Source organism: Athene noctua, chromosome 6, assembly GCF_965140245.1.
Source record: "Athene noctua chromosome 6, bAthNoc1.hap1.1, whole genome shotgun sequence".
Taxonomy (NCBI): domain Eukaryota; kingdom Metazoa; phylum Chordata; class Aves; order Strigiformes; family Strigidae; genus Athene; species Athene noctua.
The window spans coordinates 28,595,950-28,739,525 of NC_134042.1; the positions used below are offsets into that span (position 1 = coordinate 28,595,950).

At 46.0% G+C, this 143,576-nt stretch overlaps 1 protein-coding gene across 8 annotated transcripts; it reads left to right on the forward strand.

The window, feature by feature from the left end:
- Positions 1 to 675: 675 nt before the first annotated feature.
- On the forward strand, positions 676 to 82,701 carry ADCK1 (aarF domain containing kinase 1). Of its 8 annotated transcripts, none has more exons than XM_074910029.1 (11): positions 676 to 729; positions 3,669 to 3,806; positions 8,242 to 8,325; positions 31,473 to 31,676; positions 56,410 to 56,568; positions 61,250 to 61,408; positions 64,639 to 64,755; positions 75,856 to 76,005; positions 76,247 to 76,444; positions 80,129 to 80,322; positions 81,703 to 82,701. In XM_074910029.1, the coding sequence occupies exons 2-11, from the start codon at positions 3,681 to 3,683 to the stop codon at positions 81,872 to 81,874; spliced, it is 1,563 nt and encodes a 520-aa protein (XP_074766130.1). In that variant the 5' UTR covers positions 676 to 729; positions 3,669 to 3,680; the 3' UTR covers positions 81,875 to 82,701. The 8 variants fall into 8 exon arrangements, with proteins under 8 accessions (XP_074766130.1, XP_074766136.1, XP_074766137.1 ...); XM_074910035.1 differs by having other exon boundaries at positions 64,639 to 64,707; XM_074910033.1 differs by lacking the exon at positions 676 to 729 and adding an exon at positions 768 to 1,438.
- The last annotated feature ends 60,875 nt before the right edge of the window (positions 82,702 to 143,576 follow it).

Consider the following 143,576-nt stretch of genomic DNA (forward strand, 5'->3'; position numbering starts at 1 on the left):
GCCAGAAGCCCTCAGGTGAGAGCGCTCCCTCAGCACCGGGATCATGCGTTGCAGTAGCCAGACTCACAGAGTAAAATGTTCATAGTGCCCTGGTCAAACCCACACCCTTCACTAAAGAACAGTTCTGATTTCTAGTTGATAAAAGCATCGGTGCCCCTCCAGCACCTCTCACAGATGTAGAAAACTAGTGCTCTGGTATCCGAGTTTGGCATTTCTACCTTCTCTCCTGATTTCTGATATATGTATGCATATCTGCTTACAGATATATGTACCTTCCCCCTACTGCAGGGCTTTCAGTGAGAAAACGTTGAAAACCGGTTGAAATATCATGAAGTCTAAGACTTCTCCAAGAACGCAGGAGATGGCTGTTCGGGCAGCCGTGCCAGGTCGGGAGCGCCACCGGTAGAGGGGACACTGTGTTACCCCCTCTCGCACTGAACTGGGGAGCGCTGCCCGTGCACCTCCTCGTTTGCAGTTAGGATGGGGGGGCGCAGGCGTTCAAGCAGCCCCGGGGCGCCGGTGCGCAGCGCCCGCCCGGCTGCCCCCCCGCCGCCCCGCGGTGGGCTCGCCCAGGGGCCGCCCCTTGCCGTCCCGCGCGCCCCCGCCGCTCGAGCGGCCGCGGCCGGACACTACACTTCCCAGCATGCCGCGCGGGCAGGGCCGTACCATGCGCGAGGCGGAGGGGGAGGCGGCGGCTGAGCGCGCGGGAGTTGAAGTGCCGGCGAGGCGGTAAGTGCCGGCTCCGCGGCGGCGGAGGCTGCGGAGGGTCCGGCGGAGAGGGGCCCCGTTCCTCGCTGCCCTCCCGGCCCTCTTCGCGGCATCGGGCGGTTCGGCCCCTCGCGTCCCGGCTGGTGCCGGCGGACGCGCGGGTCCGGGCCCCGGGAGCGGTTGCCTGGCGCAGGCCCCGGCCCCGGGGGTGGAGGCCCGGCTGCCGGAGAGCTCGGTGGGGCCGGGGCTGTTTCTGAAGGCGGGAGCGGCGGGGGGCGCGGGCGCTGATCTGGGAGGCAAGGCGCGCCCGGAGGAGAACCGAAAGCAGCCGCGTCCTTCACGGGTAGAGCTCGGGCCGCGCTGCTGCTGCTGCGGCGGCGGCGGGCGCGGGTCGGCCTCTCTGTGTTTTTGCTGCGGCCCCGGGGACGTTGTCCCCGCTGTCCCGGGGGTGGCCAGCGCTCCCTGCCGCTCCCCGGGCCTCGGGGCAGCGCGATCTCCCGGGCAGCGCTGCCGCGCCCCGGCACAGGCCTGGGCAGGTGAAGCGATGGGCCCCGAGGGAGTCACCTCCCGGGCTCCGGGGGAGAAGAGGTAACCGCCCGTCCGTCCCTGCTCCCTCGAGCCCTGGGAGCCGGAGAGGCGGAGAGGCGCCGCTGTGAGGAGAGGGAACCCTTCGTGTGTCAAGTCGTGTGAAAGTCGGAGCCAGCTCACCTAGGCGAAAGCAGAGCTGAAGGTGATCCATCAACGAAGGCCTTAATAACTAGAGACAGTGACATCCTGAGGCATATTTCACAGATGACAGGGTTTTTAAGATACCCCTAGGGGTGTTGGAATGGCTCATTTACATGGAAAAGGCTCCGGGACACCTTATGCAAAACTTGGAAAGACAATTGATTTCTAACAATTCCATTTCTGCACCTTATATTGGAGGGGTTTTAATTCTTTCCTTTTTATTGGTACAACGCGTTGAGCATGAAAACAGGAACTTTACTGCTGAAGAGCTCAGCTGCTCTGCCTGTTTATTTGCTACCTAAAGTTCCCATCTTCTGTTTGTGACGTACAGCTGGCGGGTATGGCAATAGATGTGATGTCACGAACTGCAGATTATAGCTTCAGGTAGGAATAAGATGCAAGAACAGATGGATTTGCATGCTGCTTTTAAGCAAATGTTCTTTCGATAATAAAGAAAGTGAAGGAAAAATAAAGGGAGACCTATTTTCTGTGTTAAAAAAAAGTCCCTGTTTGCACCTTTCACTCTCCAATAAATGAAATTTTACAAAAGCTTACAAGGAGCAGAAATGGTTTAATTAAAACATGTTGCAGAAAATGTTTTTTGAAGGTGACAGAGGATACAAGAGATTTCTGTACAAAAGAGATCAGTCTTCCAGGAAGAAGCCCTGGAATTTCTAGAATTTCAGTGAGGCAAGGGGAGGAGGGCAGCTTTTTTTTAGGAAGCGTCTGTTCATTTGGCTGTAGTCAAGGGTCCAGGTTTATTTTCTCTTGAGTTTGATCATAGGTTTGAAGGAGTCCTGATCAGCTGGCTACCTCTTCTGTCAGGTGCTGACAGAGTATGTCTCAGCTTTTCTGCCTCAAAGTTACCTAGGGCTTGTAGGGAAAGAAAAAGAAATAATAATGTTTAGCTAAGATTCATTCACAGAGGTCTCTTGTGTTATACTAGCCTATTTTGCCAATTGTGTTCTTGTGAACTGTTTTTTAAAAGCTTGACCTGTATCACTGCATGTGTTTTTTGGTCACAAGACTTCTGAGAGAAAAGGCACAAGCCAGTCTGACCCCACTAAAGGTTCACAGTGAGAAGTAGCAAAATTTCTCCATCTAGTCTAAGAGTGAGAGGATTAGTGGACTCGTGATGGGGTAAAAGCCCACACTCTGTCAAGGGTGCTCTTACAGAGTAGGTGAACCATGCCACTTGATTGATGGTATAAGCAGAAAGAATGGCCAATCATATTTTCTATCCAACACCAGCCAAAGAAAAGAAAAGGAATTATTTTTTCAGGTCTGAATCCTCTCAAGTGACATAACGAACCATAATACATGTATCACATGTAATGAATTACATACTTACACTACTTTATATCCTGTAAGCAGTGTAGCAGTGCTCCAGAGTGCCTACTGTGAGAAATGTGTTTGTTCCCCACCCTTGCCTTCCAGAGAAAAAGTGAATGAGAAGCGTCCCAACCCAGACCTGTGCTGGGCCAGTGACAGAGCCAGGATTAGGCTGTTTATTCCTGCAGGTGTCCATTCTGCCAGTGCAGTCCCTGCCTGGCACTTGAATAGGATGGTGATGATGAGAAAAATTTCACTTGGTCACTCTGATCCGGTCCCCCATCCCCTGCGTTGCATGCAGCTGTCTGCCACTGGCTGCTGGAATCGCACGCAAGCTCCAGGGATGCATTGCTGCTCCCTCCACCACTCATCAGCAGTGAGGCACTTTCATAACTAGTCCAGCAGAATTTCCAACAGGTTTTGGGTGCTCTTGATGTTGCAAGAGCTCCTTTTAAACCCTGAATTTTTATATCCTGTATTATCCCCTTGCAATCTGCCTACGCTGTGATATCTTCAAAACATTTGCATTGAAGAGGTGGCCTGTTGCAGTGATCAGAAGTGACTTTTGGGGATCTTGTGTTCCCTTCTCCCTAGCTACCTGTTCCTCCTTGTGAAGCCTTTGGGACCATGAACAAATGTTTTATTGCAGGTGCACAAGGTCTAGCAGTGAGTTACTTCTGTGTTTGTGGCCCAGAGTAGGAATAGCAATGGAGTCTGAGCAGAACAGCTTAAATCCGGTTGCTTCATGATTGCTTGAGCTCTTGGCTGGGGGCAGTGCTAGCAATGCATCATTAGCAAAGGAGCGATTAAAACTTGGATTGTTAGGTCCCTTGGGGCTGTAGGCATCAGTTCACTACATCCCTCTCAGATGTTACAGTTGCTGTTTTGTGTCTCAGCAGGGTTCATCAGTCATGGCACGAAGGGCCTTGAAACTTGCCTCATTGGCAGCAGCTGCTTCTGGCATCTATCTGTATGGAAACAAGTACCTGGATCCCAATGATTTTGGAGTTGTTCGTGTGGGCCGAGCCATTGCCACAGTAAGTTTCACCTTAGTAATGTGCAGGAAGATTCCTAGGTGTGTAAGGGAATTTGAGTTCACAAGAACTTGGGATTTCCTGCATTCCCAGTTGACAGCTGGCTCCAGGAGTCAGAAGGTCAATAGGGAGCTCTGCAAATTGTTAACGCAGTGGGGAGAAAAGAGGTGAAAGCATATAAGGAATAAAACTGTTGTTTGCATGTTTTGGAAAGAAACAAGCAGAGGTCCTGAGCTGTAGAGATCTGTGTTTCCCCAGATAAGGTGGGACTTTCAGAGCAAGGGCTCACTTTGGGCCCACGTCTTCGTCACCCAGGTACAGTGTCCTGCTGCCTTTAACAGTGACCTCGTTCAAACCATCTTGTCTGCATATGCATTTTTAACATTGGAATGTTTTGTTTTAAGGATCATGGTGGTTGTTGTATTGATGTGCCATGGTAGCCATTGCCCAGTGACCCTTACTGTGAGATTTGGGGAGAGGATGGCAGGTGTTTTGAAGATCATTCTCAAAGCAAGAGTAAAGTGAGGATGGGAGATGATATACTTCTGAGATTGGATTGGTTTCCAGATTCGTAAAATAAATGCTAAATCTGCCTAGCATCGCCGCTGTTTCACCCTTGTGTTGATCACTGCTCCAGAAAACCTGAGAATGGAGACTGCCAGCCAAACAGGTTGCTGCCTTCTCCTTGAGGATATTGACCGATGAATCCATGAGCAGCCAGGAACAAGGAGACCAGAGACTCTGGAGGGAGTATCAGTCTCCCTGTACCTCACTTGCATTATACATCTGTCACTTCAGGCCACGATCTCCATCATTTACAGACCCCCAGTGGTAAGCAGCTGTCTGTCTGCATATTCTATGACTTTTAAGGACTTCATTAATGAGTTTTGCAAGGAATTGGCTCCTGAGGGCAGATGCAATAAGGAACAAGCTCTGTGGGTTGGCTGTGCCATTTATATGTGGAAGCTGCACCATGAACTATTGTGAAAAATGAGTGTTTATTTTGAAAAGGTGAGGGCAGAAATACAAACGGTAATCTTTCCTTCTTACCCCGTAAGTGCTAAGCTTCATGCTCTGTCCCTGACCATAAGGCAGCACTGCCTGGTGGCACGGAACAGCTCTGTCCCTTTTACAGCACAGAAAACTGAGGGAACACTTCTTATGGCGAGAGGAATCTGCTATTCCTCCCCGCAGCTTATTATGGCTGGAGGGGAATCTGCTATTCAGGCTATTTGGGCTCTCCAATCAACCCTTGAGTTCTGCCTGCTTGACCAGTGTTTCTCAGTCTTTCTTCAAGCCAGTGATTTTGTGGCTATCTTCTGGCAAAAATAAGTGAAAGTGTGCAGTGATGAAGCTGTGCAGTTGGTCTGTGTTTTGAGTGATGGTGAGAGATGAGTTTCCTGATGAATATGGAGTAGGGGAAAGGAGATTCTCTTTGCTTTAGATACTGGCAAATCTAAAGACACTGTGCTTGACTTTCATGTCCTCTGCATTCAGGGAAGTCACAAATCATGGGCTGTAAAGCACTTCACTGGCCTTGCTCTTAAATGCATTAGAGTGTTCTGCACCTGTAGCTGCAAGCAGTGACCTCCAAAACCAAGCAACCAATGGTCAGTCTTCTGTAGGTGATGGCTAGGTCAGTCTTCTGTGTGTCTGTACACTTTTCAAACAAGAATTTTCTGTATCTTTTTGAATTCTGTGTTCCCTCTTATATGTAGGACTGCATATGGTTAGGTTGCTTCTGAGAGATTCTTTAGTCCTGATGCATAGGTGACCTCTGTCTTCTCAGCTTGGGGTCTTCTCCTTGTTGGAAAGGCAGAGGTCATATCTCATCTGAGCACTGGCAGTCCGAACTGCTCTCATCCCTTAGTTGTGGGCTGGTTAAGCCAGTAGAGAAATTAGACATGTTCATTTCTAAGAAGTTCAGCTTCTTGGGCTTGTTCTTTTTGTAAATTAAAGCTGAAACTCTGTGGCAAACAAGAGACTTCAGATATTGGTGGCTTCTACATGGACCTAAAGCATCTGTCCTTCAATGTAGCCCTGCCCAGGCTTCTTACCTGCTGTTTGATTCAATCATCGGACCATAGCCAGGCAAAAGCAAACTGTAGTTAAGAGGTTCTAATTCTTAAGAGCTAAGTTCAGCACCAGCAGACACAAAAATTTAAGACAAGTTATGGTGTGGCAAACAAAACAAAAGCCTGGAGACAAGAATACGTGGAGGTCAAGAAACCTGAAGTAGAACTACAGGACTCCGGACTGATTTCATGTGAGTTTGATTAGAAAGATTTGAGCTTGCTTGTATTTTAAGCATTCTGGTTCAGTGGTCCTTTGCAGACTTTCCTAAGAAACTTGATGAAGTGCACTAGCAGAAAATTTCTTCTTGAGTCTCAGTTTAGAGAACTGGCTCTTGCTTATGTATGAGTAGACAACAATTCAGAGGGAACATTGTGTCATGACTTGGTAAGATTTGAGGATAGTTTTAGGAGTGGTAGAAGAGTGTAAGATGTTGAGAATTCACTGATACAAAGTGGAAGACCAAGTCTTTGGGATATTTAACACTGGACTGGGTACCAGATCAGTTAAAGAAGTATTCTGACATTTGTAAGGGGAGGGACTGATTAATCTTGTAGGTCTTTTTATGTCTCTGAAATTCAGTCTCACACTGTAACATGAATGACAGACAGCACTAGTCTTGCATGAGAATGAAGTTAGTGGCGTGAACAGCGTCACCGTTCAGTTTCTGTGTTCTGGTAAAATTAGAAACCTGGCAGAGCAGTTGTGCGTTTGCCATATTTCTCTGAGGGTATCCCAGTTGTTTTGGGTATGTGGAAGGAACATTCTGTGCAGTAGCTGGAATACATCTCAGACACTAGCAGGGATTTGGCAATGTCAGAGTTGCCTATCAGGATCATCATAATACTAATTTAGTGTTTAAGATTACGATGTAATTAGCAACTGCTTAATTAATTCCCTCTTCCTCTGTAATACAGACCAATCTGTTAGCTGCTGCTTTTCAAGTTGGAGGTGATAATTACCCTCGTGGACCAGAGATAAAATAAGAACTAACTCAAGCCTTCATGCATGGCTGATTTGAACCTTCCTCCACTTCAAAGTTGTTCTTTGAGGTTGTGAAGATTGTTTGAAAAAATTTTCTTCTGAATGAGTCTCTGTGTATCTGTGCAGCTCCTGAGTTCACCAGGGACAAGAGAGCCTGAAAAACCAGAAAAAAAAGTTGCTGTTCTCGGTTTCCAATTCGGAAAGCAGGAAACGTGAGAAACCTTACCTCCATAAGGAGGAAATGTGTCGGTTTGTAACTGATTTCCAGCTGGGTCTCCTGTTGGATGTGTCTCTGAGCTTTTGACTGTTTCCCTGTTGTCAGTTCTGGTGACTTTGTCTCGAACCAGATTTGATTCCCTTGCCTTCCTGGTTTTCACGATACATCATTTGTGCTTTATGCACTTCCTAGGCGTGCTTGTGGTAAATGATGGGGCTATTATCCTGTCCCAGAATTGGGGTCTTCAGTAGGGAGGTTTTAGGAAAACTGACTTTAGATCTGAATTATGCAAATGGTTCTTTATGGCAAGGACCTTGAAGTTCAAATGGCAGGTTAGTGGACAGGCTCATCTAGATGTACATTCCCTTTTCTCCCTCCAAGTAAACTTAATAAACATGACCTGTATGTGTCTGTTTCGCTTGTGGTGTTCTGACTGTGGAAAGAGAAACTTTAGGCATAGGATAAAATTGTGAAATACCCTACATCGGTTTTCAGAAATCATTAAGGCACTAATTTAATTGTCTGTGTCTATGTCTAGCTAACAAGCTTTAGCTGGATCCCCAGCTGAAATTGTTGTTTTGTAATTGGGTATCTGACCCTTTGGCCCTCTAGTCCTTTGTGCACTTGAATATCCCCAGAAGTACTGCTGCTTGTGCTAAAGGTGAGCTTGTCTTAAGTTACTCTGCTTCCTGCTGAGCCATCTACCCAGACTGAGATCCGTGTGCACCAGTGTGGTTAGGCAGGTTGGAGGTGTGAAGATGAAGTGTGGGATAACTGATGGGGCATAAACAGGGTCTGCGTGGCCTCTGTTAATAGCAGCAGACCTTACTGTGGAAGCCCTGGATGGTTGACTGAGAATGGGAGTCTGCTGTGCAAGGCGCTATACAGAGATTATGAAAATGCTTTGAGCTTCTCAAATAGAAGATAGTATAGGAGTGCTAAGTGTTGCTTATTTTTAATAGCTATGTGTCAATGAGGTCCCTGCACTGCTTTCTATAAATGTTCATTGAAACTGAAATAATTTAATTTCTTATAAGTTTGTTCCCATAAACTTCATTGTGGAGCCTAAACTTTGTAGCCTAAGATACATACGTTCTCCTTAACAGAAGTTTTGTTGTTTTGATAACTGCAGAGCTTGCTCAACATTTCTGGTTTCATTTGCAGACGGCAGTTATCACCTATGACTACCTTACCTCTCTTCGGAGTGTCCCATACGGATCAGAGGAGTATGACTTCCTCAAATCACAGGTAGGTGATAGCACTGGACTGTGTTCCTTGGAAACTGCAAGGCACAGGTGCGTTGCCAAAGCCATTGCTGTAAAGCAAACTATCAAGCTGTGAGCTTAATAATTCAGTATGCCTTCTACCAAATCGTTAACAGTAAACTGTACTGCGTGTTAGGTAAGATTCTTGCAGGACCTGCATTGCCCAATGGAGAAGGTCCCTTGTCTAGCCACATGCAACCAGTGCTCTCTTATGTCCATTAGAGATTCAAGTCCTCAGTGTATGGGGTAAGGTGCAGTTGGGCCCTGTCACCTGTTCTCTGCTGCCCAGACTGGTTGTGTGGAGGTCAGCTGCTGAGAGGGGCCTGGCAGTGGTTTCTTATCCTGCTTATTGCTTGGTAATGGCCATAACAAGAAGGCAGGCAATTGAACAGACAATTTAAGTAAAAGGAGTGTGTTGGAGGGGAAATAATAGGGATGAATCAGTCTTGCAGGTCTCCAAAAAAATAAGAATCGGGCAAAGAAATGTACATCTCATTGCAAAACAGACTGTTGAGTTTTGATATCAGTAATTAACATGAGTAGAAAAAGTATTTCTAGTGAGAAGGAAGATAAGCACCCCTATTGCTCCTCTCAGGCTTGTGCTGCACCTTTCATTCCAGCCTACAGCTCTACAATACCTTGAGCTGTGAACGACACCGAGTTTTAGTTGAGCGCACATGGTGTATTTGGCCAGGGTATCTCTGCTATTCCAGCTCAGGGCCTCTTTGGAGTAGGAAATATGGCTTGCCAGATTAGGCCAGTCTGCATAGTATGTAAGGTCATTAACCTCATTTTTCTTCTTAGTGCATGTAGGATTTAGGCCACTGGTGCTGTTGTAATGCATGGGGTGGTGCTCTCCAGGGACTCTCAGATTGGAGGGACTCTGAAGCTGGAAACAGTGGTGGGCCAGGTAGAAATCAGTGATTTTGGACTCCAGCCTGCTTTAGTATTCTTCTGGCAGAAAATCCATGTCATCAGTATGGTCTTAGAGTATTTGGGATAGTTTGCAGAGTGGCTTCCTTGGGCTTGTTCTCATCCTCTTCTGTCTAAAGATGCTAAGCTGTTCTGTTGTAGCTCCCCATCCCAGGTGAGTGGCACTGATGCCCTGGCATAAACTAGAGATAGATGTGTTGGAGTCTGGAGCTTCACCTTCCATCTGCCCATGTCTCTGCCATGTGCCTTTGAAACCTGGTTTTCAGAAGAGCAGCTTGCAGCTTTCTTGAGCGACACCCAAGTTACGGAGTTTCCAGTGCTGTGGGCAGCTTGTCATTTGGCAGCAGTTTGCAGCAGCCCTTGCAAATTCCTGACCTTTTGCTGTGTCTCTCCATGGCTTCATTAACCTCTGTCGTGCAGGTTTTGATGGTTTGTCAATTCATGCCCGAGGCAGCCAGAAAGGGCTGGCACTGCACAGAGCTGTGCTCTCCCTGCTTGGCAAACAAGACTAGCTGAGTCAGCCTCTGCGTGTGGCAGAGCCAGTGGCAAGCAGCAAGCACAGTGTGTCAGCATGACACAACAGCACTCTGGCATGGCCAGCACTAGCCCTTGGCTGCATAAAGGAAATGAGCTGGGAGATAGGAGGAAGTAGGCACAGGCACAGCATGTCCTGCTGTTGGCAGGTGTTATGGAGGACCACCACTGATCCTGACAGTGACAGCACTTGTGGGTTCCTCAGCAACATATGTGTACTGCTTGTGCTAGCAAAGCATCTGTTTGGCATGGGAGAATTTTTTAGGCCTGGGCAATTACATGCCAAACCCTTTATCTCAGTGCAGCTCTAAGTGGATGGCAACCAAGTCTTTAACATCTTGCAGCTCTTTTAACACTCTGTGGGAGCTGATTTTGTTGGTCTCGGACTAGCTCAGAATGACTTTTAAGAAGTTGCCCCATTGGAGTTGCTACTACAGATTAGTCACTGAATGGGACCAAGAGGATGTGAATGCCCCTCCCAAGTAAGTGGTGTGTGTGTGAAGGATGCTTATCCAGATGTTGCTTCTACTAGCCTCTCTCCTGGATAGACTTCTGGTGTTCTCAGCCATTCATTGTACTCTCTTTGCTTTCTGTTCTTCCAGTGAGGCCATCTTAAGCTCCTCTATATATGCTGAGAGTTTGGAATTTTCTTTTAAGCTTATGTATGAATTGATTACTGATTTCCAACCTCACTTTTGGTGTTGTGCCTAGAAGAGAGATTCTGTGAGGCAGGGATTTGGTGACTCTGGGACTGTGGATAGTGCCAGCAGGTCTGGATGCAGCTGCTGTGTCTCTGTCTCTGGTGAGGTTGTGCTGTGTGTGTGTCTGGAATGGGCTTGCAGCTGGGAGTGGAAAAACACTTTTTCTGTGCATCTCCTCCTTGTACTCAGCATACCGGTGAGTGCTACTCTGTGCAAATAATGCTTAACTTGCTCTCTATGTATTCCCAGTTAGCCATTAAACTGGAGCCTCTAAATTACCAGTGGCCATAGATGAGAGATGAGAAGCCTCAGTAGTGGCACCAGTCCCTGAGCCTTTTGGGGCCAAACAGGGACATAGTCATTAGGAAACAATTAAATGCAAAGCAGATTAAGAAGGAGATGGGTTTCCCAGGGGCTTTTAGCCAGGTTCCTGCTTAGCTCTAAGGAATTCTCTTTAATCTTACTCTATTTTTCTGTCCCTCATGGAGCACTTACAATGCTATTGCTCTCAGCTTCTCTGTTCTCAGCACCTTTTTATGGTCAGCAGATTGAGGGTGTTTCACCACTTTCTGTGAGGCAGGAAACAGTATCTGGGAATTCACTGTGTGGCCCTGGGGTTGGTTTGCTTCTCTTTGCTTCTCCCCTCATCCAGGAGATAGGAGAATCCACTTTCCTTATACTGCTTATCTTTTTGATTCCTGCCCCTGCCTGTAGTAGAGAGAAACCTGCTTAAGTGGTCAGGCTTTATGTCCGTCCCAGTGGTTGCTTCGTCTCACCACTGGTGGCTTGACCATGAAGGTAATGATCTTTCTTCAGAGTTAAGGATCCTTTTCTGGGGTGTCTGCCCTTTTCTTGCATTTGGTGATAATGCCAGTGTACTGATGTCAAGGCCAGTGATAGCCATGGTTAGCCCCAAGACATTGGATGTCTGTAGGTCTAGCATCAGAAGCGTTAGGGGTGATATGAGCTTTCTTCACTTCACATCTGTTTCGTTAAATGATTCTGACCATCTTTGCACAGGTAAGCTTGGGCATTTCTTCCCGTTTCTACCCCTGCTTGTAATGGGTCAGAGGAGGAAGGAGGGCAGCCTGCTCAGTCAGTACCATTTCTTTACCTATTGCTTTCTAAACAGTGCATTTTATTCTGTAGAGGGCTGCATTTCTCTAACATTCTTTTGCCTCCTTGAGTGTTTGACTCCTTCCATCTTTGTGTCCTCAGTCTCAAGTCAGCCTGCACTGTGACATCCATCGTAGCACCTGGATGTCTTGGCTTACACTTCCTATAGTGCTGCATCAATTTCTGTTGATCCTGCTGTCAGTCAGGAGGTATCTCACAACATGCAGTTTGTTTAAGGGCTGGCATCAATGGGATTCTGAATTGTTGTTAGTGTAGTAAGAGGATTGCAAGGGGTTGGTCATCTTGCAGATTTCAGCCAAAGTGGCCACAGTTGAAAATCTTGAGCAGGGAATTTTTGTGTCATTTTCCTCTGTAAGACAAAAGGTTACTGTTGTGAATGTGGGTACAGGTATTTTTTTTAATGGAGAGGAGATAGCAAGGAGAAAAAGGATCTGTGGTCAAGGTGTCTCAGGAGATAGTGGGAATCCATTCTTGAATTAACTTTGTTGGCTACAGAATTGCCTTGTCAGGGAAAAGCCATTTGGGAGGTTAATTAACTTCCCTCCTTTTGAGAGCAGAATGAGGATATTCTCCTAATTCAAACTCCTGGTTATTGGTCTGTCAGTATCTGGTCAAATATTTGGAAGGCGTAACCTTGTGCCATCCTTATACAAAATATGATTTCTTGCTCTTTGGAGGCTATTCCTGGCGTTTGTTGTGTTTGCTTCTTATGGTGGAGTGGGTGTTTTCAAAATGAGCTGTCTCACCATGAAGTTGCCTGACTGAAGGATCCTGTAAAGAAAATGAGTGGGTGTATGTGTGTGTGTATTTTTCAGAAATAACCTATAGTTTCTGGATAGTTCAGACCAACGAAATAGCTGTTGTCTTTGGACTTCCCTTATGATTCAGTAACACTGTGTGCCTTGAATAATAGGAAGTGATGTCCTAAAATAGTTTCTTCATGATGGAGGTGGACTGCATCTGTAGAGAGAAATCTCCAGGAGCTCTCCATAGCATTCCTTCAAAAAGGCAACTGTGAATGGGGACTATGGGCTGTTCTACATCACAGACAGTTTGTTTAGTGGTGGCTATCTTTGCTTGTGCTTCAACCTGTGGTGAACTGGAGTGAGAAGAAGCAAATGAACTTCCCCATGAGACATGGAATAGCCATTAGGTGGCAGTGACTTTCTGTTGCCAAGCTAAATGGGAACCAGTAATAGAGAGGTGAAGAGCTTCACAGCGCATCTACAATCCCTGATCTGATCATGTTTGGTTGCTCTATTATGTGCTCCCCAGGATATCTCTTCATCTAAAAGGCATGGTCTACGCTAATGCAGTCTAAAAAAGCTACTAGCAGGGCCAGCTGGTGGCTTGATGACTCTACATTTGAGAGCACGGCTGTCTAGCAAACTTCCTGCCAACACATAAAGCATGAAAGCTTTGCTCTGAAAACACATAACAAGCTGTAAAATAAATCTTATAATTATAAGACACTTCCTTTTCCTTCTTCTGCTTTCTAGAGTGGTGTCAGCTGAACATTATGGCCACAGCATCTCTAAATTTTAATTTTGTAGCATTAGGAAAGTCCTTTGTTTTGGGGGTGCATGCCTATGAAACAAGACATTTTCAGTCCTCAGCAGTGATTAATTCAGAGAAATGGGCCATCTCACTTTGACATTTTTGAAGGAGGAGGAAGGAGAGAAGCAAGAGGAAAGAGGCAATGCTTCATTTATTGCACTTCGTTTCCTTGCTGTGCACCCTCACCCCTGAAGTGCTTCACTCCCGGAGCATGAGTGTGAAGTGTCAGATACACCACTTGCCCGAGGGGTCCTGCATTTTGCACCTCCCCAGCAGGAAACTCTTGTGCCTTTTCAGCATTTAGCCTTCTCTCCTCCAGGTGGGGCTATTTCATTTGAATCCCCGTAGACCTCCTTACTTTGCTTCCTTATAGCTGCTGAAGAGGTACATAATAGCCGGAGGAGTATCTGAAGAATATCTCAATCGGTACAGTGAGGAAACCATTAGGATGTAGGCTGCAAGGAGCCTGCACCTTGAGGACCACTATAAAAAGAGCAAATGGAAAGTGAAGAAATAATCCTGTTTTATTTAGTGTTTGGACTACGCCTCAAGTCCCAATGTGAAATGGACATTCAGCAGTGCAAAGTCAAGAGATATGGCAAGAGATGGTATCTCCTCTGAAGAGCTCATGGTTGCAATGTATTTATTTGCCTGGATTTTTACCCTAGATATGCATGGTGCAAATAGATATGAAGATGGTATTTCTCAGAGGGTTAAAGGTTTGTGTGAAGAGGGAAGGAAACAAAAAGCAGGAATTGCTTAGGATGCCACTGTAAGTAACAAGATTGGTTCTAATGACTTTAGTTCAGGCCCTAATTAGGGATGTTTTCTTAATGAAGGACTGTGTAGCTTTGAACTACTGGTCAGTTTATATGACTTGGTTGTGGGAGACCACCTGTAAAATCAGTAGAGCTAAGAGGTAGCCAGTGCTTTACCTGTTTTAAGAATAGGAAGAGAGCTGGCTTGAGAATTGAAATAATCTTATCTGAGACTAGGAAAAATAGATACCTGGAAGATTCACTTGGATAGAGACACATCAGTACTTCCAACGGCAAACTAGGCTTCTTAGATGTTTTTGTTTGTCCTTTGAGCCCTTAACAAGACCCATACTGTGGATTCTGTTGCCTTTTTTAAGGTTACTGTAGTCAGCTTACAATAAAGGACCCTAAATTAGGAGTACAGAGATGTAAAAACAGGAATGAAAAGACTAGCATGGTGTGCAGAGGATATTTCACATATCAGGCCAGGTTGGAATTTCAAAGCAGGACTGAATACTGTAGATCGGCTCTGCTAAACCAGTGACCTTAACGCATCCTCCCCAAAGTGTATCTGATAAAAGAATGGGCTGGAGGATAGCACACAATTATCTTACCTATCAAGCTAGTGTCTTTATTTAGTGTGTTAAGTCATCATTGAGGGAATTGCTATGGTGGGTGGTGTCTTGCAAACACTTCTCTGGATTTCTTGGCATTGTTGAAAGTGTCTTAGTGGGTTCCAGGCAAAACCCTTTACTTATGTGGGTGCCACCCTGTTTGCATACTTGAGGGAAAGGTGTCTGAAAGGAACTCTGCTGACTTCATGCATCTGGTGCCCCAGGACCAGGCAGGACTCTGCTAGGCTGACAAAGCCCAGGGGGCTAGGAAAAAAGGAAGCTATGTTTCTCTTTCATTGGAGCAGTTTTAGTCTAGGAACAAAATAAAATGTAAATTTCGGTGCTAGGTTTGGAAGCTATCCCTTACTTTATTTACTATTGTGTTCAGGTGCTCTGCCTAGAAATCTGCTTATGTGAGCACATGTCTACAGTTTTGTACATCTGGACAGGCCAATCTGTCTGCCTGTAGGCATGTGCCTGTGTGTTCAGGTGTGAGTGCTTTTGTTGAAGTAGCCACTTCGGAGACAGAGTCAAAGGTTCAAAGACGGCTTTGGAGGAGGCAATCCAAGGTGGTAATCACATTCACTGCTAGCCTAGTTAAGCCTACTTTTGGTCCCACAGAACTGGTTTGAGGGTTTTTTTTCCTTCTTGTCTCTTTTTTGACTTGAGAGTCCTGTCTCAGTGGCTGCAAATTCTGCTGATGGTGCACCACTCAGAGCAGCTTTCCACTCCTTCCTCTGCAGCAGCATCATCTTGGCAGGTCTGACACCAGTTACAACTTGTTTTTGTCAGTGTACTGAGCTGATGTGACTTGGAAGGGGCCCACAGGGAGCAGATAAACATAGTGACAAGGGTCATCTTTATACAGCCTCCACTCTGTTCCTAGCTCCCCTTTAACAGTGAATATGGATGAGCTCGCAGACATGCATACACACATGCACAGTGCTTTATTAAATGCCTGCTGCTAAGCCTGGATCCATTTACTGTCTTGCCAGTTTTGCTGAATTTGGAGGTAAATTCACTGAAAAGGTCACTAGCAGAATTGCTTTTCAAAAAAACCCAGCTCCTAAAATGTCTTCACTACCCCTGCAATCTCTGTTTGAAAATGTACTCATTTTGAGTTGCCTGTGAACTCTGTAACTGCAGCCTGTTTGTTATTGTAGGGTTGCTCTGAACAGAAGTTGTTTTTTACGGGATTGCCAAAGGGCAGCAGGCTTTGCACTCCCTTTTGTTTATCATAGGACTGTTGTGTGAAGAGAAGTGTGAAGATACACTTTGCTCCCTCAGGCCCTTTTCGTTCAGAGTCAGGCAGCACAGCTGGGCATTTCCAGAGCTCAGCAGGAGCTGTTTCATCTCTGCAGTGCCCTGGTATCGCCTGTTCTGACTCTCTTCCTCTCCAGGACAACTTCCCTGCTTCTGTTTCTTGCATTTCTTGCAGTAAGCTGAGGTTTTGCTGTGGCAGTCTGAATTGGGAGTTATTTGCTGCCAATATATGGAGTGGTGATCCTTGACTGGGGAACATTGTTATAATGAAATGATGGCACCTGAGCAATGGGAGTGAGAAACAGCAAGGCTGTTAGCTGGAACCTTGCTTTCCTCACTGTGAACTGCTGCTTGTACTGGGCTGTTGTGCTTGAAGACAAGAGGTGTCTGCAACCTGATGCATGTGAAGGACTCCCAAGATCTCTATCAGCTCCTGCTTCCTTGACCAGAAGGGTTAGATCCACTGCAACTTTCCTTGACGTCCATTGGCCCCAGAAGCCACAGGCTAGGGACTGAGTCTGTACCAGGAGTGAGGGTGATGTTTGATTCTATTGAACATATGTTTTAATTTTAGGATAGCAAGTACTTGGTAATGTGGTTGAGGACTGAGCAAAATGCAGCTTCATGGATGCATCTCCTCTGGTATATCCCCATCTGAACGCATGCAGCTTCCTATGCTAGCCCTGTGCAGCTGACCTCTCTGTGCTGCCATCCTCTACCAGGCCTGAATCAGCTTCCTGCTCTCCTGATTCTCCTGCTGCCTGCCCCAGCTCTGCCCTTACCTCTCCCCACTGACACCTCAGCCCTGGCAGCAACCTCTCTGGCCTCTGCCATGCTGCCAGCAGATTTGATACGGATTTACCCCACCCAGCCTTGCACTGATTGGTAACTCATGTGGCAAAGATTTCCCACAATCTTAATTTTCTGAGAAAATGGAGACATGGGTGCTGTGTGGATGCATTGCCAGCCCCAGGCAGGACAGCTCTTCCAGGCTGCAGCTTTGCACACTTGTGTCAATGGCAGCTGAGCCGGCAGGTTTCCCCTTCCCAGTCCCTTTCTGGAGCAGGATTCCCAGCTCTGGTAGACTTTGGTCCTTACCTGGAGAGACACTGTGTGTATCTTAGCTTAATTCCTGGAAATCTCACTCCAGAAACAGTCAGGTGTCAGGTTCTGTAACATGCTGAAATCAAATGAACTCAAAGCCCAGGGAACTCTTCTGTTTAGAAACAGCCTAAAACCCCATTGTATTTCATATTAATATTGAAAGACTAATGAAGGCATGCGATTTTTATTTGAAGAATACTAAATTTAAATAAATCAACAACAAAGAAGTCAACCTCTGTCCTTTTGCAAAGTCTTTGAAATGGTGGGATATATGTGTAGCTAATGAAGGAAAGTTCATTTAAATTAAAGAAGCAGCAGTGTATAGATAAAACCACTTCCCCACACAACTCCCATCGCCATGGCAGATGCCCCTCCTTCCACCTGCATTGCTCAACAAATTTCATCTCAAGAGGGGAAATGAATTCTCAGTTGCAACATGCCTAGTAATTAACCACACTGTAATTCTGATGTGCAGTGCTGTCACCCACCATCGGGTGGGAGTGGAAAAGGCACTGCATTTTGTTGATGGTTGAACATTTGTTTTCCTCATCATTTTGACACCAGAGGTAATTGCCATTCCTGAAATATTCTCTTGCTACCATTACAAAGCAACTGTTAGGGACAAATTAATTATGAAGAACCTCGTTATGACAGATTAATAGCCCAACAGAGGAGATTTCTTTTTCTTCTTTTAGGCAACTGAATAGTAAAATCTAACAGCTCCCGTGTAACTGCTAGAAACACGTGCTTCTCTGTAAGCCAACACATATTTTGTTGGAATGGGGAATTTGCAAAACTAGGACTAGAGTATAGAGTGGGTTTCCAAGCTTGCTTTTATTGAGCTTTTAGTTTCCCAGTATCGTGTGCCAAAATGAGCTTGAGTCTGGGCATTGCCATATGGAGGGGAGGTCTTTGTGGTTGGTATTGGACCGATGTCTTCTGTCTGGGTCATGGCTGAGCAGCATCATGAAGGCTTGGGAGTGAGGAATGCTGGCCTTATGGATTTGATGGATTTTAGAACAAGACATAAAGTCATTATCTGGACTGCTTTATTGCCACTAAGGGTTCCCTGTGTCAGGGAGGTCTGATCTGATGTGCTGGTTGAGTTCCAAATGGCCAGTGATATTCTGTCTGCCTGTGTCCCCCTGGAAGTTGCAGACTACCTGCCCCAAATTATTCCTGTGGGGTGCTCTCTGGGGACTGTTGTGATGTGGCCCATGTGGCTGCCGCCTTCTAGTGGAGGTGATTGAGGCACCCTGCCTCCTTGTGACTGAAGTGTTCTGTTAAAGCCCAGGGGAGGATGAGTTTGAAATATCTGAATTGTTCATGGCTCTGTTTAGAAGCTCACCCAATTTATGTGTAGTCAGGACAGCAATTCAAGTAGACTTGGTAATTGTGCTCTGAAAGAGGCAGTTACTGGCTACTATGGGATGCTGGTGAATCCCAGGTGCTGATGAGCACACAGTTAAAAAGGAGCCTATTTTAGGCTTCAGAATAGGCATAATGTAGATTTAAAGAAACTCTTGGAGGAGGCCTGTTTATGATCTCAGCTTTGCCACCTTTGACGTCTCACTCAAGTTGTCAGGCAGTAGTGGCTCCGCAAAGGGTCTCTCTAGTTGGGACCAGAGTCCCCTCTTAGCACTTCCAGCCAAGTGCTTGTACATGCAGCACTCTGTCCCTGCCCAGGAAAGGAATGAATCTTCAGTGGTAATCAACGCACAGCCCCCCTTCATGCCACAGTGTCCTTAATGAGAGAACAGTGAAGCTCTACTCTTCCAGAGACTGAATCAAGACCATGTTTAGCCCATTTTCCATCTTCTCCTGCCTGCTGATGTCAACTCCCAGTTTCACTGTGACTTCGTCCTTCATGGGATCTGTGTGGAGTATGTAAATGCTTTAATATTAAATATTTGAGACTAGACGTCATAAATAGCATTACTTTTGAATTACTAGCATCTGATTTAATTGCTTTGCTTCATGTCAATCTTATGTAGTGTTAATTCTCTATGGTCCTTTTTGGCATGCAAATTTTGTCTTTGGGACTACTCACAGTGATTGTATTATGCCAGCAAGGTCTGATTCTTTGGAAGATCTTTTGTCAGTATTATTTTTCCATCAGGTTTTGCACTGATTGCCTTTTGTCTTGAGTTTACTATTTACCTTCTAGCCAAGGTTAGAAATTACCTATCTTTGACTAGCCTGTTGGTGGAGAGTGCCTCTTGCCTATTATCTCCACTGCAGTGTCATCTTTGTTTTTTCTTGTCCAGCGTTAGCCTTTTATATTCTTTTTTATATTATTTTTTATTCTTCCCCTTTTGTCAAAGGAACCTTGACTTTTGCTTTTGTGACATTCAGACCAAAATGTCTGGATTCTTAGATGGTGCTTTCTTTTTAAAATTGTGGCAAGCGTTGCCTGATTTGCAGTTTTCTCCACAGAGAAGTTGTAACTGGGTGGTGATGGACCAGTCTTCTCTTACCCTGCCCCTTGGAGTGCTTGCACAGTAATCTGTGGTGATCAGGATCTTTTAAGTCCAGAAAAAATACACCCTATATTTCCACTTGATAAAGCCCATTTTCTGCTATTTGTAGTTGCTTCTCTGGAAGGTTGGGGGGTAAGGGTAGGGATGTTCCTTCACAGGCAGTTGTGCAGAAATCTATTTTAGAATGTCCTAGGCCGAACCACTTTTAAATACTGACTGATCACTTTGATCCTGGATGGGAGGTAAGCTGGAGATGGAGGCTTTCTCGTCCTTTTCTTCTTGGCTGTGTGCCCAGCTCTCCATACACTCATAATGTTTCCTGTTGCACCCAATTCCTCATAAATAAAATAATGGCTGACAGTGAGTCTGCAGGTGGAGGGACACTCTATTTTCTTAAAATTAGAACAGCTTTACTGACTATTTTAGTCTAGGTTCTTATAATATGTTTGACATTTACAAATGCGGCATCCCTGCCTTGTGGATGCTCATTCATCTCTTAGATGAGAGGGAAAACTCAGCAACTGGCAATGGAAAGGGCAAAATGTTGAATATGTAATTGTATATAAAGATGATCTCAGTTTTATTCCCTTCACAACCTTGGTGAGCCACAGCCAAGTGCAGGGGAGACATGTACAATATTGCTCATTGTGTTACCAGCTGCAATAAAGGTAATTGCCTCTGGTACTGCTAGGGGTGATTCCTTCTGCTTATTGTAGGAGCAAAAGTAATCTACTCTGGGTAATGAATAGCCAACATGCAGTGTCACCTGGGCTCTCCTTTTGTTCATCTCAGTTTGGTACCATGTCAAATATTCATATGTTTTTCTTTATTAAACTGCTATCTTATGCTATTTTAAAGTGGCACTCTTAAAGCCAAGATAGGTTCTCTCTTTTGCTTTTGTTCCTAGTAGCCGTAGTTCCTCAGTAGACCAAATGCTACCCTCACTGGCACCCATATAAGCCCATTTTTTCCACATTCTGCTTCCATTGGCACCTGCACAAACCTATTGTTTTCAGTGAGAAAGTACAGGAGTGGCTGAAAGGAAGGATCTGACCTTCTAATTGCAGTTTAACAAGTGTATCGATTGTGTATGAATCAGAAGAGACACCAGCTCAGTCTCCCTTAGTGGTGACATTGCTGGGATGCTAATAGACACCATCTGCCTTTCTTGGTGTGGAGCTGTGTGGTGTTAACTGGATGGAAAAGCTGGAGTAATTTTTATATATATATTTTTCACTGAAGTCAGCAACCCTGACTGATACCCAGAAGGGAGCAGAGCTGCTGAGTAACAAGGGGACATTTCTTGGGTTTTATTTTGGTTTTTTTTCAACGTAGTCACTTTTAAAAGTAGAACTGCACTTTGCCATTGATGATAATTTACCGGCACCACAGCCACTGTCTATCTGTTGGATGTGGTGCTATGACAGTCACTGCAGTTTTTTTGGAATTGACAGTGTAATCCCATGGTTGTTATCTTCACTGACTTCCTCATCAATCCAGTTTAATCACTTCTAGGTATTTCATGTTTTACTGTCTCTCTCCTCTTCAGGCATACCGCTCCTATGGGAAGAAGTCTGTGCTTTAAAGGTCAGAGCTTCATAGATTAAAGAAGGGGAATGGAATCTGCCTCTGTCAGTTTGGTAAGGGGTTGTATTGAGATCTTTAGAGAGACTTCAATGGAAATCCTTCTTTCTGGGTTCCGTGACCAAGCTGAATGATAGTGCCCATCTGTGGGGCTGTAAGAGAGGGAGCCCGCTTGCTCTGCTCCCCTGACCATTGGAGTGACCTGCCAGGAGAGAAGTTGCATATGTACAAGGGGTAGAAGCTGCTGTTGCACGGTTTAATCGCCTGATGTTGACTCAGATAGGTCCTGACTGGAGGTCAGCTGTGACGTGCAGCTGGTGGGGTGAGATTCGACTGTTGGGAAGAGAAATATGTCAGCCCAGATTCTTCAGCATTGACAAAGTGGATGTGATGATTTCTCCCCTCCAGGTGCAACGGCTGCCTCTGCGCTTCCTTCTTCCCTGCATGCCCACACTAGGAGAGCAGACTGTGTGAAGCTACCTTGTCTTGACCCTCAGCACTGAACTAGATGAGACTTAGCTGAGCTTTCTCCATCTTTCCTTTGGTGCTTGAGCCATGCATACTGATAAACCTCACCTGTCTGTGTGTCTTTCAGTGTATCTTCTGTCTGTTGGTGCATCCTGTAAAGTCCATGGCTTTTTCAGCTACATTTTATTTCAGGATTGGGTGTGGGCACTTAAGGGAGGAGGCTGTCAGATGTCCATCCTCATCCTTGCTGCTAGGATCCTTCACTTCGCTTTGAAGGCCAGGAATATTCAGCATTGAACAGATTCCTTTGATACTCATTTCATCTCATCTTCCACCTCTTCACTAACCCTAGTAATACCTTGTATGTTTCCCTTCCCATTTATAGTGTCTGACCTCTTGAGTAGTTGGAAAATGTTACCAGGTCAGCCTTCTTTTTTTATTATTGAAGACAAATCATGAAACTCTTTTCTCTTTTTTACTCTACTGGTTCATTGGACTTACAGTGGCTCCTGATGTACTCTACCTTGTTTGTTTTGCTCTCTCTATCTGAGGCTTCAGATCTTTTATAAGTGAAGAGACCATTTCTGCACGCCTCTCCCTGGTAAAACGCCTCCCTCTGCATAGCCATAACTCTATGTGCTTCAGTGACAGCTAATTCCTACTGTGGCTCTTCGCCCATCCTCCCATGGCCCAGGACCACCCTCATGCTACTGCCTTCCCAGGGTTTCCTTACATGAACATAGCTGTCTGGGGAGTGTTTTCCTTTCAGGTAATCTTTGCTGCACAACATCATCTCTTGTTGTTCACCCAGTAGTCTCTGGTTTCTGTAGGGTGTGTCAGCAGCTCCTGTTTAGGGAACACACCTGAATGTAACACACATCTTGGTTGGTCTTGTTCCTTATAGCAACTGAAAATAGCATATAAAATGGGGCTTAATAGGACTGATGGCTGGAAGCCCTCCACTACAGCTAAACACAAAGCTGTATAAGATGGTGTCTTTACAACTCTCAGCTTGTTTTCACTGCGATCCCACATGGTCTGATCCAAGCTGAGCTGAATTAATTTTGTTAGCAAGATTTTGAGAGATGCTGCATCAAATTTATTATCATTTCACCTGCCTCTGTAACAGGAGCTGCAGGCACTGTGATCAATGGATCGAGACACGTGCCTAATTTCACCGCAGCCTCTGTAAATGTCTCTCTGCCTTCTGCAGTCATGCTGTTGAATTACTTCCTATCCTCCATGGGTGCTCTGCAACAAAGCACAGGACAGATCTCTTTGTATACCAACCCTATCAAGACAACAAGGCACCGAGGGCACTTTTGGATATGTGCTGACTTTGCAAGTGTTATACATTTGTGTATACATAGGTCTGGTCCTTCTTTCTCATGCAAATCTGATCAGATCTTATCCTTATATGTAAGTACTGTTCACATAAGTGTACATGCCCCAGAAGAGAGCCTGTGTGAAGGACCTGTTGTACAGTTGCAGGGTAAAACAGCTTCAAGAGCAGAACCTGTTCACTGAAGGTGATGTCTCTAGGTGTAAAGGACTCGACTCTCAGATTCCTGTATTCAACAGTTTGATCTGGAACTGTTAGTGAGGGAGAATAGACAGGTAATGCTATAGCTGTAGAAGTGCTATGTCCTGGTTATTTTAGCATGTTACTTTCCCCTTGTCTCTTACTGTCCCTTCCCTGTGCTCCTTGTTCTCCATGTTCAGGAGACTTAGACAGAATAGTGCATTCTATCACAGAGGTGTCTAAAGGGGAAACAGCTGCTCCCTTCTGATTTTTCTCCTGAACTGCCCCACAGATAACTAATTGCAGCTCAGTTGCTTCTATTAGCTATTTACTTAAAATTGAGCTGGCTAATGAAAATGTTTCTAATTAATATGAGGCAGATTAAAACTCATTACAGCAAGGTCGTCAGTAATGAGATATAATCAGAGCACAAATGACCAAGCTTGGAGCAAAATGAAGATGGAACATGAGCAGGCAATCAGTGCTGGTTGTGCATGCACCAGCCAGCAAGGGCAGGGTTCAGCAAGGTGACTGCAGGTGCTCTGTGCTGCGGTTGAGCAACACTGCTTCCTCCTCTCCAGAGCAGCTTGGGAAGTGACTGGCTGAAGAGATGGACCTTAGCCCACTGTAAATGTTTCCTGAATCAGTTGATATCTCAAATAAGGGTCTGTTGCTGGGCCATCCCTTAGTCACCTGTACAGATTGTTAGGAACTATGTTGTGAGTCGGGATATTAGAGGGAATAGTGTGGGAGTATGTGTAGCATAGGTGGGAGGTTAATGTTTGTGTGTGCTTGTGTGTGGAAATTCAGAGTCCTGATGGATCAGATGGTGGGAGCTTGCACATCTGTTCAGCATGAAATGGGCTGGCCTAGGTTTGGAAAAGTCGCTTGTGATCTCTAGGGAAATTTTGCACAAATCATGAGATGTGTTTGCTTTAATTTCATCTGTCTTTAGCAGTGGTGATATGAGGCCCCAGCACCAACACCAGATTTCAACTCTCTGATGCGGGCTTACCAAGTATATCCTTCCATTTGTACAGAGTTCATCGGCCGTCCTGCTAGTTGAGTTACTTCTTGTTCCTGTATTTGTGAAACTGAGAAGCTAAGAAATTGTCTTTTTAGTCTAGGGGATCTTGTCTGTCCTTCATCCTTTGCAAGCTTGCTTTCTTCCTGGTTGTCCAATTGGCAACCAACTGTTGTATCCAAATTTCTGAAGGATCTTGATCTCTGCTAGGAATATTTTGAGCTATGGAAGTCAAAACTGAGAATTAGGGGGATGTCTTTTTAACCAGGGTTTGCACCAAGGGGAAGTAACTAAGAAGTATGGGTCTGAAAAGGTAATAGTGTACTTGCCTAAGTAGGAACATACAGAATGCCCTACTCTCATATGGGCAAGCAGAGACCCGTAGGTAAATCTTTAGGAATGATACACATAACTTACTCAAATAATGAATTATTATATAGTGAGGTACATTGCACCAAGAGTTATTCCAGTCCAAAGATATGGATCTGTCTGTGATCAGCAGTATGATCAGTTAGTATTGGTATAAGGAAGCATTTGAATAGGAAATATCTGGTGTGCCTAGGAATGAGCTTTTGTAAAAGGTAGGTGGGAAAAATAGTTGAAAAAGAGGCAATAACAATTCCATTTAGAACTGTGTGTCTCCCTGCAGCATCCCTGCTGTCAGTCAGTTTGATTACCAGGCTGATAGTGTCAGTAAAGGCTACTACAGTAGCTTATATTAACTGTATGATTATTCAGATTTGTTGAAAGAGGAGATAACAGCCCCTTAGACACAACTACACTGTCATTGCAATGGGTTCTATGTTTTCTGTTGCTGTTTTTAAAGCACCCAAGTACCTATTCACTTCACCAGTAGCTGTATCCTCCCTAAACATCTTCACAGATCTTTTGGCATGGCACTTGATTTCAGTCTCTCACTGTGTTAAATTGAGGTGGACATCCTTTCATTTTTCTCCAGTTTGTGCTGTCCTGGATCATCAAAAGCTGTTCTGAAGTTTTACCAGCCATGTGCGTATGACCCTGTCATTATCAGAGGTGGAAAAGAACTATGACCAGATTCCTTTCCTGTCTTCTCTGACATATTTTTTTCCTTCCCCAATTTAGTGTGTTTTGGGGATACCCACTACAGAGGTGCAATGACTCTCTTCCCTCTGTATGGAGTCCAAGGGACAGCCTGGCTCTTCCAGTCCAGTCTCCCGCTCCTGCAGGCATTCCTGGAAGAGCTGTCTCATCCATCATCAATGTCCCAAATCCTTGCAATGGCAGGTAATTTAGTAAGTACAGAAGATCCTTGGTTGAACTCCAGCAGAAGGGGTGACCGATTTAACCTGAATGTGAGAGCTGCGTACACCAAATAGGTTCTTTAAAGATTTTAATGTTGCACCCCACTTGCATTCTGTCTCTCACTCTGGCCAGTCCATAGGATAATTTTTGTCTTGATGCCTTGAGCAAGAGTGTCGAAAGCCCTTTAGACATTTTATTATATGTAATGTTCTTATGAGTCTCTAAAACAGGGGATAGTGATCCTGAGTTTTGTAAAGAGCTTTGTAAAAGCATTCTTAGAGATTAAAAGCTCCATATAAAATCAGGTATGGTTGTTTTATCATAAATATCTAAAGCCTTTCTGAATGCTGTTAAGCTCTTGGCTTCTCTGTCCTCTGACAGTGAGTGCTACTGGTTAATGCTATACTGTGCAAAATGAGATGTAAAAAAAAATTTTAAAAAGGTTGTGGCTTTGTGGAATGCCTTATTATTTGCTGTTTTATGAGAGCTGGAAATACAAATGGGAGATTTTATTATTTCTTATAACTCTTCTCTCTTATGCATCAACTCTCTCTAATCTCTAATCTGAACAGTCCTCTAACATTTCAGATCTGTTTTTTAACACACTTTTCAAGTCCATGATCAATTTTTCCCTGTTCTTCTCTGTCCCCTTCTTTTTCTTGTGTGCCTCTTTTTGTGATGAGGTGAGGTGGTTCTTTCAATTCAGACAATGACATTTTGATATTTTTAATATTTTTCTTTTTTCCTTAACACAAACAGCTTGTTTGGGTTTTCCTGACCCCCACTGTGCATTGATCAGGTGCCTTCAACTGATGTGAACAGCAACAATGTGATGATCCAAGTGTTAGGTGGGTACAGTCAATTTAGAGCCCATCAGTGTGTGCAGGAAGGATAAACTGCACCTTCCAATATGTGTAACCTTGCCACCATCAGTGCTGATGGTGATATGCCAGCCTATTGATTGTTCACCTATCTTTGGTACGGACTTGGTGGGACTTATTTTTCCATAGTGGTAAATAATTTCTGTTGCATCTCATGCAGGTTTGTCACTGCACCGTTCTCTCCTTTGCCAGATCGCTAGCAGGGAAATGAAACCTTTGGGTAAGAATGGGTGTAATGGGATTGGTGCTGGGGTTTTTTTTTTGAGAGTGGTGTGGGTCAACTCATTTATAGTAGAGAGCCCCTTCTGCCTTGTGAGCACTACTTGGACCTGTTTGCCTTTTCATCACATTTCTCAGTGTTTCTAGTGCTGGTTCAGCCTTACTGGAAGTATCAGCATTGCAGGTGCTAATGTAGACAGGGCTTCTGCAGTATCACCTCAAGAGCAGGTTGAAATGAAGCTGTGGGAGAAACATCACTAAATGTTGCAGCCTTGTCTGAACCCACTGTGGCTGGCTGTAGTGCTGGGCTTGGTGTTGCAGAGAGGGAATTCTGGGAATGGGATAAAATGAGCAAGTGATGTTCTTGCATCTTCTCAATTAGGTTTTTTTTCAGTCTTTATGATGAAATCTATTGAAAGTCCCAGTAAATATCTTCCTTTTCTCTTCTATTGAACATTGCATTAACATGCTCAGAGTATTTTAGTGGACTAGTGAAGAATGATTTTTTTCCTCTCAAAATCACAGTTGACTTTTTTCAGTTATATCACATTTAGCTAGATGATTTTTAGTACTCTCTATAATTATTGTCTCAACTAATTTAGTTGATACAGAATAAAAATTTGCAGGACTATAGTTTCCAAGATTATTTGGATTTTTCTTAAAAAGAGGGCAACATTTGTTCCCCTTCAGTCCTCTGGAAGCTAATGGTTTTAATCTGTGATCCCCTTTTTATTATGATTATTAGCATCTCAGCTACTTTTGGAGTTAATCTGTAATTTTTATAGGATTGAAGTTTTCAAGGTATTTTCTGGAGTCATCTTTCTTGAAATACTGTCTTGGAGAGGGTATCTCCATTGTAAGCAGCGGTGGGCAGGTTTCTCCTCAGTGTCCTGCCCGGTGCAGGAAGTTGCCTGCAGCAGGAGAAGGTGCCTCCTTTCTCTTGCTCAGGTTGGGAGTAGGTGAGCGGCACCATATGGCATGGAGTTGTTCCTGCTCACCTGTACAAGAGTGCTGTCTGGTGTGGAGGGGAGAGGAGGAGCAGCCCTTTTAGCTCTGACCTGTGGGCAAAATCCAGCCTGATGTCCTTTGTGAGATGTCTGTGTTTGTAGTTCCTGGAGGCGGCACTAGCAGGATTTTCTGGGGACTTGTTTGTTATGTCTTTGACTAATTGCATTTCAGATTTTCTTTCTGTATTCCTAATCCTCATTTCACGTTTTGCCAGCTATGAGTACGCTCTTCAGGGTTGGAATGACTTTTCTGAAAGACTTTTCCTATGAGGAGTGGCTTCCACCACTTACTGTCTTTAGCGGCCTTTCTGAGCCCTTTTGTCACCAAGTCTGTTAACAGATGCTCAAGTTTTCACCAGTATATTTTAACTTTGGTATTTATTTTCTTCTAAATTAATTCATTTATTTTTAAGACCAGGTTAGCATCTGCCAATTTGTGACACTTGCACATCTGATGCTCTGAAGAGCAGTTCTTTGCCAAGGTCTCTGTGAGTAAAGGCTCCTTCAAAAGCATCAAAATGACTTGAGAAGCCAGGTCTGCTTGTACATCAAGGGTAAATTAAAAAATGTCCCTTTTCAGCTCTGCTTGCTGAGTATGTGCTTCATCTCAGAGGTGCCTCCTCTCCATACTTGACAGTTGTTACTTTTGCTTTGGCCCATTTGGAACTATTTCAGTAATCACTGTTAAACCCAATCTACCCAGGGTTTAAACCACATGAGTCTGACAGCCATGCTGTGGACCAATGGAGAATTTGTCCTGCTGAAATTCAGAAAGGAGGTTTGAGACAGAAAGAGCTGCCCATAGGGACTGAGGAAAGAACCATATACACACTCAGATAGCATTTGTGATCTGAAGTGCTTCCTGAGGGAGGCTTATTCTTGGTAATCCTTGGTATGTGAAATGCTTCCTTTCTCTGCAGCGTGCTCCTGGGCCTGTTGCATACAAGGGGGTCCGTGTCTGACTAGTTGTTGTTCCCAGATCTTTTCCCTGATATGAAGAGTCTTCAAGGTATTGCTTATGCAACAAAGAGCAGTATCCTGTGAGATTTCTCAGAGAAAAGCTCAGCGCTATTCTAGGGGTTTCCGTTTACCCTGCAGTTTTTTCAAGCTAGGACAGAAATGTGGGTCAATGGTATCGGACACAGCAGTGGGAATGTGGCACTCTTACTTTGCCTGTGATTAGGAGAAGGTCATCTATCAGAGAAACAAGTGCTGTGTCTGGACTGTGACCTAGCTTGGGGAGATCCAGGCAATTAGTAGATAGTGTTATGAACTTCTTTCTGCTAAAAATTCTGACCTGGTTGATAAGAAAAGAGACCTTGGAAGCTGTGTTCACAGTTCTACTTCATTCTCACTGTACTTCTGCCTCTAATGTGGACTGGAGTTTTGTAAAATGTAGGGCTACAGATAGATGTCTTTCTTCTAAGGCAAGTTGCCTGGTCATCTTCTGTCTTTCTAGCAGGGGCAGGAGCTGGCATTCCCTGGTCCAAACTGCCAGCTGGGGCAGCTGTCTCTTAGGAGTTTTAGCCAAGCCAGTTGTGAGAACATGGTGGATGATGCTGTGCATGGGGGGTTTGTTCTGTTTTGTTCCTGGAGCCCTCTGTAAGGATGCTTTTGTCTCTCTTGGCCAGGACTGCTGTGTTCATGAGGCCAACTGGGTTCTCTACAGGGTGGATAAGTTTGGGAGGGCCAAAATTTCCTCTCTCTTTGTGCTAGAGGAGAGGGGCTATTTCTGCCTCCTTCTCAGCAGTGATCAACATGAAGATACACCCTGCATCCAGGTGTGTCTACAGCCAATTGCATTTTCAGCTACATGAGTTTTGCATTCTGTTTTTTCCATCTTCCTTGGTGATCCATGTGGGGTGGGGAGATGCATTGGAGCCAGCACATGTATCCCAAGCTGGCTGCCTGGCCTCATGCCCAGCGCTGTGTTACAGCCCTAGGGTTGCTGTTGCTCTGCCCTGAGCCCTGCCGCAGCCTGGAGTCATTAGATGGGCTTCTGCTGTGCCTGTGGGAGATCACAGGGCCTTGTGCTGGCTCGTGCTCCGTGCTGGGGTTTTTGGAGTGCATCTGCAAGGACCCTTGCCACTGTTTCTTGCCAGTGCTTGGGCTGTGGCTGCCCGATGCCTCGAGGGTGGTGGCTGGCCACCGGTCCCCTTTGCTGCTCCGGGGGATTTCCTGCACATCTGGATGCAGTGGACAGAGGGTGATTATTGGAGCTGCGTAAAAGCTGTTTCCCTGTAATGGGTTGCACTCTCGGTGCTGTAACAAACTACCCAGCTGGCTCTCTCCATCCCACTGCCTTCCTCTTTCATCCCATTACTCCCTCCCTGCTTCTCTTGCTCTCTCGTCCTCTTTCCCAGCTTCCTTACCTTGTCAACTTATGGTCTGCTTTTGCCCCTGCCACACACAAGAGAGGAGAGCAGGGAAGCAGCCAGGGCAGGGGCTTGCATGTTACAGCAGGAGCTTTAAAGCTGGTGTGTAAAATGCAGCACAGTAATGTGGGAGACTTCAGGCATGCTCATGGATGTTATTTTCTGCCTATGTATTTGCGAGTGCTTTTGAGCAGGCAATATGCTGGGCGAGGCTCACACTCACCTAGGGTGACTTATCCTTGCCCCTGCACACCCACCTAGCAAAGTGTGTGTGTGCGTGTGTGCATCAAGCTGTCAAGTCTCACACACTGAGTGTGAGACTCGCACATTAGGCTTTCTTCTCACAGTCCCTTAGGGCTGTGTTTCTTGCACTTGAAGGTCAGCACCCAGTCTGTCCCCTGACGTGTTTCCAAATGCGAGATATTTGCCCAGTCCTGTGATGTGACATGGCACTGCTTTGCACGGAGAGCAAAGTTAGCCACTGAATGTGTGTGTGTGTGATGTTCATGTATGTTTGTGGTGGTGTTCCTTTCTGACATGTATTTCAAGGCCTTTGTTAGAGTCCCTCACCACAGGATCTTGGGCAGATGAAGTCTACAGACACAGGATTTTTGACCTTTAATGTCTTCTGACACAGAAGCTGGAGGAATTAGGAGCCTTCATACAGATAGGTGTCAGACATTAACAGGAGATGGTGCAGAGTTATTTTTTGTCATTGATTTGTTTAGATTTTATTAGTGGATCAGGGTAAGTTTATCTGAAGTTTATTAAAGATATTGAATATAGCTGTGTCCTTGGCAAGAGGCTTTTCTAGTGAGAGTAATAAAGGTAGAATAAATCATTGTCACTGACTGGTCTGTTCTTGAGAGGCGGAATGAACCTCAGGAGCTGAAATCCAGATGAGGCAAGGGGTTGGTGATTGGTTTTGTCATTTGATGGCTGCATTTTGGCCAATGTGAGCAAAGCTCTCAAGCCTTCTAACTCTTAGTTTATAAAACCACTTTCACTGCAGACTTTGTTGGCAATGTAAGACCAAGACCTGGCTGGACTGGAGGGATGCTGTTTCTCCTTGTGGTGTGTCAGAGTAAGCTGAGGAGGATGAAGGAGTGCCCAGATATTGTCCTCCTCACTGCCAGATAGACATCTGTAATTTTGATTTTTAACAGAATCTTCTTCCAAATTCCTGGAAGTTTCTGGGATCATATCTGTCATTTTCTTCTCACTTTAATTCTGATCTCATTTTAATTCTAATCACACTCACACTAAGAATCTAACATACATGTTTGTGATCCTGACTTGTCTTTTGACAGGGGGTTCCCAAACTGTGTGTTGTAGGGGTGGATCACAGTGATAAACTGATGCTGCTCTGTAGCTAGACACCTTATTCTCTGCAAGGATGTAGCCCTGGACAGAGCCAAAAACTAATGTGCTGCCACTGATCATGGTGCCTGTGCAAACAAATGTCAAAGCCCCTTATACTCTTGGAGAATCTTGCCCTGGTCTGGTTCAGCCCCTCTAAATCAGGTGAGAGCCCTAATACTTAGCTGACACATTAGATGATGATGCACAAATTCAAGAAAGGAAGTCCCTGGTCTGTTTAAGTACTGGACAAATAACAGGTACATATGTGGGCATGTGCATGTAATATCAAAAGGGCTTGGCTGATGTTCTGGTCTGTCCCACAGGTGCACCTGCGCTCTGCTGAACGCCTCCGGGAGCTGTGCTGCGCCAACCGAGGCACCTTCATCAAGGTGGGACAGCACCTGGGAGCGCTTGACTACCTGCTGCCTGAGGAGTACACCCGCACCCTCAAAGTGCTGCACAGCCAGGCCCCACAGAGCACCAGGCAGGAGATTGAGCAAGTTATCCGTGAGGATCTGGGCAAAGAGGTAGGGGGCAGCAATAGCCTGTGCTGGCTTCTCAGGCCTCAGCAAGACATGGGCATCTAGAGGAAGGAAAACAGGAACAAGATGGTCCCTGGTGATTCTCAGTTGCAAGAGATACCAAGGGAAGATATCTCCTCCTTGTCCCTGGGAGAATGCCATGTGAATTTTCCCTATCTATTGATGGGCATTATTGGCAAGCTTAGGAAAGGAGAAGATAACAGAGGATTAAGAGTGTGAAAGCTGCCAGGTGGAAATGGCAGGACTTCGCAGAGCAGCGTACCCCAAAGGTTATGCCAAGACTAACAGGGTTGCTGGAAGTCAGGATGGAGGGCTGTCTGCCACACAGAGGTGTGTGAGCTGGAGGTATTGATGTTCAGGACAAAGATATATTAGCAGAGCTCTATGAGAGACGACTGCTCTCCCCTGGCTGCACTAGACCAATTCCAGCTAGCACTGACAGCCCTTTACTTTCTTGAGCCCCTAATTAACCCCCAAAGAAAATAATAACATAAATCAGTTTTGTTGTTTGCAGTCAGATAACGCAGTAGCCCAGGAGTCTGTGTCATCATTAACCCTCAGCAGCCCATATCACTGAGATCAGAGGTAGGTGCCTGTGTTCAGCAGATGTAAGGGAAGTAACTGCAGTATTTAGAGAGGGTGTTCTGCTACTCTGCATCTTGCCCCTTACAAGAAGATGTCTCCTTACACTCCAGCCCAGGTTGAGGAGAGACATTTCAAGGATCACAACTGACATGGTGAGAGGGAGGCAGGAGGCAACAGTGTGCAAAGGCAATGGTAGAGAGGGTATGTGCGATGGGGAGGAAGACATGAGGTTGAAGAAGGGAAGAAGTGTGTATATCTGCTGTTGCTCATATATAGAGGTTTGTGGAGCTGTTTAGGGCTGTCTGGCTGTGTGGTAAGGAGGTATGGCAGGGAACCTGAGGGGGTAAGTGAAGTATTTGTACCTAGTGGGTATATTATGGGCAAATTTGCATGGGGTGGGTCTGCCTGTGTGTAGTTTAAGGGTCTAGGTGTTGTCTAGTCAGGAATGACAATTACTGTTTCCCTGCAGTTTAATGGCAGGGTTAATGTCAACCCCTGACCTGCAAGATGCTCCCTCTCTCAGCACCGCATCCTTGTAGCATGGCTGGTACCAGCTGTGTTTCATAGCTCAGTGGATAGATGGAGAAGGGCAGGCTGTCTGCTCCCTGCAGACCCCTGCTGCTCCATGGGCCTCCATCTGGCAGTCTCCCCTCCCCAGGAGCTGCAGAAAGCCACCCCAACGTTAGCCCCCATTAAATTACCACAGCAGCCACCTTTGGCTCAGTTTGTGTGGCATCTCTCAGAGGATGAGGCAGGTGCTTGGAGGTGGGCAGTTTTCTCTCAAGGGTGTGTTCAGCTGCCACTGATACACACTGGTTTCTTTCAGCTTTTTGGGAGCTAGACGAACCCTCCATGCGTCATTGATTCCCAGTGAGGCAGCTCGAATCCAGTCTCCACAGCAGCCTTCCCTCTTAGTATTCACTTCACCCACATGGGTAGTTCTGGGCGGTATTTAATTTTGAAGAGACAGAGGGAGCGAAAAAAGGTAGAAATGAGAAGAAATAGACAGAAAGGAAATGCTAATGAAAGAGAGCGATGATGAAAGAGAGAAGTAAAGAGAATGACATATAAAAATAAAGGAGCTGGTGAAACTGGGAAGTGTTAAAAGCCGAGGTAAATGCCTGTGTCCATTAGTTACAAGGTACCAAATCAAGGTATTTAAAAAAAGGATTTGGGGAACCTAATGCACCAAAGTGTTCTTTGCTGGATCCCAGAGGATTTAATAGGGTTACTTCAAGAACAAATTTAATTCCAGCATAGCTACATCCTCAGTACATTTTAAATATGATATACTTAGCTGAAATATAGATGGCAGAAGGGCAAGGTGAAGAAGTCAAGGCAAAGGAGAGTGCAAAGAGGGGTCCTGTAACCTTCCCCCTTGGGGCCAGCATCACACCTGGGAACTTGCAGATGAATTCAAATAGAAAAGAAAATGACAGTGAGGGAACCTTCCCAGGACACAGAGGCCAAACCCTGCTGCTCTCGAATTCAGTGGTAAGGCTTCCAGTTCCCCTATCAGGTGCAAGAGCAGGCTCAGATGAATCTCAAGTTCAGGCAAGAAGTAATTACATACAGTTTGGATCAGTGCAGAACAATTGGGAGAAATTCAGAACTGGAAATACAGAGATACTTGGGGAGGAATGTGACAAGATGACAGATTAGGCAAGAGATTGCAAAAGGTCATGAAGATCAAAAAAAGCCAATTTTGTGTATAGAAGCATTGTATCTTCAGTCAATTAGAAATAGTCTGTTTTCTGATGTGACCTAAGAATCTCATCAGAGGCTTGGCTGTTTGACAAATGGAGTGGTTTTGTGGGAAAGCTGGCATAAATGGAGACCATGCCAATTGGACTGATCTTTGAGCAAAGTCAGAGGGCTTGTGAGGTAGGTTTACAGTAGTTCAACATGGCTCTGTTGTCACTATGCAGACTTATGTGACACTGCTGATGGGGGGGTCTTCCATTCTAGTATGGCATCGTGGCTGGAGACTGGGAGCTGGAGCATGTAGCTCTGCTGCATGAGCTAATGGACTGATTTGAAGGCAAATGGCATATGTGCTGATCAGACATAGAAGGAGAAGCATCATATGTGCTGACTAGTGGGTTGCCCTGTCAAACCCTGTTTTAAGTCTAGTGGGAATCTGTGTACCTATCAGGGATCATTGGGATAAAAATAATCAGTAGTGAGCAGATGCTGTCTTTCTTATCTCAGCCACAGTGGTTTGGCTAAGTGATCACAGAATCACAGAATCATTCAGGTTGAAAAAGGCCCTTGGGATCATCGAGTCCAACTATCAGCCCTACTCTACAAAGTTCTCCCCTACACCATATCCCCCAACATCACATCCATACGACCCTTAAACACATCCAGGGATGGTGACTCCACCACCTCCCTGGACAGCCTATTCCACTGTCTGACCACTCTTTCTGTGAAAAATTTTTTCCTAATGTCCAGTCTAAACCTCCCCTCTTGCAGTTTAAAGCCATTCCCTCTTGTTCTATCGCTAATTACCTGTGAGAAGAGACCAGCACCAACCTCTCTACAATGTCCTTTCAGGTAGTTGTAGAGAGTGATGAGATCTCCCCTTAGCCTTCTCCTCCTCAAACTAAACAGCTTCTTCAATCACTCCTCATAGGATCTGTTCTCCAGGCCCTTCACCAACTTTGTTGCCCTCCTCTGCACTCGCTCCAGCACCTCGAGATCTCTCTCGTATTGAGGTGCCCAAAACTGGACACAATACTCCAGGTGTGGCCTCACCAGTGCAGAGTACAGGAGGACTGTCACCTCCCTACTTCTGCTGGTCACACTGTTTCTGATACAAGCCAGGATGCCGTTGGCTTTCTTGGCCACCCGGGCACACTGCTGGCTCATGTTCAGCTGCTTGTCAGTTAGAACCCCCAGATCCTTCTCTTCCAGGAAGCTCTCCAGCCACACCTCCCCAAGCCTGTAGCCATGCATGGGAGGTGATCATTCTCTTAAGTGTTGAATGCAAGAAGTTGAGGTGAGGTTTGGGATTCTCAGGGATAGCAGTGGGAGAGGCTTCACAAAGAAATCTTTAAAATTACTCCTGGAAACAATCTCCAGCAAGACCATAGAGTAAGAGTCTTAAGGGGAGACAGTGGAGATGCCACAGGCTGGGTTTGTTCTGGATGTATTCCTTAGAGCAGTTGGAAGAAGCTGTGTGCATAAGAATGGGTGATGAGATATGATTGAAAGAGTCTCTGCTGCCTCTATTTTCATCTTCCTTGCTTGAACAAGGTTCTGAAAGTAAAAAGGTGTCAAGCGTGGAAAATTAAAGTGGAACGAGTATGTTCCCTAGCCCACAATTGTAATTTTCTCTGCAGAGCTATTAATGACACAGGGAAAGATAGCTGGTTCAGCTAAGCTCTCTAACTCAACAAAGTGCATGCAGAGCAGAGCCAGGCAACTTCTGGTGAAGTGTGGACACCAGACATTTAGGGAGAAAGACTGATGAGGGGCTCTGGAAGATAAATCTTTCAGAGTGGCTGCACCTTAAAAACACAAAACTGTTGTGCTTAGAAACTAGAAATGATGGAAGAAATGTTTTGCCAGCACTGGGATTAGGAGCATTTCCTCCCTCTGGCAGGTCTGTTGGAAGGAACTTGGCTTGTGGCTGTGGGATACAGGGATACTGGGGAGGTGATGTCAGTTTGGTCCCAGAGCCAAGATGCAGAACCCAGGGCACCTTGAGTTTGGCCAAGCCAGTTCCGCCAGACAGCCCTTCAGTATCTGTCAGGAAGGTTTCCTCTAGGTCTTTCTGTATGTGATTTCCATGGACGAGGTGCTTGGAGGAGCTAATCACCCATTGCTAAGACTGACCAGACAGTTGTGAAACTCTCCTGTTTCAGAAGTACATCTGCTGCTCTCTGCTCTGATGAAGGCTGTTCCAGAGGTTGAGTGGCTGCAGAATGACTTGGCAGCTTTTACAACCCTGCTCTTTCAAACATCCTTGGTGCCTTTCTGTTGTGGCTCCACTGCTGTCCAGTGCAGTCCATAATATGGCTCTGTGGGTCTCACTTCTCTGCCACTATGCAGTGATAATGAGTTTAGATACTGTGACATCTCCTCCCTTTGCTGTGTACTCCTGTCTACACCAACACACTTTTCTCTCTTTCTAGTCCTAAAATACCTCCTGTTTTGCAGTCGTATTACACGTCCCAGTAAGCCACAGCATAGCTCTACCTGTTCAGCACCACCATAATTCCTTTCCTGTGTACAGCAAGACATCACTTTCCAGAGCCCCTTGCTCATCAGCTTCCAGCCCATCCTCACACACTGGCATTTTGTAATCAACTTTCTGAACTTTTCCCCAAGACTTATTTTCCCTCTCAATGTGTTTGTGTACTCCATACGCTATCCAGGCTTTAACTCATGTTGGAGGTAATTTTTCTTGGTGAGAGATACTCCTTCCCTCCCTATCTCTCACCACTGTCCTTTCAGAAATATCCCAGTTCCTCCACCTGTGTTCCTTCCTGGCAGGTTGCCATCAGGCTAGTTCTCTAGTTCCCGCTCCTCTGTCTGATCTAAGGTTGTACGATTGGTGATTAGGGTGAGGATAAAGTTAGCACCCCCATGAGGCCAGTGTGGTCCCAGGTAGGGTCTTTCCCATGCTGGTGGGGTGCCTGTGTGGTGTGGCTGCTCAGGTGCTCTGTGTCCAGGCTTCAACTTTGTCTGGGGGGTGAGGGACTGGTGTAGGGCCCAGGGCAGGCCTCACCTGCCATGGGAGTGAGGGTGTCTCCATCCTCCTTGCCCCTTGAATTACCCTCACATCTCTGGGCTGTTGCTAAGAGTTGTTGAAGCTGTTTCAGAGACGAGTGGAAATTGCTGAAGCTGGGTGGTCTCAGATGCTAAGTGAGGGATCCCAAGAAATCCTGACTCCACCTATCCGCATCTACAGACATTGCTGGTGAGTTCACTGTGCTCCAGGAAGGCTGAGTGGCAAAACAGGCTCCACAGGGAGAACAGATCAGTGATTGAACGTGTTGGTTTCAGAGCTTGCTTTGTTCAAGTCTGTGAGAAAGGGCTGGGGAGAGACCAGAGGTCAAGGCTTGTCTCTGCTGAAGCCAAATCATCTAAAGGGCTTAAATAAATGGAAAGACAATCATCTGGAAGGATGTCAGTCTAGCTCTGCTTTGTGGGGAGTGCAGGTAATGGGAAGTAGTTTCTAATTGCTTGATAAGCCAGCACCTTCAAGGAGACCATCCTTTTCATCCACAGTTAATTGCGGCTTTTACCTGTTTTTCAAGGACTGTTTTGCCATTTGTAAGAAGCCTCCTGCAGCCATGCAGTAATGGAGCTTGCTGATTGAGCAGGGCAGGATAAGTCAATGGTTTGACTGTGATTTGTAAGCAAAGCATGTGTGGTAGAGGAACCTCCTGTGCTGTGGTTCGTGAAGCAGGATGCATTTTCACAGTGCTGTTTGGAGGGACCCAGCCTTAGGTTAAAGGGCTTTGCTGTCCTTGGAATTCTCTCTGTTGTACCTGGCATGGCACCAGTGCCGTGCGGTAAGAAACAGATACCCCTTGTCTGAGAAGTCATTGTCCCTGCAGAAAAACCGTGGCTAAGAAGGATCCTGCCCTTTGTCCCTCTACTTTAAATTGCTTCCAGGGTTCCCACAGTGTTTTCTAGGTTGGGTACATGAGCGTTATTCATCCACTGTTGAAGTGTACCTATATACACCTGGGAGCATGGTCACTACAATGAAGTGCAGCAATGCTGTGTGGCCATTTGACAGGTTGAGACAAAAATTGTATGCCCATCTGAACCTGCCATGGGAAAGATTTATAATGAGACCACAGCTAATCCCCACAGCAAGAGACTTCTTTGCCCTTGAACTGTTGGGAGTATAAGAAAAGACAGAGGGAATGAGGAGACTTCTTTTTTTACTCCTATTTCTGTACACATTCCTGGTATAGCGTTGACAGCCTTTGCTGTGCCAGTGACAGGGAGGACGCACTGAGTTCCTTCCTTCTTGAACTGTTGATTAGCATTTTAAGCTCTGGCAAGACATATGCTTACTTTTGATTTGCAGAACTATTGAAGCAGTGCTCAGCCCTGTGGGAGAGAGCAGCTAGGCCTTCAATAGACTGTTGACTATTACACTGCATGTCCTACAGCATCCAAGTTGCTCACGAGGGAATATCAGCCACTTTTTGTAGCTGGATCCATATGTTACCCTAGAGAAGATTCATTTACCCTGCTAGATCACAAGATCTTCAGGTCATGATTCTGCAGATACTGTTATGGCCCTAGGAAGCATCTTCCTAGACTGACAGTGTTATCTAACCCATCCAAGGTGCCAGGACACGTGTTTGCTTCCTCTGGTGTTGCACAGCCTTGTGGTTGAGTGTTCTGCCCCAAACCACTGACATGTGGCACAGTCAGCACATGGGTGTTTTTGTTATTGCTTGGGACTGATGCTGAATGACTCTGCTGAACACCCAGGTTGTCTGTAGCTTGTGGCTTTGGTTATGTCCTTAAGTAGCCCGCTCCAGCAACACTATGCCAGGGTGCTCCGTGAAGTTGGTCTTCACATACATCGCTAACAGACACAGGGAAACTAGGTTTAGGTCAGCAGGAGCCTCTTCTGCCTGCTATGGGTGTTATATCCATTGCAGGAAATCTCCTCTTCCTGCATGACGTTACTCACCAGAGTGGAGGCTGGGCTGTGGTGGCCATTAATCTGACAGTGTGAGGGGCTGGGAAGTGGGATGGGAAGATTTGGCCCTTCTCCCACCCCTCTGAGCCTCTCAGTAGGCCTGTCAGGGTTTCCAAGAAGTCGTCAATAAAAAACACATTTGTATTAAAACTATAATGAGGAATAAAAAAACTTTGCATTTTTTTCAATAACTTGGGATATAAAAAAGAGATTTTTATCAATTATGAAAAGGATTTGGCCATAAAAAGGTAATTTAAAGAGTCTGAGATGGATGGCGAATAGCATTAATGTCACCCAGAACAAATGGGCCTGCATTACTCAACTGAAGAGCAGGAGTGGCTGCCTGTGCAGGTCCTGCTGCTGCTGCAGCCTCCGCCATGCTCTCCCTGCCTTGTCTCTGGTAAGAGGCCCCAGTCACTGGCAGATCTCAGTGTGGCTGCCTCTACACCGAGCCTTGTGCAGGCAGTAGCTGCTCAGAACTGCTGCTCCACTGCCAAGGGCAGATGGGGAAAGCAAACAGGGAGCTTTGTGTGGCAAGGTGGTCCATGTTGCTTTGTTCTTTGTGCCCTTGCTCACTGTTCACAAGCTCCACTGTTACTGACACTTAGTGTCACACCAAAGACAACCTGGTGTTCTTACTGCCAGGGAAGCTTTGGGACAGGGTGCTCCCTCATTCCATGGGTTTTCTCTCTGCTCACAGCTCCTGGGAGACTCTGTCTGATTCCTGCTCATGGCAGCTTCTTCCTGGGTGCTCAGAGCCCGATTGCCTAAGAGAGGGAAGGTTTTGTGAATAGATTGGAGAATAATCTCCTTTGGCTTCCTTCAAGTTAATAAGATTTACAATACAGGAGGTTAGACAGTGGATTTTCTGAAGGATTTTTTTGGAGGGCCTTCTTCAAGGAAGCGAAGGATTTGAGATCAGAAATTGCAATAGGGAATGGCCTGGTAAGGCATAGTTCTGATCTGCATGCTTAGTGACGTTTTTCTCTTTATTTTACAAATTCTTTAGGTGCCTGGGGGTTAGTGTATGACATAGCTGCATGGAATTTGTTGGCTCACAGCGTCTTGTGTGCAGATGGTAAGCTCTGTTCAGTACGGTTTTCTCAGAGATTTGATGACACCTGAAGTGTTGCTCTGATGCAAATAAATTTTGGCTGGCAGTGCACCCACAGCTGTGTCAGGCTGTGCTCAGTGTCCACATCCGGCGGAGGTGGATGTGCTGCACAGCAGTGCTCTAGCCATTGGCAGAAACCACCTCTCAGCACATGGGTAGCCCTTCCAGTTCCAAACAATCACTGGAAATTACTATCTGTAACTAGGATTAATAGTCCTTTTGTGGCCTTCTTGCATATGGAGACTTTCTTTTTTAAAATCATGACGTGTCTCATTTACCCAGCAATCTCTATGCATTTGTGACACAGCAGGATCTGGGCAGGGGCAGAAACACTGAGCTGCCATGTGGAGGAACTGGCTTCCGTTTCATAGCCTGCTGCTGATACACTCAGAAATATTCTTACTTGATGCTCAGATCTAGATACAGACTGTGTTTATTATGCTTGATTTTTCTCTGGGGGAGCAGGGAATCCTGTCATCAGCCTGCCCAGTGATCTTTTAGTATCCTACGTCATTTTGTCTGGTTAGCATCTTCTGTTTTCTTTCTGAATTTTATATCTGCCCAGTTACTTGGCTTTTGACCCGTTGGGAACCTGAAAACATGATGCAGTGAGTCTGTGATTTTTGGCAGTAGGTTATTTGTAGATGAAACAAATGACATAAGATGAAGTATGGAGTTACAGGAGCCAACCTTGGCATATCTGCATTTTCCTAATGCACAGAATAAACACATAGCATTTTTGTGTTTTTTTAAAATGTACAGTGATCTAATACGATCTTGTTTTATGGCACTTCTGGGATCTGTCTGAGAGACAGCTCCTGATTCTATGGAAGGATGATAAACTACAGAAAGCACTTCAACCTTGCCTGCAGGTTTTCTTCCCTGTGAAAAAGCTGCTATGGGTGAGAACATTGGAAATTCTCCTCATGGGAAGCCTCACATTCAACAATCTCTTGTGTTTTGAGAATTGAAGCAAAAATTGGGATCTAAAGTGGTCTCAAAGGTCTTTCCACCATTAGTGAGCAAAGTGTGTTAGTCCCTAGTAGGCAGGCCAGCCTGAGAGAGAGGAAGTTTTCTCATGTTCCCTTTGGAAATCAAGTTATGTTTGCGAACATTAAGCACATTTTGCACTTATTTTCTGTAAGCTTTGCGGTGCTTTGGTTTTACTGGATGCATGGTTCAGAGCCAAACCTTTGAAGCTGTCTGTGACAACTGAAGCAATAAACTCACATGACCAATTGCTTTTGCCAGGACAGCTCAGCTGAAGCAAGCCCACGAGTTTCTCTCTTGCAAAGTTCACATAGCCACTTGAAATGCTGGGGTTTCAACCCCAAGCCCCAAATTAAGGTTGACATATGGGTGATTCCCACAGCCCTTCACAAAGGGGGGGTGAGTTTACCTTTAGGCTTCCCTCCAGGGTAGGTCCGGCCTGGCAGGGAGAGCCATTGGGTAAATGAGCCCCGGGTGTCCCCCATTGAGTAACCAAGGGTCAGGTGTCCCACTGAGGGATAAAAGCTGGGACCACCTGCAGGCAGGGGCAGTGTCTGTCTGTGAGGTGGATGCCCTGTGCAGAGTTCCCTGTTGGGGAAGGACCTCCTGCCTCCCTGTGACTGGGCTCCAGTCAGGTCTGGCTTTTGTAAACATGGGCTGTGTAGAGATTCAGTATGTGGATTCTTTGGTCTTGTGTATTTGGCTTGTTGACTTGGTTGTCTCCTGTCCCTTCTATGGGAGACTGCATTTCACCATTTATTCCACCCATTGTTGGTTGTGTGGTGTCGTTGTTGGGGTCAGCGGGATTGATGTTGTTTATGTATCATCTGACTGACTTGTTTGTACCCCCAGTGCTCACCCATGTACTGACCCTTTTGTATCAAATACAATTTGGTTATTGGTTCATCTTAATGCTGGCTGTGGCCTTTATGCTAGGCCTAATAATTGGTAAACACCACTCCATCTCAAATTGGCATGTTCAGCACCCAAATTTCAAATGATTAGTAGAAAATATACACTAGTTGGCTCATTTCAGGTAATGAGTGAAACTGAGATTGTATCAGTTGTGAGTGAAGAGCAAAGCTAATTTTGCCAAACACTTTATTGGATGTAACTGTTTGGTTCAGGTCTATTAACTGTTATTCCCATTTATCAAGAAAGACTAGAAGGAGGATAAAGCAATTAAAATTACCAGGGCTTGTTAAGAGGGATTATACTAAATAAGCCTTTCCATGTAACTTTTCTGCCTTGTCCTTTGTGAACTGCTAGTGCCTTTTCCCTGGCTGCCAAGAAAGCCTCTAATCCCAAGTCTCCTGTCCTAGGCTGTCTTTTGGCCTGTAACCTAACTTTTTACTTCTTTATTTTCTTTTTGTTTGAAAGACCTGTGAGGCTGGTTCTTAATGGGATATCCTGTCAAAGGCCTTTGCCAATCCTTTGCAATTATCAGCACCACCTGAGAGAATACAGGTTGGCTGCTCCAATCTAAACATTTGAGACACTGAGTGGTTCTCGGTGAGTGAGCAGGGAGGAGGGGATGGGTATGACTGTACTGGTTCTGTGGGTCTTATATCTTCTTTGAGTGCACACCATAGCACACAGTGTGTTGAGCTGAGCATCTCCGGTGACTGAGTGTCTTGTACTCAATGAAAGAGGACATGTAGCCTGACAAGTAACAGGTTTTGGGCTACTTTCCCCTGGATTTGCTCTCCACGGGGCATGTCTGGAGTGGATCTCAATCCTTGGCTCTTCTTTGATGAGGTGGCTCCCTGGGTTATAATGAGGTGTTTTCTGAGATGGGTACCCCTGTTTACATTAGGTAGAATCCACCAAACTGCTTTACCTCATCCACAGGAGCCAAATGATTTTGAACTGTAGGAACCGGAGCTAGATACCAATCAGTGTTTAGAGGCTCCCTCTCCTGTTCCTATTCCACAGGCTGACTCTGTTTCATCTGTTTTTGAGCTTTGTGGGCCCTAGGGAAGGAAGTAGGGGAATTGCATTCTGGCTCTAGAGTAGTGGGTTGCTGGATTGCTCAGAAATGCATATGAATTAATCAAATTAACCCCCTACCTTTGTTTCCTTAGCCCACTTTTCTCCTTGTAACAACCTCGAGCAGTACACCCTGGGGGTGCCAGAGGAGAACTTACATTCAAGGTGGAAGACAAACGAGCTGTTTCCCACTGCACTTTGGACTGGCAGCCATTCCCTATGCAACGGTTGTCACCCTGCAGTGGCAGCAGCAATGCTAGGCCTGTAAGTGTAGTTGATTTATGTTAACTGTTGAAATGATAATGTTTAATCTGTAAAGTGCTAATCTATTTTTTATGTTGATTATGAATAGGCCAGCTGTGCCTACTTTCCTATTCATAGAGTTTAGTGAACAAGCCCATTTCACAGGCTGGCTTTGGAGGGTGATTTACATGAGAGCAGACACTGCTTTAAGGAGACTAAATCAGCTGAGTTACACCACCAAACCAGGGATCTGGCAGCCCAACAGTAAGATCTGGGGGCAAGTTAAAAAACAAGGGAGAAAGATGAGGAAGAGGCAGATAATAAATAAACTGTAGAAGGAGCAGATGGATCAGAACAGAGATGTGAAAAGTAAGGGAAATACGGGCTGGAGAAGAAATGAAAGGTTGATATTCAGAGGAGAGATTGACAAGAAGGAAGAAGGAAATGATGTGGCTGGCTTAGCATGGCATTTTCCTCTCTGGATGAGTGCCGAGAGCTCTGGGCTCCAGGGTTTATATGACTGGTCATTAGGGGATGCATGGAACCCCTTTCCCAGCATGGTGCCAGTGATGCTGTTGGCAGTCAGTTGTGGATTTAATTTGCTGCGCAGTTGTCTCTCTTGAATGAGTCTTCTGGATCTCTGTACATTTTTGCTGAGAGTAGACTGCAAAGGATAAAAACTCCAGGGTCTCATCCAGATCTCTTTGTAAGTTATTCTACCTCGACTTCAGTCCCTGCACCTTGTTCTGTGTGATGTGCACTGCTGTACAGCTGTGACTCCTGCTTTGGCTGGCCTGTCAGTATCTCATCAATGCACAGTCAGCACTAGTAACTGGTTTATAAGCTTTACATCTTAAGGCTTTACTACTTTTTTAGCATCTTTTCTTCTAAAGTAGTGGCCTCATTATAATCCTTCCTTGATACAATTTCAATTCAAGCAGAGCTGCCCACATCTGCCAGGCTACATGTACTTCCATGTCCACCTCAGATCCTCACTCCTCCTTCCCTGTCCTATTACTCTGGGGCAATGCTGTGCTTCAATAAAACTTTATCATGCTTGCATCGATGTAATTATGACCACAGACTGAGGAAGGAATGTAGCTGGGCAGAATCTGGCTGGGACTGTGCTTTGCCCTCAGTGGGGTTTCATTGTACTGTGCCTCTGTCCACCCTGGTGACAGGCTGTTGGCTTGTGCAATGGTGCTTCTGTCATTCCTGCTCTCTGTCCCTGGCCTAGAAACACTTCCCCCTCATCCCTTTCGGTGAAGACACATAAAAGCATTCCACATAGTACTCACAGGAGTATGCCTCTCTCTCTGTTGTAGGAGCTGGAGTAGAAGTGTCTGTCAGTGTAGCCTATACTCACATACATGCCGTGCTGTCCTGCTAGATACATACCTGCAATGTAGCCCTCCTCTGCCTCTGCACACACACGAACACCTGTCCTAACCCTGTTCTTCTCTTGCCTCTCTGTGGATGGAGAATTTTGCCTACCATTCCCCACACAAACTGTGCACACAAATGCACTGCCCCATGCCTCCTCCTTAATTCTCTGTGCAAGCCCTGGCACAGCTTTGCTTGCTGATCAGATGTTGTAGCCCACCTCTTCCAAACATATCCCTAGACATCCCCTCACCACTCTCTGTATAGTCACATAAATCATCCCATAAACTTTTGTCCCTGACCACTCCTCCTCTCATAGTCTTCTCAAAGCCCCCAGGCTTTCAGAGCTGATTCAGAGGCATTTGAGATGAGGCACAGGTGATCTGCGCTCCTGAAGGTTCCTATATATCCTCAGGCTCTGGCAGCTGGTTATTTCTCACAGGACTGTTGCTGTTGTGCAGGCTTACTGCTGACAGAGCCCTTGGGGCTTCTCACAGAGCCTCCTTCTGCCTGGCTGTAACTTAGTGGAGACTGTTTGTTGTGGGTCTGTTGACCCTTTCCTACTCAGGTTTCAGCCAGTGCATGGCAGGGATGTGTTTATGCCTGGAGTCAAAATGGTCTTGGAAATTCATTTGCTTCTGGGTACTTGCTTAAATCTTACCTTCTTGCTTAATGTGCCAAGTGGCCTTGTCTCTGTGGCATTTCTTCTTCTCTGGTGTTTTGAGAGAGGTTTCATCTTGGTATAAGAAAGACATTTTTTACATTGAGAACTATCAGTCACAGGAACAACCTCCCTAGGGATGTGGTAGAGTACCCACTACTGGAGGTTTTTAAGATGTGATAATCTCATCTAGATTTCCTTTCTGGACCAGATGATCTTTTGAGGTCCCTTCCAACCTGGGCTGTTCTATGATTTGATGATTCTTTCCAAATGCACTGTCTTTGCAACAGGCTGCTGGCATTCGTAGGGGTGATATGTCATTTGGGAATATGTCTGTGGGAATTCAATCGGGGGGTTCTGGGTATATTGAACACCCCTATGTATCTTGTGTGTATGGCTCAAGAGAAATGGAAACTGTGGAGGGGACAGGGGGAGAACAGTTGTACTGTTGTCACCTGTCACTCGTGAGCATTCGTACTCAGTGTCTAGTAATAGATTCAGATCTGGCCTGGAAATGAGAACTAGAGGGAGGTCAGTTTTGATGACAAGGCCAAGACTGCAGGCATGCTTCACAGAAAGTCACATTGTCTGTTGTGATGAGAAAGGAGGAGGGATGGTTTGAGTGAGAAGATTAGGAACTGTGCTTTAGCTTTGTTGAATGTGAACAGAGAGATGACTTTCTGAAAGAAGATGTCTGAGAGAGAGGCTGAAATTGTAGTTTGGCTAGAAGCAGGCTGATCTGGAGTACAGAGATAGAACTACAAGCCACCAGAAAGGAGGTGGGAATTCTGTGTGAGCTATTAGCCAGATGCAGTGGTGGGAGTAGGGTCTTTGAGCAGAGCTTTGTGGAACATCTCCAGGAAGCTGAGAAAGAGATAATGAAGCTGCTCAGACATGCTAACAGAGCCATTAGAAGAGCAGAAGACTGAGGAAACTGCTCCCTTCCGTAGGAACTACAGGAGTGTTCCTGCTATTACACATTAGCACTTTCAGCTCTATTGCTTGGGAGTTGAAGAGCTGCAGAGAACACGGTAAGCCTCAAAGGTCTTAGTAGAAAGGGGCCACTACTGCTTCTGCTGAACCATGGAATAAGAGTCCCTTTGGGCAGATGGGATGCAGAAGAACGTTTATGGGCAGCAGAGAGTTGTCCTCTGCCCTGATCTGACTGCACACTGGTATAACAAGTGAGAGCTTCCTTTATTAGCAGGAGGAAAAAGAGAAAGAAAGAGTGAGTGCTTTCAATTAAAACACAAAAAATGACTGGGAGTAGAGAAGTTGTGTGTTCTGGAAGGACTGTGATTCTAATCCATCTGAACGATTGACAAGTGTGGCTCCATCCTCACAGACAGGAGAAATGCAGGTGAAGTAATATTTCTCCAAAAAGACAGAAAGCAAAGAGTGGATTTAATGAGCATTGTTCAAGTGGCAGACAGATCAAGATGAAAGAGCAAATTAAGACCAAGGAAAGCATTTGTATGTACAAGGGGAGGGTGGGGAGCATGGGGCGCATTGGAGCATCTGCCCCATAGCCTGCACTATTGATGGAAATAAGTAGCTCACAAATCACTACTTTCTTTTTCAGCATGATGGAAGGAGGTGAACAGGAATATATATATAAGTACATGCCTCAGCTTTACTCTGCATTTTTCATCAACTATGAGATGCTTATATCATGCAAAATAGAGTGCACAGTGACACTATTTAGTATGCACTTTGAGAGATTGTTTTCCACCTTCTCTTTCTGCACAAGTGTAGTTGCTGATGGACTCTGGCTTGATTCTCTGGCTCAGGAAACACTGGCTGCTCTTGGAGGCCAGTCACAGACAGACTGCGTTGTGGAAGTGGTTTAGGATGGCGGGAAGGCAACTAGCTGCACAAGATGTTTATTCTGAGGCAGTAAGAAGTGGGACGCTGAACAAGCCAGGTCATTGCACTGATTAACTGCATCTGGAAACAGGAAATGAGTATTTTCCCAGTGGCCATATCAGGGTTAGAGGAACTGGTACTTTGTTATCACTCAGGGGATCCTGAGGAAATCAGTGATTTCAGTGGTGCAAGGTTCTTCCACATTCCAGCTTCTCTATAGGGGAGTCAATTGGACTTGCAGTTTAAAATTATGATGCAGCTTCCAACAGCAGAATCTTTCCTTTGGTAATGGACATTTTGGAAAGAAAGAGCTTCTTGGAATTTAATTTTGAGCCTGGGATTACAGACATGGGGGAAAGCTCTCTGCATTTTCTGCAGTGGAGTACTTTGACAGGAGTAATGTCTGCATTGGTGGATGGGTTAGAGACTTGTTCTGAGACATCCCAGTTTTGCTGTTTCCACTCCCTGGTTTGCCATATGTGCTTGTGCTACCAAAGATGTTTTGCTAGCCCTGCAGGTAATGTCTGGACTCTGCTTTCCTACTATCCAGCTTGGTATCTGCCTTATGTCAGAAGTCTAATGTGCAGTCTCTCTGCTTTCAGAGTGCTTTGCAAAATCAGCACCTGGTCAAAGAACAGCTCAATGAAGCTGAGAATGGAAGAGGCTGTGGTGATGCTAGTGGAAAGCCTCTGGAATTCCAGCTGTTGAAAGCATTGATTCTCAGGGTGCTGAGCTAGTCTGTGAATGTTAACATCCTCTGTCTCTGTAAGGTAGCAGGACACCCAGTAGCTTAATTGATGAAAAATATTCACCTCCTTGTGCCAGGAGGATGTTCCTGAGCCAGTTAGATTCCAATCAGGCAATGACAATCCTTGCTTTTATTGAACTGAATATTGTTGGTTTGTGGGAGCCATGGATAAGTGGCTCACCTTTTATAGAGATGGGAGATGAGGTCTACCTCACAGGTATAGTCTCAGAAGATGTGCATCAGCTCTGTCTGCTCCTTGCTGTTACTGCCTGTTGTAGCTGTCACCACTGAGATTGATTTTCGATCCAGGATGAGTGATATTCTCAGACAGTTCTGCCTTGTCTTAAGGATCTGACTTTACTCAGGAAAATAAATGAAGCTACCATGTGTGTCTGAGCACAGACTATTAAGCAGGAATCATCAAGAATGGAATAAAAGGCGCTTTTCCTCAAAGTATGGCTCTTCAGCAGTTAAAGATACTATAGCAAGTAGACTGATACTATTGCAGTACAGCTCAGTGGATGGATGAAGTGAAAGCAAGGGTGGCTTCGTGTGGGCTTTCCCACTGCTTTTCTAGCTGGAAGAGACTGCAGAAAGAAGATGGTGAGCAGAACAGGGAATAGCAAGGATCCTAGGTATCAGGCAGTGAATGAAGGAGCCAACTTTGGTCTCTGGATTATGAGACCAAGGACTATTCCTTCAGCGGAGTTCATTTTCTGTAACATTCATGGTTTTGTGACTGGGAAATGCTGTTGCTAGGATCCCAGAGAAGATTCTCAGTGATATAGCTGGCAGTGGGCTGCAGAGTACCAAAGTGGTACCAGGTAGAAATAACAGGAAAAGCTGAACTTCATATCCCAGCTGGCTTGCAGCCCTTTTCCAGAAGAAAGGGTGATGGTTGATGGACAGTCCTGGTTTTGTGCTATTGCAGTGCAACATTAGCAGTGATTAACCAAGTTAGCAGTCATCAGCATGCCAGGAGCAAATGCATTGGCAGATGAAGTTACATGTCTGTGGCTGTGTGTGTAATAACTGCTGTACATGTATTATGCATACAGGTATAATATAAAAACGATATTAAAGTTACAAATTTGGTCCTGAGAAATCAGGTAAGGGCAGATTTATAGCTGGCTGAACAGCCCTAATTCTGCTCATCCATGCATAAGCTCTGTGACATGGTGTGGCCCATCATCACAGGGGGTATCAGGGAGAGCCAATGTTCGAGCTCAGCTCTTTCAAATTCTAGGCAGGCACCTTAATGCACATCTCCCCTTGAAATGGACTACATTGCTTTGCCATCCTGTGCACTGAAAGATGTAGGGATCTTGTGTAATAAGTCATATGTAATTGTTTCAGTGCATCAGAATACACACATACCTTTTATCTGTATTCATTTGGATGTAGTGTATACCTTTATATATGTGCACACTTACATATTATTATATATATGAACACCAGGGAATCCATTCAGAAGAAAACCACTATTCTATATATATCTACAATATTATTAAAAATATTGAGTTAATAAATACATGTTCTTGACAGATGCATTTAGGAACCATCAATTAGGCTTGACATTCATTAGGTGGGGAGAAGTCCAATCAGATTTCACTGACTCAACAAAGCCGCCTATAAATTGTGGGCTGTTTGTTCTGACGTTTGATGAATTATTCTTCATAATCCACTGTCTGCTGTGATAAATCTAATCTCAGTTTTTGCTGTCTTAATAATTCTCGGAGAAACACTGTGACATTTTGTTTTCATAGAGAGGATAGAAAGGCTGGGACAATGGAAAAAACCCCTCATATGCTGTCTTGGAAGTAGATTGCTGTAGTCCAAGGTAACATTTTCTCAGGCCTAGAGCTCTGGTCTTGCAGACATGCAGGGATCAGTGAGTCCTTGGTGCTATGGACAGATGTGTATGTTCTTAAGAAGATGACCAGCCTAAGATGGGGTTCACATCCCTTAAACCTAGTCCAAGAAAGGCATTCAGACTTTGAGAATAATAGGGTCCTAGTGTCAATAAAGTGAATTCCAAAAGTTCTGGGAACCACAAGCCTTAGAAATGCTGTATCAGACATAGAACTCTGAGTAACTCTTCAACTATTCTGCCACATGAAATAGAGGGGACATTGTACAAGTCAGTCTAAGATGGCAGCTGAAGCCCCCAAACCTTTCCTGGGAAACCTCTCTTCAGGGTGGTATTGTGTTGTTCTGTTTTCCAACAAGCTCAAGAATGCCATTATCACAGTGCCTCACACTGTCTCAACTGGGAGAGTGCAGACAGCATGATCCCTGTGTCAGTCTTAGAAAGCTCACGTAGACTGAGCTCACCTTAGCAAATTGCCATCCGTGGAGCCATGATTAAGAGGGAATGGAAAAGCCAGATGAATCGAGTCACTTTGTCAAGGGAATTTCAGCTTGGAGAATTATAGCACAAGGAGATGGGCAAAATTTACTTACCTTAAAACACTTTCTTGCTGTCAGCTTCCACCATAGACCTGTCTTCCAACTGTATGATTGCCTTTGTCTTGAATGTATTTATACCAGCTTTGCCACGTGCATCTTCCTGTGCTGCTGCATGGCATCGAAATTCTAGGATACTGCAAGCTGATCCTGGCCATCACAACACAATACTGTTGTTAATGGAGCTCTGTTGTATCATGGCCTGTGATGAGTATCCTGGAGGCAAGAAGTTCAAGTTAATCCTGTGTTGCCTAGTCAGCCCCTTCTGAAATAGCAGGACATCTCATAGATTGGTATCTCGAAATACAAAGTGCAGGACTCTGGAGCAATTACAGTATGCTGTGATCAGAAGAGGAGATCTGCTGTGAAATTGTGGTTGAGGTTTTGAATGTTTCAGTTTGCATTGCTTTTTGGTGATAAGAGAATAGCATCATCCCTGTTAGGCCCCTTTTTGTGAATTATTTTGAGTGGCTGTGATTGGTGAATCTGTGGAGCACAGTGTAGTATCTGGTGATGGTCTCAGCTCCTGATGCATGTTCCCCAGATGTGCCAGATTCTGGTAGAGTCCGCTGACATGGGCATATTTACACTCAGTTCAGGCATATTTGCCTTACTTTTGGTAACAGAAGCAACTTTATTGTCTGAAAGTTACATGACAAGACATTTAATGAAGTTGTACTGTTACCAGAGCTCAGCTTTACCCTGGAGTCTGGGCTACTTCCAACTGTGGTTCTGCAATACCCTTTGCCCTCTCAGAAACTTACAGGGTCTATCAGCGACTTTCTAGGCTGTCAAACAGCAACTGAGTACCCCGGGCTAGGAGCAGGTGAAGCAATCCTGCTGTTATCGAGACTGGTCAGTCTAGTGGGAAGAGCTTCTGAGGAACATCAGGATGACTCTACAGATCACACTGAAAGGTGAAGCCCACCACTCTGCTTCCAACTGTAGCCAGTGCTGGCTGAGACAAAGGCTATAGAAGCATGACAGGCATACAGTTAAGCTTTACCTGGTATGATCTTGCCACTTCCAGTAATCTGAAGGTTAGAGATTTCCTGGGCCAGAGATTGTATTTTGGTGTTTATTAATAATTTGTGATGGATTTTCTTCATTGACTTGCTTTCCCACCTGGACTTCTGGTGTTCATAACATCCTGTGGCAATGAGTTCCACAGCTTAATTGGTGTGGGGAAAAATTACTTCTTTTTGCTTGTTTTAATTCTGCTATCTGGTAATCTTGTGTGCTAGTTGGCAGTTTGCTGGTCCTGAGTTGTTCTGTGGAGGAACGAGCATTCCCAATCCTGTTCTCCATGACAGAGGTGATTTTACAGAGCTCTGTGACATTCCCTCCCCGTTGTCTCTCTTTCCAGGCTGAAGAGTCCTTTGAAGTCCTGAGAAATATTCGAAGGCAGTTTGAAATGCTTTGGTGAAGGACTCACTTCCCCTGGGAAATGCTGAGCATTTGAAAGTCTCCTCAGTGACACCACCTGTACTGGACTGGTTCAGCTCTGGCAGAGTTGAGGAAAGGTTCTTTGTAAGTGGTTGTGGAAAACCAGAATTCTCAAAACTGTCCTGGACTCTGCTGGAAATCTGGATAGGACTTGTGATGCAAAAGTATTATTACTTAGACCCCATAGTGGCCTCATTCTGGCTGCACCATATAGAGGGGTCTGGTGGACCATGTTGAAAGGGGTTCAGCTTGCCAGCTTCACAGGGCTGGGCTGTTGAGACACCTGTTAGTGATCCTGCATCCCACTGCACCCTAAATTTGTCCTGAACAGGCTGCTGACACGTGGCCACCGTTCATCTGCTGTGGTCACCATGGCAGAGCAGAGCTACCACATCCCATTTGGGGTGATGTTATGTAGTGCTGGACCAGGAAGGGGCTCCATGACTTAAGCTCCTGCTCCAGTGTACCTTGTTAGCAGCGTTTCTGGAGAGGGAAAGGAACATACTTCTCTCTGGAGTGGGCAGGTTGAAACCAGGCAGTAGTATCTGATCATTTGCTACATGGGTATAAAAAGGTTGGGAATAAGAGGCAGTATTTTTCAAAAGAAATTATCTAGCAAAACATGCGCATTTACCATTTATGGTTTGGAGATAAGGCTGCAACTTGGGATATCAGGGTCAAATCCCAGCTCTGTCAAAGACTTCTCAAAACATGCTGGACAGGTTGTGTAAGGTAATACTTTCAGAGAGGACTCGGGATTTGGGAGCTTAAATCCAACTGACTTCCGGTAATTTCCTAAGTGTTTAAGGACAGGATTCACAAAAAACACTGAGGCATTCTGATGCTCAGCATTGTGGCATCAGGTGATGTGTGCCGCAGATCTTGGGCAGAGGTGTGTGCTTTGGGAGGACACTTGAGCACATGAGGAGGCCTGTAGGTGACAACTGAAGACTCCTGGAAAGCGTGAGTTCGTGCAGGGCCCACAATTGCTGTGCACCTTGCACCAATAGCACTCTGGGCTTAATGATGGTCTCTAGGTGCAACCTCAGCACAAATACATACTAATAAGTGTCTAAGTAGGTAGATCCTGTAAGAGCTGTTATATCAGCTCCCCGAGGTGTGAATACTAATACCAACAATCATGAAAAGATTTTGCGTATTTAAAATTAAATGAGCTTCATTCTTTAGAGTTAAAGTCAGGGCTGATGGAAACATCCAGTGAAGTACAGTGATGCATTCATTTGCTGGTTGAACACGTGCCTGATGGGGAGCTGGTTGTACAGAAGGCTAGTGAGGGAAACCACTGTGTTCAGGGACACTGCTCACCTGTACAGCTGTAAACCTGCAGCTGGCTGTCTTGCTCATTTGAAAGAGCAGGCCTACAGTTCATTTTCTCTCTTTTAAGCCTTTATTAAATGTGTCTGGAAACTATGCTTGTTTCATCTCCTGCCAGGATTACAGATGGTAACAGCCAGTTTGATAAGGCCCTTTGAGACCAGCTGTGGCCTGAAAGAAGCTTGAGAGTTCCTTAAGTACCCTGTCAGATGGGCTCTGATACTGTCCCAGACCTTTGCTAATTATCCATCCTGGAAATGATGGTTAGAGTTTTTGTTAAGGATGCTTATTAGCAGGGAGCTTGTGAGCAGTTAGAGCCTGCAGCCTGCTCCAAGAACTCCCTGCCTGCATGAAATGGATGCAGCTGCCTTCCCTTGGGAAGGACCCTGCAGTCCGGCTGGCAGTGTGGAAGCCTGGCTACCTCTTCTCTGCTTCCCTGTCATACAGTCATTCGCTTGCTTTTGCCTGTCTGGAACACACAGCCTGCATCAGAGGCACTATCTTCCTCCAGTGAGCTGCAAAAGGACAATTTCATAATGAATGAGGGTGATTTGCTAAGTGGAGGGACCTGGAGACCAGCCGTAATTGTGCTGCTGCTTTATCTCAGGCTCACACCTGCTCATGTAATGGCCCAGCTGTGATCTGCTCCCTCCCCCATGTGCATGCTCTACCCTTCTGCTCCTGGAGGAGCCATCAATTCTCTGGCCCTGTTGCCGTCCCTTGCCTTGCTGCCCTCGCCTGCAGCCTGTGGGTACACAGAAATTCCCTTCTGGATTGCAACAGGCCACTGGACTGGCTCTGAAGGACATGACAGCTAACCTGTCTTTCATGTCCTAAATAGCAAGTTTTTAAATTAAATCCTTCTGCCAAAAAGAACTCTTAGAGAAAGCTTTCTTCAAGTGATGTTTCTTTAGAAAACTTAGTCACACAAGAATATTATATATATTATTCCTGCCATTGGGAATATGTGGAGGGTTGGGTTTTTTTGGCTATATGCATTCAGTACTCATGGAGGTGGCTGGATTGACCATATAAGCAATTAAAAACTTTTGGAATCAAGACCAGATGGAATTTTCTCCAATTTATATGTGGTCTTACTATAAACGTACCTTATTGGATTCATGCCAGTGAACGCTCAGTTCTGTGCTTTAATCTTTGGAGGATGTTACCACCCTTATGACAGTTAACACTAGTAATATTGACTGCTACTCTATAAAGGGTACATCCCTTTAATATGAAGATGTAGGGCAGTGAGAGAGTTGAAAGCCTCAACTTCCATATGGCAAGTTTTCTCTTAGTGTTTTTCCCTTCCTTACGGGATCTCTTAGCCTAACATGCTCTTGGCCACCTTAAGTCTCTTCCCCTTAACAGGTCCTCTCTTCAGCTGATAGATGAACTTCACATAATGGTAAAAGTCCGTGTGTCTTGAACACGTGTCCCCTGAACCATCTGTCATCCTGTAGGTGCTTCTTTCTTTATACTAATCTGAAATGAGAATCTCAAAATCCAGAAGTGATAGAGAAAAGAAAGGGGGGGGGGGGGAAGAGAGAAAAACCTTTTTTCTCTTGAGACACAAATGTCAATAGGTTTGAATTATGGACCCGCTGTAATTAAAAAACCTACGTAACTAGTTATTTTTAAATGCAGTTGTTTTACTTAATTGATTTTGCCGCCAGGACCAAAGGGAATTAATTAAATAAATAAAATGCACCTTCCTAGTGAATTACCAGAGGCAGCCGAGTCTATTGGAATCTAATTGCTGCAAATGCTCCAGTTTGTTGCTAGCAATAGTTTTCTGTGGAAGGGGCTGGGAGAGAAGGGGTAGGGTGGTGTGGGAGGGGATTCGTTCCCTAGCAGCTGCAGGAGGGAACAGTCTGCTCCTTGTATAGTATTTTTCTTCCTTGTCAGCAAAAAGAATATTCGTTTAACGCTTTGCATGAAGACTTTGCTTAGAAGGTCCTTATTCATATTTAATTACTAGCTCACTGTAACTCTCATCTTTAATTACCTTTCAAAAAGCAGGTTATAAAAATGCAGTGACATTCTCTCTTTTTTGTTACTGCATAAATTACAGGCTTCTCAACTGCTTACCCAGAATTAGTCCAGCCTGCGGGAAGGGTGGGACAGGTTCCTTTTGCTGACTTTTGGATACCTCAGAGCTTGTCTCCACCTTGCTCTACAGAGCAGGACAGAAACCCTCAGCTAGCATTACATGAACTAGCTCCATGCCTGAAGCCACATAACTATGTTGGCAGTCCCTCTGAGCTAATTATCTGTGGGCAGGGCCCTGGCTAGTTAGCCAGGCTGATATCATGCTACCATGGTAATAGTGTTTCCAGGGCCTGAGCTGCCCAGTGCTGCACTGAGGGTCTCTAGCAGGGTGCTGTACTATGCAAGGTAGACAGGCCTTTGCCCATCTCCTGTTGCTTCACCCATGTCTGTCTAGGTTTTTGCTTCCTGGACATCCCCCTGGTAAATCTACTTCTTTATCTGCAGTTTTTCTTATAGTGTAATCCTCAGTTTTACAGCCAGAGCTGCTGATAATTTCCTCTCCTGCCTGGAAAGTGCTTTGCTGTCCCCACCTGGTGCTTTTTCTGAGCTGAGTTGCACTGGTTACTTTTATTGGAGGTGTGAGAGTCCATCACATAAAACATGTTTTCAGGCCAAGTCGTCACAGGTTCAAACTACAATTTTTTTTCCCCCTACCCTGAATCTAGCACTTACCACTGCTCCCAGTCATGTACTGGCTTTCACCAAGTAAGCTAGCTGATGCTGCTGTAATGCATGGGAATGTGCACTGTCAGGTTTCAGGGCATGATGGTGTGTGATACTAAATATCTGCAAAAGAAATACATGTGAAGGGACAACTGTTAGCTTCTGCACTCAGTAACTACCAAGGATGCTGACCATAATCGCTCCAACTCATTTTTAGGATAGCCTGGAGGGGTCCCTCGCATGGTGCCTGGACGTTTGATGTCCTAGGTGAAATGCGCTGCTGGGGCTCTGCCACAGGTTTCCATAAGCAGAGTATCTCCAGGGCACTTCTGTCCTTGGCAGGCTTCACTGGGAGGCCAAGCAGTGACAAGGCTCAGGCAGGGGACAGAGGAAGGATGAAAGGGCTGAGCCTGTACAACTTTGGTACATACTGTCTCTGGCCTGTGGGCAGGGATAGTCTGGCACCCCAAACTGTGCTTCTTTCTCTTCTCCCGGCAGATAAAAGAGCTCTTCATCAGTTTTGAGGACACTCCCTTGGGAGCAGCATCACTAGCCCAGGTGCACAAGGCAGTGCTGCAGGATGGGACAACAGTGGCAGTGAAAATACAGCACCCAAAGGTCCAAGCTCAGAGCTCCAAGGATATTTTGCTCATGGAGGTAAAACTACCTGTTGTCTTGGACAGAGCAATTGCTGTTGAAATGTTTGGGAGCCACATCACTCATGGTGTGAGCAGGTATAATACCACCATCCTGTAGCTTTGAAACCTCCACAGGGATAAATGTTGTCTTACAGGAATAACACAGAAAGTTGGTGCAGTGCGGGTGATTGTGTGGACAGAGGGTAAGAGTGAAGGAGGGCAGAAGGAGGAGACGGGTAAACATTAATGACATTAGTGTAAGTCCATATGAGACTTAAAAACTAGGGAGTGAGTCCTGAAGTCTCTCTTCAGCTTGTGTGCCCATTAACTGGTTGATAAAACTGGTCCCAGTTCCCCTTGCAGTCAGGGATTTGTGGCCAAGAAAAATATCTTTCTCAATGATTAGAATTTTTTTTTCAGTTAAATTTCAGTGTGGATTCAACAGTGCTTGAGACTGCTGTGATTTGGTTTTGTTTCTTGATCAGCTCCTTAATGCTGAGCTGATTGATGCTGGAAACAAAACCACTGAAATACAGAGAGGGTCACCTAACAGGATCAGACACACAGATGAGGGATTCAGCTAGGAAAAATGTTTCAGTGCCTGTCTGCTGTTCCTCTCCTGAGCAGTGAGTACCACTCGTTCCCAGTGTGCAATGCTGTAGCTTCTCCCAAACTTCTAAGTCTAGCCCATTGAAGGGAGGAACTGGAGCAAAGCTGTAGCACTGCACTGCATTGCAATAGTAACAGATGCCAGCAGTATGGTAGGTAATGGCAAATGGAGTTGGGGCTGAGGTGGAGGGGATGGACTGGATTAGGTCTGTAAATGGTAACACTAAAGCTTTTAGCTTTCCTAATAAGCATATATCTGTATGTATAGTACAGTAATCTGCACGTCCTTTGGCAGACAGGTATGTCCAAGGGACTTAAGAGGAGAAGGTTAAGCTGAGGGGGTCTGGTAAGTGTTTAGAGGGTACTGTTGATGCAGTGACACACAGTTCTCCATCACAGCAGATAAGGAATCAAGGATCCTGACAGCATAATCTCAGAGGAGCATATAACAGGGTGAAAGGAAGGACAGGTAGCTTGGGAGGAATACAGAGAATCTGTCTGTGTAGCCATGGATCAGGTTAGGAAGGCCAAAGCCCTCATAGAATTAAATCTGGCCCTGGATGTCAAGGGCCATAAAAAAAGCTTTTACAGGTATGTTTGTGATAAAAGGAAGACTAGGGAAAATGTGGGCCCTCTCTGGAAGGGAAAGGGGGACCTGGTTACCCAGAATAAGGAGGAGGCTGAGGTACTCCATGATGTTTTTGTCTCAGTCTTTGCCAATAAGGGCTCCAGCCACACCTCCCAAGACACAGAAGGCAAAGGCAGGAACTGGGAGAATGAAGAACTGCCCACTGTAGGAGAAGATCAGGTTTGAGAACATCTAAGGAACCTGAAGGTGCACAAGTCCATGGCATCTGACAAGGTGCATCCACGGGTCCTGAGGGAACTGGCAGAGCAAGTGGCTAAGCCACTGTCCATCATATTTGAGAAGTCGAGGCAGTCTGATGAAGTTCCTGCTGACTGGAAAAGGGGAAACATAATCCCCATTTTTAAAAAGGGAAATAAAGAAGACCCAGGGAACTATAGGCTGGTCAGTCTCACCTCTGTGCCCAGCAAGATCACGGAGTGGATCCTCCTGGAAACTTACGTTAGGACACATGGAAAAATCAGGAGGTGATTGGTGACAGCCAATATGGCTTCACTAAGGGCAAATCATGTCTGACAGATTTGGTGGCCTTCTGTGATGGGGTTACAGCATTGGTGGATAAGGGAAGAGCAACTGACATCATCTACATGGACCTGAGCAAAGCTTTGGACACTCTTCCACTTGACATCCTTGTCTCTACATTGGAGAGACATGGATTTGACAGAGGGCCCACTTGGTGGGGTCCCTGCCCATGGCAGGGGGTTGCAACTAGATGATCCAACTCAAACCATTCTATGATCCTATGATTCTGTGGTAACTAAAGATTCTTTAGGCAGCTAAAATACCCTGCTTTAACCAATTCTGGCTAGTCTCCGAAGAAGCACAGTTACTTCCAGCTGCAGCACATCAGTTTTCATCTGATACTTATTTTGAACTCATAGTGAAAAAAATTTTGGAGTTCAATAAAGATATCCCAGTAAGATGGGATATGTCTGTTTCAGTGCTGGTTTGAGAAGAGAACTGTTGGAATTGGCTCTGGGTCCAGCTGTAGTTTTGTATTTGATTCAGGTTCACTCCAGGACTGCATGTAGTGGTCTGCCTGATGAGTTTGCTTTTGTGAGTCATCACATGTATAGCAGTTCTCAGGGGGCTTATGGCATCCTTCGCTCCTGCCCAGGGCAGGATGGGAGAAACTAAACAGTCAAGGAAGAAGGGTGAGCAGGTAAGGAAAGACTGTGAGACCAGGGAAGTAAGAGAATTGTGTATGAATGAGCCAAGACCCAGGTCCACCGTGGGACATTTGCCCTTTTACCAGTGCATATTACAGAAGAAATCCCCCCTCACACTATGTTGCTGTGATTGCTGATTTACTGGAAAGAGACGTTTAAACAATTTTAGAATGATTCCTGTCTTCTCTGGTTTTAGACTAATCCTCCTGGGAAACTTGAAACTAAAACAGTTTATTTCCTCTTGGCAATTTAGTATTGTCCTTCCTCTAGAGAGAGTCTAGTTTGTAATCCTTGAGATCTGTTGTGTACACGCAGCTATGGGGAAGTAGCTCACAATGACACATGCAGTCTTGTTTTTAAAGGGTCTCTTTTGGAGTGTTGGCTTACATGCAACATCATATCCTTGTCTGGGACTATTTTTGTGTAGGCTTCACTGAAGTACTGGTCCTTTAAGAATCAGACAGGCGTTGCAGCTAAGTAGGAGGTTAGTTTAAATATTGATGGAGATGGTCTTATTTAGAGTCTGATGGGAAGGAATCTGAATGGGAAAAGCTAGGTGGAAAATTCCTAAATTCACTTGAGGTTTTGTAGCGTCAGTGTTCACTCCTTAAAAATGAGTACAGCATCTGATAAATCCAGAGAGAGATACCTATCAATACTTATTTCAAGACAATGTTAGACAGATGTCAGAAAATGGACAAGCCAAATACTTAAGTATGTCCCTGCTGATGGTGAAGTTGGCAAATTGATTCAGAAGAGCATTTAAAGAAAGCAAAAAAACAATGCATGAATTTTCTCATACCAGGCACCAATGAAATAATCCTGCAGCCCCTATAAAGTTTATGTACACGTTCATGAAGACCACTGGTTACATTTCGTTTGGGTGACATAAATTTGAAAGGATTTATGCCTCTAGATATAACAGTAGAAAAATCATTCAGTAGTGTCTGGAACCTGGTGATTACATTTTTAAAGGAACATTGAGTTTGGAGCTGACATTCAGATGAGAGAAGTAGAGACAGGGGTGGAAAACAAACGTTCTCACACAGCAGAACAGGGGCAGTGATGGTTCATAAATTTATTTTTTGTCATACATTTCAATGATAGCAGTTTTCTGTGTGTGCTTTAAATGTTCCTCCTGCAGTGCAGGAATTCCCACCCTAACAGTGGATATCTAGAAAGGGAAACTGTCCAGGAACACACACGGACAAGTCTGTTTTAATTTTCACATGGATTATGGAACAAGTAAGATAATGACAGCAAAGTGGATAGCATTTTTATGTTTTATTCTTGCTTTATGACTCAAGTAGTTAAAAAAGGCCAAACAAATTATTTTCCTTAAGATGTGGTCCAAATTGTCAGCTTGTGTAAATTTGTGACACTGGCTGAGAAACTGGCCCTTCATTTGAACAGAAAGCATGCTTGGCTGCTATGCAGCTTTGATTATGCCATCCAATTGCATAATTTTGATTTTCTTCAGGAAGGGCTGCCCATCACTCACCCCTTAAATGTTGCTTTAAGCATATGCTTCCAGGAACTTTTTGGCTGGGCTTTTCAAGGCCCTGTGCAGCTGAATACTTAATCCCTTTAAGCAGAAGAGGATGCCAGGTGGTGGATATATAATATTTAGAAGATACGACGTCAGCATTGCTGAGGATGGTTGTGAATGACACTGAGAAACAACACACCCTCTGACCCCCACCAAAGGTGTCCTTTAAAGACCTGTAGTGTACTACCTGCATCCAGACTCCACTGTCTTCTCCAAACTGCCCACTGGATTTCCTGTGCTAACAAAATTCTTTCTCAGCAGTGGAAGAAGTAACATAGAGGTGACAAGTCTTACTTTAGATGTTCCTTTTTGCATTATTTAAGGACTGTTCAAATGAAGCCAAACAGTGACTTGTAGAACTATTTATAGGACTCAGAAGAGAGTCACTCCCAGGCCATGCCCTTGGCGAGATCTGACCATGTGGTCTCTTCTCCAGGGCTTTGTTTTCCTACTTCTAGGCACCAGGCAGCTGGGCTTCCTTTGATGTCTGTGGCACCATTTAACTCCTAGATGTGCCTGTGTGGAAGGGCAAGCCAATATTTGTATTGCATGACCAAGGCATGACACCATGTGTTTTGTTATGATACTGCAGGAATCCTACAAGCACTTGGGGTGCAGGTTGGGTTTTTTATCTGTGAGTTACATGGAATGATCCTATCAAAACAGCACTGTGTGCAGCTGTGTGGCTTTGGAGCCAGAATGCAGCTGATTGTTTGCTCGTTCACAGGTTCTTCTCTTGGTTGTGAAGCAGATCTTTCCAGATTTTGAGTTCATGTGGCTGGTGGAAGAAGCTAAGAAGAATCTGCCATTGGAGCTGGATTTCCTCAATGAAGGCAGAAATGCTGAGAGGGTTGCTAATATGCTCAAGAACTTTGACTTCCTGAAGGTGAGGAACACATTTCTGTGTATGTGTGTTCATTAATAGTCTCACTTTATGCATCTTGTGGACCTTATTCACCACCTGGAGGAACCATACAGAGGAATAATGGAGTTCAGTCCCTTTGTGTTGTTTATCCTACACGGCTATGCTGGTACAGACCAGAAATTGCTCTGAGACATGGTTCCTTCTTGTTGGTTTCCTACTGTAGGCACCATATATTGGATGAGCAGTGGCTTGGGGCGAGCCGTCTCTGGAGCCTGCTACTTATTTTCCCATACACTGTTTCAGAACTTGTCCAGAGACCTGTGAATTTGCCATTCTTTGCTGAGCCATCAGATGGTACCCTTTCCTGGGCATGATCTCCACTGAGGGCAAGCAATGGACATAAACCAGAAAAGCTAGACTGAAGCTGATGATGTCAAGTAGCATTGGAGACACTATTTCAGGAGGAAATATGTTCACATGAATCCTTCCTCCTGCAAAAAAGCACGTTCTCTGGAACTGAGCATACATCCTTCATACACATCCACAGCTAATGCATTCATGTTACCTTCATACAAACTCAACAGCACCCATATTGGGCTCTTCCCCACTGACACTCTTACCCACCTCCCCTGCTACGCACTGACTAAAGTTACCAACAAATGTCTCGGGTACAACCAGACATGTACACATCTCATTCTTGGAAAGACATAAGCTCACATCTTCAAACTTGAACGTGCACAAATCTTTTGCTGACATAAAAGTGGTACAAGCCTCCACTGTGTGCATTCTGGAAATACACTGGTATGATTAAGCACACTTAGTGCTGTGGGCACAGTCACTGATGTAACTGCATTTGCACATACACAGAGGCGGCAAAAAAATGCACCCTCCTTTGGACCTTCCTGCATATGCACATCAAAATGAGGCTTTCACCTCCTGTTTATGCAGAAGTCCCAAGGTGGAAGTGACAGATGTCTGAAATTGAGTTTTTGTTAGACTTTACAGGCTGATGCAGCCATTTTTAACTTGCTTCCTTCATGCAAGGGCTATTCCTTGTCACCTGACTCCAGGTTTGAGGCTGTTCTTTTGGAGCCCAGTGGCAGCAGTGGCCTTCCCATAGACACAGCTAAAAGCCACCAGGGCTACAGAAGGCCAAAGGCCAATGATTTTGCTGAGTGGGCGCTTATCAGAAGTGATGCACCTTGGAGAGCTGTATCCGTTGCAGCTGTAACTAGGATACTGTGAAGTAAATCCCCATGGAGACAACCAATCACCTCCTTGCTGGGTTAAGGAGCTATCATGATATCAATATGTGTAGCAATAACAAATAGCTTGAGATGGCTAAATAATGGATCCTCCTGTCTGACCTGCCAATTCAGAGACGTGTTCATCACCCAAAGGCAACAGAAGAATTGGGCTCCTGTATCATTAATTTTCCTAAACATGCTGGAAAGCTCAGAAGTAGGTTTTGTGCTGTGAACCTGTTTGAGCTTTTAAAGCCAGAGATAAATTGTTTCCATGCACTAGCATTACAGCCAAACATCTGTGAGTAATTAAAAAAATCACTGAAGAATTTGGCTATGAGTGAGCGAGGTATCTCTGAGAGCATGGATAGTGCTTTACAAGCCCACTGACTTGCTCCTCTAAATCTTGAGACAAGAATGAGTGTCATCTGAAATGATCTAAGGCATCAGGGATCAGTGAGCTAGATAGGCTGGGAAACTGTTAGTTTCGGAGTTGGTTTACTTCCTCACCAATCTAACTGCAATGAATGGACATCCAGATAAGATGGGAAGGCTGCAAGTGGATTCCCTTGGCCTAATGGATCTCTGATGTCAAAGTCTACACAAGGTTAACATGCAAAGTGTGCCAGGAGGGTTGAATGGTGGGTCTGAGGGACACTGGAATTGCTCAGCAAAGGAGTCTTTGATCTAAAGCGGCACACATATGGTAAGGTAGAAGTGAGTGACACTGGGGAAAAGGTCTATCCTAGGACAGGAACAGTGAGGGAGGCATATAGTTTGTGAGGGACTGAAACATTGTCAGTAGTTACAAGCAGAGCATAAAAAAAATGCTGCTTGTTCAGGAGTTACGGTGAGTTACAGTGGCCTGGCTGGTTCCCCTGGCTTTGGTCACCCTAGATGGATGACACTTACCTCTTCCTGTGGTCCTGCTGGATGCTTGCAGTGTGCGAGTCCTGAGTCCATGGCTGAATCAGGTGGGTGAGGGGAGGGGGCTGCACAGCTGTTTCTCTCTTTACAGGATCCGCAATGTGTATCTCTGTATTGGGGCACAGTAATGGGAAGGGGTGGAGATCCCTTATATCTTTGGTAAAATATACCTATGTGGTTTCATCCATGTGCAAAAGCAAATCTGGACAGTTTGGGAGATTGGTCAGCACAGTGATGTGAGGAATATCCAAAGGGAGCTTCAGCAAAAGGACTCTTAACAGTAGGGACTTCAGCATGGAAAGAATTTCGCTGGAGAGAGAGGCTGGAAAAGGGGAGCCAGCCCGAGTGATGCCTGCGTCACTGCCTCCCTGGGTGACACTGGGCCTCTTACTGGTACCTCACTCAGCTTGATTTACTGCAGATTGAATGAAAAGTGCTTTGACATTTTACACTTGTTACTGTGTCACTTTTGGCAACAAGATAGTTAAGGGTCTCCCAGGGTTTCTGTGACAAGCCCCTTATTTGTGACACTTGATTTTTCTCCCAGTTCAATTGCAGATGGCCTAAGTATGCAGGGTTTGTCAGTTCAAAGGCGTTTGTGTTCCAAGGGCCACTGCAGAGATACAATTTATGACGATGGCTTATCATTTTTAGAGCTGCATAAGTGGGCCCTGTGTGTAGCGAACGAGATGCAGTTCCTGTCTAAAGGAGCTGAGTGGATGATTCAGAAACTTGCAATATGTACTAGTTAAACAGCCCAGCTAGAGGAGCTACAGAGCAGATAAGAAAGCTCTCAGACATCAGTGGGAGTGGGAGGTGGTCAAAATCTTGTAGAGTGTGGCTAGAAATGTTTCATGAGGGCAGATCCTGCTGCCATTGAATTGGTGTGCTGTCCTTGCCCACATTGCTGCTGTTCTGGGGAGGGGGTGACTAGATGGGTTTACCTCCCTTGTGCTCAGGAAAAAAACAAGTCCTCACTTTAGTCTCTTCCATTTTTACTAATTTTCTGGGTTGCATATGATGCTTTCCCCTTACTTGCCCAGCCTGTTGTTTGACCTAACCCATCTGTTCCTGTTTCAGGTCCCTAGGATCTACTGGGAGCTCTCAACAAGGCGCGTCCTTCTCATGGAGTTTATGGAAGGGGGACAGGTGAATGACAGGGCCTACATGGAGAGGAATGGCATCAATGTCAATGAGGTAGTTTCTCAGCCATCTCTGAACTGGGTGTGGTGAGCAAAGCAAAGCTGCTGACATCAACTGATGTTGATGCAAAATGAAGGCTGACAGGACAGGAGGGGACAGAAAAGGGAGTCCATACAGATGTGAACAGAGCAATCAGTCTGAGAGATCTCAGTTCTTGTGCTTCTGGGAAAAGTGCATTACCTCTTTTTGGGAACACTTTCCTGTAGGCTGCACAGCTAGAGAGATCTTCAAGAAGAAGATAGTGAAAGATGACCGTGATCTTGTATTACGTACACTCATGGTTTGTACCTGTTATCTTAAAGTAATGACTTCAACTGCTGGTTCTCTTTGTCTCTCTTCTTTCCCTCTCTTTCTTCTGCATTATTTTTCTCCTGGACAAATGTACGGGATGTAGCTTTTATATCCCAGCAGCTATCACCTTATGCAGAAGATATAAATCATAGGTCTTAAATGATCGCATTTACTAGAGTGCTGGAGCCTCAGCCATGGTGCTTTGCATAATATTTTTCTGACATTGGTTGTTTTCTTGTGCTTTCCAAAATCTCCCTCTTTGTTCTGGATGCAATGGTTTTCTTCTTTGCTTCATGGTCCTACATTAATGTGTAGTTTTGCAGTCCTTTATTAAACAGCTGCCAGATTTCATCCCTACAGAGAGGCTACATTTCCCCAATGAGTGAAGTAGTTTGTGTGTGTGGTATGAAGTTGGGAGAGCACTTTGGACTCTCTGTGGCTGACACATTCTTGAGGAAAAGGAGGTATTACTTCTCAGAGGGGCTGAGAAGATGCTGGGGAAAAGGGTTTTGAGCCATTGGACAGTGTCCCAGTCAGTGAGTGGTGATTAAGGCACTACTGCTTGCCTTTCCCCTTGTGCCCTATTGATGAGCCTCAAAGCTGCACTTGGTTGACTGGCTATCAAAGAGCTATGGCATAAAATCAATTGTACTTAATCTGTCCATGCACTTACCTCTGAAATCTGAACGCTTCCTCTCTCTGCTCTTCCTCCTCTCTCCTTCCTTTCTATCCATGGCAAAGTTCATGTGGCATCAGTTAGAGACATGCCAAAAATCTCTCATGGGAGGGGAAATGTGAGTTTGGTGTGCCCCACAAGGAGAGAATGTTAACTATCTTCTCAGCTGCCTCCCTAAGTCAGCATGCAGCTTTTTCTCTGCTTGAAGAGCTCAACGAAATTACAGGGGGATGACTGAGTAACCTGCCTGTTTCTCTGCTTGTTTCTCTTTGCCTCTTCCTCTGCTCTTGCACCCCACAGAAGTCAGTGAGATATTTTCTAGTAACCTCTGCAGACAGAAAGACAGGCACCTTTTCATGTGTTTCTCCACTGAAATACAGGAAGGTCTAAGGTTAAAGTAGATTTTGAAACTATCTTTCTATTGTAACTGTGACAAACAAGCCAAGGACAATGAGTAATAACGAATGATGCTCTCTTCCCTACAAGATGTCTGGTCCATTTTCACTCAAGAGACTTCTTAAATGAATATAACCTCACCCATAGATAATGCAGTCTCTCACATCTTCATCAGGAAGAATTTGGAGTATTTGATTCACTGTTTTTTCTCCTCCCTCTTATCAGGGCATCACATTGTCAGCTGATCAGAGATAGACATAATTCTTTCTCTTTGTTTTGTGCTGATGATCTTTCTTTGTATTTACCAAGGTAGGTGCCTTAGTGATATATCTGGTCTGCAGAGAGCACCACAGTGTGACTCTTGAGAACATGGACTCAATGGACTTTACTATCAAGAGAGATTTTTAAAAACCTTGTTCATGGCAGAACATGCAGAGAGCTTCATTCCTGGACAAGTCAACTGGTCAAAAGTGAGAGCTCTTTGAATGAGTTTATCCTGTCCTTCTGCTATAAAGGCAGAGGTCAAATCTAGCCCCCAGCGCTCAATACAGCAGTGACTATTCCTCAAGTCTTGAAATAGTCAGAAAGGCTTGTTTTGATGTATTAGCAGGAGGACTCTTGAGCAGTATGTACATTCAGACTTTGAGCTGGGCTTCCTCACTGTTCTTGGACAATAGATGCATTCTGAGACTGAGGTAGCTAGCATGGTGTAGCTCCCTGGGACTTGGGTTGCTTCTTTGAATTTTCTCAAACTGCTGGAGATAGCAAAGTTGTCTGGAGAAGCCCAGGAAAAAGACATTCTTTGCAATCTTCCATAGCTTTCTCCAGCAAGTCAGAGTGGAAAATTCAATGACTTCAGCCTTTCAGTGGGATATTTTGCTGCCAGTATGTGCCAAAGTAGAGAAGCAGCTAATTTCAGTTTTTCTAACTTGCAGAGGCTTTTGCTTGTGATAGGAGAGATTTAGGGTGAAAATTCAGCTCATTTTTTTGTTTGTGCTTTGGGAAGGTTGTTTTCTGATGTCCTGGCACAATAGATTCTGTGCAGCCATGAAACCACATATTTTGCTGATTCTGAACTGGTCTGTAAATGATAGCTAAGATGTAATTTAAGAAAAATTTGTCAACAGACTTCCAGTATTGCAAAGTATAAGCCTCAGAACTTTCTGGCAATCTGTCAGGTATAGGATGTTGCTCAGCTCAGTGGTAGGACTGAGTTTCTGCAAACTCAGAAACCTGTGATGAGCTGTTCTTTTTTCCTTTTCTCTCTCCACACCCTGAAATTAATGATTAACTGATTGCCAATAAAACAAGAGTAGAAAGGAGGGAATAACAAGCCTTTCAGAATCATGTGATGGGGAACAAGGTCTGTTATTATGGTCACAGTAAGATGAGGCACACCCCAGACTTCTCCTCTGGCAAGGTGCAGCAGATGGGGACAGATAGGACCAAGGTCTATTATCAACTGCTGCTGTTGATGCCCTGGGTAAAGAATTGCATGGCATGGTGGTGAAGTGAGCAAAAGGCAGCAGACACTGAAAGGACTATGAGGAGGGGTGGCAAACCAGGTTTCAAAACTATGACATGGCTTATAATATACAGCAGTTCTGGCTTTTGAGAGATTAGCTCCCTATAAATCACCTCAATCTATTTATCTATCAAGCCCTCTATTATCTTACTCTTTTTGTTTTATTGGGCGGAGGAAGAGCAGTCTTCACTAAGCAGGATTTTTCTCATGTGACAATGCAGCCTTGAAAAGCAAGCTGAGCCTCTCTCCTCTAAATGGAAAGGATCCCTGAGGTGAAAGCTCCCTTCAAACCAGGTTACTGACATTTACTTAATACCGTCTGTAGCAGGATTATCATTAAAGCTGCCCAAAAGCACATTAATCTCTCTGGATCCGTGCAAGCGCTGGATTGTAATGGCATTTAATCAGAGAAGGCTTTGATTTCTAAAGACAAGTGCAAACACTGAAATATCTGCCTGTGGAAGGGTTACTTATTCATGTGCAAGTGTAGCTGAAGGTGAGCATTTAGCTAGGATATTGACAGTGGGAGGGAAGTCTGAAGAGGGGAGTTACCAAGAAATGAGCTGGCATAAATTTTTGAGGGATGACCAGGCTGTGGCAGGGTTAAGAAGGAGGTCACTTGGAAACGGGGATGTTCCTGTTTCAAGACAAAAGAGCATTTACAGTCTTGGTTGAGAAGATATGTTTTGAAGGGTGGATAGAGCAGCTGTCAAGACCTTTGTAGCATACTGTGTGCAGGAGGGAAGGAAGGATAGCAAGGCTACTTAAAGCATGGACTTTCAAAGAAGATCCTAAATGGCACAAATGCTCCTTTTGCACCCATTCTGATTTTACCCGATTCATTTAGAGAGACCTTGTCTGTATACAAATCCTAACATTATCTGTTGTCCTGCTGCATGGGTCCTCCCTGTCCCTCCTTGTGGATGCTTTGCCTGTCTCTGCAGAGGCTGCTGATCAGCAGGCTGTGGGAGCTGTGGAGTACAGATGCACTCGTGACATGTGCTGTATTGCCTCCAACTAACCAGCCAGTTCAGGTAGCCAAGTGGAGACTCTTTTGTGATCACCCTGGCTTGGACTTGAGTCAGGGAAAGGAAATGATGCCATGTACTTCAGCTCACTAAGAGCCTGGTCATGAGCTGTGGTTGATTCAGAAGTCAGGGAAGTGTTTTGTCCAGCTGAGAAGTGAAAGCAAACAGCTAACGTACTTAAGATGAGCTATTGTGCACAATTATTGCCATCTGTCACCTCATCCTACTGTGGCTTTTTTCTTCCTTCTGTTACTCAATGGGTTCTGCACTGGAATGATATCTCTTAGCTCGATAAAGAGCACAGCTACCTTCTCATGGTTGACAGCTTTGCAACTCGAAATATGCTTTCAATGTGGGATTTACCCTTCCACCAAGAGTCAGGACCTGCTGCCTTGTAGCTGCTAAAATTTATGTGGGATTTCCCAGGGTGGGATCCCTTTGTCAGTGCAAGTGTGGAAACCTCTCATGTCTCAAGTATTTGTGCTTATAACACTCAAGTGTTAGATGAAATGGAGCATGGAGAAGAACACTGTTTCTGGGAAAGATGGCTATTCTTGCTCTTTGCACCCGATGATTTAGTCTGTGGAGAGGTTTCCTTGCAGGTTCTCCTACATTTCCTCTTCTGTGGAGCTTAATGAAAATTCACAAGGTACTGGTAAGCAAGGATAGTGACCTCCAGCATTTTCAGCTTCTGAACTGTACAAAGACACCAGGTAAAAGAGTTAAATTACACACAAACCTGTTTCTTACTGAATGTCAGTCTCAAGCATCAGTGTCAATCATTGCTTAAATCTCAGCAAGGTGCTTTACATTAAATCCAAGGGAACATGGCTACATTTAAAGCCAAGGGAAAATGATCTCCATGGCCATTTTGGGTCTGACAGAGATGCAAGAAACAATTAAACAAACAACGACTGATCTTCTCTACCTATGTCCTTTTGATAATGTGTAGAAATTTACCAAGTTATTCCCTTGCTTCCCTGGGTGGATGAGTCAGAATATTTCTCCCCACTTAAATGCTGTGGAAGATGGGGCAATGAGCAGGAAAATAATTTCCTCAGTCCCAACAGAGAGTATGGGGCATGCTAGGAGTACACTCCAGGAGTCCTGAAAACTATTCCTGTATCTTAGTGACATCGTGTGTCCAGACATCACCTTTCTGTGATGCTAGATCAGTGCATAGTGATAGTACTGCATTTCAGAGCACTGTGTTTTGATCCTCACAACTGGATCACAGAGAGCAGAGTGTGAAATTGGATCTCTTGTGTATGACCGTCCTAATTTGCTATGGACAAGAGCCATTTCAGAGCAGAGGCATAGAGCAGGTTCCAAATTGTGGCTATTCTCCATCCGCACCCTTTGCTAATTTGACACCAGTTTAATTGGGTAGGATTACCCTAGCAAGATCAAGCAAACCCTTAGATGATGGCTGTAATAACAGCAAAAGAAAGCAAAAACCCAATACGCTCTTCAATCCAATTAACCTTCGATTAAGGTTCCAAAATCAATGCTATTATTTTGGCCTGAGGAGGTAATATTGAGCCCTGAGAAATGAGCTGCACAACGACCTTTACTTTTAATGAGATCAATAGAAGTTAGTGTCGCCATCTCTTAAAATAATTGGCAAATATTACAGCCAAATTAAGGCCAGAGACTAGTATCTGCTCCTGATCTAAAGAGACAGTCACAGATGGAGGTGGGACAGGAAGGGATGATGCCTGATCAGGCAGTTTCATCTGGGACTTATCAGGGGCAGACAGTGAGATCAGCTCTACAGGACCATGTCACAGGATTTTTTTCTTTGCCTTTCTTCATGTCAGTTGGAGGCATTGAGCCAGCACCACTCCAGCTTCTTCACAAGGCCAGGAAAGTATCAGTGACTTTCCTTCAGTAACCCAGGCTGGCTTGTTACATTGCAGCTACCCATGAATATGATATGTGTGCCATCTTTTTACTGTAGGATTACTCATAGGCACAAATTTGCGCGCATTTTTTCCTTTCTGGGAGCTTTCTTGCTAACTGTTGTGTATTGTTTTTTATAGATACTAATTTGTGATGGATTTTCCAGTGTTTTGTTATTCTCAGGTTGCTCTGTCAGCTGGGTGTGCCTATTTGTTAAGAGTTGCATACAGGGGCTGATGTGTGCCCAGGAGTTTGCTGCTGTGGGGCTGTATGTGAGGGAATATAATATGGTTTAATCAAAAGTAGCTCCTAGTGAATCATGCGAAGGTAACACGCTTCCAAAACTGATGGCATCAACAGTTTGCAGCTGTGTATGTATAGAAGAAAAAATATATCACTGCTGCTATGTATACTACAGCTTGTGAGACTCTGGATTAGAAGACAGAAATACAGTAGGTGTACTTGGTAAAATATGTGGTACACTGGATATGAATCAGTTAACTAGAAAAGGATTAGTAGGGAAATTGCTAACTAGGTAAGAAACTGATAGAGTCAATGGCAGAGAGTAATTACTGCAGCGGAGTTTTGAGGAGTTTGCTCTTCCAGCTGATCTTGCTTAATAAATTCAGAGATGACCTTGACACAAACAGAACAGTGTGAAGGAGGTTGTTGATGACACCAAGTTGGGAGGTTGTGTCATTGTAGAGGACAACCACAGTAGCACTTGGTGGCCTTGAGGACTGAAGTGATAGAAAAAGATAAAAATGAGCAATACCAAGTGAAAAGCAATGCTCTTAAAAGCTAATAAGAAATGTTTTTTAGATATGCTGGGAGTTTATCAGAAGGAAGTAAAATATTGGAATTAACTTTGGGGTATTAGTCAGTAGCAGGGTAGGTGTGTGTTTCCAGTGCAGTGTGACTGTGTAAAAGGCAGGCTGACTCCTAGGACACATCAGATAAGGGAGCATCCTGCAGAAATGGGGCAGTAGTTATGCTGTATTTATGCTGATAATTATCTTACTGGTGTACACACTGGAGTAGTAAATACTGAAGAGGGAAGGAACTAGTTAAACTCTAGGGTTACGTTAGCTAAGGAAATTATTTAAACTAGACACCATTAAAATTAGGCTGGGATTTGGGAGAGATTCTGACCATCTAGAGAAAACTGTTGGAACAGCCTCTGAAGTTATGCTTTCTGTCATACTTATTTCCACTGAGCTTGACAAATTTATAGAGAGACTATGTGATACTGTACAATAACAATCCTTAATGTCTGCACTGCATTCTTACTTTCTTCTGTGTTGGCTTGTAATTCATGTAGAATAGTTTGTGACATCTAGCATCTTTGCCACATTGAGTACATAAAATGAACTCCACGTGCTTAGTGTGGTGAAAAGTTACTCCAAGTCTAGCTGTTGTACGTATATCTGTCACACCATGAGGGCTGCTACAGGGGAAAACCAGTTCTGGCTCAGCCCGACCCAGTAGAATTGGTTTTGCTCAGGCGGCTGGCTCTCTATTCGTCGTCTTCAATCTGCTTATTCATCAGCTACAGTTTTTTCAAAATGAAAAAAACTGGGCTGAAAATGTGTGCTTTGCCTGACACAGTGTCATGGTCATGTCATGTACTGCGGCAATGGCAGGTTGCTATTTGACTGGTGAGGCCACAGGCTTACTTGGTGACTGTAGTCATCATGTTCTTCTGCAGCATAGACAGACAAATTGAACTTCTTGTAGGCAATAACACACCTCTGGCAATAGGCAATGACATGCCTCTGGCCAGAGCTAGAGTCTGGTGTCATCCTGACATATCAAACTCATCTCTGCTGACTAGCATAGGTTTTTTTTTTCTTAGGTGTTGTGCCTAAATTATGCCATTCTTGATTACACCCTTGCTACAAGTGCTTCTGCTTCCTTGCTATTCAAACCTTCTAACATCGGTAGACTGCCCCTCCTCTGCCATTCCTTAGCCAGCTTCAGAATCTTTTAATCTTTTCCCAGGTAAATTCCTCCTGTGTCTGGCTTGTTTATTTGCTTTCTCTGAACTCACTCTGTGTAGTCTGCATCTCTCTGTTAATGAGGTGTCTGGAAGTGAATGCAGGATTCCATGGGTGATTGATTATTAATTTTTTATGATGTGCAGCAAAACCATACTGGGGGACCCTGGCAGTGATAAGGACCTCATTGTGTTGGATAATAAACAGGGAAGATACTGATGACCTCTCAGTGTCATAACAAAATGCCTGTGTGCTTTCTTTGGTCTTTGCTTCTGTAAGTCACTGCAACCTTTTGTCTAATTTGTGATGCACCTTCACCCCAAGGTCTTAAAAAGCCTGAATGCATGCTGAATTCCTCTCTTCTCCTGAGTAGAGGTTTTCACATGTTTGTTTTCTCATTTCACCTAACTGCATTCTTCCAAAGTGAATTCTGTATATGTTATTTATCCAGTGGCCTTCTCAATAAGGGTGGAATAAAGGCCCATGGTGATGGGGGCACAGTACTGGAGAATCAATGTATATAAAGGTTTCATGTTTTTTTCCTAAACTTTTTCTCTAGAAACATGAACTTCCTTTGTCTGAACTACAATTATAGGTTGCTATTCACATATTACACTCTAAGCTCTAGAAGTATACTCTTCCTTTTTGATTTAGAATTTGATGGGATTTGTGCTTTCTATCTTAATTTGCTTTTTATCCTATTTTAGAGGTATGTCAACAGGTAAAAATATGCAAAAATACTTTAGTGTGCAGCAGAGCTCCATCTCTTACACTGGGTAGTTGTTTTTTTTCAAAAGTAAAGACTGTTTATATGCTTATATCATAAATCCCTGTAACACATCTTCTGTATGCTAACTAAATTATACAGAATGCATTCCTCTTTCTTCAAGAAGCCTGAAAGTGTAGTTTAACTACTGCAGATACCCAAAGTTGCATGCTGGTGAACAGGTAAATATAAGTACAGAAGGGAAAGGAGAGAGGATGGGGATCTTGCAGTGAAGATTGTCTTGTACCCATGACCCAGCCTGTGGGTCTGAACAGGGCTGTGACCCCTCTGTTTTCATGGTGACATGAGAGGATGAATCCTGAGCCTTTTTTGTGTTGCATCATGGGGTGCAAAAGGCTATGACCACAGATCTGCTGACAGTGGCTCAAGAGGGGAGACCTGGAGCCTATAGCCATACCATAAGATGCTGTTACCAGGGTGGCATGGGTAACTTGATGAGATGTGTTTTTATAGGATCCTAAGGGTATCTGAGATTGGAAGGGACCTCAGGAGGTCTCCTATCAAACCTTTTACTAAGGCAGGGTCAACTATGAGGTCAGACCAGCTTACTTGGAGTGTTATACAGTGAAGTCTTTAAAACCTCCGAGGATGGAGGTTGCACAACCTTTCTGGGCAACTTGTTCCACTGCTTGATTTTCCCAACCTATGCCATTACTGTAGCACAGAAGGAGAATATGCTGTCTTTGAAGCAGCCTTTACTCCAGTGCCCCAAATTAATAGCTTTCCAGGCTTTAGCCATGACCAGTCAACAGGTTTACAGAACTACCAGCCCCTTGTCTGGACTTGTGTTTAATGGGTGTGAGACATCATGCTGTGCCTCATATTGTCTCCAAGTCCTTGTCTTCAATAATTCTGTGCTCTCCAGGTTCCTGGAGGGTAAACAGCTGAGGCAGAAAGGGCAAAATGTGGTTCACTCAGTGTGTGCACAGGTGTCGTGGTTGATACTATGATCAGTCATGATGTCCAAGTCCATTCCTGGTGGTGTGCAGGTCTCTGGGAGGCTGGGGGAATGAGTGCCTGACTTAAAACAAGCTATCTGGCATATTCTTGGACTGTCAGCAAATGCTACTGAGCTCCTATAGATCACAGCACCTGGTACTTTGGTCCTATCCAGTTTTAGAGTTTGTTGATCTGGTAGACCTATAAGGGTCACTTTATGGTTCCAGTCATCTCTGCTGGTGATTCAGAAGGGGGACACCATTCCCATCAGTACTTCCATTAACACCTGTGTGGCATGAGAGGAGCTGCACTACAGGAGACTGCAGGGCTGCGCTATGCCACCTGTGTGGGTGACTCGGCATGCAGGCAACATTTCCATGATTCAGAAGTGGCTCTAGGTCCCACTTGGGGGACGGAGGATTGTTTCACCTGGTCCCTCAGCTGTGCCTGTCAGTGAGCTGCCAGAAAGGTTCCTGTTCTTTCTCCTCATTTGTAGTTACTTGTGCACTCAGAAGTGGCCACATTTCAGAGGTGGGTAAAGCAAGCCCTTCTCTGGCTGTCTGGTTTTCTGCAGGACAAGCTGTTGTTAGTATCCCTATTACCTCTCCTACCACCTCTGCTTATGGGGACAGCTGCCTGTTTGCTGCTTACACCGTGTGTCTGGGGACATGCTTGGAATCATTTATAATGATTAATTGCTTGCTCAGCACTCTGCTGTGGAGCAACATGCTGCTCTCTGATGGCAGGGAGGGCCAGCAGTGGGATGTCAGTGTGAGGCTGCTGTGTTAGTGCATGGTGAGGGACTGATCCTGGGCCCTGTGGATGTTTACTTGCTCCTAGAAGGTTCTTAACTTTAATAACATCTCTTGGTGATAAGGATCAGTGGCATGGAGGGGCACAACAGTGACAGGATGATTTAAACAGCCTTTCTGTGCTGCTTCATTTTCACAGACATCACAAATTAGATTAGCAGGGGTCTGAGGAAAGGAAAAGGGGAAGTGGGGAACAGTGTGATGGAGGAAGGGGAAAGGGAACCCATGTTCATTCTGGTCAGCAGATGAACAGGCTGAGTCTCCTCCCACTTGTTCTCCTTTGGGTCCTGCTGCCATCCATGGATGAAAACACCTGAGTCTCCTCCAAATAGTCTCTCACCCACCCCAGCAGCTCTTTTCATGCCTTCCCTGTGAATGCCTGTTTGCTCCTCTCTGATGTTTCACTTTTCTCCTCATTACCAGAAACCCCATTCTTACCCATAAGTATTATATTTTCTTTTTTTTTATGCCAGGCAAGTGTTCTTAACCCCTGACCCTGCAAACACCTTCATGGTGCCCCCTGCATGGATCCTTCCATGAATGCCCTGGGTCAGCCTGTGGTGGATGCCAGCAGCTACCCTGTGTGTTTGTCAGCATGGGGACCTGCAAGAGCTCTGCATGGGGACACTGGAAGATACCAGACCCTTGCTCCCCAGTGTTGGCACTTGGGGGCTGCCTCCCCTCCCCAGCAGGCGCCCTGCTGTGGATGGCAGTGTGTGTCCATCTTCTGTCTCCTCACAGATCTCTCGAAACCTGGGAAAGCTTTACAGTGAAATGATCTTTGTGAATGGCTTTGTGCACTGTGACCCACACCCAGGCAATGTGCTAGTGAAGAAATGCCCAGTCTCTGGCAAGGCCCACATCATCCTCCTGGACCATGGGCTCTACCAGGTATGTAGCTATGGGTGGCTTGAAGGGCCTTGTGAGGCTGCCTGTGGGCATCAGGCTGAAAGAGCACGCCCAGCTGCAACCTTGCCCCCCAAGCCCCTATTTTTCCTATTACTCCCATAACATTCCAAGGGTAGTTCCTGGCTCTGAAATGGGGGATAGGGCACAGCTAGGGGGCACAAGGCTATTCCCCCACAGTTCCCTGTCCTCCATGGTCTTCTGGGGGCTGTCTCTCCCTCCCCAGGTGCTGAGCGAGTCATTCCGCATGGACTACTGCCGCCTTTGGCAAGCCCTTATCAAGGCTGATATGAAGAGGGTGCAGAAGTACAGCCGGCGGCTCGGAGCAGGGGATTTGTACCCTCTCTTCGCCTGCATGCTGACTGCCAGATCCTGGGAGTCTGTCAACAGGGGCATTGACCGATCGCCAGTCTCAGCCAGCGAGGTAGGTCTGGTGTGCCCTTCCCTGTCATGTGCTCTTCCTTCTCCTTGGGTGCCTTTCTTTGTTGTAACCATTTGTACCACTGATACTGCAGTAATGCTGGGCAACCCCTGGCAGCTCTGTAGCCAATTCTGCATTGATGGCTGAGCTAGAAAAAGCCAGGACTCATTCTGCAGTGTGTTTATAGTGGCTGAACATAATTTCCCAGTTTCGCTTGTCATGGGCTGCTTAAATTTTGTGTAATATTTTAATGGCTAAGTGTTCACCAGTTCTGGCAGGGGAAACATTTGTGGATCAGCCTTTTCTTAAAAAAGCGTTGAATGCAGCTGTGCAGGGAACCATCAAGGAGGATAGGTTGAGGTAGAGGAGACATAAAGGCTTTGTGGGAAGACATGAGAAGGATAATGCATTATCACTATTCATGTAAATGACTATCAGCACTGATACAAACTCCTAAAAACCCTTGGAAATTACCACCCAATCAGAAACCCTATTAACTTGGAGTCAAGGTTGCTTAACTGCAGATCCTGTCAGCTCAATCACTACAAATCTAGGAAATTGCCACTTATATTTTCCACCCTTTCCTATCCACACATACTGGGGTCCTTCTCACATCTCCTCACATTCCTGACACACACACACCACCTTAAGAATAGTAGCAGCCCCTGCCAATTGTGCTGGTTTTAGGAATGAACATATAATGGTATGAGTTCAGCCAATGGACTAGTGTCTGTAGGCAGAAGGATGGTTGTATCCTATGGTTTGTTTTTATATGCATGCATTTGTAGTCGAGAGGATGAAATTCATTTAAGTAATGTTATAGTCCTGTGAAATTATTTTCTGGAAATTCCTTTGGGTTGGCACTTCATTTTGATGGATGTGGCAGAATTTGCTGAACTGGCTTGCCGTTATACATAGCAATGAGTAGGTCAGATACCTTGGGTAATGTACCCCCCAACCCAGTAATTTGATTGTTTCCTACCCGAGTTAATTTTCTGCATATCAGAAATAATATAGTGACTGTCTAGCAGATCTGTGATTGATCTGGCAATTTCTGGAGCTGGTAGCTCCAGAAAAAAATTCAGAGGCACCAAAGTGAATCAGCATGGAGGTGGTTTCAATACTACAAGGCCAGTGTCGAATCTGAGCTAATACACAATGTTTATCCTAAAGTGGCTTGTGAAGGTTATGCCAGAGGTGTAACTGCAGCCTCATGGTGCCTTGTGTGGGCTAATGAACTTTGCCATTGAGTTGAATTGCATGTATGGAGCCAGCTCTGTTGTCTTTGGCTTCGTGACACAATTAATGCCGAAACTGGATAATCCTGTAGCAGATAATGGGGAGCTGAGCAGATTTGCTGTGGCATTAGGAAATGAGCTGCTGCTTGCCCTTAGTTTAGAGGTGAACTTGAAGGATTGTATCAGCAGCAAGAGCCAAGCTCTGTGAAGGCAGGTACCATCAGCACAGAGCTCCAGAGACTGTGCTTGAGGATGCATCGACACAAGAGTAGCCTGTGAGACAAGGAAGCATCCCTCCTGAAACAAAATCTTATCTGTAGTGCTGTGTCCAGTCTGGGACACTGCATCTTGAGAAAGGTTTGAAACTGGAGCAAGTCCAGCAGGAAGCTACAAGGACTGGTGGTCAAGCAAATGCAACCCATGAGGTAGGTCTGAGCAAGTTAGGGCAAAAAAAGTCTAGAAGACTGCGGGTCAAGAAGGATTGTTACAGTGATTATCAAATCTGTTAAAGACTGCTGCAAACTGGACAAGAAGTAATGGGTTTAAATTCAGCTAAGGAGATTGGGTAATGACAAGGCCAGTGAAACGCTGGTGTGGATGGTCTGGGGAGTCTTTGAGTCCCATCGCTGGAGAATTTTAGGAGCAGGCTAGACAAATGTGTGAGGATTGCCATCGATCAGGTTGTTCCTGCCTTCAGCCAACCCCAGGCAGCTGACCGCTCAGGGTGGCTGCTAACCTCATCTCATCTGATTTTATTGTTGTGTTTTGCTGCATCCTGCAGCAGCCTCAGCAACTGCAGCCAAGGGGCTTTTCTCAGGTCCTGTGGCATAGCTTATTTTTTCCTCTGTGCACAGGCTTCGCCCTTGACATAAAATGACAGTTCTGATGACAGATCATGTGGCTGTTTTGTGATGTGGACAAGCACTGGAGCTAAAAATAAATAGAAAAGAAATAGAAAACCTATGTGTGGAAAATAAAGTAGTCTCTGCAGTGATGCTGGCTAGGATAAGGGATAAGAGATAATCAGGGAGGAATTTTCTGCCAACAAGTAATGGAACAAAACATTTAACATTTAGGAGAGCTAAGTATCTTGATGAAGCTTTGTGTATTTGGTCAGTGGCAGAGGCAGGAGGACACAAAGATATATTTGTAAACAGCAAAGCAACCATGGTGGTGTGTGAGCTGTATATGTGTCTGACCATCACAACCAGCACACTCGATTTGTGCAGGTCTGTTCCTTTATAATGTCTGATGTTCACAGAGAGTGAGTGTGAGATCCCATATCGTGAAATATAGGCTGGCCAGCCCTCGTTCCAGAGGAGAGAAGGTGTCCTTTCCCTTTCCAACAAAGGAGCCTTCCTCCTGTAAGAAGTAATTTACTGCCTCTACATATGTCTGCTGGATTCTGGACATTTCTGATGTTCCAGGGACTTTTATTTGGATTTGCTGATTCATGTCATGGCCTCTGTAGGAAAAGGTAGGGACAGAGTATGTGTATGGGATCAGCTCCACAACATGCAGTGCTATATTTACTGGGATGCTGTGGGAACTCTCAGATCTAAAAAGAGACAGAAGAGTGGGGGCTAGCTGTCTTGCATGCTATTGGTGGCTCATGTTTGGAGGGGAGGCGGTCTTAAGTAGCTCAGGCTGTAGTCCATCAGTTATCACTGGGATCTTACTGTGGCAGTGTATTTGTTGGAAGCTGGGAAACCAAGGAACATGAAGGATCACCCTGCATCTGCCTTGGTCTTACACTCCTTCCTTCCTTAAGCGTCTGCTACTGGCTGCTGCCAGACAGGATATGAGGTCTTGATAGACCCTTAATCTGACAGATGACAGTTTTTGATCTTTTGGGTTAGCATGACACTTAACTGCATAAAGCCTTCTTACCTCTGCTGAGTTGTGTGGAGGACAGAGGATTAAACTAGACCTTGCTTCATTAGTATAGCATAAAGCCATCAGTTGCATGGGACAGCAAGACAAGGAGCAACCTGGTTGTCCTTGCAGCATGCCTCAACCTTCCTGAGCAGTCCTCTGCTACCTGCAGCTCTCCCAGCTTTGGGGCTGGTGAGGTGAGACTCAGTCAGAAGGCTGCAAGGGTAGTGAGACATGGTTGCTGCGGGCTGCCTGGGGCCAAGAACTGACATAGTGGTGAATGCCCTGTTCTCTTGAGAGTCTACTAGTCCTGCCAGTGAGGGGATGGGGCCTTATCTCACTGAGGGGCAGGTGGGATATGGCAGGAGTGATCTGTGACTGTGCTGTGAGTCCTTGGGACAGCCAGGTGTCTGCAGGAAAGCAGGACAAAGAGTTCTTTATCTTCTGGCCTAGAGTCATGGTGTGGAAAAACACCATCTCCTCCTGCCAAATCTCAGCTGCATCTGGACCTGAGTTTTCCATGTACTCTCAGCTTCTCTTTTCTTTCTCCCTGACATGACCCGGCTGGCCGCAGGATGTGGAGATCCGGTCCAACGCTGCTGCTTACCTACCCCAGATCACCCAGCTTCTCAACAATGTTCCTCGCCAGATGCTGCTGCTTCTGAAGACCAATGACTTGTTAAGGGGGATTGAGTCAGCCCTGCACACACGGGCCAGTGCCAGCTCTTTCCTCAACATGTCTCGCTGCTGCGTCAGAGCCGTTTCCATGTGAGACTCTTCTCCAGACACCAGGGGCCAGGCATGGAGCAGCAGGGCCTATCTGTCCCTGGGGGCCAGGATTTGGGGGGATCCCAGAACCAGCAAGCCAGCCAGGTCCAGTCACACAGTAGCTGAGTAAGGCAAGCAGGACAGACCCTGAGATGGTGGTCAGGTCCCGTTGAAAGTCAGACCAGAAAGTCAATCTGTAGATCAGGTCTGGTGGTTTTCAGGCAGGTCCATGGTGACAAGACAAGGTCCAGGTCAAGGGGTTTCAAGCAGGGCATGAGCTGGGGACCATTACTGCTTCAGTGTAGCTCAGGCAGGGACTGATGGTACAGGCCTGAGATTAACTGGAGCTTCTGGGCCTGTGAGCAGAGGATTGGGGGAGCTCTCAGGCTAGTCAGGGCTGTTAAGGCTTATTAGAGCCCCTGCTCAGGACCCTGACAAGGCCTAACTTGACCTCTTGACCTCTTACTCTTAGCTCTAGACCTCTCCCCCTCACTAGCACATCTGCTGTGGTCCTACCCCTGCTCAGTCACACATCTCAGCCTCTGTGCTGTTCTCACGCCCATCAGCCTCCCCAGAGGACAGGTCTGTCACCCTGGGGCTGGGGACAGGGATGGAGTTGGAGGCCGTAGGGTAAGGGTTTACGATTTGGCCCCTCCGGAGGAGGGGAAGGGGCTTCCTGCCCATTACAGATGTCACCACTGGGAAGTATTTGTGGGTAGGAAAGATCTGCAAATTCACTGCTGCCAGTTTCTGCAGCCTGATTGAGGGGCCAGGGCTGACTGTGAAGATCAGGCTGATGTTTAAAAGCCAGAACAGGAGTCGTGCAGGTGATTTCCATTTGTGAGTCTTATGAGTCAATGCACTTCTGCCTCAGATTCCTCCTCCATGAGAAGAAATAACAGTTATTTCTCTGGCTGATGAGGGACCTGTGAAGCCCAGTTAACCTCTGCTTCTGAAGAAGGGTGGAGAATTACTTTTACTGGAATCAGTGTGTTGGGATTGCTGGACTCTTAGAAGTGTGCTACCAGGAAAGGCTGTAGGAGTGTGGACCTGTCCCTTTTAGCTGAAGTGAAGCTGGGCATAGAAGTAGAGGGTGCTATGGCCTGAGGTCACTACATGCAGTGGGAATAGAACTGGGCTCACAGGGGAGCAGGCTGTGTCTTCTGACAGTTTTGTGCTAGGAAGGCAGCCCCAGCTCCTCAGGAACATTACTTGGGAAAAATCCCTACTGCTGGGGGTCCTCACTGCTGGTGGTTCTCCAGATGTGGGACATTCCCCTCCCCTGGGTGGAGGGTCAGCTGTACCGAAGATGTGGGACAGGACTCCTTCCCACCTGTCAGCATTGTGCTGGATCTAATGCAGCTGTTTCTCTCATTCTAGGTACCAGAGGAGCAAGAGCCATTCACTTTATAGAAGAGCCCAGATCTCACTCACAGAAGCCCTGAGCCTGTGGCAGATCAACTTGTATGAACTCTTCCTGTGGCTGAAGGGGTCCCAGCTGGGGAACTGGGTCACTGCTCTCCTGAGCTGGATGCACCATTCCACATACTGACATGAACTGGTGGGAGAGGCCTGGCTGCTCCCTCTGTCCCTTCTCTCCACAGCACATTTGCCTTTCTGACTGTTTCTGTCTATTCTGTGGGCTATTTTTGGGTTTTCTTCCAAGTTTCACGCTGCACTGTCCTTGCTTGTTACAGCGTTAGCTTTCTCTGTGGCACTGAGAGCTGGAGTCAGTACCGGAGCTCTGCTGTTTCATGGTTTCGGAAAAGGAGGTGCAGGATTCCATGTGTCTGGAAGGGCAGGGTACTTTTATTCCCCATCTGATCAGGGGACATTCCACTCAGATTCCAGTGGGACTGCGCTGGAAGCAAAAGCCTCTCCTTGGCTCACTCTTAAACAATCTTACAGAATTTAAGAGAATTCCAGCTCTGCCTAGAATGCCCCAAAACATTTCTCAGACCCTCAGAGAGAGGTAGTAAGTCCGTTTAAAATCCAATAGATTTTATATAAGTTTTTGCAGTCTCCTTAGTCTGATTTCTGTTCAGGTGTGCAGATAGTTTCTCAGAGGAGTTGAGACCTTGTAGAGAGCTGGCAATAGCTTTCCTCTCCCAGCACCAGGGAAAGGGGACTGTAATGGTGAGAGTGGTGGACTGGGAGTTGGACTTTTTGAGGTTCACCTCCAGTCCAGTCAGCAAGTGCCTCTGTGTTTTTGGACTTCTCTTGGCCTGTTTCCTTGCAGGTGAAATGGATGAAGGGGACAGTGGTTCTGCCTCTTTTCCAAAATTCAGGCAAGGCAGGAGGAATGACAACTCAGTGCTCTGAAACTGCTGGTAATGTAATGTGTTCTGTACAGTACTGCCACACAGCAAAATAAATGTGTTGTATCGAAGACCTTTGTGGGAGGGATGCTTGCCTGTGCACTCAGGGTGACATTTGGTCCTCTAACCTCAGTCCTGTTTCCACTTCTCCACTGAATGGGTGATGTCAGGCAGTGCTGTTAACTCCTTGCAAGCCAAATGAAACCTCTTCCTAAGAGGTTTGTTCCACATCTGAGTCCTCTGGTGCTGCATCAGATGTGTGTTGGCATACGATGGAGAAGTGGGTGTCATTCTGCTGGGAAGACACACTACTCTTTGACGCCTGGATCCACGCTGAGCCTGCCTCCTCCTTTCCTGTGGGAGCCTGCTGCAGCACATTTGTGAGATGTCACCATCCCCATGCCACTCACTGAGCATTTCACCTCATCACTGCCTGTGATGTTTCACTGCTTCTGCCTCAGATGAAAATCTTGGTGGTGCAAGTGACAGGTCTGATGGCTCTGACTCTACAGCTCTGTCCACCCAGAGGCCTCCATTATGTGAGACATATTTGGGATCCTGGGAGATATCCTTGCTGCTTGTGAGGATTCCTGTAGCCAGGAAGGGTGGATGGAGGTGACTGCTCCTATTGTTTCAGCTTTCTTACAAACTGTCTTGGTGAAAGGGGACACGAAGGACAGGATGGGAATGTCTTTCTACTGCCATCAAGCTTGCTAAGCTGAGGGTCATTACTTAGGCAGCATGCTGTGCCCAAGAGCAAGCCGGAAGAAGACCATGCACTTCCAGTTTGCATGCGGTTTCCCAGCTTGCATGGGTGTGAGACTCCACCTTGCAGGGAGTCTGTTTGCATGGGAAGGGAAGCAGAGGGCAGAGTGTGAGCGAGTGTCAGTGCCTGAGGGACCAGTTCTCTTGCTGGCTGTGTAGGAGAGGGAAGGGATGTAATCCAGAAAAGGTACCTGACTGCAGGTGTGCTTGAGCGTGATGAGTTAGTAATTGCGGATGTGTGGCTTATAACAGTGACTGTGTACATGTGCAAGAGTGTAGGCACAGCTGGCTGGCTCAGGACTGTACAGAAGTGGTGTGTGATTGGCAGAGTTCTGGATGGGGAATTACTGAACCTGGGTTTTTGGTCTCCTGTGCAGTCAATCTCCTGACCCTGGCATTAGTTCTCTGAGCCCTTCCTACTATGGCGACAGCAGCATGAGTGGATGCTCTCCCATCTTTGCTAAGAGAAAAAAAAAGAAACCCCGGTAAGACTGATTGTCCTCACAGAGGTTGTCTTTAACCTGTGCGATGACAGATCAGAGATTCACCTGACTTCTGGGTTGTGTGATGGTGTCATGGTGGTAACCACGGTGATAAAACTTCTGAGTCGACAAGGAGTCATAGGGGCCCTGGAGTATTGATCCTGCAGCCTGTACATGAGTAATCTTTGCTCATGTGAGCAGTCTGGCTGAATCAGTGCCTTGCTTAGGCAGTTACAGCTTGTAGGCTGGCCAGCGTGGGTGGTCCTGTCTTGTCCTCCTCATGAGCAGAGCTCCTTTCATAAAATTGGCCTGGTGCACCCAGTAAAGTCCAGGAGACCCTCTGGCAATGGTCACTGCACATCATTGTCTTGTAGCTGCTCCTGTAAATGACTTTGCCTATCTATGTCTGAATATACTGACCAGAGCACTGTTTGGGTCTCACTAATACCTGTGTGTGGAAGCTCATCACACAGTGAGATCCTGATTGTATCCCTCGTTTCCAGAGGATCCTGTGTTGTGGAGAGGCTCCCTGCAGCTGGCATTTGCATTGACTGCCAAGCCCCTAGCCCACTCTTGGCCATGCCTGTTCTTTCACCTCTCCAAAATCCCACCATGAGACTGTTAGTCCTGCTGCCTGAGGAAGGTTCTGGCTCTAAAAGTGGTAGGGAACCAGGAGCCCCTCAGACTGTTGGCTTTGGCAGCATGCAGCAGGCAGAGCTGGAGTGTATTTGGAAAAGCCTTGTCTATCGTCATTAGTCTCTGCCAGGAGGCTGCGTGCTTCAGTGTTAGCAGTGGGACTCCTCCATCAGTTGTGCTAAGCTCTCACCCTTCCCACAGTCAATCAATGAGGGTTTGCCTGAGGAAAGAACAAGCAAACACCCGAAGTCTGACCCTTTAACAGTTCTGCCTTGTCTTTTTGCTGAAAGCTCTCAAAGGTGAATGTGTTGAAAGGGTTCTGAAAAGACACTTTCTCATCCCAGTTTGTGGTTGTCAAACATGGGTAACCTGGATCAGCTCTGTGCACTTGGCCTCTCCTTCTAACCTGCATTTATTGGTGTTTCCACCACGAGCAAGCACAGCCTCTGCTCCTGTTTCCAGGCGGCACATGGGCTGCTGTCTGCCTGGCTTCAGCTGTGAGCAAACAGAAGTTTGGTGCAGGCACTGAACATTGGCCTTGCAGCAGACTCCTGAGCCCACTGACTCTTGGGACTGACAAGTGGCCAGAGGTGCAAAACTGATGGGCAACTTTCAGCTCCTCTAATAAGAAATACTACATTGTAGTCTCCTAATATCTCCCATCCTAAAGGCTCTCAGTGCTCTCAGAAGTGTTGGGGAGCCAGCAGTCATTTCATCTAGCATTTAAATGTACTGTCATTAGGTTGGCTGGAGGTGGAAAATGGGGCAGTCAGGGTAAATAACGTTGCCAAGCAAAACTGCAAGAATTTAGGGTACAAAGTGGACATGCTTTTTGATATCCAGCTGAAGAAAAAGCCAGAGAGCATTAGTCTAGGTTAAACACCATAGTCTTTACCTAGCACATCCAGTGAACTTTAATGATGACAAGTGGGTGGCATATAGATTTGCAGATCAAGGCTGCATGGTGCCCTCTGCCATCTCGCAGGGGCGTATGATCCTCGTGCAGTTGCAGTGTAGAAACTTTCCAGATGAATCACTCCCTGCTTCCCATAGCAAATGAACCGTGACCAGCATGCAGCCTGGCCAGTGCCAAAGTCATTCTCCTCACAAATGACTCCCCCAGGGTCACCGGGGCTACCTTCCACGGCCTTGCTTGGCAGAGCTCTTCCCCCACCACTGCTGCATATCTCTGTGTCCTCCTGGCACCATTGTCCCTCACCTGTACCCTGAGTCCAGAGAGGTGTGGGCAGGATGCAGAGTCCTGGAGTGTGCAAGGAGCCGTCACACATGGTGGGTTGTGCCAGGACACTGGGCATTCAGATGGGAGCAGAGAGTCTGGAGGGTGTAGCCCTCAGGGAATCCAGTAACTTCCCCCTTTATCCCCTGACAACTGGGTGGCTAGAAAGGGGGGAGGGGGCAGACATTTCTCCTTGGCTCTTCTCTAGTAGTAAGAGGTTCGGGCTGGCTCCCGCTCCTGCAGCCCGAGCTTTGGCCATCCCCATCTCACCCAGGGGATGTGCTTGTCCTGGGTGATGACAAGAAGTCTGTATAATAGCTTTCAAATGGCACAGAGCAAACAGCGCTGAGGTAAGGGGAGAGTGCAGGTTGAGGCCATGCCCTGTGCTGAGAGGGAGAGTTTGCTGGTGCTGCTGAGCTGGGAGGTAGGAGGGATACTTCAGAATCTCTCAGCCCTTGGGGTAAATCCAGGTCTATTTGGGGCTGCTGATCCTCTGACAACTAGAATAGAGGTGCCATAAGGTGGAGTAGGGAAGGAGCAACTGGAGCCTGTGAGTTTGCTTATCACCTCCCTCTTAATGTCTGCAGCAAAGCAGCAGAAGGGCTGCTCTCTGTTCTGCACCAAAGAGCCATCTCCCGCCTGCAGGGTTAGCAGGTCTCAGTTCCTGTAGGAGCACAGCAGCCCCCCGGGAATCCTGCTGTTTCCCTGCTGCCCCCACTTTGGGCTCCTGGGCCACATACCTCTGCAGCTTTGCACCTTGGATAAGGCTGTAGCAGTGCTGGAGGCCGGGACCTCCAAAGCTCCCCGGGGGGAGTGCCCCGGCTGGGAGGTGTCAGCAGCTGATGTCTCTGGGGGCAGGCTTCTGCCACCACTCCATGATCACTGCCTCATGCTGTGCTGTGTAGAATGAGTCTGTAAGGCCCAAAGGCTTTCTGCTCCTTCCCATCGCCAGTCTTCATGTGTGCTGGCCCTGGGGGGTGATTGCCATCCTACCCCTGTTTGCTAGAGACTCGGCCTCAGCTGCTTTGCTGCAGTGGGGCAATAGTGGGTGGTTAGCAGAGGCGTTGGTGCTCTGGCCAGCAGGAGTATGCATGTGATTCTGTGTGTTCACAGCAATTAATTTTTGCTATTGAGAGCTTGAGGTTTGGGGATGGGAGGGATGGAGGGTTGCAGAAAGGAAAGGTGAAAGGGGAAGGATAGGGTGGGGTGGGGTGTCCCCCACCTTTCAGAGTAAATACCAAACCCCAGCATGGCTTTAAATGGACTTGTGATCTCTAAATGCTTCTAGACTGCACTCTGCTTTTTGTTTCACAGGTTGCCTAGATGCTGTGGCAGGTGAGTTGCTGTCTCTGGCATGATGAAGTGCTCCCCATTCCTCCTGCCACCCCATGCACCAGTGCAGTGTGGTGCAGTATCTGCTGAGGTGCAGTGGTCTCTGCAAGGGGGTCCAGAGCCTTTTTTTGGCTGTCTCCTGTGACTGTTTCCCTCCCTCCCCAGGTGGGACTTGTAGGCTTTTCTTAGTTGTTGTTCCAGCTGGTGAGCCAGCAGCTGTCACTGCTGAGGATGACAGGGTGGCGGATGCAAGGCTCCGGTTGGGAGGCAGCCTGAGTCCCCATTCCACCAGGCCACTGAGGTGCCTGCAGGGTGGGATCATCCTCCTTCCTCCAGCAGCTGCTCAAGTGCTGTGCAGGACTGTAAAAGAGCTGGACGGTGAAAGATTGACATTTGTAATTAATGAATTATCCTTTTGACAAAAATTATCCTGTCCAAGCATCGTACAGGTGATGGTGGTGTCCCTTAACATCTTACTCCACGAGGTATCACTAGGACCTTTTAGGTGAAAAGACAATCTACTAGTAGAGTACCAATCCTGCTGAAAAGGAGCAAGAAGGGGTTACAGAAGACCCCAGGTAACCATGCGCTTGCAGTGGAAACCATGACCTGGGCTGCATCAGGAGGAGTGTGTCTGTACTCCTCCTCTACTTGGTGCTGCTGAGTCCACTCCTGAAACAGTGTCCTCTTTTGGTTCTCTTAGTTGAAGAAGGATGTTGAAAAACTGGATTGGATCTGGTGGAGGGCACATGTCATGGTCAGGACTTACTGCCCATAGCCTTTGAGGGAGATGGGCTTGTTTCCTCTGGCAATGAAGAAGCAAAGGGATGAGCTGATAATGGCCAGTGACTCTTTGAAAGGGAGTTAGAGAGGTAATAGAGCCAAACTCCTTCTGACAGTACCAGATGACTTAGCAGGGACTGGTGGCCACAAGTTGCAGCTTGGATAGTTAGACTGGGCACAGGGATGAACTTTTTCATCAGGAGGGTGGTGCAGAGCTGGGACATGTCACCCAGAGAGGGTCTCCATCCCAGGAGCCTTCAAGGACCTGGGCAGCCAAAGCGTGGCTCAGCTGGTCTGTTGGTGAGAGTCTCCCTGGGGGCAGGAGAGCAGAGAGGGACAGATGCCCCACGGCCCCTTCCAGGCAGCCTGCCCGTGAAGCCATACAGCCATGGCATGGGGTAGGTAGGGGGCTGGCTCGCACCACTGGTGAGTCAGTGCTGTGGGATGAGGTTGTGTTTGGGTTTTATCCTTCCCAGCTCTCCCTCTGTGTCAATGTCTGTGCTCAGATGAGATAACATCCCTGCCCAGGGCGCCCAGGGCTCATCTTTGCTCTGAAGCCCAGGCCAGAGCTTAGCGGCTGTTTTCATTTGGTTCAGTTGCTGATCTGGGGCTGTGAGCCTGCCTGTCCCAGCAAATGCCAGCCTGGGTAGCTTGCCTTGCAGTTTTAATCAGCCAGCTGCCTTTCAGGTCCTTCTGGGACAAAATCTGCATGTCATGGTGCCTTCCTGAGAAGAGGCAGTGTGTGCCTTTCCAGGGTCCTGCTGTGGCTATCACAGGCTTTAAACCAGGAATAAATTTTATTCTGTGTGATGGTAATCAGGCCTCACAGAGACAGTACTGAGCTTTTCCCTGTCTGAGGGCATTCAGCATACAGGGCAGAGGAAGCTACACCCAGCAGAGAGATCTTCTCCATGTCAACTCGGAAAGCTGTGGCAGCTTCTCGGCAGGGTAGTGTTCTGTGTCTGTCCCCTGCAGGGATCCCTGCTGTGCGTTCGCCCACAGCTGTGCCTGAGGGAGCCCTGGGCAGGAGGTGGCTTCGTGCTTACCTGTGTCCCTCACAGTGATCCTGTGCAGCTCCAGGTGATCTCGTCAAAGGGTAATGGCCTTTCTGGGTTGTCTTGTGTGACCCAGAGAGAATTGCTCCATTTGCCACTCCAGATCAGCCACGGTGCCAGGTCACTGGCTGCGCTTTGCACACTATCCCCCTTGATCTGCTTGCGGTAACCCATTTACTTTGATTTCTGGTGGTCTGATAAAAACTGTTCACCCAGACTGCACATGCAGCGTGGAGTAGGGAGGAGCTTTGGCATTCTACTATTTTATTTTACACTTTCTTAATTTTCATTTGATTCAGATTATTTTTTGCTGAGGCTACTTTTCCCTACTCTGATACTCTTCCTATAACTGGTGCACTGTGAAGAAGGGAACAAGACTTAGGTCTGATCTAGCAGGATGTGTCTGCATGTAAAATGCACATTAGCTGCTGGTGGTTTGCAGGCCTGCAGCTCCGGACTCAGCATGGATGTAAGTGAGCAGGCGAGAGTCTCTGCAGGGTGGCTGCCCCGTGATCCCCTGCTCTCCTCTCAGCTCACAGTCTAACAATGCCTCTAACTTTATTAAAGTAAAGATTGAAGAGATTACTAAATGGTAGCTAATAAACACAGCGACATGCATGAAGCCTGGTAATATCATATTGCCCTTAAAGAAAATATGAAAAGTAGAAATCATGGCCATTCTTATTACTATCTCGTACTTCATCATGGCTAAACTATCCATCATGCCGATAAGGCTGAAAGGAAAACTTGGCAATATAAGATGCATATATCACAGGGCAGCCAGTCCTGCAGCTGCCTGTCCTGCACCCAGTCTGCGCTGGGACTGCAGTTGCTCCTCTGCAACCATCAGATGGGACCATCAGATAAGTTGGAGCAGGGTGAGCCCGTTGGTGTAGCCACTGGGAGCAGAAGGTCAGAGTGGAAATAGCTCTTCTGCAACAGCCGATGTGCACACCTGAGCAATGAGGTGATATGGGCTGGGGAATTACTTTGGGATATCAGTGCACCTAAAACAAATTTGTGTGAGCTGGATTCAGTCCTGGAGGAAGACAGAGACAAGAAAACAGCTTGATGTGGTGTGGGAAGTCAGCTAAAATTGTGTTACCGCTTCTAACTTTGCACAGCAGACTGAACAGTCAGTTTTATAGGAGAAGAGTCTCGCCCTGGGGAAATTATACTTGACTGTTCCAGTTGTGTGCCCAGAGAATGAGTTACTGAAGCCAGGGAACAGGATGGAGACCTGTGCAGGTTGTGCAAGATCACCCTCACAGCCCTTGCTGGCCCTGCAGTTTGCTCTTCGGTTGTTATCCTGCTTGGGTTATGCTGTTTGTGCAACTTTATTTTGGAGACTGCTCCATGGCCTTACCCTTGGGAACTCCATCCCAGGTCTTCTTCCCATGGTTTCCTTTGGTTGCTGCATTTGCACTCTGCCAAGCAGTGGCTGGACAAGAGATGGACCCTGGAGGAACCTCCATGGGAGGGTATGGGGCTGTAAAGCTGCTTGTGTGCTCCTGCACCATGTGCCTTGTCCCTGACAGCACCTGAATTTTGCTATGGGAGCAGGTGCTCCTGTGGCCCCTCTATTGGAGACTCCTGCCAAGGCTGAGCTGTGGAGTTCCACCCCAGTGACATGGGTGGCTCTGGGTGCACTGTGTAAGCTCTTTCTGCAGCCTGTCTTCTGCTGGGAGTGGGGAAGGATTATTTATTTGCCATATTGTGCTACACGGGGAAAAAATCAGGACCGCCCCATGTAGCAACCAGATGGCAGAGCACAGCCCTGGTGTTATTATTGGCAGTTACCCCTTCACATGCTTAGGGACCTACGGACATCAGAGCATGGCTGCTGAAACATGGCACTGGCAGGCCACAGAGTGCCAAGTGAAGAGTGTCCCTGGGGTTTAGCTCAGCCTTGTCATGCTGGCACCATAGCAGGGACAGTCTGCCTGCAGACCTGTCTGGGCTAGGTCACTCTCTGTGTCCTAGGCAGCCCTGTGCAAACATGTGCTGTGGCAGCTGAGCAGAGCCCACGAAATGACTCTCCACCTCTTTCCCTTTCCTGTCTCTCTCCCTCCAGGCTGGGCTCCTGTGCTGCCCTGCCATAGCTGCAGCCAGCCCCATCCATGCTGTTGGGGGAGGCTTCAGGAGGAGATGGCGCACCTCCTGGGAGAGAGGTGTTTTGGACTGCAGTGGCACATGTTGATAAAACACAAGCTAAATGTAAAGAAAGGCCTTGGGAATGGCCCAAAGCAAACTGCTGTGTTGCGGTGCCCCTCAGATGGCAGCACAATGGTGCTGTGTGATGCTAGGCTCATCCCCAGTTTACACCAGGGTGATGGCCGACCCAGGGCATGGCTTGGGCACAAGGGTCAGTCAGGAGCACAATGTGACTGAGCTGCCTTCTGACCTCTGAACTGGGGCACAGGGATAGTGTGGCAGGGGGACAGGGAGAGGGGCTTGCCAGGCTGCTCAGCTCTGGAAATCAGCAACACCGTTATCTCCAGGGCTGCTAGTCATGAAAACTAACTGTACACAAGTGCTAAACAGAGCTATCCCTGGACAGCTCAGGCCAAGTTGTTTGCTTACACTCCCCAGCCCCCGCAGGTCCCTACATCCCCCTTTCTTGTCTTGCTTCCATTCTTATAAGCTTCCAGCAGGCCAGTGGAGCTGAGGCTGCAGGAGACATGGGGACCCCACTGCCATCTGCGCAGCCCCAGGCCTGTCACAGGTACCTGCTGGGACAGGGAGCACTGTGACCTGCCAGAGCTGGCCCCACAGGGGTAGGTCCCCATCAGCTGCCATCAGCCAGCTCAGGCCATGCCTTTCTCCCCCATAGAGCAGGTTTTTGGCACTGGCTGCCCTGCCGGGGACACCCAGCCTGTACCCCTCAGGCAACAACAAAGGCAATTACCTTGCCGCAAGCACAAGTGAGCCCTGCCAAGCTCCCCCGGCCAGCCGCCGAGACACTTACCTGAAATTAGCTGCGGCCAGCACATCACAGAGGTGAACACGGTTGTGATTATGAATGCACTTCTTGTTTGTCTTTTCAGTGCCGAAATCCTGTCAGAGAGGAGAAGCGATAATAACATGCTATTAAGTTCTTTCTGGATAATGTAATTCAGGAGTCAGGAGGCAGTTTGGTCATTTATGCCTTTGAAAAGCTCAGAATAATTTTCAGTGTCATTATCTTCCATTTTAAAGAGCTTGTTTCAAACATCAATACTGAGTGCCCCTCTCCTCACCACCTCCCCCTTGCTTGTGTGGTTTTGTCCCACCTTTTGTTCTAGTTTTCTCTGAATTTTCAGGGATTTGGGGTTTGTTTCCAGTCATTCATACACCCTGAAATACACACTGCACCCAGCCCTTTTTTGCTCCCTTCCTCTTTTTATAGTGTGTTTAGGAACTCACTGTTACTTTATTCAGTATCTCTTAAGCTGTAGCTGGTGAAACAGCCCCTTGTCAGGCTGTGAAGCGCTGGGAGGAGCGTGGATGTGTCGTGGATATGGTTTTGCAGGGAAGGAGCAGGGCTGAGGTGTTCATAGAAGTGTGTGTCCCCCAGGTGGGGAGAGCGGCCTTGAAAGCTTAGCTGCCTTCAGGAATGGGGGCTGCATGTGGACACTGCGCATGCTGGAGATTTCAGTTCCATTGCAATGTTCTGAGTGTGAGCTGTGCCACCCAGGCCATGGTGCAGGCGTGGGGCTGGGGAGCCCATGCAGCGCAGCCACCTCAGCACAAGCAGCCACCCTGCTCCGGACCACTGCTCCCTCCATATCTCCGGGCACGGCTGCAGCTGATGTGGAGCTTGATGCATCATTATGTTCTTTGCTCGTGCTTTTGTTAAGTGTGTGCTTCAGTGTAAGCAGTTAATGGATATTTTTGCCCTGAAATAGCCCCCAGGATAGGGAGCCAGAGAGGCTCCTTAGCAGATGCAACTTCAACAGCAGCTTACACTGCAGGCGTGAAAACAGACAGATGTCTCTGAGTGAATGCAGCAGAAATTATTTTCCAGAACTGGGGCAGGAAAACAATCCGGCTCCTCTCCTGCATGCACAGCGCACAGCTGAAGAGGAGAATTTTATTCATTAAGTTAATTGGCAATGATCCCTGAAATGTCAGCTTTGGCCTTAAGTTTGTTTCTAGGGTTGGAAAGCATCCTGGCCCTTCTGTTTTTAAAAGAGGAAGGTATGTGGCTCCTTCCATTTTTTATGTGCTGGCACTGCCAATGTTTCAGTGCAAATAGAAGGGATAATGCCCTTCCATTTGCTGCCTTCTCCCTTCAGAGGGGGAAATGGGATGTCCCAATCAGAGTGCAGAAAATCCCCAGGGAGCAGGCAAGAGTCGCATCCATCATTAAGCATGGTTCATATTGTTTGGCAGCTTCTGAAGAAACTGGTGGGCACTCACGTGCCAGCAAAGTCAGCGTTGGAGTCAGGCTATGACCTGGCATGAGCTTATTTGTGGAGAAGGTGTGGGAAGACTTGCACGGAGAGCAGGCTCATTGGCCTCACTCTGCTGAGAGGATGCAGAAGGATTAGTGGCACAGTGTGGCTTCATTATGAAGCTGGCCCAGCGTCATTAGCATAGAGGATACAGTCTCCTTGGGACAGGTATAAAGAGGGATGAGGATGCTCTTTCCTTTGTGAGAGATGGAGGGGCCTTTTAAACACTTTTGGCAGTCCCAGACATTAATGCACAGTTCAGTGCTGGCCAGTGATGCCAGGAAGGGAATCCATATGATAGCAGGCCAGGTGCAACAGATGCATCTGCTCCCAGACAGCCGTGCCCTCTCTTTGCGCAGAGGCCACGGGAACAGAGACCTGCTGCTCATCCAACCACGGCTGGCTGTGCCTGCCTCTATCACCTGCTGACTCCCTGCTCTGTGTCCAGCTGCAAGTACTCTTCTGAGTGTGGAGGACAATTAAATGTGTTTCCTGTGGCTCAGAATATTTGCATGGTTTCTTCCATGAAGGTTTTCTGGTGCTGGGAATTTTAGCTCACAGTGCAATCTCTCCCACACTGGGGACACTCAGAGAGTCTTTTCTCCTCTGTCCACCTGACTATTTTCATTAAAACTAAAGGACTTTCATTATCTCTGGGATCTCTATGCCTCTCTCTTGGTTGAAACTGGAAGAGTATTTGAATAAATGCCTGTCAGTAGGGAACTGGTGGAGGGTCAAACAGTCCAGTCTCTCCTGTCAGGGCAGCTTGATGGGATAAGCTGTCTGCCCTTAAAAAAATGACTAACAAGGGAAACATAAAGGAAAGAAAAGATAGTGAAAAACAGAAGAAACAGGACTTCTTCAGTGGCTTGTTATATCAGCCAGATCTCCATCCACTCCACCAGCAGCCTGGCCAGCTTAGCCCCATTCCCAGCAAGGAGCCTGCACCTCGCTATTCAGCCTCTCTTCTCGCACATTTGTCCCACTGTTTCGAGGCCTGATTTTTCCCCAGTTTCTGCTGTGCTGACAGCCCATGTGCTGTCACCTTTTGGCACAGCTGGCCAGTGTTAGGGGCATGGCAAACGGGGCACAGGGAGGGACCGCCAATTGGCACAGGGCACACAGCTTCCCTTCGTTCTGTGCTTTAGCTATGAGGCAGACGTTGCCCTATCTCAGCTGCATGAAGCTGCGAGGGCCATGCCTGGCTGCCCAGAGCAGGCTGCATCCTATATCCACATGCTGAGTCATTTCCCTCTTGCTTTCTTGCAGGCCTCTGCTTTCAAAACTTACTCTTCAGTGATATTTCTTTCACTCTGGGTTTGCCTCTCCAAGACATGTTGGCAGCCTGAAGGAGGCCTGGTTGTGATTTGGGCCATATCATAAAAATGTCAGTGTTGCTTATCGATGGTCCTTGTTGCAGAGGGACGTTGAGTGCATTTTAGATCACTCTGAAGATCAGTAGATTGGTCTTTAATAGTCGTGTAACTCGGACCTCAGCTCAGCCCAGATGGGTGGCTGGGATGGACACAGTAGCTGGGCTGGAGGCATTTTGGCAGGGCTGTGTGGGGAGCCAGGTCTGTAGTGGCATCACTGGGTCGTGAGGTGCCATCCCACACTTCATGGGAGAATGGCCTGGGCTCTGTTTGCAGAAGGGCTGTTAGCAGGGAAAAGGAGATGCTTTGTTCGCCACAGGCTGAAGCTCGTCAGCCAGTCTGCAGAAGCACGATCTCTGGCAAGGAGCTCCGGCAGCACTGCAAGAACAGGGGTTAAGGCACCCTGTGTGCTCATGGCATGTGGGGTCAGCATGGGCATGATGTTTGGAACCAGATCACTTTCTTATTTGCTTCAGGTAATAACACACTTCTGAGTCCATAAGTCATCTGAAAACCCTACCTGGCTCTTGGTAAGGAGAGTTCCCCCTTCTGATTTCAAAAGAGGTCTCTGCAGTGTGAAGGGAGGCAAGATGTCTTCTGATGTCTAATTCATTCCAGGGCTCTTCTTCTGGCCATAGCCTGAGATTTGAGGCTGTGGAGCTGCTGGTGTGAGCATGCATGTGTGTGCTCACGTCGATGCGTGCCCGTGATGGCTGGTACACTAAACTGTAGCCCGTGCTCATTTTGCTCCCGGTGCACTGCATTCTCTGTGCTCCACCAGCTGTGCAGCCAGAGAGACCTTCCAGCTCAAGTGCCAGAGGACTGCGTCAGACCCCTGGGTGGCAGCTGGCCATTTGGTTGATGGATTATCCACTCTGACCATGAGACGGTAATCTTCAGAGGAACAGACCCAGAGAATGTGGCAGAGTTAATTGCTTTGAGCATAGACAGAGGTTGGAGAGGGAGACGGTGGGTAACTCTCAGAAAGAGCAACATGGGTAGGAGGGGAAGAAGAAGCAAAAGAGAAAATAAAAGCATAGAGCAAAAAAGTCAAGGGCTCTTGCTTAGTTAGGAGGGACAGAAGTGGACTGGGTGTTTTACAGCAGGATGGGACTCAGCCTCTACCAACTTTCTCATTTTATCATTTTCTCACATGTTCAGTGGAAAACTGCTGCGCATGATCTCTCCACAGTGGGACAATGCAGCCTCTGCCGGGAAATACATGCCACATGGTTACAAATGGGAGAGCAGAGAGTGCTGTTTAATCTCTGTCCCCTTTGTCTCTATTATGATGGCAGTGAGAAGTGCTCAGGCAGGTATTTTATGCCTTACAGATTCAAAAAAACAGACTCTGCTGGAGACTATACTTAGAAGCAGGAGACTTACTAAGGCAGCTCTGTGTTACTACAGTATTCACAGAAAGATGTTTTTGAACTCTGCACTACAGTACTCCAGGGAAGCCATTCTAGGCTTCACACCAGACCCACTGCCTGTTGGGCAGAGGGTTTTTTCACTTTTCTGTACATCTTCAGCTGGGCCAATGAGTATATTAGCCACAATTACCAAATCTTAACAGGTTATCTCTAGACTCCTACCAGCCTTTGCAGTATCTATTTTTCCACGTAAGTACTTTGATATATATATATATATATATATATATGGATTAAAATTGTTATGAGTACTGAGTATTAATGCTTCAGTTAAAAAATGTATAACTAGTGTCAAGAGACAGGGTATGTTTATATTATTAAGGCATGTGCCAATGGATGATCCCACTACATGTAGTCTTTCAAGATGTTTTTCTTACGTTTGGCCATGGAAGGATGTGATGCAGCACAGGGGTTTTGCAAGTTTTGGGGCAGAGCCAGGAGCCCTAAAGAGAGAGCCTTGTAAGAACCACTGTTCTGCTTTGGTCTTTTATTAAAGTCAATTCAAGGGGAAATCCGGTCCTGGGCTGAGAACCCCAACAGAGTCCTTGCAGGCTCTTCACTGCCTCTGCTCCAGGGCATAGAGAAAATGTGTAGAATATTGCCAGGTGCAAATCTCCTTTGCTGGAAGACAAACCACATGCCCTGAACATCTGGCATTACACAGACTGAAGGGCAATGCTGATGTCTGAAAGGAAAAAAGCAATTAAATATTATCACTAGTCATAATTAAAAGCCACCATTTCTAATGTTAAACTGGAATCTTAATGGCCAGATTAAACCAATGCTCCACCTAGTCCAGACTGTAACCTCCAAAAGTAGTTCATCCTGACTGGCCCAGAAAAAGGTAGAAAAGCCACACAAACGGACAATACTTAAGACTTGCCAACTGGAGAAGTTTCTTCCTACTCCATAGCAGGTCTAAACTTTTAACAAGAAAGTTTCTGTCTCTTCTGGTAACATATATAAATATTAATATGTATGTATTTACATATAATGCAACTGTGCCTGTTTTCAATAATTACTGAGTACCTTGAAACCTTTATCTTTATAATCAGTGCATGGCACAATAACTAATTGATTGTGTCTATCTGGGTCCAGCCATTCCTTGTGACACAGCAGTAGCAAAGACTGAGTCACAGTGGTCACTGGGGTGCCTTGTCCAAGCCCTCCTGGTCATACGAGTCACCTGGCTCCATCACATCATCAGATCATCTTGGACACTTGAGTTAAGTGAGCTGGAGTTGAATCACCAAGACTACATGAGGCATCTTGGTTCTCAAGATCAGTTTAGTTGCTCCAGTAAACTGCAGGTAAAGTCCAAAAATGGCCTTTAAAAATACAGTAAGGGTATGCTCCATCTTTAATATTTAATCAGAGCCATTAGTGTTTGGGTTTGTTTTCTTCCACTCAAAATGATACTGCCTGTTACTGTCACATCAGTTGTGTTATAAGGTAAGTGGGGCTTGGAGAACCTGTATTGTTCCCTCCCACACATTTGGGCCATAGAAAGGATTGTTGGGAAGCCGGAGAAAAGACATTCCTGGTCACTATGGAGGAAAGAATAGTTTGATGAGAGGATGATGGTGGCTTTTGGAGAAGGAGTCAAGAATGAGGGCTGCAAGGGTTTTGGAGGAGGCAGAGTAGAGGGCCTTGAAGTGGAGACAAACAGACAGGAGATGAAGGTGGAGGGCTCAGACTTTATAGGTGGAGAGGGGCTGGATCCTCCTATTGATCGTCATTTCCTGGTGGGCCTGCAGTGCTGGGAGAATGTGGAGGCTGCCGAGGGACAGGGTCTCATGGGAGCTTCTGTGGTCCCAGGCTGAAAGAAGACAAGAAAACTCTTGCTGTGATTCAGAGACCAGCCTTGCAGATACACCACAAGCCCACCCTGCAGGGATCCCCCTTGGGATGACAAGACATTCCCTAGCCCAGCATCTCTGCCTCCTTCTGAAGCTGCCACCTGGGAGGACATCTGGGGGAAGTGTGGCAGTGCCTGATGTGTGTTTCTGCCTTGGGACACCCCAGCCTTGTGCTTACCATGCACTATTGACCGCATGCTCTTTTGTAAATATGTATTTTGCAGTTTTCCTCTGCTAGTGGGATTCCCTGACAGCACCCATTGCTTGAGTGGGACAATTTTTTAATAGGTAAAATACAGTGGAAAAAAAGCATCCTGAGTCCAAGTGCTTGTTAAAGGGTCTTAAAACCTCCAACCACTGCAGTCTCTGGGGCACAGCATGACTCAGTGTCTTTGGCTGGCATCTTTGGTGACATTGTTGGTGACTAAAGGTTTTCCCAAGCAGCAGAAAGCTTAACCCTTGATTTACAGCAAGGACTAATATAAATATTAATACCAGTAGTATTTATCTTTTGCTGTTGCCAGGGTGTGGTATGTATTGGTGAAGAGTGACTGTACTTCTTCCTGCTGGGCTGAGGGGAAGAGGGGAATACATGGGGGATGCTAGAAGCTGTTCTGCCACTACAGATAGGACAAATGAGAGGCCAGCCAGCTTCTACTCATAATAATCAGGAGCTCGTTAAGGATTCTAATTGGGCAGAAATATTTTCCCGTCAGCTCATTACATACTGTAATGAGGTTGCAGCTCTGGGTCGTGGCTGCTTTTTTTCATGCTGAAGGTAATGAGTGCATCTGCTGAAGGCTTTGGTAGCTCATTTGGTGTGATATATGGGTAATGTGAAGAAGAAAGGTGAGGAAGGGGCAGAGTCAGAGTTAGGAACAGTGAGGTTAGCCTGAAGAGGGTGGTGTTTTGGCTGGTCACCTGGAAAAAGGCAAGTATTTCTCTGCTTCTCTGTCTGGAAAAAAGCCAAGGGAAGGGTGGTTAGGGAAAGTCCTGCTCCTGGAGATGGTGGTGGCTTTTAAATGAATGATAGTGCATCTCCCCTTGGACTTTTTTGTAAGCCTGACAATGAATACATGAGGGGACCTTCACCTTGTCTTGTGTGTAGGTTGTGGCCTGTGTTGTGGCAGCTGAAGACAGGTGGGAGAAGGTGTGAGAAAAGCAAAGCAGTGCTGAGGCTTTTGGAGGGTGCTGTGTTCTGTGGAGGTCTCTACTTGCCTGTTTTCCTTCTCGCCCCATGTCACTGAGGGGAGTTTTGACTTTGTACACAAACACATTGCTCACACAGGTTCAAAACATTGCTGCCTGTTGTCTCACCAGCACCTCTATTTTTCTCCCTGGACTTTGAAAGGATTTGGCCATGTGAGCTTGCAGTAGAAAAGTCTCTGTGAGACTCCAACCATGTTTTATTAAGCAGAAGTTAATTTGGATAGAAGAATGTTAAGTACGAAAATTAAAACACACAAGTAATGAGCATCTGAGGTTGCAGGAAGCATTTTGTTTAGTAATCTTACAGTGAGCTTGCTGGGTTTTAGGTTCTTGGATGTGTTCTTAGTTTTTTTGCTTCTGGCAGTCTTCCAACTGCGCTCTCTGTGCTACATTGCTTCACACCTGGATTGACCTGCCTTTATAAATGTGTCCTTGACATCCAGTTAAGGTGGTTTGGAAGCAGAAACACTTCTATTAAAATGCTGGTAGAAAACCTCACTCTCTCTTTCTAGTGCTAAAAATAGTGAGTTTGTATCCTGCATTAGTGTGGTTGTGCCTTTGTGCTCTCATCTGGTCCCCTTCAGAGTCCCTGGATGTGCTTGCCCTCTTTGGATCCTTGTTTACAATGCTGGGTGTTTGTGTTGGATCAAATCCATAGGAGGGGGACAAACAGGGCTTGTGTCCAGCCTGAGTCTGGTCAAGGGCCTGAAGATGAGGAACCAAGCCAGACTTTCTGGTAGCACTCCTGCTGCTTGCCCTTATGAGAGGCTACGTTTCCCTGTGAACGGTGCCATCTCTCCACCCAAGAGTGAGGAGATAGAGAGCTTGGTGCTTGGTGTGATGATGACGGAAGCCTTGTGCATGTTTGGGATTTAGCTGGGAAAGTCTCTGGTACTTGTATGAATTCCCCCCTGGATCTGGAGGATACCCAAGCAGTCATATGGCCAAACCGTGCTGAGATGGCTGTACAGCTCTTCCAGCAGTACAACTCTTCCCACAGGCAGCCTGCACAGGCTGTGGGAAGGAGCATCACGAGTAATTACGTGCTGTGTTACAACACAGCTACACAGGGAGGTTTCAATGGCTCTTTCCAGCTATTGCCTGATTGCTGCTGTGTTAACAGGAGCAAGGATCCTCTCTCTTGGCATTCAAACTCCCTTCCCCCACATACATGCTACAGCATTTGTAGCAGAGACTTAAGCCTTGAGGTGATTTCGCTGCTGTTGTTGCAATCTTCTACCTTCACTGTCGTCACCAATCCTTCCTTTCCTAAACTGTGTCATGCCTGCTATCCATCCATCTATCATAGCCCCTGCTCAGGATGTTGGCATTGGGGCACTAAAAGGCAAGTGCATTGCCTGGCACACACAGTTTTTGCAGCAGCAGATTCAACAAGAGAAAGCCATAGAAAAGGCACATGGACTCATTAATACACTTGGCTTTAGGAAGGATGAGACTTACCTTGAAGCAGATTACCCAAATCAGGCTACAGAGATGCTCCAAATCCACAGAGTTCTTCAGGCTTTTAAATTCAGAACAGTTACTACTGCAGACTTTTTTTCCTTTGTGGTTTTTTTTTGTTTGTTTGGTTGGTTGGTTGGTTGTGGGGTTTTTTTGTGGTTTTTTTTTTTTTTTTTTTCCAGTATGCTTTAGGATGGTCGCCAAAAGTGACTTTAAGGAAAAACTAGGACTATAACCATCTCCCGCTAATATACTTAGTGTTTCCTGTATCAGCTGGGAAAACGGAGGGAAAAAATGGAGTAAATTTGTAGAACAGCCTGACTTGGTTTCTACATCAAGGTCCTCTGTTTCCTGAAGTATTATAGTAGCTTTTCCAGCATAAGTCACTGACTGCGGGTAGTACATGTCCACTTAATGCCCTGTGAGTGGCTGTGTGTCTCAATGTCCTCACTCATCAGCTGAGCCACATAGCCAGCCTTTGCTTCAGATGTATATCCTGGGGAGTGGGGGGCAAGTAACCTGGAAATGACCTGCCTATCTGGTACTAGGGTTCAGATCAGGAAGGAAAGACAGGATTAGTATTATAAAAAATTAAAGAACAACCACTGAATGGTTAGCATAGAGCCTGGAGCTGGGCACTGGGTTGGGAAGATGAAGGCAGGGAGGGTGCACTATGCTTTTGGACATGGTAAATCCATTTTAACACAAGTCTAAGAAAGTTGGGTTGGGATTTTTTTCTGGAGGACTAATGGACAATGCACCATCTTGGAGAGGGACAAGATCTTACAATGAGGAAGTAAATACCTATTTTTATTACAAAAAGGTTGAACTGTTCATCCCAGCCTGCTAGTCTCCTGGCAACAGTGAAGAACAGACCATACTGTGGCCACTATTTTAATCAACCTAATTGCAAGTCCTTTCACTCCTCCCCCAGCAATCAGCTTCCTTGGAGATGGAAAACCCTTTTGAGCATGTCATCTAAAGGACTTGGAAACTCTCTAGTTTTCCACGCTGCACTTACATGTTGCTCAGATCTGTGTAGTACTGTTGTTTCATATTTCTTGCTTAGAAGCAGGCATTACTTTTGGGCGTTTGCATTTTTTCCTGTTATATTAAAATGAAGTTGTTGCTTTCACTTCACTAAAAAGTTTCCAGTTGGCTATTACCTCCAAATAGAAGTGCTTTACAGTTCTGACTTGTTTCCTTGACTACCTCTCTGCCTGCCCATGATGTTCAGAAGACCTCTCAACCTCCTGCTCCTGTCCATTCTCTAGAAGGGCTTTCTTGCCTATGTAGATATGCAAAACAATAAATGTTTTGTGTACAAAGCATACAATGATAAGAAACTTCTACTCTGATCATGAGAAATGTCACCTACATTCATCCTTCTTTAAAAACCAAAAAAAGGTCTATTCTTCTAACAGTTCATCAGGGGAGTTTAATCCTCACCTTGAATCCTCTCAAACTCTTGGACTTTTGCAGCCACCTGGGCGGTGGCTACACTGATGAACTGGTATAATGGCTGATGTGAAGGTGCTTCAGTTCAGTCTAATTAGACTGCTGCTCTTAGTGCAAAGGAACCAGGCCATCTTTTTGCCCCTTGCTCTCTTTCACTGTCTCTATCTATTGGCAGTAAAAGACAAACAATAACACTGTTTTGTACTTTTCTCCTCAAAACTGTAGACTCAGTACTGGGTGAACAAACTCCACTGCTCTACTTTGTTGCCCTGTAGCAGTGATATAACACTGGTCCCAGTGTCAGCTAACAGGGCACATCACAGGCTTCCTCTTCTTGCTGCTGCTTCTTCAGGGCACCTGAAAACAGTTAGGAAGCCATTTCTGCCCATTTTTTTCAGCTTACACTTTTCCTCCTTTGTGTTCAAAGGATTGACCTCAAATCTATTCTTATCAGACAGGCGACCTGAACTGCATGCTCACCTCTAGCAATGGCCTTTCCAAGGTCACCACTGGAAAGCCTCTGCTCCCAGGCATGGGAAGAGGCTTCTGTTTCCACAGCTGATGTGGCAGTGCCCCTTGCCCACAGGAACCCTGCCCGAGAAATGGGTAGGACCCAGCACCAAGAAGAGCAGTTGCTGGAGGGTCATGCTGCCTGTGCCTGTGTGGGCATCCTGCTGTGCTGGGAACACTGAGTGCCCAGGAAGCTCTCCTGCCCTTCTGCGAGTGAGCTCTGAAGCACCAGGCAGTATCGTGGGCTCTGCTGTGAACCTTGATCAAGGCAATTTGGTAGGCACTGGGGGAGGCTGAATGCAATTCTTTATTTTCCCCACTCTGTTCTAGTGCTGTAGCCCAGCAAAAGCCTGTCTGTCAGAGCCGGGAGTAGCATGCAGCCCTCGCAGGGGCACGAGTAAAACACCTGGTGCTGCTCAATGGATTCTCAATTCCTGTTGTATTGTTGCTACAGAAATCCTACTTTCTTTCCTCGTTTGTATCTTTGCCCTCCCTACCCCTTTTCTTTTTTAAAAATTCACTGAGCTATTAGATTTGCAAATGAAGGGGCAGGGAAGTGACAACAAAAGGGAGCTGGAGCTGAGGAGCGCAGGTATAATTACTGTAATTAACTCAAGCAGCAGGGGCACAGCCAGCGTTGGGAGCATCGCTCAGAGATGCTGTGGGCGAGAGATGGGAGAGGAAGGATGGCCAGCCGCAGAGATCGTCCCCCGCCCCGCGGGTCCCCATTTGCCGCTTGAGTGCATTGATAAGAAAAGCGTAGTTGTGCCCTGCCTCTGCAGCAGAGCCTCTTGGACAGGCTACGGGGACCCGCATCTCCCCAGATGAGGTGCAGTCTCGTACCAAAATTGTGCTGCTCTTAGGCAGCCCCTAAGGGCTTACCCTGAGCGCTCATTTCCCGTATATCCCTGGGCCTGGGGAGTGCTCGGTGTGCAGCAGGATTAGCCCCTTGCCGGGCAGATGGAGCCTGAGCACTGGGAGAAAAGCCCTGCAGCAGCTGAGGCCTTGCAGGAGGAGCTGGGACAACCGGGGTCAGCTGACAGCATCTCTCAGAAGCTCTTTAGCATCAAAATATGTTACTCGTTGACTTTGCTAGGTGTTGGTCTGGGACCTTATGGTTGATCTAAGAAATGGCATTAATTATTCTCATCACTTGCAGACTGAATAGGGAGCATGACCTTCTCAATTTGGAGAGAGTTGCCATGAGTCCCTATGGACACCCATCTATGGCATGGTAGGGACTGTTTCATACACTCCTGATCATCTTAACACCAGAAAAGTTTCGTGATCACTTAAGAAGGAAGGGATATGTCTTTGTCTGACCTACTTCTGCAAGTTAGGGTCCTGTGGTTACTTTCTGTTCTCTTGGCAGTATACATGAACACAACCTGTGACTTGTTCACCTGGGAGCGCTGCAGGGCACGGTGTTCCCACCACGTGCTCCCTTACCGTTTCCATGGGCCTGCTCTGCCCTGCAGCAGGACAGTGTGGCAGCTGCCTGCACAACAGGTCCTCCGACAGCTCTAGCTCATGGCAGAAGGGCTTCTCCACTTCTCATAAAGATGTGGGGGGGCTGATTTCAAATACAGGTGTCGCTAACGTTAGTTGCCATTGGTTCTATGCTTGGAGTCTGAGACTGATACTAGTTTTAGGGTTTTTTAATCTTTTTAGACATAACCTGAGTTTATTGGGTGGGTGTATAACATTTAATGTACAAGAAGTTTCCACAGGAAAACTTTAAAAAACCCAAACCAAATCCCCAAACCTCTTTATTTTTGGGATTGTACAGGCCAGTGAGCCTGGGATGTAAATGACTTTTCTAGCTGGAGTTACTGAGTGAAGAAGGCATGTACAGGGAGCTGCAGGGCTCTGTGGCTCCATAGCCACCCCTAGGAAGAGTTAAACAGGCTTGTTAGAAAAGAACTATGTTTTTTGTTGCTGAACGATTAATGTCCCATACTCTGTTCCACATAGGATTGAGAGCACCTAAATGTGTGTCTGGTGTACTTAGAAACTAGATTTTCTGAAGCTGGGTAGGAATGGGCGTGTGTGTTTTGCTGTACTGTAAAAACTTCAAAACTCTTCCTTTTCATTGTGGAAAATATCTGATACAAGGGAGGGGTGTGGAGAGTTTTGTGAACAGCTTCTGTTTAAACTTGCTACTACTGATCAAAAAAGCAATAGGAAATAGGATTGGAAGGGACTTAGAGATCATCTAGTCCATCTCCTTGCCCTGGGCATGTTCAGCTGCACCTCCTTTGCCCTTGACAATATTTTGACTGAGCTTTGGGCAATCTATTCCAGCACTTCCTTATTCTTAACAGTTTAACCTAAATCTTCCATGATACGGTTGAATTAATTGCCTCTTATTCACCATGGGCATGGAAAACAGATTATTCTCCTCCTAGTAGCAGCTGTTCAGATATTTAAAAACAGTTGTGGTGTCCTCCCCCAATCATCTTATCTTTATCTAGATATCCTCTGTCTCTTCTGTCTGCTCTTGTTGGCCACGTATCCTTTGACCATTCCCCTTCTCTCCTGGGCTCTCTCCAGTTGGCCTCTGTCTCAGCATGGAATGCCCAACACGGGACATAATCCTCCAGGGAGAACCTAAATCAGAGGTCTGTCAGGCTAACCGTAGTGTCCCAGTGTGATACTTGATTGTCCTGTGGTGGTGAGACATGTTTTTTACTGCTTTTCAGTTTGTGATGTACAGTAACTTCCAGACTTCTTGTTGTAGAATTGCCATCTAAATGGTTGTTACTTTTTCTCTGTTTATGAGGTTGATTATTCCTGCTTATGTCTAATTACATGAACATGTCCTGGTTGAGTTTCACCTTGTGTTCTCGGATGATTTGTCCAATTTCCTGTGATTGCCTTGTATTCTGTTTCTGTTCTCCAGTGTATTCGGTCCCTCCTAGCTTGATGTCATCTGCAGATTTAAAAAGTATACTCTTTATTCCATTATCTGAGTCATTAATGGAAATACTGACTAGTGCTGGACCCTCCAACAAACACCTGTAGGATCCACTCAATATATCTTTCATCTGGCAATGAAACAATGATAACTATTTTCAAGAAATGTTTTTCTAACCAAATGTTATTATCCCACAGTAGGTTCACATAATTTTTTCTTGAATATTGTGACTCACATGTTGAAATGTCAAAAGCTTCAACAGAGTTGAGACATAGCATCCGCTGCTTCCCAAGCCTTGTGAGTCTGTTGGAAAAGGAGACTAGATCACTGTGGCTAGAGCTGCTCTTGCCAATCCATATTGGCTGTTATGCTTCTCTTTAAGAATAATTTCTTAGAAATTAGGTTCCGAGTCTCTCCTGTTGAAGGATGTGGCTCAGCACTTTAAACCAATATCTCTCAGCAGCTTCGTGTATACTCATAAAATCCCCTTCATGCTTGGAGGTAGTTACTTACTAATAATACTTTTTATACTGAAGGAAAGACTGAGTCCCAGGAAATCCTGATGATCAGTCACACACAAAGAAGGTTGAACCTAGGAACTGATCCAAGGAAATGTCCCTAGGTCCTGGTCCGAAACGTAACTCAGGTGAGCCAGGATGCATGCCCTAACGCGTGTGGGCAGCAGGATTCTGCAGCAGTGGCAGCAGCTTTCTTCAGACATGCAGCCACCAAATGGAGCTGGTTGTGACAATCAAAATTTCACAGCCTGAAGAGGCTCACAGCTCCAGTCTTCAGCTCCTCAGCCAACTGCACTGGACACTGGGCTACCTGGCAGACACCATGTAGGGGCAGTGCTTAAAAGAAACAGAGTACGCATAGTCCCACATTCCCTGAAGAAATAATTTATATCCTAATCCAGGAATGAGGATCAGGTTGTGCATCCCAGTTTCTCAGAGGTGTCCTGGGCTGAGAGTTTGGGCAGGGACCTTGATCCAGGTTCATGTTCCCTCCCTGTGCATGCCCTGCTGCTGACTTTGGTGGCCTGTGGCTCTGTCCACTCTGCCTTGCCTGGAGGGGATGTGGGCACTATCTCTCTGCCTCAGGTGAGGAGTGGTACTTAACTCCAGACCACTGTCTCTCCTGGGTGAGCATCGGCACATCCTGGTGTGCTGCTGAGCGCCTCATCTGTGTGCTAACCCCAACGGCAGCCTGCTTCATTGGGTTCCTTGCCCTCTTCTGCAAACATGGGCATTTAAATGCTGTACATTCAGCAGACAACTGCCAGGGAATCTCAAATTGCAATTGTCTACCTCTCTTGTTGCTGGGGTAATTGGATGATAAAAAGCAGAAATACTGATTTCCCCACCCCACCAATGAATGCATTTAGGTATTTTTAGCAAGCAAATGTGCCAAATGCAGAAGCTACTAAATATAGAAAGTCTCAGCTTTTTTTTTTTTTTTTTGCTTTTCTTGAAATCTTATTGATGAGAACTCTGCCTCATGTACTTAGGAAAGAAATGAAGCAATCAACAGCAATATATAATTTTTTCCAGTTTGGGGTAAAGTTTTTGTTCTGACCCATTAATTCCCAGCTGTATTCCACATCACACAGGGCAGTGTTAGTGTGCTAAGAGGGACTCTTTCTAAAGTTCTAAAGTTCAGGTTTTTAGCTTCTTAAGGAAAGACTCACCTGTCACTGCACCGTGTTCTGAGTGGGTGAGAGCTGAATGGAAAATTCAGGAGAAAGGGAAAAAAAAATTACAACAACCACTGTGTAGAATGCTCTCTTAGTCATCCTGGGTTTTGTCCCCTTCCTGCCTGTCCCTTGTGCATTTCCATATCTGAAGCCTTGATGCTGAAGTCAAGCTTCCATGTATATGTGTAGGATCAAGGGGCTCAGATTGGAGTTTTTCAGGGCAATGATTCCTTACTTAGATGCTTGAAAAACTCATAGCACAGTTTTAGAAATAATTAGAAAAATAAGAGCTGATGCAAATTTGTGATAAAATGGTATGACTCATCAAAATGTCATCAAATTACATTAAAAAATGTTATCCTGTTGCTTCTTAAAGTGACTTGAAGCCCAGTAAATATCCTGTAAATCATGGTGCTACTGGAGCATGTAATAGTGCCAGCACAATTGGGATTCATGTTTACTGCTACAATAGATCAGGTGGCCACAGTGGATCTGATTTTCTTGTGGCTTATACTATTAGAAATTGAGAGTACTTGTGAAGTAGAAAACAGGTGTTCTGCTATAAAAAGGAGAGCATCTGGCCACAGATACCAAAAGCCTGCTTGCTCATGATTTACACTTTTTTCTCAGGTATTTCTAATGTTGGCACATTGCTTACTTTACCCAGAGCCCTTAAGGCAAGGCTGGGGAATGGTATTTAAGTGTGAAGGTTGCCTTTTTGGAACTACCTGAATGTAGAAGGAACATCTAGAGGTGCTTTAGCAGGACAGGCTTTCCCGGCTTGCTAGGGGAGTGGGTGTTGAATGTGGTCGTGAGCATCATACCTTATTTCGCTTCTGTGCTGAAAACCTCTTTCCGGATGGGCAAGGGCCTAGCAGCAGAAAACAGAAGGTTAACTGGGAAATGTGGAAAGCAGTAGACCCCCTCCCTTCCCTCTCTGGTGTGCAGCACCCTGGCCACATGTGACTTCTGCCAGAGCTGTGGCAGGTTCCTGGTACAATGCAAGACAGTGCAGTAAAGGCCCTTCTGCCTTGGAAGCTCTGCAGAGATCTTTGTAGAGATCCTCTGTAGGATGCAGCCATCCTCTGGCTGTATGTGTGGATGCTCAGTGATTGCAGCACAGGGAGAGCTTCTTCAAAGATGACAGCTGAGCGCTTGGGTTCACACTTCTCAGTGGGTTCAGCTTGCTGTTGTCTCTAATGTACACCTCAGAGGGGACATCTCTAGGGAATGAGCTTGAAACAAAATCAGGAGGAGAGCAGATATCAGCATGGAACAGAGTCTGAGGGTCCAGCTTATTCAAGTCATTGTGGTTTTGCACAATTGCTGCCTAAAAAACTACTTTTCAGAGAGTTGGAATTTGAACTTTGTTGTGATACGTATTCATTGAAGCACTCTTCTGTTTGCGTTTTCTGCTGGGTGATAATACTGTTGAATTCACATGTCCCTTCATAGAAACTTGGCTTCTTTCCACTATCCGTTTGCCTGTTTTCATGAAACTTGTGAAAATATAATACCAGATGGAGATGTAGCCGTGTCAAAGATTTAGCTGAAATTTGCCCACAAATTTAAATGCTCTGGGGAAGTGGGGGAGGCAGGAGGAATAGCAGGCTGCTGCAGTTGCAAGCAGTATATTTACATGAGCCAGGCTTCCTCGGGAAGCAGGCTTTGCAAAGCCTTAGTGCATTTAGCAGAAAGTCCTAAGCAGGCTCTTCCTTGCTCTTGCTGTTAGTTCCCAGAGGGTGCTTACAGCTTGTCTGCTTGGGAGACCTTGGGGATGGAGTCTCCTCCCTTTTATGCTGTCAACTCTTTCAGGAACTCCTGTCTCAACATACCTCCACGGCCTTCATGCACCCCTTTCCCTAGCCATCATGTCCTCTTCCCTCCCTGCATTGCTTTTTCTTCTCTCCTTCCAACAGCCCCTTGTTCTTTTTTCTCCTCTCTACCCCCTCTTGCCACTCCTTCCTTCCCTCTTACAAAAAGCTGGCTTGGGGAGCAGCAGAGTGGGTTAAGCCTGCAGGGTCTCGTGGCTGCAGAAGCATTGGTGGCCTTGTGCGTGGTAAAGTGCCTTTTTGGCATGCAGAGCTGTGAGCAGCCTCCCTCTCCCCCTTCTCCTCCTCAGGCTCTGCGCCATCGGGCAAGCATTTGCAAAGCAAAATTACAGAGCTCTCTGGGTAATGATCTGACCGTTCCCATACAGCAGGTGGCTGGAGGCTGAATCCACACCACTCCCTCTCTGCTCTATTCCCATGCATGTCAGGAAGAGACGGCTATTCCTCCCTTATAGCTGCTTCCAGCTGAGAGAGGCCAGGGGAGTCACCCTCCCAGCAGAAGGATGCCATGGGGGTGAATCTCTTTCTGCAAACAGCTGCAGTGGGTTCCAACCAGAAAAGCCAGATTCAAATGCCAGCCATGTGCATGGACAGAGAGGAGATGGCATCTTCACTCTGACTCGTAAAACGTGGTTGTGCAAGAGAACAGCACCAATTTCTGCCTGCCTATTCTTCTCTGGGTGTCAGGGGCACAGAGGGGGAATTGGAAGACATCAGGCAGGTCACTTCTAAAACCCCTGTCAGTTAGATCCTGTGAGTCTTAGACGGACTGCAGGGACTCACCAAATTCCGGAGAGGAATGTGGGGGTTGTCTTGACTTTCCTGCAAAGCTTCAGGATAGCCCTCAGTGCTCACTTCTAATCATAACTGCTCAACCTATTGCATTTATCTGTATTTCCTGAGTCATTTGCTTACCCGAAGAAAGGCTCCGCAGGTGTGTATGCAGCCTGCAGGTTTACCAGTGAACAGGCTAATCTTAGCTGTGCTCCATCCGTGCGATTCCCCCTCTCCCCTTCCCTCCATACTGCTGCTGAAGGCTTCCTATACTGATATCAACCTGCTTTCCCCTCCTGCCCTGCCAAACCTTTCCTGTAGCAGCAACAACCATACAGCAGCTTGTAGGACTCCCTCTCCCTGTTCTGGGAAGCAAAGTGATTTTACACCAAGAGGAGGGAAGGAGTGTCAGACCCCAGGCAAAGAGCATGTCAGATCCACTTTCTTTTGGCTGCTGGGTATAAACTCTGAGAATTAGAAAGATGAAACTCTTTATCTTTTACACTGTTAGGAAGGATGGGTGCTGTATGGTGTTCTGGATGAGAACCCAGATCTCTATACCCATTTGATTTCTATACCTAGAGATCTGGATCTCTATACCCATTTGATCCTCTGAGACTATTGACACTCTCTTCTCCCAGAAGGAATCCTGATAGGAGTCCCTTATCCACATTTGTCTTGTAAAATAAATATTTAATAAACACAGCCAAATACTGTTAAAGGGCATTCTGAGATATTAACTTATTCCCCTAAGCAGCAGAACAAACAAAGCAACTTCATTAGCAGTAGTATATAATGTAGTGTCTCCCTTTGGGCGGAGGAACTGGGCTTGCTTAGGTAAACCAGGGCCTCTGTGGACTGGGATGGACCAAATTACACTCATAAGGATGGAGGCTCTCCTGTGGCACAAAAGTGAAGCTCTTCTTGAGGAGGACTTCAGCCTGGTCCCTGCAGAAAACCTGTGTGGCCACCAAAGCGACACACAAAGCTGGGTGAGTCCCAGATTCATAAGTCTGTTGTGACTCCCAAAGGCAGTTGGTGCATCTAGAGGAGAAGACGTGAATGCTGCCATCCCAGTGTGGTTGCCTCTGGGGCTCCATGTTACATCTCACGCTTTTTGGCTTCTGTGTGAAAACAAAACTCAGTGAGCAATAACTTCAGACCAGCAGATGGAGGAAGACAGGGTAAAATAGGAGATAACAGAAGTGTGGATTGTAGCGAAAGAGGAAGCAGGGAGAAAAACACTCCATGGGGAGGGGATGAGTCCAGGGGACAGAAGTCTGTGAGTTACTCCCTCTTCCTAGTTTCCTTCCAGAAGTTTTGTTCTTTTTATTACAGTGTGGTTCCTGTAAGAAATAATGCATGATAGAGCACATTTTTTAAATGTAAGATCGGTGCATGAAGTCCTTTAAAATTTGTTATAATTGGTAAAATATTACATGTATTGCAATATTTTGCCTTCTCTTGTGTCTTCTCCCTGGTGATCTTAAAGTACATTGCAAACTTTCCATTCATTAAATTTCCCAACAACTTTGAGGTTAGGCTTATCTCTGGTTTACAGATAACAAAATTTAAACTAAAAATGCAAATGGCTCAGCTGATAAAATGACCCAGCATCTCATGCCCCATCAATGCTGGTTCACTTGAAGCCTGTTCATCCAGGCAGTCACCTGTACAGCTGTACAGGAGGAGCAGTGGCTGTGCAGAGCCCAGGGAAGAGCTGAGGAAGACGAGGCTCATGGTGCTTCCTGCTAGCAAACACTTCTACTTTGTATTTGCACCAGCATCTCTTGGGAGAGCTTCATTCACTGGCACAGGGCTGACTCCAGTGCAGATCCAGCCATGTGAACAGTCACCAGAGAGAGGTGTTAAGATTTTAGGACGTGACCACTTTGGGCTTTGAAGTCTGTGTCTGTGCTCAGGGCAGTCCCTCATCGCTGGGGCTGCCCGAACTGGCTCAGGCTCCTCCAGCCCTTCTCCAGTCCATTTGTTTCTGTCACCTCTGCATCATTCAGCCCAGAAATGCTGCTGCCAGGGAGCAGGGTGCCTGTGCATGCTGCCTTGTTGGTGGGAAGAAGGCCTTGGTAGGTGCTCATTTTGCTCTTAGCACTATCACCCTGCATGGAAAAAATTGCAGCACTGGTGTGGAGAGGATGCTCTCCCTTGACTCATGACGTACCTCCAGCAGATGAAAATTTGGTACTTTCATCACGAGAGAAGGCAAAGCTAGGGATGGGTAATTCAGTCCCATCGGACCCCTGCCCATCTCAATTTCTTTTTTGAGAGCGGTGGATTCTCTGCCTCTCTTTGCTGCTGGACAGCCCTGTCACAGCCTGTTAAGTCAGAGGCATCTCACAGCACTGCCCTGGTGCTCCCCGTGCTCCCTTGTGCTGGTGGATGGTGTGTGTGTGTGCTGGAAAAGGACTGAGGGTACTAAGGCCAGATGCCTGTCCTGGGAGGCTATTTCTGTCTAGCTTGGCCAGGCTGGGCCAACAGCAGTGGTTTGGTGATGACCCCTGTGGGTGATGAGTGGGTTGTTTGCAGTCCTGTTCCCGGGTCACCTCATCTCAGAGGTTGCTATTTAGAACCCCCCCTCACTCCTTGCCCAACTGCTCCCCTCATTGCTAGGCTTCAAGTAGAGAGCAGTGATGTGGGGCTTGCTGCAAAAGTTGCTCTTGTGGTCCAAGATCAGGCAGGCTTCGGGCACCCAGGGAGCTCCTACTGCTGACTCAGGGATCAGATCTTTTCTGTGCTCAAAGAGAGAAGGCAGGCTTGGATTTTCTTTCCAGAGACAGCTGCACTGAGACAGAACCACTGGTCTTTGGTAAACCAGAGCTGGTGCAGGTCCTTAGGGCTATCAAAGCACTGCAATTTCACCAATATCAAATTCTCCTCAAAACTAAAGATGCTCCCACCCTCTGGGAGGATGCACTGCAGAGCCAAGACAGTCTGGCTTGGAAATGTGTACTCAGTCCAAACCCCGGTCCTCTCCTCTGACTGCTCTGCAGCACGCTCTCCCAAAAGTGATTCTTCTCAATCCCCTGCACATATGCCACTAAATAAGGAACAGGAGATACTGCCAGAGTTCACACTGAGGGCCACAGGGATCTAGAATAAACACTGACATGTAATAGATTTTTATCCACTGCCTTGCCATAATCCCCATCTGAATCCCTTCCAAATTGCAGTCAGGCGGCTGTTTGTACAAGTCAAACATTGATTCAGCTGCTCTCGAAAGGGGTTGGGGGAGTGCAGGCTGGAGAGAGCACTAGCCAGGGAGCTGGAATAATGGGATTTATTTGTTACTTGCCAAAGGGTTAAACTCTTTTCACAGCACCCAGGACCGGAGCATCTCCCCTTTCCAGACACAAGGAGGAGGTATTCACAGAAAGGGTAGTTGCTTAAGCAGTGAGCCTGGCACCTCGAGGAGCTCTTGTGTCCCTGCTTAGCAGGGCTATGGAGGGCAGGATCACGGCTGGTTTGCAGGGGCTGTGGGCTGGGAGACCTCCTTGCAGTGCTGGGTCCTCTGGGGTCAGAGCAAACCACAGTTTCCTCAGCATCCTGGATAGCATGTATGGGGCTTTGCTTGCTGAGTGGTACCTGGAGCTTCAAATATTCCCTGTCAGGGTCCTGGGCTAGGATTATTGTTCTTCCTAGGGGTGCTGGGTGGCAGGGGCATGGCCCAGTGCCCAGCACATGGGCCTCTCCCAGATTTCCTTAGCCCATCTCAGAGCAGCTCTGTGAAGGGGAGAAGTCCAGAAAAAGTTCTGGAGTCCTGGGCAGGAGCTACCAGCACCACTCTGCTCACATTACCTGCCTTTCTTACCATCTACAAGGATTTTTCTCAGGGACAGAGAGACCTTTCGATGTTTCACTGTGTTTTATTTCTATTTCATTTCTTGCCTCCTCAGTGGGCTTCAGCATTGTGCTCTTCCTTTGCCCAGCACTCGCCTGTCAATGGCAGGATCAAAGCACATGGCTGTCACAGACATGGGAGGCCCTGGCCCTTGGGATTGAGATGGTTTCAGGCAGCTCATACGGGGATAAACGTCAGCTCCTCACACCAGCCTCCCAGCTGCCAGAATGATGGAGAGCCACAGTGAATGCTGAGCAGCCAGGACCAGGGCTGTTTTGCTGTATGAGTGGTGACTTCTGCAGGGCTCAGCCTCATGCAGAGTGCTTCTATCCTCATGCCACAACTGAGCACAAGGGAGGAAATCCAGCAGAGCCAGTTGTGGGCTGAGTAAGCATACCCCACTTCCATAGTCTGGGACAGGCTGGCAAGAAATGCTGTAGTGGATTACAGGTCAGTGGGGCAGAGACAAGTTTTTGGCCTGTGCTTTGTACAGTACTGAGCCCAGAATTTAGTCATTAGTGAGTGATTTTATAAATCTTCTTTCCTTTTTGCTTGTTCCAGATGGCCATGCCTGCCACTTATAAGGGTCCTGCTGGTGCTGAATTAGTTATGCAGCCTCTCCAGCAGGTTCAGAGCTCAGTGGACGTGTTCTTCATGGTCCCCATGGTTCGTACCTGATTTGTGAGCACAGATTGCTTGGGGACCATGCTGTATGTCCTAGGCTCTGCAGCCTCAGGTCAGCAGGCACTTGCTGTGTGGAGTAGAGCAAAATGAACAAGGCAGAAGGTAAACAGAAGGAAAGGATGCAAATTCCCTGACTGACTGCTGAACATTGTTTTAGAGATGGGGACTAGATAGCTGGCAGTGATGGTCTGCTGGAGTGGGGGTAAGAAATCTCCCTGGCTGTTGATCCCTGACAGACAAATCAGAGAGGTTCAGTCTAACTGAAGCCAGATCTGAGCAAAACCTCAAGTGCAGCCAATGAGGAATGTTGAGCTATCAGTGAAATGGCTAGAGTTTCTGTGTGGGGTATTTAGGCTCATTTCCACACCTGCAGCAAGCAAGCGGGATTATGGTGCCAGCCAGAGTGGCTGCAGCTCAGAGGCTAGGGCAGCCATGTGTAAGGGAGCAAGCGGCATGCTGGCAGTGTTTGGCTCCTAGCTGGCTTGAACTTTGGAGATCAAATCAAAATTCACTGAGGGAGAGAAAACAAATTAATCACCTGATTCATGGAGAATCCTGCTGCAGCCACACTGGTCACAGTCTGAGGGTCATCTCAGGATGCGGAGGGAGAGGAATGGGCCTGTCCACTCTCCAGGAGAGTGGGGGCGAGAGGCTTAAGGCTCCTCAGTGCTAGGGAAAGTAACAGAGTGCCCTGGAGCTCACAGCCCTGCTTGAAAATGATGGAGGCTGACAGATCTGGGATTAATCTAAAGGTTTCAGCTCTCTGAGCACCAAGTGGAAATTTGCCCGAAAACCACAGTGCAGGAACTCAGCATGACGAAAGCACTAACTGGAAGGGGGGGGAGTCAGAGGCACAGTGGGTCAGATAGCTTGCCCCGCCTGATTATGCACAAAGGCTAGAACCTTTGTCTCCTGCTCTCCCAGCCATGTGTCTGGGTGGGGAGGGAAGACATTCAGTGCTAATAAGAGCATTAAAAAATAGACCACTTTTTTTTTTTTTTTTTGTACATTAGGCAGACTCTGCTGTGGGTGCAACTTTGCATTGCTAATTAGATGTAAAGGCACAGCTACACCCACAATGCACTTCTGATTGCACCTGGTCACGCTCTTGGAGCAGCCGGGTGTTTGACTGGGTCGGGCAGCCTGCATAAATACTAGAAGCTCTGGTTTTGCCTGTGCAGGTATTTGGAGGTGTTAGACTGCTCGTGCGGGATAGGAGGGGAGGGTGGGAGGCTGGCTAAGAGCTGGAGCCAGGGTGTAGTCTGCTGATGCAGACTTGAACTTCCCTTGTTCAGCTTGTCTAGCTGTGTAAGGGAAAGGCTACCTCCCGCTGTATATGTAGCTTTCCTGTGAGGCTAGGATGTTGATCTGCTGCTCAGTCCTGAATGTGGAACACCAGGGCACTGGTTTTCATCTGACTCGGCATCCATTAGAACTTCTGTTTTAGCCCATGGAGTTATGGGGACATACCAACCTTCGTACTGCATCCAGGTGCAGTCTGCAAGGAAGGATGTTATATGGACATGCATATGCCCCCTGCTTGCCCTCAAACACGAGTAGCCTTCAGCTGAGGCTGATAAAAGTCTTTTCTCAGTGCAAGAAACCCACCAGTTCTCATACATCCTGCACTACGCGAGTCTCTGAGTACATATCACAGCTGTCATATTTAGCCACGTTTGCATGTTCATGCCTTCATATCCAATTCCAATGCAATGCCATTACCCCCGTTGCTCACATCAAAGAACTGAATGCACCATAGTGCACAGTCTTAACTCCTTTCAGTTAGCTTGCTCTATAAATACGTAACTCACAGTGAGCGAGCATGTGTAATATATACCTGTATACGGTTCTGCTAAGCGCTGTGGGATTGCTGATCTGATTATTTTAAAGTCACTGGGTTAGATATTCTCCAGTACATATAAATTGGTGCAGCACAGTGGTATTGTCAGTTTAGGCTGGGTGAGGAACCAGCCTTTAATGTTAATCTATAATAGAAACATTTTGTGTTCCTGAAAAGTGGATATTTTGAGTGTGCAATCAAACTGGCATTCTTATCCAGGCATCTACACGTTATAATTGTAATTTCAAGATTATAATTGTTATTAAATTATGAAATAATGTAGCAGTGGAAGGTTAGTTTAAGGCTGTGGTGTGATTTTTTCTCTTTGATGTGATATTGTTGAACTGAAATAAGCATGGTGATATGTCCCAGTGCACAAACTGGATATGTAGCAGAGATGAATGAACACAGGCACGATTTCAGACCAACCAGCCAAATCTGAACACATGTCCTCTTCTAAGAAAAGAGTTTAGGGGAAATAATTTTCAGCTCTATGATCCACACACCCAGTCATTATCAAAGACATTATGATGGTCTCTCCCTGCTTGTATTTTAGAAAAGCTCAAAGGCTGAATTGCAACACAGTCGTTGCTAATTCAGAGTAAGTGGGTAACACTGCAGCTGGTGTCTGTTTGCCCATCTGATATATGAATAGAAATCGATTTGGATTTTTTCTCTAAACATGATGTGATATTGAGTATGAGATCACTGCCAAATCTCCATGAAGAATTTTGCTTGGTTTCGCTAGAAGACTGATGCAGCTTGGTCACCCTATTAATGGTTGAACAGCCTGGGCAGTTGTTTCACCATGGACATTTTCCTCCATATTTAGCTTCAGAAACTGTAACAGCTTGTTGCAAATAAAGGAAATAAGCGGTCCAGTTCTGATACCTGTACTAGATGACTTTCCAATAAATGTATGTGAATATTCATCTTAGGTTTATTTTATGACCTTCCTTTTGTTCTTTTCCATTTAGATTTACAGCCTTATAATACCTATCTCTTATTCAGAGAGTCCACCAAGATTTGGAGGTAATTGTCTTTTTATTCTGCTATCATGGGGTTATTATGTATAATGCATGGTTGGTTAATGGTAATGTTATTAATTGTTCTCACAAACATCTTGTAGCATGGGTACACCAACTGAGCTTTACGGCTATTTCAAGCTCATTTTATTTTAACTTACAAATCAGCTCTTTCCATCCTATCATCAGTGATTGCTCTTTTCTGAAGTCTGTTCTAAACTGTTAATCTCATTCTGGGACTGAGGCGCGGGGAGAAACCCTTTTCATGATCATGTTGACAGCAAGTCTGCTGCCTTGAGATCTTAGGAGACACAGCACCACGTAAGCACTACATACTGTTAGGAACATCAGAGAAATAACTCTGTGAAACAGCACTGTGGTCGGTTTATTCTCCCTCGGTGATGTCCGCACTAAAGTACTTCGTTTACAAGTGATGACAAAGTTGTCCTCTGCTTCAAGCTGAGCCTGAAGGCAGGGGGCCACTGTGTGACGGAAAAGACAGAGTTTCTCAGAGTGATACATTGCCTTTGCTTTCTCACAGCACGCAGTTTTTAGGAAGAAATTCTTTGGCTTGATGTTTAAGTACCAGAGACAGAGTCAGTGATGCTGGGAAGAATTCAGGGGTGGGAGGGAGGTAAATGGGCTTGGATGAGTCAATAACAAACTTGATCTTTGATCAAAACATGAAGTGACATGCCTGACTCCTTCCTCTCCCTGCTGCTATCTGTCCAGACTTGGATGAAGCTTGGGGAAGTTGGGGAGTTAACAAATCTTTTTTAGCAAGTGACTTTGCGTCTTTAGTCTATGGGGATGTATTGTGCCAGTCCTTAGGATGATGCAATGTGACAAGTGAAGAGACAAAAGATCTCTAAACCTCATGCAAGAGACCATGTGCAATTTCTGTCTTTCTTTTTCAGCATGTGTGGAGCAAGCTGCACTGCAGACAGGCTCTCCAGCAGGGGAACTGCCGGCATCAGATTTGGCTGGGTCCTGTTTTCTTCTATGCTTGCTGCACATTAGGTTGGAAAAAAGCTTAGCTACTGAGAGCCAAGTTTTGGTGCTTTCCTTCCACCCACTGCTGTTGTATCAATACTGGCCATCCTTGCTTAGCCTCTTCTGTGTCTCCCACTGTGGGTGGTTAGAGCCCAGTGCTGCTTCCCTGCCCACTGCCAAGCCTGACGCTCCATAGCAGGACTTCTGGTGCTGCCTCTTCCAGGTGGAGCTGGAGATACCAGCAATGTGTTGGCTCTTTCCCATCCAGTCCCTACCAAGGAGACAAAGGCAGCACTTAGAGCAAATGGTGGATTTTTCAATACATGAAGCTCTGAAACATTGGGATGGTACTTGTCAGAAAAGCATTAATGTGCATTGGAATCAAAAAGGTCTGTCATCTCAGGCCCTTAGTTGGCTGGATGTCTGCTTGCTGGCATGAGGTCACTATTGAATTTTGAAGACATGGTTTTCCACACAGATTTGAGAGCTGCTATAATGCTCTACTGTCTGAGTTTTGGCATTGTGCTACTAATGCCATGATTTTACATCCTCGGTGTGGCAGAAATTAGTATGTGACACTGCAATGGAATTAAAAATGAAGAAGAAAGTGGGTGTAACCTAGCCCAGTGTACCTGACTTTTGAAAGCAGGTTTCGATTCCTGCTTTTGATTCCAGTGGAAGCTCCTCTGGGTTTACACCTATCTTTGAGGCAAAGTCTGGAAAATATTCCACTGAGGCACTGAAAATTGCAGCAGTTTATAGAAAGCTTGGGAAATGATTTCCAGCTGTGGAAATGCCCTGGTGTTTGCAGTCAGAAATTGGGTAAGTGCCAACAAGACAGGCCAAGTTTGGATCCCCAAGTCTAACTTCTGAAGAAGTTTGAATTTAGCTTTATTTCAGCTCCAGGAGAGCTAATCTGCAGGATGCCTTTGAGTCTATGCTGTGGCCCCAATCACTCCTTGCTGCAGGAGTACACTGAGGGTAGAAGTAATTTTCACAATCCTACTTGTACCTCGGTGCCCTGTTCTGCCACCACCATCACCCCTGCCTGGACATCACTGGTGTGAGCCCATAGCAGAGAATTTTGTTGATTGATTGGAGGTGAGAAAAAATACTCACTCCACTGCTGGCTGTGTTAGTGCATGAGAGCACCGAGGTGTCACCAGGTGTTCAGACAATAAATCACCTGCATTTACTCCCTGGATGAGTCTGTAAAGCTGGAATTGCAACAGCAGGCTCTGTCAGCGATAGTCACCCACAAATATGGATGCAATGGGACCACCATGTCAAAGTTTCTCCTTAAGCTGTAGTAACGTCCAAGCCAATGTGTGGGAAGGTGCTCAATGAGGAGGAGAAGCTATCAGAGTCATGGCTGGCACAGCTGGTGTCTCCAGTGTAGAGGATGTGCTGGAGTTGGCTGTAGCTATTTTTCTCCAGAATGTGACATGTTTGGCAGGTCTGAGTTTGGAACTGTGTTTGGGGTAGTAGTGGTACAGAGTGCAGGAACCACTGCTTGCAAGCCTGCCTTCTCAAGAGCCTTTAAAATTGAAGCCGATGAGCCAAACATCATATGAAACAAGATAACATCTAGGACTTTTCATCTGCATAGCAGTTCAGAAATATTATCCAAATAATTATCCCTACATTTTTGGACACCATGCTTGCCTCTGATGTAATATGGATATTTTCCCTCTGTCCGTGCCTTAGTTTCCCTATTTGATAGTGAGAATAAGACACTGTCTATTAGCATGAAGGACTTTGACAGCCCTATATTAAATGTTTATCATTGCTGTTATTTATTGAGTGAGAGTTTTCTGATGATAAGCAGGGATGAAAATTAAAAGGATAAATATGACAATAAATGAGAAAAATTTAAACCCTGCCAACATTGTCACTTAACTAGCTCATGGTACCCATTATGCAAGGAAAACCAGTCTTTTCCAAAGGCCACTCACTTCTACTTGAGTAGAAGTTCTTTCTGTGGTGTTGTAATACAGCCATACTTGGGATGAAATCAGCTCCTTCTTTGACTGATGTCTCATCTCAGGCCTTTATAGACAATCTGTTGTCGTTTGTATGAATTTAGACAGTAAAATCAGCAAGTGCGAGCCTTTTGTGTTTATTAGAATTTAACCATTTTAGGTATCTATTTAATTGATGAGAATTGTTTTTCCTATTTACTTGGTGAGGAAACTGAGGCACAAAGTGGAGGAATGAGGCTCCCAGTATTGCTCACTGAGTTACTGCCACTGCTGTGATCAGCACTGTGGATTCTTCACCTTCCAAGTCATCAGAAAATTACTCCTTATTTTATACTGCAGACCAGTTTTGTGTCAGTGACATTCAGCTGTTAAGCTATCAAAGATCTGAGCAAGAATTTAGCAGAATGCTGAAATATGTTTGTTCCCTATCTGCATAATGGAAATATTTGCAGTCACAGTATATTAAAAATATGCATTGCTTAGCTGTTGTTTGGTGTTAAGAAAGGATTTCCCGATAGGCAACTTGTTAAATAGTTATTCTTTACTTGATGATTGAAGTTTCCTCTGAAGCATCTGATACTTACAGACATGGAAGGTATGAATAAGATGAACCAATGGATGCATTAGATATGAAGATTCCTGTGTTTTCTTTAATGCAGAGGTGCTGTCTATAAAATGGGCCGTTCCAACATGTAATATGTTGTCATGATTTTGGTCACTCTGTATGCTACAGTCTTTGAAGCTTATGGTCTTGTGTTAAAGGTGCTGGTTTCTGGTCCATTTTATACCATTCCATGCTGTCCTGAGCCAGGGTTGCAGCCTTGCAATGTGTATTGATTGTGCCTTGGGGCAGGGGGATGGCTTATATAACCCTTGAAGTCTCCCTTCCAGACTTACTTTCTGTGATTGCAATGCACATGCACCTTGGAGGAATAACTCACCTGCAGCTCCACAGCACTCTCTCCACCAACCCTTCACTTAGCACCTCCTTTCTAGACAAAAAGCCCTCATCCATTCTCTCCCCCTGTCTGCAGATCTCTACTTCTCCATAAGCGGCTGCAAAACCACTGCCGTGGAAATAACCGCTGCCTGTTTGCCTGTCAGCAGCGTAGCTCTGACCCTACCCCATGGCAGGGCACTCAGAGCCAGAATAAAAATGCTCCAGAAGCAGCGTCAGCTTTTTTCTGCCTCTGAGCTGTGCTCCAGCCTCCCTTCTTTGGTTGCTGCCGGCGAGGTAGCAATTATGCTTCCATCGATCTCTCCTCTCCAGGAATCACCCCGTATGCACCAGCACACTGTCACAATCAATAGCCCAGCCCTCTTGCAGAGACGGTGAGGGGGCCAAAGAGGCAATTTTCTCACTGGACAGGTTACGATGAAATAATATTGTGTCAGGAGGTGAAGCGGCAGAGCAGCTGGCACTAAAGATTTCCTTCTGTGGCCACATCTAGGGCTGGATGAGATCTGAAGTCAGGCTCGATAGCTGCTGCTTAGATCCTACTGGAGATAAAGTGTAGCTGAAAGAATGTGGAGAAATTATTGTTTAGGAAACAAAAAGTGATGTGGGCCTTTAAACCCATCACTTCAAAATTGTTCTGACTGGGAAGAAAAGGAGGAGATAAAATAACTTTCATTTCTAACCTCTAGCTGGTAGATATTAAATACATACAGAGTTCATTGTGGACAAAACTCAGAGCTTCCAACAGCCAAACTCAATCAATTATCTTAATAGTAAAAGACAAATGTTGCATTCAAAAAAAGGAGGCACTTGCCTTGACAGTCACTGCTGTCATCCTGTGTTAGAGGCATATTGCAAATTAGGCAATCAAAGGTATCACTTAGATTTTCTGCCAATTTTTGACAGATGAGGCAAAGAGAGTTTCAAGACTTCTCTGAAATGTTTTTATCTTGTTTTGAGTAGCCCCTTGATGTTGTATATCAAATGAAATGAGTAAATAGCTTTTTGCCTGTTACTCCCTGATGCAAGGCTCATGTTTTATATGTGATAGTCATATCTCCCATGCAAAGCATATTACAGTCTTCAGCTTTGCTGAGCATAAGCAGAGGGCACTGTGGGTGCTGCTTAGCTCAAGGGCCTTGGTGCCCATACTACCCATTTGCACCCAACATCAAATACTTAGAAATACATGCAATTACTTATAATACTGATCTCTGTCATGGAATCTATATTAATATATTTATACAGAATTAAAACAGGTTAGTGTAAGCATGGAAATCATTGATAACAAGGTCTTCCGTCAAAGGTGGGTTCACAGAAAGAGAAGGCTTAGAGGTTAGACCAGGGAAATGGCCTGAAGACTGCTCCCGCTCCAAGCTACGCCTCACACACATTTTGTCACTCCAGGCACATCATTTAGGCCAGATTTTTCAAAAGTGCCCAGTTATGTGGAGTGCCTCATTAGTGATAACCAAGTGTGGAGCACATGCCCCTCCATCAGCAGGGCCTAGCAAGGCTGCACATCTGCTCATCAAGTCAGCTTGCAGTTAGGCATCTCACAGTTATAGTGGAGGCTTTCTACTTTTGGCACCTCTCAGTTTCCACCCCTGTGGAACAGAGGCAGTGCTGCAGGAGATGAGCATCTTAGTGGGAAATCTCCAGGCCAGAACAGCCTGTTCACACTACCTGGCAGCAGGGAAACCTTGAGTGACTTGGTACTCCTGAGGAAACTTGGGTCTCAGGTGCTGTCACAGGCTGTGCGGTAAGCCCTTGGGGTTTCCACCAGCCTCCAGCCATCCCATGGTTTCTCTGGGGCAATGCTCTCAGGCCCAGCACAACACAGGGATGGACCCCAGTGTGCTGTCAAGAAGGTCCCTGGGTGCTGGAAAGAAGTCTGTGGCCAGTCCAAATGCAGGCTGTCTACAGGGCTCCTGGATGCCTTCTGCTGGCTCTATGGCTTCCAGATTAATAGTGCTCTGCAGTCATCCTGTGCAACTGCAACACAGGGCTGCTTGTCCCTTTTGTCAATAAAGCGGGACATCATGTTTGAGCTCGGCTTGGCAATGAAGGGAGCACTTCCCTGGCAAGCAGAGAGCATCTGGTGTCCTCCAGCTCTGCAGAGGGAGAGGGTGAAGCATGATCCACCCTCTCCATGCTATACAACTCCCATCTCTGCCTGTCTAATGGTGCTTATTTGTCACCACAGAAAGGGAAACCCAGCCGTGTGCAAGCACGACATCTGCTCAGCAGGCTGCCTCTGCTTGGCACTTGCTAGCATGAAGCACAATACTGGTTGCTGGGCTCCAGGTCACTCACCCTGGGTGCTTTGCAGCAATGCTGGCTGCAGTGCAAAAGGGTCAGGAATGCATGGCCTCCCACCATCAGGCTCAGAACTGCAGCATCTGAGCCTAAAGCAAAGCGTCCGGGTGGCTGCGTAGGGATGTGAACAGGGACTGGCAAGTTGAGGCCCGTGGGCTCTGCTGGGGCATGTCTCCTCCCTGTCCCTAGCAGTTACAAGGAGTTGGGCAGATTGGGCTGGTAGCTGATGGGCATTTGGCTGCATCTCCAAGGGTGTGCTACAAGAATTTGGATTCTGCCTCTCTCTTTCTGTGGGGTTGCTCCTACCTGGAAATGCATTTAACAAGGCACTTGAAGATTTCTTAATTATTGTCCTTCTTCGCAGTGCAAATGGATCTGACTCAAATCCCTAAATGCCAACACTTTTTGGGTACTGATTTAGCTCTGGGTTTGACACTAATGTCTCCCCCTCTCCAAAATACTGGTTACATTCAGCCATAGCATAGCCTTGCCTGGGAGCAAGGGGCAAAAGGAAGGCAGGAAAGCTCTGCCTCAACCATGGAGCAGCATCAGCCCCTAAGATGCAGGGCATCAGTGGGGAGCAGGTCTTCCCTTCTTGAACTGAAGATCCCATGTCTCTTATCTGTATTTGTGTAGTGATGAGGGCTTTCCACTAGAGAGAGACATGAGTACACACAGAAAACCTGTTTGCTATTTGTATCACACAGTCCACCTGGCCAACATGGTGCAAAAGGGAATGGCTGGAGCTGATCATGAAATGAGATTTTTCCCATGCTAGAATTTTTACTTACCTTTTCTGACTGACTCTTGTCTTCAAGACTTTTGGGTTTTGACAAAGAAAATCGTCGAGTGTTCTTAATTCTCACTTTAAAAAAGCCCTTTTATTGTTTTTAGTTCTTTTGTTAGAGGCCAAAATATATTCAAATATTAGACAGTCTTCCAAAAAATAATCAAGAAACTTGTCAAAAATATTTTGTTTAGAAATATATTTCTAGAGAAAGCTTTTAGCTGGGTGGTGTTTATCTGACAGGGAAGTGGATATTATCCAGGCAGAAAGTGGTAATGCTTGTGTATTGTTTTTTCAGTATAGACAAAAACCCAGTTCAGTGACCTCTGAAATATGAATGTCTGTGGGAAGACCATGGAGACTATTGAACACAACACGTTGTAAAAACAGAATTAAATAATAACTTTCTTAGTTGAAAATCCCATGGGAATAGAAATGTGGCCAAGAACAGTGGTGTTAATATTTCTATATTTATGTGTCATGCCTTAATCGTTGCAGGCAGCCTGGCCTGTGCTTTGCACACCAGAGGGAGCTGGTCCTCTCAGATGTTTTTTACCAGAAAACCTGTGCAGCCAGCAGAACCAAATCTTAGTGTGGTGTGAGCAGCGCCCATTTGGAGGTAAAAGCACTGTTGAGTGAGATGCCTTTAGCACATGATGTATTGTTATATGTACATAGTGTAGGCTTTCCTTTGGGGTCACTTGCAGCTATGAGTGCAGAGGTTGAGTAGCACCTAATGCTGCTTTGCCTGGGATTTCTGGTGAGAATACAGTTCAGGTGGGCAGGGCTGTGAGTCACACAGTTTCTTCTATTTTTGGGTCCTGGTTTTGAATGCTTTCCCCTGTGGTATATGGGTGGTTGAAGGAAACACACACGCGCACGCTTCACACACTGCAAATAGAAAGTCTGCATTTAAAGGCCTCCTATTGCTTTCTTGCAGACCCTGCCAAGCTTCAATCTGCTAGTCTTAATAAACACGCTCTCCTGGGGTGTTGCTCACTGGGAACAGATGGTCCCATGTGGGACAGATGGCCCAGAGCTGGGAACTTCCAGGGGGTTTTTGGTGGGAGATGGGATCCCATCGTTTACCTCAAAGGCCCATACTAAAGGCACAGTGAGAGCATTTTCCTCTAGTATGTTTCTAATCTCATGAAAAATCCCTCTTTGTTGCCATCAGGTATGAGTCATAGCCCATGCTGAAGCAGGGGATTCCAACATACAGGTAGGCATGTCCTTCTTTCTGCTGAACATAAAAGAAATCTGAGCAGCGAAGAAGGAAATATGTAAAACACATAGACACAAAGACCATGAAATACAGGCATTTGAAGAATTCTTAATTATTGTCCTTCTTTGGAGTGCAAATGGATCTGACTTAAATCCCTAAATGCCAACACTTTTTTGGTATTAATCTAGCTCCAGGTATTACACTAATGTCTCCCTTTCTCCAAAATACTGTGGTTATGTTAAGTCATAGCATAGCCTTCCTTGTGTGCAAGGGGGAAAACTTTCTATAGATGGTGATAAAATGAAGCAGGGGGCCCTCTCTGGAAGGAAAAGGGAGACCTTGTTACCCAGAATAAGGAGGAGGCTGAGGTACTCCATGATGTTTTTGTCTCAGTCTTCACCGAGAAGGGCTCCGGCCACACCTCCCAAGACACAGAAGGCAAAGGCAGGAACTGGGAGAATGAAGAACTGCCCACTGTAGGAGAAGATCAGGTTTGAGAACATCTAAGGAACTTGAAGGTGCACAAGTCCATGGCATCTGACAAGATGCATCCACGGGTCCTGAGGGAACTGGCAGAGCAAGTGGCTAAGCCACTGTCCATCATATTTGAGAAGTCGAGGCAGTCTGATGAAGTTCCTGCTGACTGGAAAAGGGGAAACATAATCCCCATTTTTAAAAAGGGAAATAAAGAAGACCCAGGGAACTATAGGCTGGTCAGTCTCACCTCTGTGCCCGGCAAGATCACGGAGTGGATCCTCCTGGAAACTTACGTTAGGACACATGGAAAAATCAGGAGGTGATTGGTGACAGCCAATATGGCTTCACTAAGGGCAAATCATGTCTGACAGATTTGGTGGCCTTCTGTGATGGGGTTACAGCATTGGTGGATAAGGGAAGAGCAACTGACATCATCTACATGGACCTGAGCAAAGCTTTTGACACTTTTCCACTTGACATCCTTGTCTCTACATTGGAGAGACATGGATTTGACAGAGGGGCCACTTGGTGGAATAAGGAATTGGCTGGATGGTCACACTCAAAGAGTTATGGTCAATGGCTCATTGTCCAAGGGTGTGATGAGTGGCGTTCCTCATAAGTCACTGTTGGGGCCAATGCTGTTTAATATCTTTGTTGGCAAGATGGACAGTGGGAATGAGTGCACCCTCAGAAAGTTTGCTGACAAGACCAAGCTATGTGGTGTGGTTGACATGCTGGAGGGAAGGGAGGCCGTCCAGAGGGACCTTGAGAGGCTTCAGACATGGGTCCGTGCAAATCTCATGACATTCAACAAGGCCAAGTGCAAGGTCCTACACATGGGTCAGGGCAATTCCATGCCCTGCAGAGGAGGATTTGGGATTAGCAGTGGATGGAAAACAATATGAGCCAGCAATGTGTGCTCACATCCCAGAAAGCCAACTGTATCCTGGGCTGCATCAAGGGAAGTGTGGCCAGCAGGTCGAGGGAGGGGATTGTTCCCCTCGGCTGTTGTGAGACCCCACCTGTAGTACTATGTTCAGCTCTGGGGCCCCCTACATAAGAAGGACATGGAGCTGCTCGAGCAGGTCCGGAGGAGGCCATGAAGATAATCAGGAGGCTGGAGCACCTCCCTTATGAGGACAGGCTGAGAGAGTTGGGGTTGTTCAGCCTGGAGAAGAGAAGGCTCTGGGGAGATCTTATAGTGCCCTTCCAGTACCTAAAGGAGGTCTACAGGAAAGAAGGGGAGGGACCTTTTTACAAGGGCCTGTAGTGATAGGACAAGGGGTAATGATTTTAAACTGAAAGAAGGAAGAGATATAAGGAAGAAGTTCTTTACTGTGACGGTGCTGAGACACTGGAACAAGTTGCCCAGAGAAGTTGCGGCTGCCCCCTCCCTGGCAGTGTTCAAGGCCAGGCTGGACGGGGCTTTGAGCAACCTGGTCTAGTGGAAGGTGTCCTGCCCATGGCAGGGGGTTTGAAAGTAGATGACTTTAAGGTTACTTCCAACCCAAACCATTTTATGATTCCATTAAATAAGGGCATTTCTCTTTGGTACTTTCCAAATGGCTTCTTGCCCCCAAATATGCTCCTACATTACCCAGGGTAAGACCACTGCATATTTCCATCATGACTGGAGCTGGAGTGTAAATCCATGGCTTTAAGAGTCTGATGTAAGTTAATGTGGATCTGAACAAGTCTCTTTTCAATATTCACTCTTAAATTAGATCCCAGATTTGCTCTATCATCTTGGGGAACAGGGGTGCAGGATTTAACTGAACCCGTCCCAATCAGCAGCCATTCCTGGAAATGAATCACTGCCTCTGAGATCATTTCCCAGATGCTTTCCATAGAATGTCTGATATCTCAAAAAGATGTCTTTTCGTTTTCTGTTTATCTGTCCTGAAGCTATTACAATCATAGTAGCTGCTTGAATTATAACACCAGGGGCAGAAAGCCTGGCTGCATCTTGCCTAAGGCACCCCCTCTCCTCCTCTATGCCAGTTTCCTGTAGCCTTTTCTCAAGGTGTATGGCGTAGACCTAACAAGGTTGTTAACCTCCCAGTTTGTATTTGTTCTTAATTTTTCCCTTTGAAAACTAGCCCTCGGCTAGTGTGGTTTTCTCAAAAACCACAATCCTTTGTTATACCGAGTTTTTGTTTGCTCTAGCTTGAAGCCCAGTCTTCCCATTGGGAGATAATACCACATGTAGGGCACTAACCATTGAAAGGTAATATAGTTGGGAATTTTTACCTCAGAGTCATGTTTTGTTGTAGATCACTTTCTCCCTTTGTAATACTGCTTTGGGCCTCCTAATACACCCCTCTCTCCACTTGTTTATGGACTCTTATTCTGTTTCAGAAATCTGGTAAATGCAGAAGCCTTTAGACAGAAAATGTAGATTAAAAGCTGCTCTAAACCAATGTTTCTTCCCTCTTCTTTGTAAGCCCAGTGCACATTAAATGAAACTTATATGCTTCTTGAAGCTGCCTGTGTTATTATTGGAACTGATGCACATTCACTCCAACCAATCTATTTTTATTTGAACCACTTACGCTGTATGAAACCAAGCATAATAACTACAGTCAATATAGATATATTTGTTTTTATTTAAACTCCTAAGTGTGCTAAAAGCAATAAATGCTTTTCCCCCTGAAAACCAATATATACGTATAATAGGCAGAAAATGTATGTATCAGTCAAAGCAGGAGTGACCGGTGGCCCGGGGGGCCACTCCTGAAATCCATCGCACTGTCACCCATGCAGGCGGCTGTGGGGGGCAGGGGGCTGCAGAGCCCTGGGGGGGAAGGAGGGGAGCGGGCCTGCGGCCGGCATCTCCCCGCAGGGATGCCTGGCTCGGCGGGAAGGGAAGAGGAGCGTGGCCTGTTGCTAAGGGCTCTGGAGACGGCGCCTGGCAGGCCATTCCTCAGGGCGTGGCGGCGCTGCAGGGCGCCCGCTGTGGGTGGAGGCTGGCACTGCCTGTACCGGTTCCAGCCGGTTCCAGCCGGTTCCAGCCGGTTGCAGCCAGCTCTGAGGGCAGGACAAGGCTGCGCCCTCATGGGAGGTGGTGGCAGCTCTGAGCCAGCTGGGGGAGTTTGTGGCACCTCTGTGAAAGCATATTTTAGAAAGGGTGGTAAGTGCCATGCTCAGGGAACAAGGAGGCCCGAGCAGGAGGGGAGACCAAAGACGAGACAAAGCCCACACTGGAGCAGGGGGGGAGAGCAGAGCAGCAGCTGAAGAGGTGGGCCAGGCTGGGGCTGAGAGGGCTGCTGCTGCTGTTGGAAGAGGCACAAGGCACTGACCCTGTATTCCTCCATTGCCCCTGGGCTCAAGGGCAGTCCCTGTCAGGGGGATGTGTGAGGAGGGGATCGGGGAGCAGAAAGTAGGGAAAAGAGGTTTGGCAGAGACAAGGAGTGTTTTCCCTGTGTTCCTGTTTGTTTGTTTCAGTGCCAGAATCAGTAATTAGAAGTTTGTTTATTGACAGTAAATTAAATTGATTGAAAATCCCCCCAAATCAGTAAACCATTTTTTCCTACTACACCAAAATGCCTTTAGCAGTGGATAGAAATTAATCACTCTGGGGATGGTTTTTAACCCTCAGACATGGGAAATAGGCAGTTAACAGGCATCTTCCTTCCGCCCTGATGGGATCTGCTCTTTTGCTTTTTTTTGTCAGGCAGCTTGTCACTTTTCAGCATCAAGATGTTAATACATAGGAGAAAGAGAACTTCAAGAATGATCAAAATGCTTGATCAAGGTTGGAGGGACTACTCAAGGTAAAATCCAAGGTGGTCTGTGTCTATACTGGTTGCTTTTGAAATGCAAGGTCACATCTTCTAGCCTGACCATACACCTCATCAGTTACTACTTGTGCAACATACAAGCAACTGCTTTTGTATCCTTCCTCAACAGCGAAATGCCAAAGCTAGGAAACACTATAATCTGATGACTAACCACAGCTGGGTGTTCTGTGATCCGCAGCTCCTCCTAGAGCTCAGACCATCATCTGTGTTTTCCTACACTCACATGTGTCTTTTCTGTTAGGATCATCCCTTCTTCTTGTAACAGCTTTGTTATGCCTACTCTTCTATGAAGAAGATTCAAAATCTCCAGTTTAGTTATTCTGTTCCCATGACCTTAGGCAGCATTAGTGCTCATTACCAGGCCCTCATTAAACACACTGAATTGTGAATGGCGTGGTTCCAATTGTGTGGCCTTTGTTGGCCTTATAAATAGTTGTAGCAAGAAAGCTTGGGGGGCATTTAAGTTGGCAAACAGCTGCAGTGTGTCTATAACCTGAATGCCACATGTTTTGGTTTGTAACATGACTTCTGTATTACCTGGAACTGCTTTCCTTACATCCAGTGGCCCAGTCCAGGCAGGTGTGTATGGATGGTTCACACTAATTGGTCTGTGGCGTCAAGTGATGCACCAACAGTTTTCATTCAATGCAGTTTCTAGCTTTTTAGCATGTACCAATCTTTCAGAGGCAGATGTGCATATTCAGCTGCTGGAAGAAAGAAATCAAGTTCAGTGTTGCTGGGGGAGCTTGCAGATAGCATTCATGAGCTATATTACTGTAACCACAAAATTTATACTTTGCCTGCTTCACCTGTGCTTTAGAAAAGAATATTGCAGTGTACTGTTACTCCCAGTGGTTTGGATCCCTGGAGTGGGTGGCCTGTGCCGCATTCTGACTTACGGAAAGTTGTTTGTTAGCTTTAAAAAGTAGAAGAAACTCACGTGCATGCTAGACAGGTTGGTGCATAATTAGTGTTCAGTAGTAATCAAAGACCTAGAGAGCATCAGCATCAATGTAGCTTTGGCTTGGATGAAGTTCTTTGTTTAGAGAGAAGGTTTCTTTACACAGAAGTGCATATGCCGGCCTTGTACTTAATCTTTGACCCTTTGTATAGCTGTTAAGTAGTATAAGTGCAAGTATACTTCCTTGTAGTGGGCTGTTTTATTCTTTGTCGTTAACAACCTCCTTTTGTGTAGTTTGAGAAAAAATTGTTTTCTGCTAGGGTTGATAGCATCATTTGTGGGCTCTTAGAGTGTGGAATATGCCACCAGCCACAGCAGGCATCTGAGTATCTGACTTACCATCAAGGTGTTGAGCAAACCAGCGATACTGTTTTCTTCCCTTTCCCTGAAAAGCTGAATTTCTGGTCTGTCACCCACCTTAGCACAGAGTGAAACTGTATGTTTAACCTAGTGTCTCTGGTGAGGGTTTACATCCTTACTATGTCCTCACAAGAAATATGGGTGGCATATGCCAAAGCAAGCCTTGGTCCAGCTGTTATTATAGACTCCATCAGAATGAATGACTGGTTCAGGAGTCAGCTGACTGGTTCCTCATCCCATTTGCAGTGTGTCAAAGTCCTCACAAACTGTAGCACACTGTGGTAACCGCCTTGTCCATATTAGCAAAGATCAAGGGCTGAATAGACCTTGTTGCTCATTCTGGAGAGCTTCCATTGCCATGAAGAAAATTTAGATGGTCTCTCCTATACTGCTGTTGATCTACAGAGAAGGTTTCAAGTAGCAGAGATTATCCCACTGCCCATCTTTGGGCCGGTTCAGAATGCCTCCCCTGCTTCTGCTGTTTGCTGCCAGTCTGTGTGGGAGTCTTTGAGGACAGTTCTCTGCTGTCTGGGGTGTAGGGCAGGGAGCCACCAAAAGCACTGTCAGCCTGTGCTGCTTGGTCTGGGGCAGAGAAGATCTCTGCGGAGAGCGCAGCTCCAGTTCAGCAGCAGGGCACTGCAGTTCAGCTTGAAAGCCCTCCCAGGCAGCTGGACATACAAACCTGTGCTCAGTGCCAGTGTAGACACTGAGCTTTCCGGCTGTGCAAGGTGCTGTGGTATAGGGATGCCTTAGTCTCTCTCTGTCTCAGGTGTCTCAGCTTTACATTGAACTAGATACTAAAGTAAATGGTGTAATATAGATGGATAATATGACAATAATAACTGACAGGGGATGTTTGGAGGCTAAATTCATGGCAAATGTGCTGTAAGGACCTAAAGATGGAATAGCACTGTTGCTGTTATTGACATTGCAGTAACATCTCAGAAATCACATTTTGGGACCTAAGTGCCACTGTGCTAAGCTCTCCGTGTGCACATACGAGAAAGGTAGTCCCTGCCCCAAACACCTTTCAAAAGAACAAAAAGACAGTTTCCAGAATGTGGCTATTAACCAGAAAATTGGGGAGAGGACAAGCTGTAAGGGACATGATAAAATTTGGCATAATAATCTGCAGTCGTGACACACCCACTCTCTTGCCATTGCCAGTGTTAAAATCCTGCAGTGGTTCATAATATTGCTGAGTAACTAGCTCCCTCTTAAAGACCAGATGTTCTTTTCCCCTTCTGCCTTTCCTGAAAGGAAAGAGTTATACCCAGCATGTCACTGGACCTGTGCTGAACACCCAGAAAGATCGAGAGGAACTCAGACCATTAGTGTTGGTACGCAGATCTGATTGATCCAGGAGCATCTATTCAGGCAAGCTTCAGACCCCAGTACCTCCCAGCTAATCCATATAGCATTGTGTTTGCATGTTTGCTGAGGTATTCAAGGAGGCTTTATGAAAAGTAGGATTTCTCCATAATGAAAGGAAACAAACAAGATAAAAAGGCAGAGAGAAGCAAACAGACAGGATTTCAATCCTAACCTCCATTTAAACTGAGTGGCTGTCAATACTAATAACATAAAGGCAGCAGTGAAGTGTCGTTGACACATGCCAGGTAGAGAATGCTCAGAGACATCTGAAAATCCCGTCAGAAATTGCGATGGCAAAAGCAATCAGCATGTCTGGAATTGTCTTAATTCATTGGTTTTATATTGTCTTGAGAAGCTGGCAGGATCCTCTGCACATAGTTGGTGCAGGCACAACTGTGTCCTTTTTCAGTCTTCTTACCTCTGCTTGTTACTCCATAAATGGAGGTAGGTGGTGATGCTAACGCAGGGTGTTCCTGCCCACAGCTATAGGTGTCAGCCACTTTCTCAGTGTGTTCAGGATTCAGGACTAGTTGAAATCACAGACCTTACATGTCCGTCCCTCATGCTAGAAGAATCTGGTCTTGATCTGAGTAAACATGATGTGCTGCAGGTCAGGGGAGAGAGGCATGATCAAGAGTGGTGCAGGGGCCTGTGGCTGGGCTGGCTGGTGATGTAGGCTGGGGAAGCAGAGCTGTACAAGGGAGACACAGCAAAGAGGCAAAGTGATGCTGTTAGTCACAACCAAGGGTGGCTGAACTGACTGGGTTAGCAGCGCCTATGTAGGACCATGCCTAAATGTCGATACAGCACAGCAAGGAGCAGAAAACCAACAGGTATGGGAGAACATCTGAGAAATCAGTTACAAAGGAAATGAAGGAACCCAAACTGCAGCTTAATATATCCACAAGTGCACATTTAGCAGGCAGTGGTTGATGACAACAGAGGGATTTGGGGGTTCCACAGTAAATTTCCAAAGCCATTTACACAGTAGATTGGTGCATGACCCAGGAAATCAGTAGACAAAAAGTTTGGTTTGTGGCAAACAGGTACAAAATCACAGTAAATGGATGCAGAATGACTAGTGACCACCTGTGGCTGACACCAAAACCTGACTTTCACACAGTAGATGCAGTTTGAGCTGCACTCTCATGTCTGTACAAATACACCTAGTGGAATTGCAGAAGGGCTACAGTGCACTCAGCTACATATTTCTGATAGGGCTTTGGTAATGGAGGGGGAGCCTCTGCTGGAATATTTGGCAGGATTTGAAGTAGTGGTGGTGGGAGTACTTTGTGAGCTCAGGGTGCAGGGCAGACTGCTTCCAGTGTCAATCAGGGTACTGGCCCTATACAGAGAGAGTCAATACCACAAAAGATCAGCGGTAAGGAGACGTAATTTGATTTAATAAACTCCTCCAGGGAACTACAGGGAAAATATGACTCCTAAAATACAAACAACACAGGGAAATCTGTTCACATTGACTAAAAGCTGAACTGGGAGCACATCACAGACCCAGCTGTCACAGAGCAGCGGATACTGGCCTCTAAGCTGTGAGCACAGTACACAGCACTCAAGGGAATGCTGTGTATTCTGCTAACCCAGAGACTCCTCACTAGTTCTGGAGAACACTGGCTGCTTCCAGTCAGGTTTACTAGCTCAGCGTCAATGCTGGCACTGCTCACACCACCTCCAGAGCTGGTAAAGAAACAAGAAGACAGCACTGCAAAACCAAGCCAGTTAGAGAAGCAAAGTGAGTGAATGACACAGGTTGGAGGGGAAGGGCAAAGAGAAGAGAGCTGTGACAATAGCTGAATTAGGATAAAAGGACTGAGAACATCAACCAAACAGACGCAGAGCATTACTTGATTTCTAAATGAAACTCAGCTGTAGAAATGCTGGCTTTGAGCAAACAGGAGCTCCTGCTGTAGCCTGGGCTCACAGGTGAGGAGGACTGGTGAGAGTAGTGGGCAAAACCAGAATTGCTATGAAATACCTGGGCAGAGATGAAGACAAACCTGGAGTGAGCAAAACTAGACAGAAAGAGACTAGAATATGGAAAAGGAAAGAAAATGGGATGCTGGCAAGAGACTACAGACCATTTTTCCAGGTAATTTCTAGACCTGGGTGATCCATGGCCACACTGGCATTTCAATATTAAGTGAACTGCTGATCTTGCTTCCTTGGGGAATGGCCACAGCTGGAATAACTCAGCAGCCCTGTGCTGGTGGGTTTGTTTTTATTTCAAACAATAATGATAATATTTCCCTCCTGCTGCTGCCCTTTTTTCTCAAGTGTTTAGAGTTAGTATTTCTGCTATAACTAGGTCAGGGAACCTAACTAGGCCATGGTGACTTTCTAAACGTGGCAGATCCAGAAGCAAATCTGGGGAGGGAAGACATGATCGTGTGTAAACAAAAGGCAGCAAGCTGGGCCTAGTGGGAGGGATGATCCCAGGGTGAAGTGGGGAGTCAAGCAGCTGTATGGGAACTGTCTGAGGAGAGAAAGCAAAGTGTGTGGCAGGGAACAGGGGCTGAGGGAGAAAGAGGGTTGGGGAATGGAGTACTGATGAGGGGAGGAGAAAGGCAGGGAATGGCATTATAGCTGTGGGCATGTGGCAAGCAGAGAAAGTTGTTAGAGCTAAAGGGTTAGAAGGAGAGGGATTAAGAACGAGGAGGGGGAGAGCCAAGAGATGTGTAGGTAGAAGCAGCTGGGAATGGGCTTGCATGAGGATCAGAAAGCGGGAAAAAGGCTGAGAGGGATAGAATGTGATGGGGAGAGCAAGGACGCTAACTAGAGAGCGAGAAGTGGGAGATCAGGGAGAAGAGGTGTGGTATTCATGTAGCATGAAGCTGCCATTCCCAGCAAAGACCATGGTGAAGCCATCACTGTGTGCCTTCCCCCCTCTCTGGGAAGGGTGAGCATGTTGAAGGTAAAATTACAAAATTAAAGGGGACTGTGACTCTGCTTCTCAGTTGTACCTAATTTTGCAGGGGCATTGTTCACTTGAGTTTCAAAGCTCTGACTCCTATCCAAAGCTTGATGTTCTTCCACTGGAGTCATCAAAATCTGTTTCCCTTGAAAGCAAAGAATAATGAAGCTGCAGCAATAGGAAGAGCTATTTACACCAAAGGGAGAACCCCCCAGGATTTGCAAGTTAATCATTTTTATGTGCCTAATTTGGGGTCTTTATCTCACAATGCCATGCACATTTGGGGTTAGCAGGTTGAAAACGATGCAGGCTCCTCATGCTGCCCTGCGGGACCCCTCGAACTAATGTTCCATGGAAATGTGGAGACTTTGTTTCCCCATCTGCAGCATCTCCCTCCTTTTATCACAGTGCAAGTGTGTTCATGGGTGCAAAATCAGTGCATCCATGCAGGGTGCATCTGCTGTGCGGGAGCATTCTGGGTCTGTTTCACATGCTTGGGAATGCTGCTTTCTGAACTGAGCAGGACAGTGCGTTGTGTTGTATCTGGTGGTCTCCCAGGCAGCATATGCCTGCCTTCAGCCCAGCTACTATTGCTCCTCTCTTAATAATGTTTATGCTGTCCCGTTATGGTATGCATACTTGTTGCTCAGAGGACAGTTAGAGTAGCAGCCTGCAGGGGGGGATGTCCGCAGGGGTAGTGTCTGCAGTGGGGCAACCAGAGCGGTCGTTTGTGGCTTGTGCACAGAGCTCTGCCACACCTGAGCCCTCACCAACAATCCTTACTCCTATGGTTGCTCTACCAATATCAAAAGTATTTTAGTTTTCTTCTTCCATGGAGGTTCTGTTTTGACCTAGCTGCTGATCAAGTCTTACTGGGTTTAGCTTTTTTCTGTTTGTTTTGGATAGCTGTCATGCAGAGTCCTATAGAAATTTGCCTCTTATGGCTAAGAGCAGTAGATCTGGAGGAGAAGGAAGAAGGACAAAAAAGAAATATTTATTAAGGTCGTGTTCCCTAATGACACCAGCCTGGTGAGCCTTTTTTCCCTTCCCATTAGCAGAAATGCTGCTGTGGAGGTGGTATGCAGCTTTGGTTCTAGCAGCAAACCCCACTGATCACCTTGGGGCCATTGGCAGTTCTTGTCTTTAAGATCTATAAAGTTATCTGTGTATAGGCACTGTAAACAGATGTAATCAGCTGGAGTCAGTATGAGGTGGTTATACAGAATTGATAGGGATACAGTGCTGTACTGCTGAGATATTAATAAAAATATCTGAGATTATCCTCATGTATCAGCATATACATCCTCCAAGAACAGGGCAAGAAAAAAATTTAGGAATATTGACTCTGTTTATGTTCTTTTTAGCCAAATGCAGGAGCAAGACAGGGCAGCAGCATGTGCTCTTCACTGTCAATGAAGCAGAGTTTTGTTTATGGACACTCTGCAGTGTTCACAGCAGAATAGAAGGCAAAATCAGGTTCTTATACAAAACAGTTGGATGTCACACTTGCAGATGCTCAATCCTAACTTGATTGTATTTCCAAAGTTGTAATTTGATGACACCCTCTAGTGACCAGGTTAAGAGTATTAAGCAACAGTTTAAAAAAAGTCCAGGAACATAAAGAATTTTTTCTAGTCATTTCAGAGCAATAAATGCATTGTTTCAGGGTGAAAATTTTCCTCAATATTTTAATTTACTAGGAAAATTGAACTACAGTTGTTAAAATCCTCATTGGGCTATACTTCATAGCCATTTGATCTATTTCTTTACTCCAGATATTTCTCCCAACCATAAATACTTACATCGCTTTAAAAAAACTCCAAAAAACCAAACAAATACCCACTTATTTTGATGGTGGAGTGTGTCTGGAACAAAAATATTACAGTTAGAGTTTTTTCCAAATATTTTGTATGATGAAACAACGTGAAATTTTGTGGAAATTGGGATGCAATATGAAAAGCTGAGCTTTTCATGTCCAGTTGAAGCTGGGATGTAATGATTTTGTGATTTGAGGGTTTTTTGGATAGAAAAACAAATTTTGTGAGATCAGTAGAAATTTGCTGGAATTGTGATGACAGCATTTGATTAATCTTTATTACCCCAACTGTTATTATTATTATTATTGTCAGAGTTAAGCTTTACCCATCTGCTTTCTTCTGTGCACACATTAAGAACAAGGGCCACTCTGGGACTTCACAGTAGAGTTCAGGCAGTAGCAAAGCAGTGTAGCTCCATGCATTACACATGAGGAAGATTCACCACTGAGACAAGGCAGACACCTGGGATTAGTGAGGGCAGGGCCACTAAAATCTGTCACCGTACTGATACCTCTCAAAAAGCAGAGCCAGCAGTCAAGGAATTATGCAATACTGTTGTGCTTTGCCTGGTTGTCCTGAAATCAAAGATGGGGCTGGGACCCAGCTGATACAGGTCTCCACCTGGATGACTTTCTTTCCTAGCTCTCCACTGTTTCTTTTACCTCCTCCTCTCATGGTGCACTTAAAGGCACCTCCTCTCTGCCCAGTGCCACTTCCATAGCAGGTCAGCCCTGAGCCGCTGCCTGGCTATCTTCCTGACACCCTGTGGCTTTTCTAGGGAGGCTTTATGGGTTACAGTGCCCCTCCAGTTCTGTGGAGACAGTGGGAATATGTGTTGTGTCACTCCTAGCTTCAAAAGCATAAGGAGGACCCACATAACTACCAGCTAAGATGACTATTTCCTTTTGAAAGCCTTAGGGTAGAAAGCTTTTTAAGGAGAGATATGAAGGAAAAAATCTGATCATATGGATCAGCGGGAAGCATCTGGAAATGAAAGAAAAGAAGGAAGGTTAAAAGAGGGTGCTTAGCAGGAGTTCGCATAGCAAGCAAGAAGACAAGAAGGTGCAGTTACATAGTTATTAAACTGTAACACTGACACAATCTGTAGCACTACTTTAATCTGTTAACAAGCCTTATGTTAAATTGGAAAGACAACTCAGTGTCTGTATTTTGTGACTTCTGCATATTAAACATGGTGTTGATGTGAGGTCTTTCCTTGGACTAGTAGTATGTCCAATAGCAGCAGCCTACAAGGGCATCTTTGCCTTGTACAAGATGTTGAAAAGGTGTTTCATAGCTCTTTCGGTAGACTCAGTGTTGCTTTCTTGTTTCCTTGATCTCTGATATTTACATGAGTCTTTGAAATTTATCCCATTCTTCCTACTGATAAACTGTACACAAGTTCAGTTCGTCTCCTGTAACACACGCATTCTTACAGAGCGCCTTATGATTTGCTGGGAGTCTGATCTCCACTGTGCCAGCAGGGCAGAAAGATTTTGTGTTCTGAGCCTTGACCTGCAGCTCTGGAGATCTGCATTTAATTTTCAGCTCTGCCACATACTTCCCAAGTGACCTTGTGCAAGTCATTTATTCTCTCAGCATTTAATTATCACCCTTTTGCAGATGAGAAGTTGACACTTCTCTGCCTTCCAGAGAGTAATGTGAGGATAAATTCATCAACCTTCATGTTCTGCTGTGAACAATGGGAGCTCACTAAGGCAAAGCAAAGTCCAGCAGGGGAGGTGAGGCAACACAGGGAAACAAAGCAAAGATGAAGCCCATATTAGCTAGTTAGTGAGCTATCCTGTATGAACAGAGTGTATGATGTCTTTCAGGACCATACATCAATCCTCTGAGCATGTAGTGCTATGACTTTATCCTATCCTTCCATATAGAACAGTGACAAAACTTGGGGGGGGGGGGGGGGGGGGGGGAAGGAATCATGCTTGCTCTCTTCTAGTAAGCAGTCATCAGATGGCTCATTCATTTATGTCACTTCTTTATGTAGGTCCTGCCTTTTTGTTTCTGTAGCTACTCTGAGTCAAGCATGGAAAATGGTCATTTACTGAGATTATGGAATGTGGGTTGTATTGCAAATAGGAAAAAAAGGTGCAAAGTAAAAAAATGCTTCTTGGAGAGAGAATGTTCCATGTCAGTCTGTGCTGTCATTGTGCTTTATTGTCCTGGAACAGCTGAGTGTTTCTACTCTCACTGCCAAAGGACTTCAGCTGTGTGGGACACTCCAGCATTTCCTAGGGAGATGGCTTTCATTTTTACAGGTGACAGTTGTGGGTCTCGATTGCATGAACAAACATCTTGACCTAGGGGTGAAGTTATTAAAAAGTAGGTGCAACTCAGAGGAGGAGGACTTATTGCTGAAGTGTTGGAGTCAGCTGCCTACGTATCTCCTGAATCACTGTGGTTAGTCACTAGCAGTATCTGTCTTCCAGTCACTAAGTGCACACCGTAAACACTTAACAGTCCAGAGAGTGACTCCCTTGACTGGTTTCAGTTGCAGGCTTCCAGGAGCCACAGGGGACTAGCTGCCCCTTCTTCCTTCATAACTGTTCCTGCAAGTAAGAAGTTCAAACGTGTTGATTGGACTATTGCAGCTGTTGTTCTGCCTAAGCGCAGAAGGGTGGATTTCAAGTGCCTTTTTCATCTTGCTGCTTCGAGAGCAGGTGAGCATCCTTCTGTGTAGCTAGTGCATGAGCTTGGGCTTGAAGTCATTTGGGATGCCAAGTTACATATGGCAGTTGGTGCCTTTTCAGGTATGGATGAAGACAATTACTTGCTCACAGAGTAGCTAAATACTATTGGACAGCTCTGGTCTAGTTTTTGTTTTGCTGTCCACAGCTTTTACTAAAGCTAAATGGGGCTGCAGTTTTCATTACTCTATAATGTCACATTACAAGACAGACCTTTCTTCTGTTAAGAAGGATGTTTCTGGAGGTTATTGGCTGTGTGGATGGAAAACATTTATAAAAACTAGACTTCATTATTTTTATTATTTTTTCAGGTAGTGAAAAACTACTTTTCCCACTTGCATCTTAATATTAGATTAAAAAACCCCAAACCATTGGTAATTGATTTAACTTCAAAATTAAATTATCTTGCTTTGCAGCTACCAGGTGGTCTGTTTGGATGTGTGCATTTTGGGATCTTTGGCAGCCTTCTGCTTATGAGTATCCAGATTTTATAAGATGATACCATATCTTGGCTAGCAGGGCCCAGGATGTGAAGTGAAAAAGGGAGTAGAGACTTTGGGGCCCAGATTTTTGAATACTCAAGTGGCTAACTGTAATCTATTTCAGTTTGAATAAGGTGCCTGTATACCTGTATATCCTTAAGATTTAAGATCTAGTTGGGGGAGTTGAGTTTGGTGTTGGTTTTGTTTTGGTTTTTTGTTTTCTTGTTTGGGGTGTTTGTTTGTTTGTTTCCTTCTCGTCCCGATGGCATTTTAAAATCTCATGGATTAAGGATTCTCTGTTCCTGAATTCCTGATCTGAGCACACCCTTATCACCAACTGCCTTCCCAGCATTTCTAAGGTTAGGATGCATTCCAGGAAAACCAAGCAGCCTGTGAGAAGTAGATTCTGTCTTTGCTTTGTCTTCATCCTGGCCTCTCTGGAGTAATATTGGAGGGGTATAAAACATGTTTCCCATTAGGAGAAAATGTGCTGTAAAGAAGGAATCCTAAATAAACGTACAAGGAAGAGTTGTATAAAAGTGTTTATGAGAGACAATTCATGGCTCTGTTAGTATCACAAGGAGATTTTTATCTTAGGTTTCTATAGGCCCTCGCTGTAGTTTGTGGAATAACTGTTATGCCAAACTTTACCTTTAAACCCCATGCTGAAAACAAGCAGCCAGCGTGTTCTCAGTCTGTTCAGCATCTTTGCTAAATAAGGGAATAGAGAGAGGTGTGCTGTGGATATGAGAACTTTGGCAGACTCATGGTATTGCTGTCACTGGGGAAAGGTATTTATGAAATGTGCTACAGAGCAGATACAGTATTGCTGCTAAGAGTGAAACAGCCCTAGCAAAGTGCCTTTGGAACTCATGTGAGGTATGAAAATGCAACAAGACCTTTCATCAAAAGATTTCAGAGTGGGGGATGAACAAAACCTTCTTCTTCCTGCAGTGTGAGTCAGGTCCTACGGGTGGGTACAGCTGATACTTAGGCACACGTAACAAAACTTGGCAACAGGAAGTGAAGGGAAGTCACATGCTTAGCAGAAATTTCAAGGACACACTCAGGAGGCAGAATGTAATTACTCAGTTTGGATTTTAGCCATGACACTGAGTTAACCCTCAGAGCAAGTATTATTTTATTTATCTCTCTTCCCCATCCTGAGAGTTCCTAAGATTAGAGGTAGGCACTGAGGACTCTATTTAATCTTCTTGATAAGCTTTTTCTATGACCTGCATTCTTGTAATATCTGAGCCTTACAAATATGACTGAATTCAGTCTGGTATCACCTCTGTGATGCTGGCAAGTACTTTCCCAGGTGCCTAGAAGCGGTCCGTAAGAGAAGTGCAAGACTGGGGAGGTTTGGTTTGTTCCTTGCACTGGGGATCACAGTTCTAGTTGCTGTCCTTTTCCACAAGAAAAGGGCATAAATATCCAGGTTAAGAAACAATTGGTAATTTAATGAGCCTCAAAAGACTTGGTGGGAGACAGGGCATTTCCCCTCACTGTTATCCTTGCTGAGTGCAGAGATCGGGCAGAACAAGGGACCAATCACTGTATATTTCATGAATGAAATATCAAGTTTGTTCTTGTATAGGGTATTGTGTGTTAGGCAGCTGGCCTGTCGTCTCTTCCTCCTGGCTGACAGTGGGATTCTCTGATCAGGTAGGTTTTCCTGTTACGTGAGCCCTGCCTGTGGAGCGCACATGAAAAGCCTGTGCTTCCTTTCACCCAAGTGTTGCTTTTTGATGAAAGAGATGAGATACATTTTCCCCCCATTTTTCAGACTATTTCCTGCAGAACAGCTGCACAGCTTCTCTGAGGCCTGCTGCTGGCCCAGGTCCCTGTGATCATAGAAATAACCAGATAGGTGGTGACTCAGAATAAAAAAAAGTCAGGTAAACTGGGGACACAGAGATCTCTCTCTCTTACCCCCTTCCAAGTAATTTATATTTTTTAAAATGTTATTTTGCAATCCAGCATACACATTCATTCCTCTTGCCTTTCCATGTCATAGGAATGGACAGTGAGTAAGGCTTTAAGTGAGGCTGCACTTCACAGTACATAAAGCTGTGTTCAAAGTGCTCCGCAGCAGACTTCCATACCCAGATAGACTTGGATCCATGCAGGCACAGAAGTCTCTGTGACTTAAGTGGAAGGAAAGATGCCCATACGGTGAAGTCTGGTGAGACCACAGATCAGTTATGGCCTGAGCCGCCTCTCTCATCTGGGAGTGACCAGGCCAGTGGGCAAGGGCAGGCTGGGATGCTCTATCAAGCCACAGAATCTACACTCGTCGGTCAGGTTTGCCTGGTGAAATAATCCAACGACACAGTGCAGAGTTATTCGCAGTATCTCTGCGTGGCAGCCCGGCCAGGCTATAACGTGAAGTAAATTCCGGTTCCGGAGAGGGACCGGCGGGAGCGCGGCCGTCGCGGTGGCGCTGGGCAGAGGCGCCGCGGCCCGGCCCCTCCGAATTCAGCACCACGGAGAGGGGCAGCGAGCGCCCCGGCAGCCTGGCGCGCCCCCGCGGAACAGCGTGCCGGTTATTTTAAGCCACTGGATGCTTTTATAAACTCTGTGTGTGCTAAGTGCTTGCCAAACGCCCACCTGTTGGAAGAGAATTGGAAAAAAATTCCAAGTTCTTTATAAGAGCACTCAGCGAAATGGCAAGTTTAACAGTCAGTACTTGGGCAGCACTTTTCATGCAACGGTCTCCAAGCACTTTATGCATGTTAATGAAGCCAGCTGCAAAACCGATCATCCCTTTATAATCTAGGTAGGTTTCATTATCCTTTTCTAGTCGGGGAAACTGAGGCAGATAAGGATAATGTGGTTTGTCTCAGCCTATTCAGTCAGCCAGTATCAGACCCAGGAAATAAATACCATGACCTTCATGTTCTCACTAATACAAAGCCATACAGCTCCCATAGCTCTGCCTGTTTTGGTTTTAAGCGATCTCTTTCCTTCGGTGTACTACCAGTCGCTTAACTGATCTGGGTTGGCAAGCTTATGGCAAAGGATTTTTCAGTAGCCTAATTATAGCTATTCGCACCTACTGCCCTTCTGTATCCTGAGGACTGCTGCTGTTTTCAAAAAGATAAGAGAGTC

Excerpts from the sequence above, each read along its gene's own strand:
- ADCK1 (XM_074910029.1), top strand. The coding sequence starts at position 3,681 with ATGGCACGAAGGGCCTTGAAACTTGCCTCATTGGCAGCAGCTGCTTCT. Across the intron at positions 64,756-75,855 it reads ATGGCATCAATGTCAATGAG|ATCTCTCGAAACCTGGGAAA; the intron begins GTAGTTTCTCAG and ends GTCTCCTCACAG. Across the intron at positions 76,006-76,246 it reads TGGACCATGGGCTCTACCAG|GTGCTGAGCGAGTCATTCCG; the intron begins GTATGTAGCTAT and ends CTCCCTCCCCAG.